Source organism: Phoca vitulina, unplaced genomic scaffold, assembly GCF_004348235.1.
Source record: "Phoca vitulina isolate PV1807 unplaced genomic scaffold, GSC_HSeal_1.0 scaffold66, whole genome shotgun sequence".
NCBI classification, from domain to species: domain Eukaryota; kingdom Metazoa; phylum Chordata; class Mammalia; order Carnivora; family Phocidae; genus Phoca; species Phoca vitulina.
In genome coordinates this window covers 6,821,144-6,963,116 of record NW_022589769.1, presented here as the reverse complement: position 1 = coordinate 6,963,116, position 141,973 = coordinate 6,821,144, and the positions used below count along the sequence as shown (strand labels likewise).

Here is a 141,973-nt window from a genome sequence, read left to right as displayed (position 1 = left end):
TTTTCAAAAAAAATTTTTTTAAGATTTTATTTACTTATTTGTCAGAGAGAGAGAGCACAAGCAGAGGGAGAAGCAGGCTTCCCGCTGAACAGGGAGCCCGATGCGGGACTCGATCCCGGGACTCCAGGATCATGACCTGAGCCGAAGGCAGTCGTTTAACCAGCTGAGCCACCCAGGCGCCCCAAGAGTCAAACATTTCTATAAACCCTTAAAAAGGTCAGAGACCCTCAGCACTGCGTTCACAGTGCCCAAAAGACAAAATATCCTGGAACTAGGTTCTTTATACCCTGTAGAACAGTTTCTCAACTTGATATACTTGATATTTTGGGCCAGATAATTCTCTGTTGTGGGAACTGTGAAACGTAGGAGGTCTAGCAGCACCCATGGCCTCTACCCACTAGATGCCCATAGCACCTCCCCTGTCCCCAGATTGTGATGGCCAAAAATGTCTCCAGACATTGCCAAATAACCCCTGGGTGTCGTGTTGCCAGATAAAACACAGAACTTCCAGTTAAATATACATTTCAGATAAACAGCAAATCATTTGTAGTCATATACCCCAAATGCAAACTTTGGGACATATTTAGACTAAAAAATTATTCATTGTCTATCTAAAATTCACATTTACCTGGGTGTCCTTTATTTTTCTTTGCTAAATCTGACAACCCTACCTGGAGGGCAAACTCATCCCCAGCTGAGAACCATTGTCCTTGATCTTAATTCCCACCCTGCACCTTCTCTCTTCTTCCTTCTCCACCAGCTTGAGATTTAATGGTTTTTATCACACTAGCAAAATCAAAGAAATCCATTTTCTTAAATTTTTGGAGCTTTCTGTGCATGAATATAATTAATGCCAATGTCAGCACCCATTTACACAGAACTCAACCAACGAGTATTTCTTGGACCTCTTTGGGCAAGGCACTGGGCTGGGGGGATGGAGAACAAATCTAAAACATAGTCTTTAACTTCGATGAGCTTCAGTTTCGTTGGGAGAAAAAAATAATATACATGAGATGACTTACAATACACAATAATATATTAAGCTTTTATAAATGCTCTGAGAATCAGAAGAGAAGAACTATAGGCTTAGTCAGAACAGGCAGAGATGGCCTTAGGCCAAGGTGTCTGGGGCTGGGCTTTGAACACCAATGGTAAAACATAGAGTAGGTACTCAGTTCAATAATTATTTGTTAAATAAATGGATAAATGGAAAGGGTGCCTGGGTGGCTCAGTTGGTTAAGCGTCTGACTCTTGATCTCAGCTCTGGTCTTGATCTCAGGGTCGTGGGTTCAAGCCCTACAGTGGGGTCCATGCTGGGCTTGGAGCCTACTTTAAAAAAAAAAAAAAAAGGATAGATGGATGAATGAGTAATAGGTACTATAGTGAATTGTTCTTAGTTCCCCACCACCATGTGTTGTATCCATGGCCCTTCCCTAGCCCCAGCAGCTCAGGGGAAGGAAGACACCGTGAAAAAGCACAGATAACCCAGAAATCAGTCAATCATTAGCTCCTGGATTTCAAAACGGACTTTGGCAACTTCTCATGGAAGGATGACTTTTAAATACCTCTTAACAGTCCAGTGATTTACCTCTGAGAATCAGAAGTAAAGTCCCAAAGGGCTCAGGGCATAAATTCTGGCAATGATTAATACATTTTTGGAGAATCAATGAAAGACTCACATTACCTTACCCTGGGAGGTAGACAGATAGAAGGTGAAATGGAAGGGGGAGACAGAGCAGAGAGGTCCGAGGGGGCTGGAAACAGAGAGACACCATCTGGGGAGGAGTTGAATGAGCATGGAAGGGCTCTGGAGTGAGCACCGGACCTCACCAGCAAGAAGGAGCTAGGTCAATGTTCAAAGATGGTGCAGATGACTGCCTAAGCCAACACCCGCCTTGATCCACGTGCAGGATCTACATGGCAGTTCTTGCCTGCGAGCTCATTTTCCAGCAAGACGACATGTCTGTGGCTCCGACATGGCCCAGCCCTCTAAGTTACCCCATGTGCACAAGCCCTATGTTCCCTAACCCTGGGGGAAAAACAGAAGGGAGAGCCTTCAGAGCCTATACTGACCAGAGCCAGCACAGGAATGAATACTAACCAAGCCCCCACCCCCACCCCCAAAAGTGGATTTATGAGCAGAATTTGAATATAAAAAAAAGAGGCAAAGACACAATATCCTAAGAGGGGACACATGAGCAAATGTCAGGCATTCTTATAGGACCATGAAGAAACCAGTCTATGGCGGAGGCAAGCAGAGTAAAGAGGAATAAAGAAATTGTTGATTTTCACTTTTGACATTTGTGAGTAGGGTTCATCATTCTTTCTCCACATTTGCAGTTAAAAATTGCCTCCTCGAGCCTTCACCTTACAAATGACTATTTTATATACTTCCTTTTTTTCCTTGTGAGTTTTTCATTTTTTCAGGTGAAAGCATCATTGCTCCAAACTGTTGAGAAATGACTCAAGATGTATATATCGCTTTTTTATAATTTCTCCCAGAGGGTAAAATAAACCGCTCGCAATCATTAACTCTATTCAAAATTTTCACACATCATCTACAGGAAATTCTCTAACGCTATTCTCACAAATGTGTTATTGGCCCAAAGCCTGGAATTCATGGTTAATTTTCCTATTATTTATCATTATGGAGTAAAAACAGTCTGCAAAAATGTGACAGATTATAATTTCTGCCTGGTGGGTTTATATCTTACTGTTTAGTATATTAACGTAATATTTCATGTTTCTTTATTAAGATCTCTAAGTATTATTAAAGCATTTTCTCTGGCATTCAACCCCCAGCATAAACTGATTTTTCCCCCACTTTCTTTTAGTAGCAAAAAAATAAAACAAAATGGCCAAAATGTACAAGAACCTATATATATATATACATATATATACTGACACACCTTTTTTTTTTTTTTGTATGAACATTCTCCTGATTTTCAATTTGGAAGCCTCTTATTAAAGAAATCAAGTGAATGGGGAATATTTTCACTTCGGTTTAGTCATTTTTATTTCAATTTTCCAGTTTACAACTCTTACACAGAAGATATTCAGATAGAATGATACATGAAAATTTAACAAACCTGAACTTTATGTGTAACTTAATTCCATTTGATCAATCCCCATTCAAATTCTAGAATTAAAAGGCATGCGTTGTGTACCAGGAAGGGAATTCTGTCTTCCATACTCCCAAGTTCACTTCCTGATGGCTACTTACTATTCCTATTATACCCACAACAGTCTTTTTTTTTTTTTAATTTTAATTCCAGGTAGTTAACATACAGTGTTATATTAGTTTCAGGTGTACAATATAGTGATTCAACGCTTCCATACACCACCCAGTCCTCATCATGACAAGTGCACTCCTTAATCCCCATTACCTGTTTCACCCACCGCCCCTCTGGAAACCATCAGTGTAATCTCTATAGTTAAGAGTCTGTTTCTCGGGCACCTGGGTGGCTCAGTCGCTAAGCATCTGCCTTCGGCTCGGGTCATGATCCCAGGGTCCTGGGATCGAGCCCCTCATCGGGCTCCCTGCTCTGCAGGAAGTCTGCTTCTCCCTCTCCCACTCCCCCTGCTTGTGTCCCCTCTCTCACTGTGTCTCTCTCTGTCAAATAAATAAATAAAATCTTTAAAAAAAAAAAGAGTCTGTTTCTTCATGTCTCTCTCTCTCTTACTTATGCCCACAACAGTTCGATTCTTTTTTTAAAAAATTATTTATTTATTTAAAAAATTATTTATTTGAGAGAGAGAGAGCACGCGCATGCGGGGAGGGGAAGAGGGAGAGTCCCAAGCAGACTCCCCGCAGAGCTTGGACCCAATGCTGGACTCGTTCCCAGGACCCATGAGACCATGACCTGAGCTGAAACCACGAGTCAGATGCTCAACCTACTGAGCCACACAGACGCCCCCACAACAGTTTGATTCTAGTACTGAAACAACAGAAAGGAACCTAAAATGAAGATGCAGTAAATACAGCAAGAGAAGCCACAGAAAAGATCTATGTGACCTTGAGGCAGGTGAGTATATACATTCATAAACAGGACAGACGTACAAATGTTTGCTGAACTCAACTCCAAACAAGGCAACACATTTTTCAAATGCATATTCTCAGTTGAGAATGAACACATTCTTATGGGATGTGTTCAGGGAAATCTATTTCAGTCAAGACAGTAGGAAAGAATTTAAATCACAAAAGAAGAAAATAGCGGACTCCAGACCAAAGGAGCCATGTCAGCACTAGATGGTGGAAAAAGTAGCCTTAGTAACTTAAAGTTGAAGTTCAAGTTTGCCTCCACGGTATTAGTGAGAGGAATCTTAATACTGCAATTTTTTTCTTACTTTTGCTTAAAAAGAAAGGCTTTTGAGAACCCAATTGGGGAAAATTTCAATTCTAAATTTTCAGCTTTATAAGAGCATGTACATTTGTACATACATAGGAAGTAAGCCAAATATTTGGAAAGAATTCAGTGACAACACATATAAACAGATAAGGACAACTTGTATCTCAATCCAAAGTAAGGGCATAAATTTCATATTTCCAATAAAGATGATTAGGGAAGATTATAGGATGTAAATCTCATTTCCTTTACATATTTCCCAGAATATTCATACCACCAATAACACAATATGGGCAGAGTCATTTGCTGTACTTTCTTTTTTTTAAGATTTTTATTTATTCGACAGAGAGAGAATGAGCACAAGCAGGGGGAGTGGCAGGCAGAGGGAGAGCAGAGAGCCCGTTGAGCCCTTAACTGTCTCAGCTCCAAAAGGGCTTGCAGTCTAACTGGAATCCATTCTCAGCCCCCAACATTCACAGAATTCACAACATGCATATTCCATCTACTGTCAAGCTAAAGTGAACATGCAGTCAGTTATTTGGCAATTGTCTGGTTATCTGGCTGAACTTCTTTTCAGGTTATATAGATTTGTGGTCCTAATAGAGAGGCTGCAGATTAAGGGTGGATGACCACCTACATGATATGATTTCGGGGGTCCCAGAAAGTAATGTTCAGTGTAATTCTGTAACAGTTATGAGCTGGTGATCCTTGCCCATAGACAACCACAATGCATGAACCACAAACTATGAAATATTAACATATATAAACAAGGGGGTATTGGTCAGTGTTCTCCAGAGAAACAGAACCAAGAGGATGCACATATTTATACTGGTTCATATATATATATACAGAGGATATACATATACATATACATATATATATATATATATATATATATATATGTATGTAAAGAGAGAGAGATTTGTTATAAGGAGTTAGTTCACAGATTATGGAGGCAAGTCCCTCTACCAGGTGACTTGGAGGCTGGACACCCAGGAGAGCTGATGGTGTGTCCCATCTGAAGGCCAGCAGCCTCGAAACCCAGAAAGACCTAATGTTTCCGTTTGAGTCCAAAGGCAGGAAAAAAGCCAGTGTCCCAGTTTGAAGGCAGTCAGGCAGGAAGAATTTTTTCTTACTTGGGGGACATCAGCCTTTTTTCTTCTACTCAGGCTTTCAATTGATTAGATGAGGCCCACGCACTTTAGGGAGAGGATTCGGCTTGACTGATTCTATCGATTTAAATGCTGACCTCACCCCAAAAACACCCTCAGAGAAACACCCAGAATGTTCAACCAAATATCTAGACCTCCCAGGACCCAGTCGACCCATAAAATTAACCATTACAAAAGGTGTCTCAGTCATTCAGAGAGAGTCCCACTACCATAATTCCACCTAGTCTCAAAAACAAACAATCTGGCCTTGTAGAGGTGTGAAGAGGTGCCTTTCTGAGGGACATGTGCAAGCTGGGCCACGGGGTACCAAAGCCCACAAGTCATAAGCATTCCTAAGAAAACATAACTGTCTGAGGCTGGGGTTGGAATAGGTAAAGGTCTGGGCTGTGCTGAGCTTAAGACGGGGGGACAGCTGCCTGCATATGGGGATGAAAATGAAAGTGAGAATAGTCCAGGGGCGGCTGGGTGGCTCAGTCAGTGTCTGCCTTTGGCTCAGGTCATGATCCCAGGGTCCTGGGATCAAACCCCCCACACCCCCGTTCCCAGTCAGGCTCCCTGCTCAGCGGGGAGTCTGCTTCTCCCTCTCCCTCTGCTCCTCCCCCCTGCTCCCTCTCTCTCTCTCTCAAATAAATAAACAACAATCTTTAAAAAAAAAAGTGAGATCAGTGCAGATTTCTCAGCACCAGCAAAAAACAACAGATGAGAAATCCACAAACTACATTACTTCATTCAACACTGTCAACAGAGTTTCCACTGTGTGCTGGACACTTCAGATACAAATAGAAATAAGAAATATATTCTTCCCTCCAGAAGCTCATGGTCTGGTAGGGAACACAAATATGCAAATAGATCATGACCACCCGTTATGGAAAGTTCACAATACATTGTGACGATCATTGCTCGGCTGGTCTGAGCCAGTGGGAAGTGGACGGCATAACAGAAAGTGTATCAGAAGACTTCTGCCAAAAATACATCCTCTTCTCTCCACCCCTTCCCACCCCAGCAATAGTTCCTGAAATTCTGTCTGTAGATTTGTGCTAGCAATTAAAAAAAAACAACAACAAAACTCAGAAAGGCTCTCATCCACATCTCAGTAAATTAGTTTAATAAACTACTTCTCCACATCTAGCTGAAATCAGCCACATGAAGAGAATGGGAGTTTTGAGAGGCAAGGATAGGAAACGAGAACTAATTTCAAAGACACAGCATTACAGCCTGAGAGATGGCAGGGAAAGGGCACCCAGTGGAAAGAGAGCAGCTTTGAAAAGAAAATGGGCAATGCAAGGTCGAAGTCTTCGGGCACAAGAATCCATTAAGCTCCTAATACTTTCAGAAGATGAACCTGATTGCAAACGGAAGCTGCCTCCGGAATGTTTACTCACTTCAAAACTCTCCCTTAGAGCTGATCTAAAAGCACGGCTGCCATGCCACTTCAATGCTCTGGTCCCTAACCTCATCACAATGATTCTGTCCTGGAGTGTTTGGGTGGTGGTCATGGTTGAGGGGAGAGGTCGAAGGACAGAAGTGGGTTTGATGTGGCCATTCAACAGAGAAAGAAGACTATGTGGATGAATTAAAGATTCATTTAAGGAAAGACAGACTTACAGAGGGGAAGGGAACTAGGAAAAGAAAAGCTCTGAACCGATATACACCCAGAATGTTACTCAATTATTAATTCCTCTCTTCTGTTCACTGGGTTGACTACTGTTCACAGCTCTTCCTATTACCTTTAAACTCCAAGTACATACTTGATCTTTGAACTCTAGATTTCCCCTTCCACTTATTGGCCATTGACAGTATTAAAAGGACGTTTCTCAAATTTTTTTTTTAAGTAGACTCCATGCCCTGTGTGGAGCCCAACGTGGGGTTTGAACTCACAACCCTGAGATCAAGACCTGAGCTGAGATCAAGAGTCAGATGCTGGGGGGTGCCTGGGTGGCTCAGTTGGTTGGGCGATGGCCTTCGGCTCAGGTCATGATCCTGGAGTCCCGGGATCGAGTCCTGCGTCGCGTTGGGCTCCCTGCTCAGCGGGGGTCTGCTTCTCCCTCTGACCCTCCCCCTCTCATGCTCTCTGTCTCATTCTTTCTCTCTCAAATAAATAAATAAAATCTTAAAAAAAAAAAAAAAAAGTCAGATGCTTACCCAACTGAGCCACCCAGGCGCCCCTTTCAACAGTTTTTAAATTGCATTTTCTGTGATTTGTTTCCTTTAGATTCCAAACATTATGGGTAAAACTAGATTGAATGTGGCCAATGCAAAGTCTAAATCTTCAGGCACAAAAATCTACTAACGTTCTAATACTTTCAGAAGATGAACCTAATTTCCAAATGAAAGCTGTCTCCAGAATATGTTACATGTGTTCTGGATAGAATTTGTTTTGGCACATGCTCTATAGAAATTCATGTAAAATTCCACTGAACTAAATAAAAGTAAATTGCCCACACAGGGAAAAATATTTTTTGAAAGCTTCGAACAAATTCTAGGGGATGACAATCCTTGGAAGAAGAACAGTAAACAAAGTATCGAGCAATGATACGTGAGTTAGAAACTGTAGTTCTGGGTAAGGTACCTCAATCGAAGACACTACCTGCCTTTAATTTGGTTGGTTGTGGTTAACATAGTTGATCTGGGGTCCTATTTAGATACAACCTCAAATACCAAAGTTAAATCTCTTTATCTACAGATTTTATTGTGAGAGAAATGAAATACATTTTTCTTCAAAGTATTAAAGAACCAAAATTATAATTATTAATGAAGTCCTAGAATGTGAAAATGTTTTCCTCTTTGAACTATACCCAAATCTATACCTTCTGGTCATGAAACCGTTTTTATTTTGGTCCCAAAAGCATCCATACAAATGAGAAAAAGTTTTCCTGAAACATCCTTCATTTGTATGACCCCCTAAAGGCCAAATTCACTAACTGTATAGTGGGTAAATAATTAATTGCTTTGGGGGCACCTTTGTGGCTCAGTCAGTTAAGCATCTGACTCTTGATTTCGGCTCAGGTCATGATCTCAGGGTCGTGAGATCGAGCCCTGCGTTGGGCTCAGCGCTCGGCGGAAGTCTGCTTGAGATCCTCTCTCTCCCTCTCCCTCTGCCCCTCCCCCACCCCCTCTGTCAAATAAATAAATAAATCTTTAGGGAAAAAAAATCAATTACTTTGTCTACCGAATCACCTACTGCACAGAATCCGAGGAAAATATTTTCGCATGCTTCTTTCAAACTTGGTATTGGAACATTTTAAACATATGCAGACTCTCACATTGCCTAATTCTGCCTCACCCAACTATGATATAGATAAAAGGTAAAGTAATCACTTTTATTAATTTTCCTACAAATGAAAAAGACCGAGAAGTTGCAGATCATGCATGATTTTTTTTTTTTTTTTAGCTGGCTAGGAGCATTTACATTATCCAAAGTTGAGGAATGGTTGATGGAAATGTCCCTCTATGTTAGAACTTAAAGGCCTTTTCTTGGCTTTGTCTTTCAAGATCTCATCTCATCTCATCTGATCCTCCATCCCCATTCCACTTTGCAGACCTTTAGTCTTGTGACTTTCCATCCTTCAGGACCCAGCTTAGGCATCTCCTCCAGGAAGCCTTTCTTGATTACCCAAAGCACCATAAATTTCAAAGTACCTACTGCTTATGCCACTAACCTATGGCTGGGTGGCTTTGCTTGGGGAGCACCCATGCTTTCCATCGACCACTTCTCACAGGCACTGCTCAAGCAGTGAATGATGAATTGGACTAAATGTCCTGAGAACTTGATTATCAGTGTTTTTACTTCTATTCCCAAGTGGACCATGATTCTGTCCACACAGTTATCATCATGTTGTTTATCTTCTTTACATCCCTACACTGGCCATTTAATAACATTTGTTGATTATTTACATAAAGGCTAGGGTTATGGTTATTTTGTTACGGTTATACTGGTGGATGATAAAAATGGTCACATCCATTTGTGTGGAAGGAAAGATCTCCCCTGGATTGAGAAATTGTTTCTAAGTTATCTAAATAAGAGGCCTATTTCCGAGCCTGTAAATGGAAACCAGGCATCCAGTAAGATGGGACTGGGGCACTCTTAATTATAATGGTAGCCGGGCCAAGAAGACAGCCTCCCTGGTGGTGGTGGTCAATGGTGTTATCAGTGACAATCAGGGAGTCAGAAAAAAGGAATGCTGGGAGATGCTATTTGAGCCACAGGGTAGCTTGCCCAAAAGCCTGGACCTAGGACAGGATTTGTGATCCCTGAGTTCAAGCTAACTCATGAGAAGATCAGAATTCGGCATCCTGTAAGCTTTTTTTAAAAAAATGCTTTTGAAACAGAGGATCATAGGAGACGAGAGGAAAAAATAAAACAAGACGAAATCAGAGAGGGAGGCAAACCATAAGAGACTCTTAATCATAGGAAAAAAACTGAGGGTTGCTGGAGGGGAAAGAGGTGGGGAGAGGGGATAACTGGGTGATGGACATGAAGGAGGGCACGTGATGTGATGAGCACTGGGTATTATAAAAGACTAATGAATCACTGACATCTACCTCTGAAACCAATAATACATTAAATGTTAATTGGAATTTAAATTTTTAAAAAATGTTTAAAATTTTTCTAAAAATGCTTTTGACATTTCTCAAATTCCCCTTTCAAATTTCCCTTTTGTTTTCTACGCGTATTAGGTAGAGTTGTTTTTGAAAATCCAGTCTGTCTCAACTCTTTTAAGGAAAATGAATGACAGGTTTTTGCCTTTGCCTGAGGAGGCACAGGAGCCAGAAGAACATGGTGAAGCAACACGCAACCGAGTTAAAGACACCTTACGGAATAGGAAAATCTGGAGGAAGGGTGGGGGCCCCCTGCTCGGTTCCAAACCCGGGAAGGTTCAGAGTGCGTTTTATCAAGATTGGCAGCATTTGGGCGCCTGGGTGGCTCAGTTGGTTAAGCGACTGCCTTCGGCTCAGGTCATGATCCTGGAGTCCCAGGATCGCGTCCCGCATCGGGCTCCGTGCTCAGCGGGGAGTCTGCTTCTCCCTCTGGCCCTCCCCCTCTCATGTGTGCTCTCTCTCTCTCTCTCTCTCTCAAATAAATAAATAAAATCTTTAAAAAAAAAAAGATTGGCAGCATTTTAAAATTTTGACAAACGTTGTGTTACTTGGAATACCTTCCATTTCTCACACGAAAACACAAAAGTACTACTGCATAAAAATCATAAGTATATTACTTGCAAAAATGTGGAGAATACATGCTATATATTCTCTACAGCACAGAGCAACACATGATCAGGTAAAGATTTATGAAGATTTGCTCGTTTATGAACAATAAGCCTTTTTCCCCTTGACAGTATAAACAACGTCTGTTTTCCCAATGACTTTGATACAAAAGGCAAACACTGCTCTTCCATCCTAAAAGTAATGTTGAAGTTCATCTAAGAGATTGCCAGATAGTACTTTTGCATAGTTATTCAAGATACACTTTTCTATTTTTTTAAATTTTTTTATCTTTATTTATTTTTATTTTTTTTAAGGATACACTTTTTTAATGACCAAATTTGTCTTAGGTATTATGAAATAGCTTTTCCGTTGCATTAGCAACTTTCAAAACAATGTAGGTAACAAATTATTTTAGAGGCTATCTAGAAATTTCCTATTGTCCCAATAATGTAAAATATTTTAATACCAATTAAATTCAAATAAATCACATACTTAGACATTATATACTTACGAGCTACATAAATTCATATTATGAATTATGTGCATAAAAAATTTAAGGATACATTCTTAAATTAATCTTAAATACAAATGCGCAAGATGAATGTATTACTAACATTTCAGTGCTTCCCATCTTAAAATTTGTACAAGACTCCACTGGAAGCAGTAGCATGGTGGTACAATTCTTAAGTGAAGTTTGCTGAAACTTCTTGAGATAGTCATATCATTTTTAGACCCCCTGGTTTTGAGGTTAGACAAACTGAGTAAATCTGAAAGTCTGGATCAAGTTTCTCATGTCTAGCTTAAAGATTACTGATAAAGATTTATTGGAAAGCATTGTTTTGTTTTTTTTTTTAAGTAGGCTCCGCACCCATCGTGGGGCCCAACTCGGGGCTCAAACTCATGACCGGGCAATCAAGACCTGAGCCAAGATCAAGAATCAGATGCCCAAACAACTGAGCCACCCGGGCACCCTTGGATAGCATTGATTTTTAAAAATATAACCTCAATGTGAAATTTGGGGTAACTCTGTTCCCTGTAAATCTAAGGAACAGAGTTTTTCCTTCCAGAGGAAGATAAATTGTTCATTTTCTTAGAAACTTCACTCAATATATGTCTTAAAGAAGCCAGAAATTTTGTAAATTTCCTATGTCTAGAAAATGGGGTCCTTCAGTCAATTGAATAGGCTCAAAACTAGAACACGTTAACTAAAAAGTGCTTAATTTCGAAATTACAAAAGTAGAAGATATCTGCAAAATACATTCCATACAGGAAACGCCAATCAGATACAATTATTTTTTTGATGGGCATAAAATGTACTTACGGAACCCAGTGTCAGTGTCACAATAGGTTATTATATAAAGTATTTCGAGGAAAAAAAATTCGGTTATTCAATCTTCTCCTCGATTGAGCTCTATGTAAATAGAAATTTACTCTAAGGACTACTTTTGGTATAAAAGTTAAACTGACCGAAAAGTGTTTGGGGGGGATAACCTGAGATTTTAGATGTGAAATGTAAATGATCAAAACAGGTTCTTTAAATCGACCGGCATTAAAATATCAGCATAGAAATCGGAATTACCGCAAAATGCCATGATGTCGCTGTTACCAGTATTAACCAAAGAATTAGAGGAGTAAAAATATTAGAGAAGTGAGACTTTCAGGCCAGAATGGGGAAAAAAAAGGTTTGGATAAAATTTGAAGTATTCCTGGATAATGAAACAACAGTCTATGCAAGAGTCATTCTCCAAAATGGAGCACATAACTGATAAATAGACTCTCTTATCGGCAGGCAATCCACTGCATTAAAAAAAGAAGAAGAAAGAAAGAAAGAAAAAGAAAATTATCATTGTCGGGGCGCCTGGGTGGCTCAGTCGTTAAGCGTCTGCCTTCAGCTCAGGTCATGATCCCAGGGTCCTGGGATCGAGCCCCACGTCGGGCTCCGTGCTCCGCGGGAAGCCTGCTTTTCCCTCTCTCACTCCCATTGCTTGTGTTCCCTCTCTCACTGTGTCTGTCTCTGTCAAATAAATAAATAAAATCTAAAAAAAAAAAAAAAAAAAAAAAAAAGAAAATTGTCATTGTCGGGGAGTCCTTGGCTTCTCATTTCTCAGGGGGCCTTTCAAGCACACTGGCCTCCTTTACGTGAAGGAAGGCGAAAGCCGACTGGAACGTGCCATCGCCACTCTGTTGTGAAAAGCAAAGGAAGGTGGCCCACAGAAAAGCACAGAGTCCAGTGTAAGCTGTCCTCCAGTGAACAGGAACCAGGCCGAAGTTGGTCAGCTGTAACAGAAAGAAAGAGTGCGCTAGGGTTCCCTGCCAATCACAGCCATCAATTAGTATTCTGAGTAGTTCTAGAAACTCACCTGCGCAAGAGGCCAGTACATCAGACCGCTCTGGAATACAGAAAAACTCGATGAGAATCCCTTTTATTTTATTTTTAAAGATTTTATTTATTTATTTGACAGAGAGAGACACAGCGAGAGAGGGAACGCAAGCAGGGGGAGCGGGAGAGGGAGAAGCAGGCTTCCCGCGGAGCAGGGAGCCCGACGCGGGGCTCGATCCCAGGACCCTGGGATCATAACCCGAGCCGAAGGCAGACACTTAATGACTGAGCCACCCAGGCGCCCCTCGAATGCCTTTTAATCACACACACAAAAACAATCCCAGAGATTAAGAAATACCAGGCAGATAGAATGCAGAGGCGGGATTGTATTTCAGACTAAGCCGATTAAATCAGACTCCTTAAAGCTCTCCAATAGAAGAGGGTGGGAGCAGTGCAACGAGCTTTGAGGTGAGAGGCAATTATAGTAGTCATATTACAGGTCCAGAATGAAAAGGCTCCCAGAATCAGCACCGTTTCTGTTAAACAGCTGCTTTCAAAATAACAGCATCTATGTGTACACTGTGGTTTTCCTGTTAGCCCAAGCAAAAGCTACAGGAATATATTTATAAAAGGATCATCAGTAAAGTTTTAAATTTATCATTCTTCATGGAATGATTTGTTAATAATATGTTCTGCTGGGGGGTGTCCGGGTGGCTCATCAGTTAACTGCCTTTGGCTCGGGTCATGATCCCAGGGTTCTGGGATCAGGCCCTGCATGGTTGTAGGGCCCCCTGCTCAGCAGGCAGTCTGCTTCTCCCTCTGCCTCTGCCCCTCCCCCCCCCCCTTGTTTCCCCCCCTCAAGTAAATAAATAAAATCTTTTTAAAAAGTAATAATAATATCTTCTACTATTTCAAGCAATAAGAGCCAGAGGTGACTCTAATTTTATCTAAAATGTTTGATTTTTTTTATTAAAAAAAGATTTAAGGCAAATAATATATTCTACTATTTCTTGCTATAGAATAAGTTTAGCTGACATTCTTATGGATTACAAAATGCCCCCAAAAAAGGGAATGCTTTGTTGTTGTTGTTTGGGGGAGGGAGAACAGAACTGTATTCTTCAAAAATACTGGTGTTGAGGCGCCTGGGTGGCTCAGTTGGTTAAGCGACTGCCTTCGGCTCAGGTCATGATCCTGGAGTCCCAGGATCGAGTCCCACATTGGGCTCCCTGCTTAGCCGGGAGTCTGCTTCTCCCTCTGACCCTCACTGCTCTCATTCTCTCTCTGTCATTCTCTCTCTCTCAAAAATAAATAAAATTTAAAAATATATATTTAAATAAAAAAAATATTAGTGTTATAATAGGTAAAAGAAGGCTGAGGAAAAGTTCCCAATTAATGGAGACTAAAGAGACATGGCAACTAAATGCACTACCTGACCCTAGACTGGATCCTGTACTAAAAGAAACAGAAATGCTATAAAGACCATCAGAGAGTCGATTGACAAACATGGCAGAAGGATGGTGGATGAGCTGAAAGGCTCATTACCATTGTTAAATGTATTGAAGTTGCTAACTCTGCTGTAGTTACATAAAATAACTTATTTATTCTTAGAAAATAGAACTTAAGTATCTAAGGGTAAAGGGTAATTCTGTGTGCAACTTACTCTCCAATGCTTCAAAGAAACAGACAGAAAGATGGATGGATATAGACAGATCAAGCCAGGAAATAATAAAACAAATGGGCAAAATATTAACTATGGGTGACTACGGGTAAAGGGTATTCTTTGAACTATTCTTGTTACTTTTCCATCAGTTTGAAATTATTTCCAAATTAAAGTTTTCAAAAACTATAAAAGAGATGAATGTAATTATCAGATAAATTTCTAAGAGGTAACATACCTGAGCCCCCCTACCATAGCTGGTGGAAAGAGACAGAAATTGCATGCCTTCTGCACAAAAACAAACCAATCAAAAACTCAAATAGTACCTACATGTCAACAACAAATAAACTAGGCATGTCCTTTCTACCTTCATCCAAAGAAGTTGGATCGGGCAGGGGAACTGAAGGACCCCATTTTCTAGACATAGGAAATTTACAAAATTTCTGGCTTCTTAAAGACATATATTGAGTGAAGTTTCTAAGAAAAAAAAAGCTATTCTACTCTTACAAATCCTTTGGGCTACAAGAAAGCCTTTTGTGACAGATTCTTTTTGGCTGCTTCTTGTTTTCGGACCCCTACAGTTTGTGCTCTTGGTTTCATTGATCAAGTTGACTCAAGAACCTGGTTTTAACCCAGTTTCTTCCATATCTAATATCCCTAGCTCTGGGCTCTCCTCTGTGCACTTGGAAATCTCCCTTTGGATCTTCTATTTTTTTTTTTTTAAGATTTTACATATTTATTTGAGAGAAAAAGAGAGTGAGAGAGAGCACAAGAAGTGGGGAGGGGCAGAGGGAGAGGGATAAGCAGACTCTCTGCTGAGCAGGTAGCCCAATGCCAGACTCAATCCCAGGACCCTGGGATCATGACCCAAGCCAAAGGTAGATGCTTAACCGACTGAGCCACCCAGGTGCCCCTCCCTTTGGATATTCTAAAGGTATCTAGAATTCAACATTTCTCAAACTGAACTCATTTTTTTTTTTTCCAATCGGCTCGCTATGTCGTATCTCAAGTGACGGGCCACCACTCACGCAGTTACTCAAACCAGAAACCTGTGGGTCATCCTAGATGTGTCCTTGCCCATTACCCCAATCACCAATCATTCACCCAGAGCTACCAATTCTACCTCCTAAATAGCTCTCCAATCATTTCTATTCCCATTCCCTGTTTCTTATGTGAACTTGGTTACAATAACTCCCTAGCTGGTTTCTCCTGGCACTATTACTGACATTCAGGATCCTTGGCATGCGTTCAACACCCAACAAAGGTGGCCTGTTGTCTTCATTAAGGGAGGAGAATCTGAAGCATCTGCAAGTCCCTGCTTAAAGCCCGTCTCTTCCCCAATTCTGCTCGCTTGCTCTTTTTTTTAACTTTTTTTAAAGATTTTTATTTATTTATTGAGAGAGAGAATGATAGAGAGAGAGCATGAGAGGGAGGAGGGTCAGAGGGAGAAGCAGACTCCCCGCTGAGCAGGGAGCCCGATGCGGGACTCGATCCCGGGACTCCAGGATCACGACCTGAGCCGAAGGCAGTCGCTTAACCAACTGAGCCACCCAGGCACCCCGCTTGCTCTTTTTTTAATGTTAAATGTCTACACCTCCACAGGATCCATGACATAATGGGAAAATATTCCTTTTTCCAAACTAAAGTAGAAGAAAATTACATTTGGATGTCGCAACGGGCTCACAATTTCTGCCCCAAGAGAAGTAACAAGTTCCGAATACTCTTTCCCCTTAAAAGGAAGAAGGACTGTCCCTGAGCATGTGGCTTCCACACTCCCTATCATCTGCCTCCAGCCATCAAGTGGGCAATGCTGATTCTGGGGCTCAGTGTCACTCAATAGAAAATGCCAAAAACAGTACGGGCAATAGCTGGCATGGCTTGGGAATTAAGTACATGTGAAGCCCGAGGCCAGTCTGTGTATATTGGGCAATCCTGAAAAGTCACTTCACTGGGATTAGTAAAATCAAGCATCCTCTAGGCCAGAAATGGAAAGCACCCCTGATTTTGCCAGGCTTTACGGATACTGCTCAATAAATCTTTATTGAATAAGCTAATAAATATTTGTTGGACAGGGGTGTGTATATTTGCATTGAGCAAACAGTACAACAGGTGACTTACTCTAAGCCTGGACATAATCTTGGGAAACATTATCCTTCACAAGCACTCAGCAGAATGTACACCTGGGAACATTGGCTCCAGAGTGATTGCATTCATCACTCAACGTTCTACTTTTCCTATTCTGCAATAACCTCTTTGGCTCCAAAATTCACTAAATAAACTGTAATCACTAATAAGAGTAAATTTAAAAAACAGGAATCATTGCGAACATTGACTAAAACTCAGACACTCGTGTATAGACGCTCCTAACGTATAAACACTCTTAAAGCTGCTTCTCATTTCTCTTTCGAAACAAATTTAAGATCTTGCAGTCAAAATACTATAGCCTTGGGGCGCCTGGGTGGCTCAGTCGCTAAGCGGCTACCTTCAGCTCAGGTCATGGTCACAGGGTCCTGGGATCAAGCCCCGCATCAGGCTCCCTGCTCCGCGGGAAGCCTGCTTCTCCCTCTCCCACTCCCCCTGCTTGTGTTCCCTCTCTCGCTGTGTCTCTCTCTGTCAAATAAGTAAATAAAATCTTAAAAAAAAAAAATACTATACTCTTGTGCCAACCAACTGGAGCCCTAACTTAAGAATAGTTTTCTTAAAATGTATTTAATGTTACAAATATACTAAAAGATCTTGGTTACCTTTTCAAAAGTCTGTCTTACCTTGTATGTATTCCAAAATTTCTGTTTCAGGTCCAAAAATATGTCATCCTTTTCCTGGAGAATACTCATACCTATTTGTAAAAACACACACCACAGGAATTTTGCAAGATTCAGTAGGAAGAAAACTGTATAACCGTTCAAGTTTTCTCTTCTAATATGCAGAGTACCCAGCAGGATCTCTCATTCATTATGTCCCTTCTAACCTAACAGTGAAAACATGACTTCCATTCTAAAACTAGATAAATCTTTTTTAAAAATAAATAGAATTTAAAAAACTAGATAAATCTTAAAGGAATGATAAATATGAAGTGAAAATAGCAGTATAAAAGTGATAGCAGAAAGATATATATATATATAAATTGTATTATATATATATATATAAATTGTAAGAGAATTCACAGCATTCAGATAGCAGGAGGATCAGTGACTTTTCTTCTCTGCCTTCCAAACTTTTTGTAAAATGTTTAAAAATCTTAACAATTTAGGGGTGCCTGTATGGCTCAGTTGGTTAAGCATCTGCCTTCGGCTCAGGTCATGATCCAGGGTCCTGGGCTCGAGTCCCACATCTGGGCTCCCTGCTCAGTGGGGAGTCTGCTTCTCCCACTCCCTCTGCCCCTCCCCCTGGCCTGTACTCTAGCTCGAACTCGCTCTCTCTCTCTCAAATGAATAAATAAAATCTTTAAATAAATAAATAAATAAAATTTTTAAAAATGTACTTTCCTTCTTTTTAAAAAGAAAAAGGCTGATGGACCCTGGGTATTCTGGCAACAACAAGTTCCCATCAGCATTCTAATCAGAATTATTCCAGTCAGAATTTGAAAGCAGAACACCAATTCAGGCTTTCTAAAAACACTCTGAAAACTTTGTATGTTCAACAACCCTGAAAGGAAATTCAGGGAGCAAAGACAAAAATCCTATTTTAGGAAGGAGTAAAAATAAAAGGGCTTTAAAAAGTCTCCTTCAAATCCGATTAGGACGAAGGGGGAATAAGAGGGTTTTTTAGTCAATTGCAAGGGATTCTTAGAACAGGATATACAAGAATACCCAGGCGCGTATTGGTAATATCGGGTGCCACTTACCAAGCACTAATTAAGCGCTAAGCACTTTATGCGCCTTATCTCATTGGACACCCGTGTCCCCCGCCCCCCGAAACCCAAACAATCCGCTGAGGTTGGGAGTTACAGAGGCGGAAACGAAGCTTGGGGAGGTTAATATCGGACCAAGTCCAACCCAGGTGTGGATTCCGAGCCAGACCTCCCCATCACAATCTGAGCTCCCCAAGGTGGCCCCAGCACAAAGGATCATATGATATACGCAATTTCCAAGTTGGAAATGCCTTGAACAAACATCCAACCCAACCCACCCCCCTTCATTTTCACACGAGGAGAGGGAAATTGGGCCAGAAATCTAAAAAGCAAAACAAAGCAGCCATCTGGGTCGGAATCCGTGTCAGGAGCCTCAGGCTTAAATCATAGGCCCCCTGGGGCCCCGTTTCTGCAGCAGCCCCTTTCTGGCTTCAGACAAAAGGACAACACTCAAGATTAAGAACCTGGCATGGGTTATGTTGTCTTCAGGCGAGTCACTTAACCTCCTTTGAGACTCAGTTTTGTTATCTGTAACACGGGAATAACAAAGAGGATCTGCCTCACTGGGTTGTTTGAGGAGTAAATGGAAACACGGTTCCCAAAAGCCCAGCCCCTAGGTCCCAACCCCTTCACCCGGGCTCAAGGCAATTGCCTTAATGGACCCGAGGAGCCCCTTTGCAGATGTAGCCTGGAAGTCACACCTTGGGACCAGGCACCCGGCAGCCCGCCCCCCAGGTCCTTTATTTCCCTGATCCCACTGGCCCTGCAGTTAGCTGAGACTACAACAGGCAAGCAGGGCCTTCATGCCTCCTGTGGACTTTGTGAGGAAAGGAACCGGATCTGGCTCCCCAAAATAAGATCCAGAGCGCAGTGTAGGTTTCTTCAAGGCGCTGACGTGACCTCCCTGACCTGGTTTAGAAGGCACCAGCAGCCACCGAAAAAAAGACCTTCTTGGGTCTTCTCTAGACCTTCTAAATCCCTAAATGCCAGGCCCAGGACCCCTGGATTTTCTTGGGGAATTGGTGACGGTCCCCGACCCTTTCTCCCTCGCAGGCTATGGAAACTGCCAGGAGGATGGAGGCTACAGAGCCCCTCCCATTGTTTTTGGTATTTAAAGCCCTAAGGAAGATTCCTGAAGTCCCGCCTTTGGCCTCAGGGCGATTTTCTGAGGAGGGACCTCCCACGACTTTCACACGCAGAGTTCTCCAAGGCAGGGTCCAAGGTCCACTCACATTTTCTTGGCTTTTCACAGAGGAACGGGAACCCCAAAGGAAAATCTTGTTACCGAAGCAGGACTAAGGCCTTGAGCACGAAGTTTCTGGGGAAATCTGTTCCTACCTCAGGTTCCAGCGGGTCTGCTCCCATGGCCCCGCGGCCCCTCGCATTTAGTTGGTGTGTTGGAAAGGAGTGTCTGCCAGTGGTCCGGAGGCCCATAGCTCCAGGCGGGGATTTTCCCGGGAGCAGGACAGCCCGGTCCCACAACTGCGTTATAGGGGTGGCAGCCGCCACGCCCACAGGCTGTGATCGCCTCGACACTCAAGCGGACCTTTTCCATGGGGGAAATGGACCCCCAGTCCTGCCTCCCTCCAGTTCCAGCCGACGCCCCAGGCCCCCCCCCGAAACCTCCAGCCACTGGCTGTACTCAACCCGGGCGTCCCAACTGCGATCCAGGCCCCTGCCCCCTTCACATCCCCCGCCTTTCCAGCTTCTCCCACTTAATCTTCGGTTCCCAGACTTCTCAGCTCTGGCACCTCGACCCTGGCCCTCTCAGGAGACCCCCTGAAATCCTGCCCCCACCCCCACCCCATGGCTTCCAGCCCTGGTTGGGGTCCCGCTCCATCCCTGCCTCCTGCAGCCCCCAGCCCCGGGAGCCGTCAGCCCCTGCCTCCAGTGCCACCCCGCCCCCACCTTGGATCCTTTGGCCCCCTCAGCGGATCTCGCCCTGGCCCCTGCTCCCCGCCCCGGCCCCTCACCGGCATAGAAGGCCGAGACGGCCACGGGCCCGCCGATCGCCTGGTCGCACAGCACCTTGGCCAGCACGGTGCGCGGCGCACGGCCGGGCAGCGCGCGCTCCAGCAGACGCAGCCACACGTAGTTGAAGTTGGCGTGGAAGGTCACGGCCACGGTGGCCACGCGCCGCGTCTGCTGCCAGTCGGCCGGACCGCCCCGCAGCCGCTGCTGCAGCGCGTCGCCGGCGGAGAAGAGCGCCGCGTAGAGCAGCACGTTCGTGGGCCACGGGTAGCGCCGGGCCGCGCGCAGAAGCGCCGGCCACCAGCCCGCCATGCCCGCGCGGGGGGCGCCCGCCAGCGACCGCGGCGCCCGCTCCCCGGGCCACGCCCGGCCGCCGGCCCTGCCCTCCGCGCCGCCTCCGCCACCTGCACCTGTCTTCCCAGATGCTCGGGAGCCATTGGGCGCCCCGCGCACACCCAGTCCGCGCCGTCCAATCCCCTGGCCACTAGCCATTGTGGGGCTGCGCCTTTGAAATGTGGCCGGTCCACGGAATGCATGATCCATTTCCATGAAAAGTCCAGAATAGGCTAATGCATAGCGACAGAAAGTAGACTGGTGGTTGTCAGAGACTGGGCGTTGGGCGGTGGGGGGAAGGGATGCGAAGTGACTGGGCGTGCGGTTCTTTGGGGGGTGAATTCTATGGTATGTGAATTATATCTCAAAAAGAAAAAAAAATAGACTGGTAGAGATGGGAAGAAAAGGAAAGGGGAAAGAAGGGATACCAAATTCCAGTTACCGAGAGGGTGGTGTATGTTAAATATTTATATGCAAGGAATTCACCCTTCCAACGCACACAATAGGCTGTCATGTCACTTAGGAGACAAATCCAGAAGTTGAAATGTGAAGCCTTTCGTGAATGAGAAGTGAGGCTGGAGGGACCTCACTGAATATTGCCCTGCAAAACATCCTGAGCTCCCAAGCAGTGTCCCAGAAGCAGGGGGTCACTGGGGACCTCAGCCACAGGTACCATCTCTGACCCCAAGGAACTCAGCCCTCCTTGCTTCTTTTCCTCCTTCTCTGACACATCCAAACCTATTCTCATTCTCTCCCTCTTCTATTTATTTACCCTATTTTATTTCCTTTTAATTTTTTTAAAGATTTATTTTGTTTGAGAGAGAGTGCGCGCACACGTGCGAACGGGGGGGGGTGGTGCAGAGGGAGAGGGAAAGGATGAGGCACCCCTCATTTTAATTTGTTTTGATTTTAAATTTTCATTTCCAAATGATTCCAGACTTAGAAAAAAGTTACAAAAATAGTACAGAGTTCCCATATAGGCATCACCCAAGCTTCCCCAAATACTGACATCTTGTATAACCGTAGTACCATGATCAAAACCAGAAAATTATCACTCATGTAATACTATTACCTAATCTACAGACCTTATTCAAATTATTGCCAGTTGTCCCACTGAAGTCCTTTTTTAGGTCTGGTGTCCAACCCCAGATTACTTTGCATTGCACTGAATTGTTACATATCTATCACCTTAGTCTCCACTCTGGGGGACTGACCAGTTATTTTGCACACTTCCTCCATTTGTCCACCTTATTGTTATGGGCTGATTGGGTCCCTCCCAAAATTCGTATGTGGGAGCCCTAACCCCCAGTATCTCAGAATGTGATTGTTTTGGAGATAGAGCCTTTAAAAGAGGTAATTGAGGGGCGCCTGGGTGGCTCAGTTGTTAAGCGTCTGCCTTCGGCTCAGGTCATGATCCCAGGGTCCTGGGATCGAGCCCCGCATCGGGCTCCCTGCTCCATGGGAAGCCTGCTTCTCCCTCTCCCACTCCCCCTGCTTGTGTTCCCTCTCTGGCTGTCTTTCTCTCTGTCAAATAAATAAAATCTTAAAAAGAAAAGAAAAGAAAAGAAAAAGAGGTAATTGAGTGAAAAATGAGGCCCTCAGGATGGGACCCCAGTCCAATCTGACTGGTGTCCTGATAAGAAGAGGAAATGTGGACACAAAGAGGCCCCAGGGCAGTGCATGCACAGAAGAAAGATGGTGTGGGGACCCAGTGAGAGAAGGAAGCCACCTGCAAGCCAAGGAGAGAGGCCTCTGGAGAAACCAGCCCGGCTGACACCTTGACCTTGGACTTCTAGCCTCCTGAACTGTGAGAAAAATAAACTTATTTTTTAACCCACCTAGTCTGTGGTATTTTGTTCTGGCAGCCCTAGCTGACTAATACACCCATTCTCTTCAATTCTTGGGAATCTGCCAATTTCTGTGTTCTTTGACCCAAAGTCAGCAGCCAGGCATCCCCCACCCCTTCTGTTGTCGCACAATCATTTCCGACTCTCACCTGCCTGTCTCGCTCTTAGAAGGACCCTTGTGATTACATTCAGCCCATCTGGATAATCCAGGATAATCTCCATATCTCAAGATCCTTACCTCAAGGGTCATCTACAAACTCCTTTTTGCCATATAAGATAATGTATTCTCAGGTTCTGGGGATTCAGGCGTGGACATCTTTGGAGGGCCATAATTCAGCCTACTGCACCCCACTTTATCATATCTACCTTCTCTGTAACCCTTCTGATCTCATTGATTGTGTTAGCTGAAATGAAACTGCCCATTTCTCAATGTGTATAGATTAGGATTATCTGTTGGTCCAGTACTTTTTCATTCATTCACTCAATAGATCAATATTCTTGAGCACTATGATATGCCAAGCACTAACCTATATGCTTGTGGCAAGAATTTGTATTCACAATGCCTTTTTAAAAAATCTCATTGCCGCCTAGAGGAAATTGTGGCCTTCATTATGAAAAAAAGAAAAATTCCCAGATGATTCCTACACCATCCCCTCGACCAAATTTGTTAGAATAATAGAGCAAAATTGGAGACCAGAAGCAGGAAAGTGGGGGTGGGGAGGGATTAGGGTGGTGTCCAGGTGAAATAAGGGATGTCCAGTTAACTTTGAAATTTCAGATGACAATGCATAACTTTTTTAGTGTAAGTATGTCCCATGCAATATTTGGGACAGACTTATACTAAAAAACTTTCACTGCTTATCTGAAATTCAAAGTTGACGAAGCACTTTTTTTTTTTAATTTATTTTGCTAAATCTGGCACCCCTGAAGGTTGGTGCTGACAATCACTGAGAGCCCACTACGTGTGTCTTTTACCTACGAGGCACCCAACACATTAACTCATTTACTCCTAGAAACCCAGCGAGGGAGGAAATTGCCAACAATTTGCAGGGACATATATCCTCCAAAATCTATGGTGATCTTTATCAAGCAGCTCAACATATTTGCTTAATGGGCGTTGAAAGAAAGATAAATAAATACTAAGAAGGCTGAGATGGTTTTACATGGGTTGCTATATACTTGTCTCTTCTTAAAAACAATAAAAAAAATCCGATTATTAAGGACAACCTATTACTCAAGCAAATGCTGAAGGACCTGCATAGCCTTCAAACAAGAGGAGATGCTCTAAGATAAATTAATTCATTACATCGATGCTTCATCATCTGTGCAAGCTGTGATTCGGAGCCCTCCGGCAATAATGAGGTGACACATTCCATGTGACCTTAATATCCCTGAACAGTGGGGGATAGCTGGAGAACACAGCGCCGTGTTCAAATGTAAAAGAGGCATTTTGTGAGGAAGGCTTTCAGCAGGGAATAAACACTACTGTGGGAACTGAGTTTCAATGTACAACTAAGGATCACATTAAAAATACATTAGGATGATTACAATGAAGCTTATTGTAACAGTGATTATTTCATTTTATTTAAATGAACCGGGACTTCATAAGAACCACCCTGTGGGCCACAGTGTCTAAAATCTTCTATCTCCTCTTGAAGATTTCTCTGAAATTTCTACTGACAAATGGAAGGCTTCTATGCTTAAAAGGCTGCAAGACAGAGGAAGCAATCAGTTAAGGCTACCCCTAAAAAGTAAAAAAAAAAAAAAAAAGGAGGGGTGCCTGGCTGGCTCAGTCGGTTAAGCATCTACCTTCAGCTCAGGTCGTGATCCTGGGGCCCTGAGATGGAGCCCCTTGTCGGGCTCCCTGCTCTACAGGGAGTCTGCTTCTCCCTCTCCCTCTGCTCTGCCCCCTGCTCATACTCTCTCTTTCTCTCAAATAAATAAACAAAATTTATTTAAAAAAAAAAAAGGTCGTTGAAGCTCCTCAAGCCCTATCAAGATCACCTCTAAGACATTACTAGTTCCTGGGTATGGGCACAGAGCAGGAAACCGTCTTGAGGCTCACGGGAGGCTGACAAGGAAACTGTGGAAACCTCCCTCTTCCCTTCGGCCCACCCATTCCTTCATTCCAGAACCTTTTCTCTGGAATTTCTCCAGCAGGGATCCAAATGGAAGCTGGGTGTGCCCAGGAGGCACCTGGTCTTTGCTTAGTGTAGCTACAGATGAATTAAAAGAGCTATGCTTTATGCAAATTATACTACACTAATTACTACTACTCTCACCCCACCCCTTATTTGCACTTCCAGGGACCAGAGGTCACCAACCACAGTCAGGCAGCAGATGATCCCCCTTGTGACGAATCATCAGAGGGTCAATAGTAGCCTAACCTTACGTCAGAGTGCCTACGTCATTCACCTCACTTCATCTCATTTTGCAGGCATTTTATCACCTCATGTCATCACCAGAAGGGTGAGTACCAGACAGTAAGGTATTTTGAGAGACCACATTCATGTAACATTTATTACAGATTATATTTATAATTGTTCTATTTTATCATTAGTTATTGTTGTGAATCTCTTACTGTGCCTGATTTATAAACTAAGCTTTATCATAGGTATGTATGTATAGGAAAAAACATAGCATATATGTTTTCAGTACTGTCCGAGGGTTCCGGCATCCACTGGAGGGTCTTGGGATGCATTCCCCTGGGGATAATAGGTGGGAGGGACTGCTGTATGACTTTCTTTTTAAAAGTTATTTTTGGGGTGCCTGGGTGGCTCAGTGGGTTAAGCGTCTGCCTTCGGCTCAGGTCATGATCCTGGGGTCCTGGGATCGAGCCCCAAGTCCAGCTCCCTGCTCAGCGGGGAGTCTGCTTCTCCTTCTACCCTTCCCCCTGCTTGTGCTCTCTCTCTCTCTCTCTCAAATAAATACATAAAATCTTTTTTTTAAAGTTATTTTTATTTGGATGGGTGAATTAAAAAGTTATTTTTATTTAGATGGGAATGAAATTGTGGAGGTAAGAGTAAGAACTACCACCACTGCCTGTTCCCTGTCTGAACATGCACTGAGAGATAAAGGATAGGTGCTCTAGCTGGAAAAAGTCAGAAGGGAGATTAGAGGGAAGAAGCTATAAGCCTGCTTCCCACCAGAACCTCAGTTTCTCCTGTTAGCAGAAACAATATTAAGCAATTCTGTCATGAAATCATTACCTCTCAGCTCTAACGTGGAAAAACGATGCCTAAAAACTCTGTCTCTATGACCTAGGCAACTCTCACACACTTGACATTGACACAAATAATGTGAAAGTTGCTTGGATCAATACCATGGGTTTTAGAACATTTTGATGTTGACCAGAGCTGAAACAAAACACTGAGGCCAAACTGTATCTGTGCTTTGCTCTTGTTTAGAAGTTTGGAACACTTCCTTGTCCTTCTATCCCGCCACCAGTAGAATACTAAAAACATGGCATGGATTTCTCCACAGAGGTGGTGGACTCTAGAGTCCAACCTGCAACTTGGTATTTTGAAATGGTGCCATTTGGAAGAACTATTTGAAGTAGAGGTTTCTCTGGCTCAGGAACTCTGTTTTATTTTAAGTAGCTTTATTTTAAGTAACTATTCTGCCTATAGTTAGTGTGGGATAATAGAGCAATTAAATTTATTTCATTAATTTTCCATTGTTAAGTTTTGGGAAAAAAAGAAATAGCTTTGCAAGTAAGTCTTCCTAAAATGCATTAAAAAGAGAGGAAATTTAAAAATCTGAAATCATGGAAAACCCAACATTAGAGGTAGCTTTAAAGATATTGCATATCCAAAATGCAAATGAGTTAAGAATTTCCACATAAAAGGTGAATTAATTATGGAGGCTTTTCTTCTCCAATTATGCTTTTTTTGCACCTCTGAAACTCCAGTTACTATCGGAAATGTATGACTCCACTAATATGTGGAAGAAATAGCTAATTAGTAGAATACCGATCTAGGGAGGAGTTTAGTACTCTGATCTGATCAGAGAAAGAAGTCACATCATAATTAGAACGGGGAAAGCAGGGGCGCCTGGGTGGCTCAGTTGATTAAGTGTCTGCCTTTGGCTCATGTCATGATCTTGGGGTCCCGAGATGGAGCCCCAAGTCAGGCTCCTTGCTCATCGGGGCATCTGCTTCTCCCTCTCCCTCTGCTGATGTCCCTCCTTGTGCTCTCTCATGCTCTCTCTCTGGCAAATAAATAAATAAAATCTATTTAAAAATTTTTTTAAATAAATAAAATCTTTAAAAAATGGGGAAAGTGTAATACAGTCGATTCTTATTTTTCAAAGTAGTTATATTCTATAAAGTTGCTATGAACACTTAAATTAGCAAATGTTGAACCATGACTTTTCCAGGGTTAGGGTCCCTTGGAGGCTGTGGTCACAGCATTTTCATCAATTTGGACCCATAACCTTGCTTTGCGTTTCTGTTGAAGGACATCTCATTTAATATAGTGTTGATTCATTCACACTGAACTCTCAGCCTACGACATTATAACTCATGTCTGAACAAAGCTTATCTACAGGTGTTTTCTACTGAAGACGTATGACAGATAGCCTTCCTGCCCTCAGGAATGCTAGACAGCAACTTAGCGCTATGCTTAAGGGTCATTTTAAACAGCCAATGCACTAACAGCACAAAAATGTGGGAAACGGGGCACTACATAGACTGTGAAAGGGACACTTGTTTACGGTCTGAGAGCAGCAACATGAAGGCACAGTGTCACCTGGATCCCGGATCCACTGCAGCTGGGAATATGCAAGCCGGTTGACTTAACGGTGTTGCTGCCGCGCGCATGCGCATGCCTTCAACTAACAGCGAAAGTGTCAGTATAGATTTGGGGGTTCCAAATAAACTTTTTTTTAAAAAGATTTTATTTATTTATTTGACAGAGAGAGACACAGCGAAAGAGGGAACACAAGCAGAGGGAGTGGGAAAGGGAGAAGCAGGCTTCCCGCGGAGCAGGGAGCCTGATGTGGGGCTCGATCCCAGGACTCTGGGATCATAACCTGAGCCAAAGGCAGATGCTTAACGACTGAGCCACCCAGGTGCCCCCCAAATAAACTTTTGCAAGTAGTTGAGTTTGCAAATATGGAATCCACAGATAATGAGGATTGACTCTATGCAGAATTGTTAATGGGGGACTGGTATAATGAGGGTTTGGGTAATAAGAGAAGCCTAAGGGGTCTAGAAAGAGGAGGTATACGGGTCAGCCCTACTGCCAGGACTGAGATAAAACACACAAGGAAGACCTTCCCCCCTCCCAGGGCTGAGATCCTGACCTTGTTGGGAGGGCGCAGCCCCGGCTCACTGAATGGCAAAGTCAGTGGTTATCATGCCCTGCTGGCTGGTGGCGTTTGCTGGAAGTCTGCCCTCTAGGGTAAGCCGTTACAGGGCAGGGTCTCATTGGAGGTACTCTGCTACAAAACCATTAGGGGGAGGTGCCAACATGGGATATTGTGATTTATAATGGGAAATGTATATTGGATCCTCATTCCGTCTCTGGCTGAGAGCTCCTAAAACCTTTGGAATTTCCTAAGCAATAAGAGAGCATTTTTTTGTTATAGTATTTGGTCTTTTGTACTCAGTTCCTGAAATAGCTCCAGAGACTTAAAGCTGAATGAAGTGACTTTTGGAAAGCCGGGGCGGGGGGGGGGGGGGGGGGGGGGGGGGGGGGGGGGGGGTGGGCGGGGGCGGGGTGGGGGGGGGGGGGGGGGGGCGGCGGGGGGGGGGGGGGGGGGGGGGGGGTTGGTTGCCAAGGGAACCGACCACGGACCGACCAAGGGATTAGAGGGTGGGACCTTTCAGCCCCACCCCCAGCCCCCTACCTCCAGGGAAGGGAGAGCGGCTGGAGCCTGAGTTCAATTGCCGATGACCAATGATTTAATCAACCATATCAACCATGCCTGTGTAATGAAGCCTTCTCCATAAAAAGCCAAAATGAATGGGTTCAGAGAGCTTCTGGGGTGTGAACATGTGGAGATTTGGAGAGAATGGAGCACTCAGAGAGCATGGAAGCTCCACATCCTTTCTTCATACCTTGCCCTATGCATCTCTTCCATCTTGCCTACATCCTTTTCTAACAAGCTCGTTATCTAGTAAGTAAGCTGTTTTCCTGAGTTCTGTGAGCCCCTCTAGCAAATTAATTGAACCCTGGGGTAGGGGGTGGGGGGGGGTCTTGGAATCGCCGATTTATAGCCAATGGGCTAGAATCACAGGTGACAACCTAGACTTGCAATGGGCATCTGAAGGGGGAGGACAGACTGTGGGACTGAACCCTTGTGGCATCTGACATGATCTCTGGGTAGACAGCATCAGAATTGAGTTAAATTGTAGGACACCCAGAAAACAGCTTGGTGAGTGGAAAACCCAACATCCGGTGTCAGAAATGAAGAATTGAGAGTAGAGGAGACACACAGTAGTTTTCTTTACTTTCAAGACCAGCTGCAGGAGCTGGGCACTGGAGACATCACCAGGAAGAACCTGGAAACAAAACCCTTTCTTCCTGCAGTGTCTCCCCAGCGCCCTCTACTGAAAAAACTTAACATCGCACCAGCTGGTGAGGGGCAAATATTTGCAAGGCCCAGACCCATTGTTACAGAGCAGGCAAAAATAGTGGATTTGGAGCCAGAAGATGATAAATTGCCAAATTGATTCTGTTCAGTATCATTGAAGCCTATAAAAGGTTTAATAACAATTTGAAATTCTATCAGTAATGAATAAGAGTATTTTCTTCCTTAACAGTTGATATTATTTTTTTTAAGATTTTATTTATTTACTTGAGAGAGAGCGAGAGAGAGAGAGAAAGAGAGAGAGAGAGAGCACAATTGGGGGGAGCGGGCAGAGGGAGAAGCAGACTCCTCGCTCAGCAGGGAGCCCGACATGGGGCTCGATGGTAGGACCCTGAGATCCTGACCTGAGCCGAAGGCAGACGCTTCACTGATTGAACCACCCAGGTGCCCCTAACAGTAGATATTATTAAAAACAAAAAAAAAACTTTGTTACTTTGATAAGCAGAAATGCTATCTCACTTGATTTTTGCATTTTTGATCAGTAGTAATGTTGATTTTCAGTGTGTTTATTGACCATTTGCACATTTTTTCCTTTTTAATTACTGTATGTTAATGTTTTGTTTATTATCCTTTGGGACACACAGTTTCAGAGAAGGCTGAATTATTTCATAAAACATAAATCTGAAACAAGTGAAAGGTAGAATTTACCTTTTTACACTATTTTACCTCTTTACCATGTCAACTAAAATACTCAGTATCATTCAAGTTTTACTTTAGGGAAGAAAGAGTCTTAAACATAAGTTGAAATGTAGCTTAAAATGTCAGTTAAAAAAATTTTTTTTCATATGGCTGCATCAATCTTAACACACCTGCTTCAGATTTTCCAAGACCTCATGCCCAACCCTGCTCCCATGATATTTGGATAATGATAAGTCTGTGAATGGCGAGAACTGCTCAAACATCAAAGAAAGGTCCTTTGAATAATAGAAAAATCAATGGGAATGCCTTCATCAAGGTCTTGAAAATTAATAATAAATTGTCCATTGTAGTGGTTGGTTTGGTTAATATTCTTTTATTTCCAGCTAATTATCAGTGAACAAATATTCTCCATGTTTTGGAACAGAGATTTCAAATTTGCAGCCCGAGGGATGGGTTCATTCATAATTTACTCTCTATTCTCTTATCCTGCTCTATTTTCCTGATGGCACGTACAACTACTTAGTATTATAGAGCTATTTGTTATCTCTCCATTCCAATGGAATGTAAGATCCACAAATGCAGAGACTCTCAATCATCATGTCCCTGATTTGTAGAACACTGCCTGGCATATAGCGGACTCTCAGAAAGTATTTGTTGAATTAAGCATTCAATTTATTTATTTATTTAATAAATAAATTAACTAATTAATGCATTCACTGAATTCTCACTACATCCCAGACACTAGGCTATGGAGACTTGGGATGTAAAATTGCTTGCTTGGCCCGTGGAATGTCTTTAACATGTAATAGTCATTAAAACCAGACTGGAAGCACTGGAAATGTCTGGAAATAAAATCTTCACATTGTGCCAGTGTGTAGATTCATTATTCATCCATCCGTTCATTCTACAACCATTTTTAGAGTCTACCTGCTAGTTACTGGGGACAAAATAATATTACGGACAGACTGTATTTGCAGAAATAGTATTTATCGTCTATCATGGGAGACAGACATTAAGCAAATAATTATAATTGCTCTAAGTACACGGAAGAAGAAGTGAAGGTGCCTATACAAACACTTATGACATTTCCCTGAGAACATACAAAGAGGTTAGAAGTTTAACAAGGGGAAGGAAGGCAAGAACAATCCAGTTAAAGAAAACCACTTCTCATGGAGGAACCTGCTGTGTTAGAAGCACAAGGGAGGCGTACCAGGGTGGCTCAGTCGGTTAAGCGTCTGCCTTCAGCTCAGGTTATGATCCCAGTGTCTCCAGATTGAGCCCCACGTTGGGCTACCTGCTCAGCGGGGAGTCTGCTTCTCCCTCCCCCTTTGCCCCTCCCCCTGCTCTTCTTTCTCTCTCTCTCTTTCTCACTCATTCTCTTAAATAAATAAAATCAAGAAGAAGAAGAAGGAGGAGAAGGAGAGGAGAAAAATGAGAGCGGAGATGCAAGGAGGTAGAAAGAGGCCACACCATATTTGTGGGCCATGTGAAGGATGTATGCTTCACACCATGGACAACCCAAGGCTTCTACGCAGAGGATCTGATTTCCCTGTTTAACAGACTACTCTGGTGGCTGTGTTCAGAACAGTTGGCTACAGAGATTGCTTAAGTATGGCACGGTCAAAGTGTGGAGATGGAGTTGTGGACAGCTGTGAGAGGTATTTAAGGGGTATCTGGATTGGAAGAGGTTGGGGAAAGAGAAGTAGGTGAGAAAGACGCCAGTTTCCTGGCTTGAACCACCGGGTTGGTGATGGTGCCTTTACCGGAATGGAGAATGTCGAGGAGCCCTTTGTTGTGGGCGGAAGAGGATGAGTTCGATGCCCATCTATGAATGTACGTAACTGGATCACAAGTTTTGGAAACGTGGTGACCCTTACTACATGCAATACACTCTGATATTTTTTATCAACTTCATTGATATAATTTTATCAACTTTATGAACTTTATTTACATATAATAAAAGATATCCATATTACATGTACAGTTCAACGAGTTGGGAAAAGGCGTATACCTCTGTATACCACAATTTAAAATAAAATTTCTGGGCGCCTGGGTGGCTCAGTTGGTTAAGCGACTGCCTTCAGCTCAGGTCATGATCCTGGAGTCCCTGGATCGAGTCCCACATCGGGCTCCCTGCTCGGCGGGGAGCCTGCTTCTCCCTCTGACCCTCTCCCCTCTCATGTGCTCTCTCTCTCTCATTCTCTCTGTCTCAAATAAATAAATAAAATCTTTAAAAAAATAAAATAAAATAAAATTTCTGGGCGCCTGGGTGGCTCAGTTGGTTAAGCGACTGCCTTCGGCTCAGGTCATGATCCTGGAGTCCCTGGATCGAGTCCCACATCGGGCTCCCTGCTCGGCGGGGAGCCTGCTTCTCCCTCTGACCCTCTCCCCTCTCATGTGCTCTCTCTCTCTCTCATTCTCTCTGTCTCAAATAAATAAATAAAATCTTAAAAAAAAAAAAATTTCTGGGCGCCTGGGTGGCACAGTTGGTTAAGCGACTGCCTTCGGCTCAGGTCATGATGCTGGAGTCCTGGGATCAAGTCTCGGATTGGGCTCCCCGCTCGGTGGGGGGTCTGCTTCTCCCTCTGACCCTCCCCCCTCTCATGCTCTCTCTGTCTCATTCTTTCTCTCTCAAATAAATAAATAAAATCTTTAAATAAATTAATTAATTAAATAAAATAAAATTTCTATCACCTTCAAAAATTCCCTATGACCCATGCGCAGTTAATTCCCCTCTATCCTTGGCCCCAGGCTTTCTGTCATTACAGGTGAGTCGTGTGCACTGCCTAGAATTTCATGTAATTGGAATTACACAGAGTATGTATTCATTTATATTTGGCTTCTTTCACTCAGCATAATGTTTCTGAGGGTCATTTGTGAAAGGAATCTGCAAACTAGAGCCTCTAGGCCAAATCTGGCCCACTGACTATTTATATAAACATCTGAGGGCTAAAAAAAATAAAATAAAATACAAGAGCTAAGAATGGCTTTATATTTTCAAATGGTTGGGGGTGGGGGGGCACAGAAGAAGAATATTTCATGATGTGAAAATTGTATGGAATTCAAAATCCAGGGTCCATAAATAAAGTTTTATTGGGACATAGCATTGACTCATTTGTTTACATATTGTCTATGACTACTTTCATGCTCTTCAGAGTTGTGACAGGCTGAATGGTCCCCAAAGCCTAAAATATTTAGCATTTGCCACCTGGACCTTTACAGAAAATGCTGATTTTTATGATGTTCCACATGTCAGTAGTTTGTTCCTTTTTATGGCTCATGTCATATGGGTAGGCAACAAATATTTTTCTTTTTGCCTGTTGATGGACATTTGGATTGTTTCCTAATTATCCTTCCTCCCTATTATGTGCCATGATGTTTTCTATTCCAATTCAGTTTTTCAAAATTGCTAGTCATGACCCACTAAATTGATTTCACAACTCGTTGACGAGTTGACTGTGAGTTTGAAAACAACACTGGTATAGATGTTAAGGGAAAGAGCGGAGGACACAAGGCAGAGGGAGAAAAGAGTGTTAGGGCTGAGTGCTGAGGAAATCCAGCAATTAAATGTTGGAGAGAGGACAAAGGATGGGGAAGAGGCAGGCAGACAAAGAGCACAACCGAGAGAATTTGATCTTGGGAAGCAAGGGGAGTCTTGGTTTCAAAAAGAAGGCGATTATCTGGATCTAATGCAGCGGACACATCGTGTAAAATGGATGGGGATGATTTTAGTGAGGTTTAGGTGGAATGAAGCAGCTGAAGCCAGAATGAAATGAATTGGTGGTACGTGCATGAGGAAAATTGAGACCATAAATGTAACTGGAGGAGGATGTGGATGTGCTCCACGGGGGGAGGGGGTTGTTTGCTTGTTTTTTGGATGTAAAAGCCACAAGAATGCTTGAAGAACACTGAAAGACGAGTATAACCTGAATTTTCAGATCAGCAAATGAAAACAGCACAAGTTAAGCAATTGGCCCAAGTAGCTTTTCGGTTTGAAGAGCCCAGATTTATTTGGATCTAGAATCTGAGCTCGTACAGTGTGTTCTTCTATGAACCAGGGAAAAGCTGGCCCCTGTATAATCCAATATTTATACCTTTGCTTTATAAGTCTACAGTTGAAAGAATACTTTTATAATCTTTTGTAGGCTTCTTGGGAGGAAAACATGATTATTCCTTATCTGAGATTTGTGAAAAATAAGAAATTTGTCTACTTTTATATCAGGTGGGACTCTGGTCCATACAAGGTCCATATGGAGGAAAAGCACTAAGCATTCTAAATATACATTAGGATCTTCTAAAAATAGGTGGAAATCACACATTGATGGACATTCCACAAAGTATTTGTCCTGTATTCCAATCTGTTGTAAGATATATGAAGACTAAAGAACCATTCGAGAGCACACTATTCCAGACTTTCTTTTTTCTCTTATGCTTTATTTTTAAAATTTTTTTTAAAAGATTTTATTTATCGCTTCTCGGCCTTTTGGCTAAGATCAAGTGTAAAAAAGATTTTATTTATTTATTTGACACAGAGAGAGAGAGCACAAGCAGGGGGAGCAGCAGAGGGAGAGGGAGAAGCAGGCTCCCTGCTGAGCAGGGAGTCCGAAGCCAGACTCCATCCCAGGACCTTGAGATTATGACCTGAGCCGAAGGCAAGACGCTTAACCGACTGAGCCACCCAGGCACCCCTATTCCAGACTTTCTATTAAGGACTTTACAGGGAAAATTGTCAAAATATGAATAGAGTAATATCATTAAATAATTTAGAGATGAAAGGACATCATCTGCAACCAACTAGGAAATGATTCAGAGAAAAATATGTGTATATTCATATTTATGTATTCATTATAACAAATGCAGTGACATGTTAACATTTGGGGAATTTGGGTGAAGAGTTTAAGAGTTCTTTGTACTCCTCTTGCAACTTTCCTACGTCTAAAATTATGTCAAACAACAACAAAAGGGTGATAAGAAATCGTATCTTGGCAAACTTCCTTGAATATAAAAATGTAGGTGGCATGAGAAAATTCACAGCTTTTCTCATTTAGGTCAGAATTAATGTAAAGTGAAGAATGTTAGCGCCTGCTAACAACACAAAAAGAGAAAACCAGGTACCGCATGCCTCTTGATGAAGAGAACAACAGCCGTCTCTGAATAGGTCCACAGAACCTTCAAACCTGAACCTGATTAAGCCTTAGATCCAACTACCAGTTTGCAGGAAATACAGAGAACCGAGGAAAATCCAGACTAAGGAAAATTCTAGAACAGTAACCTGATGTCTTCAACAAATTAAATGTAAAGGAAAAAGCAAGATATAGGAAAACCTATAGATTAAAAGTGACTATATATGTATATATAGAGACTATATTAAGAAACTGTATATATTTATAGATATATTTTTATAGCGTTTATGAATGCATATTTGGGTGGTAAAACTACAAAGTAATTGTAAGGATATGATTGCTGTAAAGGTCAGAAAGTGGTTATTTTTTCTTGGGGTGGGGGAGCTGGGATTTTTTCAGGCAGGGGCTCCCAGAGGATTTATAGGGTGTCTGAAAAGGTTCCTCTCATGGAGGGGATGGTGATTATAGGGTGTTAGTCAAAAGGACAATTCATTTCTTTTAAGCTGTTTCTTGTATATTTTTTAAAAGATTTTATTTATTTATTTGACAGAGAGAGACACAGCGAGAGAGGGAATACAAGCGGGGGAGTGGGAGAGGGAGAAGCAGGCTTCCAGCTAAGCAGGGAGCCCGATATGGGGCTCGATCCCAGGACCCTGGGATCATGACCTGAGCTGAAGGCAGACGCTCAATGACTGAGCCACCCAGGTGCCCCTGTTTCCTATATTTTAACAATAAAACCTGTTTTTTTGTTGGTTTTGTTTTGGTTTTTTAACTATGTTCATGAACTTGGCAAAACTAATGAAGCAAGGTCTCAGCATTGCCACCTCAAGTCGCCTTTAGGAATTGCAGACTTCTCTCTCAAATTGCCGGGTAAGGTTTAAAAAATGATTGACATCTATTTTTTATAGGTAATTTACTTAATTTTTTTAATTCACAAGAGAAATGCATGCAAATCGTATAAATTCAGATAGTGCAGAAGAATATAAAATGGGATATTGCCAATTTCTTTTCCCTCATCTCTAAACCCCTACTCCTATTCCACAGAAGCTTTCACCTTTTACTTTGTAAAAAAATATCCTTGTATCTGTTTCTTAATTTAGAAAGAATCTATTGTTTCCTTACTCTGAAAAATGGGAAATTTATTGCCATTTGCACCAGCTCTCCTATCCTCTCCACCTCCTGATTTTTGTTACTTAATTTTATTTCTTCTAGAAATAAAAGTGAACACTTTTTTTTTTTAAAGATTTTATTTATTTGAGAGAGAGAATGAGAGACAGAGAGCACGAGAGGGAAGAGGGTCAGAGGGAGAAGCAGACCCCCCGCTGAGCAGGGAGCCCGATATGGGACTCGATCCCAGGACTCCAGGATCATGACCTGAGCGGAAGGCAGCCGCTTAACCAACTGAGCCACCCAGGCGCCCCGAAAGTGAACACTCTTTATGCCTTTAAATATTACACTTAAAACTTTGAATCTTGATTTAGCCCTTTTAAAGAGTATTTACTTACACTCTGAAATGAAGTTGAAGACATTCGTGATTCCATTTACATTCCTACTCACCTTGCCTCTTCCCTCTCACTTTTTGGTAATTTATTAATTTTACAATGCCATGGTGAATAATAAATACATTGGGCGCCTGGGTGGCTCAGTTGGTTAAGCGACTGCCTTCGGCTCAGGTCATGATCCCGGAGTCCTGGGATCGAGTCCCACATCGGGCTCCCCCTTCTCTGTGGGGAGCCTGCTTCTCCCTCTGCCTCTGCCTGCCACTCCCCCTGCTTGTGCTCACTCTCCCTCTCTCTCTGTCAAATAAATAAATAAAATCTTTAAAAAAAAAAATAATAAATACATTTTCCATACGTGTCACTTGGTTGATTCAAAAAGTTACAGGTTAAAGGCAACATCTACAATCTGGTTATGTAAATATCAATCAGGATGCAACAAAAATCACGTGAATGGACTCAAAGGGGAAAATAACCACAAACTTTTTTTACTTGGTTTGCTTTTTGCCTATTAATCAAGAAAAGGTCCGTATCAGCACGTATAAGCCAAATGTTCTCACAATGAGTGATTTCATGTTTTGGCTTCCTACAATATTTTTTCTTATGTCTGTACTAGCTCATAGAATGCTGAGTTATAATTTATCAGCTTACATATCTGTCCATCCACAAGGCAAATGGTTTTAACAGACTTGAGTATAAAATGAAAGTTATGGACCATACATTTTCCCCAGACAAATGCACTCACATACAAAATTTGGGGTACAGTTTCAGGTGTTTCACAGGCCTTCCCCTGGGTCCCAAAGTAAAAACCTCTACTCTAAACAGTGTTTCCTTAAAGGCAGGGATAGTATCTTATTTTTGTATTTCTAGCACATAACTGTCCAAGGTGGCAGCCAACAAATATATTTGGGTAAATATTAGCATATGTGCTGCCGAAGCCAGCCCTATTTGGGTAAATATTAAACGAACCAGTTATTCCCACTTTTTCATGGGGGAATAATTTTCATGTTTTAAAGTTTACTTTTAGAATAGAAAAGGTTAGTTTCATCTCTCTAGTTTCTGTTTTGTAGAATCTGCTTTGTAATATAATGCAAAGATAGTTGGAGGTAGCTTTAGAAATTATGAATTTTAATGATATCCATGCTGAGATCTTCAGGGGTGAAATATATTGATGTCTGCAACTTTGAAGTGTATCAAAACAGAAGACATATTGATGAATAGATAGATGCTTATGAAATAAAGCAAAAATAGGGAAGTGTTCATTGTAGCATCTACAAAGTGGGCATGTGGTTGTTCACTGCACAGTTCTTTCAATTTTTTTTAAAGATTTTATTTATTTATTTATTTGAGAGAGAGAGAGCACTAGAGAGTGAGAGCAAGCAGGAGCTGGGGGGGCAGAGGGAGAGGGTGAAACAGGCTCCCCGCCCAGCAGGGAGCCCGAAGGGGGACTCGATCCCTGGAGCCTGGGATCATGACCTGAGCTGAAGGCAGACGTCCAACTGACTGAGCCACCCAGGCGCCCTCAATTTTTTCTAAATGTTTGAACATTTTCTTTTTTCTTTTTTTTTTTTTCCAGATTTTATTTATTTGTCAGAGAGCGAGCGAGCACAAGCAGGGACAGCTGCGGGCAGAGCAGGCAGAGAGAGAAGCAGGCTCCCTGCTGAGCAAGGGTCCTGATGCAGAATTCGATGCCAGGATCCTGGGATCATGACCTGAGCTGAAGGCAGACGCTTAACTGAGCCACCCAGGCTCCCTGAACGTTTTCATAAGTTAGAAAAAGTGATTTGTTTTGCTCAAGTAGAGGTACATTCCATGTTAGACATTTATGTCTTGGAAGACATAAATAGACAAATCTATCTTTCCTTCTGTTTGCAGAACTCTTTGGAGAATCTGAATAGTTCCCATGGTACACTATGAACCGGCACACTATGCTTCTTTTGGTAGAAAACGATTTTATTAACATAACTGGGCAATTTACCAAACACAAGTTAGATAGCACAAAACGTGTAACTACTACACTGAAAATGTGACCCAGTCATTTACGCAGATTTCAGAAGAGATGTGCACAGGAGAGAAAGGGGATGGTTTTGTGGTTTTAACGTCATCGGTCTTTGGTGAAGTATTTTACTGGCTGCAAACGTGGTAGACTAGTCTATTTACGTTTTCCTCATTAAAGGAATATAATAAGCAAATGTATACCCGCTCCCATTCGTTAGAAACACATCATGATTATACCGCAGGGGTGGAAGCGGTTATGGAGGCAGTTATGTGTAATGAACAGGCGCTGCAGTCACAGTGCTTGGGTCTGGATCCTACCTAGACTGGCATTGGGAAATGGATAACGATCTCTCCATCATAGGGCTGTTGCAGTATAAAGTGGAACAGGAGCAGCTGACTATTATTATTATTATTACTGTCACCTGACAAGTCATAATTATGGCTTGACATAATGGAGGAAGCTGGACCAGCTGTCTCAAAGTCTTTTCTGTCTGGAATCCTGCGGTAAGATCTGAGGCAAATACCCCAGATCGCACCCTTTTTTGAGCACGCGTCACTCGGGAACCTAATACCTGAACCCCCGCAAACCCCTCGGCACCTAGTAAACTGCCGATCCTGCGCATGCGCGGGGGAGCTCGCCAGCCCCGCCCTTCCGTGGTGCATGGCCTGTTCCATTCCTGAGGGATGTTGACAGTGGGGGAAACTTGGAAGCTTAGGCCCGGAACTACAGGTGCGTCACGAGCATTTCCAGCCTCTCAGCGCAGGAGTGGTCACTTGCGGTTATTATATGTCTACCCCGACGCCTGCGACGGGCTTCTGGAAGTTTGGAGCGGCTCCGCCGTGTCTCGCCCCCCTCACCTGGGAACGTTAGGGCTGGCCGGCGTGAAGGCCAGGTACGGAAGCCCAGAGGGCCCCGCCCACCCCGAGGGGCCCCGCCCCGCCTCCCTGAGACCCGCAGATTTCCCACCCCGCGGCGACGCCGGGCAGCTCCTCCTCGTCTCCGCCCCGCCGGCCGCGGCCGCGGGGGACGTCAGCGCTGCCAGCGTGGAAACCACGGCGGGCCGCGGGAGGCGGAAGTAGCGCCGGGACCGCGGAGCCTCCATCGGGCTCCGCCGGCCGCCTCAGCCATGGACGCGTCCCTGGAGAAGGTCCGTACTCGGGCTGGGGGGCGGCGCTGCGGCCCGGGGGCCACCCGGCTCCGGGGCGACTGTTTCCCGGTCGCGAGCTGCCATTGTGACCGGGAGGGGCCCGGGGGCTAACTGGCCCTGCCTGAGGAGGCCTGGCCGCAAGGGCGTCCGGCCGGGCGCTCGCGGCTGAGGCCTGGTCACGTCACGGGGCCGGGAGTCCCTCGGGTCCCCGTGGGCCGGGAGAGGCCGGGCCGGTTCTGCCCGGAGCCCAGTGCGGGGGCCGCGGGGCCGACCTTGGGGGCCTGCCCGAGCTCGGCTCACCCTTTCGGATGACAGAGCTAACCATTTACGGCCCCAGAAGAGCCTGGACAGAAGCCCCGGTGGTTTCGGAGCCAACTGCAAGCCTGTAGGTGTTCTGTGGTCTCCTAGTTAGGGGAAAAACAATGTTGAAGCAGTGGTTTTCCAACTTCAGCATGAATAGGAATCACCTGGGGCCCTTGGTAAACACCTCGATTTTCGGCCGTCGGGTCGGACCCTCATGGGGGCGGGACGGGGATCTGCCTGTTTAACAAGTTCCCCCACGTGATTCTGGTGCTGTAGTTTGTGAGCACCCGTGAAGGACCCCCCCCGTCGCCCCCCGAGATCAAGAAGGGATGGGTCTTCTGTAGATGGTGAATTGCTTTTTGGGGGTTGCTGCTACTCCACAGCTTGTGGCTCCCCCTTTCCGTGGGGTGGGAGGTGGGGAATCCGAAATCCCCTGATAGCCTCGCTTTCATCTAGTTTGCTTTGGGGAAGCAGCCCCGGGGTGTACCTGGCTGACTACTCTGGCAAGGGGAATGGATTCTAATTGTCCCGGATTTAGGGCTCATAAGTGAGAACCAGTGTTTGGATCCCTTTATGGATACCAGTCTTCAGAACCTGGCATTCTGCCTTCCCTCCCAAGTTCTTCCTCTTCAAGCTTGGGAGTCTGCTCGTGCAGACCCAGTTTTTTTTGTTGGTGGTGGTGGTTTTTTGTTTGTTTTTGTTGTTTTTTTGTGCATGCAGAATTCGGGAGCAATGTTAGTGTTTTGAGATTGCCTTGTTTTGGTTTTGAACTGGCAGAAATGACATACTTTGTCATGTTTTTTTCCCCCCTTTGGTGTGGTAGCTGCTGTAGATTGGTTCCCTTGTCACTGGAAAGTTGAAGGGAGTAATTGTACCAGTTCAGCCAGATCTCTTCATGTGCACACAGTGGTATAGCTTACACCTCAGGTTTCTCATAAATTGGGCGGAAGGCAGTCAAGAAAAGAAACTGTTTTTTTTTTTTTTTTTTTTTTTAAAGATTTTATTTATTTATTTGACAGAGAGAGACACAGCGAGAGAGGGAACACAAGCAGGGGGAGTGGGAGAGGGAGAAGCAGGCTTCCCGCTGAGCAGGGAGCCCGATGCGGGGCTCGATCCCAGGACCCTGGGATCATGACCTGAGCCGAAGGCAGACGCTTGACGACTGAGCCACCCAGGCGCCCCGAAAAGAAACTGTTTTTAATGTTATATGTTTTGCTGGCTAGGAATGAAGTCTTTCCAGGCTTTTAATTAGTACACGGTGTCTACCTTGTGGTACTTTTGAGTTACAGGCTGGGTCAGTGATTCTCAGCCACGGTTGCAGTTTTGTTCCCTAGGGGACATTTGGCAACTTGTTTGGAGACCTTTTTGATTGTCACAAGGGGGGGGGGGGCGTGTACGAAGGTGCTGCTGGCACCTAGTGGATAGAGGCCAAGGATGCTGCTAAACATCCCACCTTGCACAGGAGAGCCTCCATACCAGAGAATATCTGCTTAAAATGTTAGTCGTGCTGAGGCTGAGAACCCTGGTCTAGATCATATGTGTGACGCCAATAGTTGAGTATAAAATGACGCTAAGATTGCCCCTTCAGTGTTGTTTCCTGTCCAGTTTCATAAGACAGGATGGGCTTTGTGTCTTTTCAGTTAGAAACCTAAAGAACTGGCGTGATCTTTCCTCCAAGAATATTTTTTTATAGGCAAATCTGCAAAAACAGAGTGGGTTGGAATCCCACTTTAAATATTGCTTTTCTGGCATTTAATTAGTCAATTATACTGGTTTCTCCATATAAATGTTAATTGATGATGAAAGATCGTAAACTCTAAATGAAGATCTGAAGAGGTACTGAAACTCCAGAGTGCTTAAGACTGGAACATTCACAAAAATGGCAGTGATCTTTGAGGAATTCAGAATGTGTGGGCTGGAAGTTTCTGCCTTAGGCCAGTGTGGAAATTCTGAATGTAAGTTTTTCAGGACTAAGGCTATGTCTTATTTTTGTATTCCCTGTAGCAGTAGAGGGCCTCACATGTAGTGAACAATTTCTGTTGGTGCTAAGTGGGCAGAAAAGGAAAAGAATTGCTATAATATGAATGTTGAGGATTTCATGTTCTGAAAAATAGTTTGAATCAAAGTAAAAACATTGAATTGTGTCCATTATTCCTGTTTCTTTGAGGAATAGGCTCCTCTGGGCTAAATTCTACATTGCAAATATAAACTGTTGGAGCAGTTCTGAATGATCCCATTTAAACTGATCCTTGCATAATTTATACTGGCTACAGAAACCACAATGTTATTTGATTCCCATCCTCTAACTTCAAGTAATCGCTCTCTCTAAAATGTAGTAGTCCATCATCATTTAGTAGAATCAGTTAGTACATTTCCTTTGGTCCAAATATAATCCTGTACTCTTGCTTTTTCTTTAGATAATATGTAGATGGGAGACCTGTGATGACAGAGCCGTTTCCTTTGGTTACTTTTCTTTCACAGTACTATCCATTGTATCTGAACTTAGGTCTCAAGAAACCAAGACAAGTCAATTGAAGGGGCAGGGCATTCAAACCGGAAGAGTAGTTGTAGGAGCCTCAGCCCTTCAATACTCTGTGTCCAGCTCATAAGGAACAAGGCCCTATCGCATAGTCTCACAATGTTTACTTACGTTAATAATCAAGTTTTAAAAATGCCACAGGAAGTAATTACTCTGATGCTTCAGATCTTAATAAGTTAACAAACCTATATACACTTTTCAGTAAAAACCTGCTACTTTAAACTTGTACAACAGCCCAGACCTTTTCCTGTTGCTTGGAAAAGCTCATTCTTCCTGGGTATTACATTTTGACAAAGTGTATTGCAATTTATTTGCATTTACTTTCATTCCAACCTTGAGTAAACTTAAACTCAGCCCTCCTGGCATTCTGGGCTGGATAATGCTCTTGTTGTGAGAAGCTGTCCTGTGCATTGTAGAATGTTGAGCAGCATCCCTGGCCTCTCCCAGTAGCATTTCTGAACCAAAGTCATCAAATGAAGAAATTGTTCCCTGGGGGTTGGGGAAACTGCCTCTGGTTGAGACCCACAGACTTAGGGAATCTGTAGCTGCATGTTCGGTATGGTAGCTGCTGGCCCCATTTGGCTACTTAAATTTAGATTAGTTAAAATTAAGTAAAATCTAAAACTCAGTTCCTCATTGGGCACATTTCAAGTGCTCGACAGTCATGGTGTGGCTTGTGGCTGCACTACTGGACAGTGCAGACGGAGAACGTTTCCATGTTGGGCAGCACTATAGAGTGGGGCTCGTTTATTTGTTGTATATTTAATTCTTGTCTCTACAAGAGGCAACTTTGACTCTGCTTCTGATCGAAATAATTGCAACCCTACCCATTATTTTTTCTTGTACTCTTTCTGAGCGAAGTCCCTCCCCGCCCTTTGGACCTGATTTTGGAAAATTCTTTCATCCTTACAAGGAGCAATAGGAGCATGACTGGAACATTCCTGATTATTACTGACAAAGACTACCAGAATTTCAATTCCTGTTTTTTATTTTAAAAGCTCACGAAAGGAACACCTATTAGACATGTTTGAAAAAAAATAACCATTTTCTGTGGTCTGACTTTGTAGATCTTACATAGAAAAGGGAACGGGAATGATAGCCTGTAATTTTAGCATTCATTTAAAGCTGATCCCTGTATCATCATAAAGTAAGGGTTTTGCATACGGGTGCGTGGTGGCTGAAGTGGTAAATGATTATCAAATGCTGGGTGTCTGGGAAAACATGGTACAAAATTCCTGATCCTAAAAATTTATGGCCTCGGTGATTTTTGATTTATTCAAGATTGCAGAGGCAGTCAGTGACAGAGCTGTTGATGATCCCCAGTCCAGTGCGTGTTCCACCATATCTAGGATTATGAGTTAAAATTATAGAGAGGAGTTGCCTGAGTTTAAGGTCAGCTGTTTTCACCTAAAGCAGTAGCCTGCTTTGATTTATAGTTTTTATTGAAAGCCAGCTATGGTCAGAGCCAAGTGCTGAGAGAAACAGGAGGTGAATTAGACCTGATCTTTGCAGGAGGTTATGTTCTGGTAGGGGCATACATGTTTAGACAAATCCTTGTATAGCAAGGTGGGGTGAAAAGTATTAAGGAAAAAATGGGGAATGCATGGAATTGAGTAACCAGGAAAGATTTTTGTAGAGATTCTTTGGGTGGAATATCAGAACCATGTCTTTTCTAGAGTTTTTTAAAAATGTAAATGAAATGTAAATGCTTACTTTATAATATGATTGTGCCTCATATTAATTGCTGGTAGAACATAAGGGAAAGGAAACCTGTTTCACATTTTGAAGTTAAATTAGATATAAAAAATATTTCTCCAATCACTTTGAAAATATCCAAAATCTAGCATACATCTATTTTTTCCAAGCAATATTCAAAATGAAAATATTCATTATTTTTAATTTTTTTGTTTCCTTTGATTTCTGTTACTGCAGTTGTTTTTTGCTTTATTAAATGCTAAGTATTTAGTTGCCTTAAAGTTGGATCGTCCTTGAGGTCTAGCCTGGGACCCTGTCCACTTTTTATTTCTGTGGAAAATGCATTCTCAATTTAAAAGGACTGAGGGAGGAGTACACTTTTCTCATATAACCCTTCTTCCTGTATGCGGAAAAGCAGAAACAGCCCTCACTTTAAAATGCAACTCCACGGGGTGCCTGGGTGGCTCAGTTGGATTGAGTGACTCGATTTGAGCTCAGGTCTCGATCTCACGGTCGTGAGTTCAAGCCCCATGTTGGGCTCCATGCTGGGCGTGGAGCTTACTTAAAAAATAAAATAAAATAAAATGCAACTCCATGACATTGAACATTTAGCTGTAGTGATCTCAGGATCCTAGTAAGACTGACTGACTTATAAGACTGGACATTGTATTAGATGGAATCCTATTAAGTTGTGGGTTTTGTGCATTAAAAACGGTTGAATGTAGGCAGTTTCACACAGCTCAGCCCTAAAGGTCTGAAGATGCATAGATAACACCCAAAGACCTCAGAATCGATGGGTTCCTTTCCTCAGAAAGGTAAGGCTAGCAGCGTTAGTCCTATGGAGTTCCAGTTCAGTATGGGATAGAGTGATATTGGTGAGGATAATGGATATCTTTATCTTTCCGATTCCATCCCCAGCAAGTCCTAGGAAGCACTCCCTATAAGAACCACATCTCAATGAAAGACTTCTATTTTCAAGTGACGATAGCATGCTTTTCTGTAGGCAATTTTTTTGTGTTCCAGAATAAGTGTGTGATTCCAGATGAACTAGTAAACGTCTTAGAAATAGAGCTTGCCTGGTGTGTGGTACTTTTCCATCTGTGTAGTTGTTGGGAAGCATTTATTCATGATATATATAAAGCCTGAATAAATTGATTCTCCAGAGGAGTGGTCTCTAGGAATACATTTGTTGAAACTTAGACTTGGATCCCTAGCCTTCCCAACACATATCTTAAGGAGAGTGATTTGAATGCCCCCCCCCCTTTATTTTTAACCCTCTGCATGCTTCTGTGACAGGTTTGATCTGATGTAGCTAACTGCTGCCTCCTTCTACCAGATTCTTCTCTGCTGTCTATTTTTGCCTCTTCTTTTCCCCATATGTTCTTTTTTGCCTCTCCTCTTGATGAATTGGTAAGATTAAATACTAATGCCCTATGCAAGATTTGAATATCCCTCTTCACCTGGGAATATTAAGCTACTTAATGAGCCAGTGATTACAGTATGTCTTCATGTTCTCACAGACACACTCAAGCATAAGATTTCCAAGAGTGTCCAGTTCTTAGAAGACACAGACGGTAGTGCCTAGTTCTTAATGAAAAACTTTTCTGTTGAAACGAGGCAAAAGTATTTACAAATGTAGAAATTGAGAGTCCAAAAAGGCAGACCAGGTTTGCAAGGCACTATATCAACTTCCCAGAGAATCGCTGTCGAAAATGTTGTCTTGTCCTTGACTGGAAAGGAACAGCTGTGTTCGAGGAGCCGCAGCTGCTGTGTGCTTGGTGCTTCTCAGAGATGTGTAGTATTGGGGGTATTTGTTGAACTAGTGCTAGATAGCGGGCACTATGAATGTTTTCACTGGGGAGAAAAAGTAATGATTTTGAGAGAGTTGATAGTTTCATGATATCTCCAGGATTCACCTTGCTTAGAAAGATGTGGAAGGCCACAGAAGCTGGTATGTTAGAATCACAGGATTTTGGAGCACCTAGGTGGCTCGGTCGGTTAAGCAGCTGCCTTTGGCTCAGGTCATGATCCTGGAGTCCCAGGATCGAGTCCGAGTTGGGCTCCCTGCTCAGTGGGGAGTCTGCTTCTTTGCCCCTCCCCTGGCTCTTGCTTTCTCTCTCTCTCTCTCTTTCTCGCTTGCTCTCAAAAATAAATAAAATCTTAAAAAAAAAACAAACAGGATTTTAGAGCTTTTTCTGATTGCTTTGATCGATTGAAGAAAGGTGGTGATTTTTTTTAAAGATTTTTGTTTATTTGAGAGAGCAAGAGAGAGCACCAGCGGGGTGGGGGCGGGCAGAGGGAGAGGGAGAAGCAGACTCCCCGCGGAGCAGGGAGCCTGATGTGGGGCTCTATCCCAGGACCCCAGAATCATGACCCGAGCCGAAGGCAGATGCTTAACTGACTGAGCCACTCAGGCGCTCAGGTGGTGATTTTTTCTTTTAACATGTCTAATGCGTATGTTGTAAACTAGCATTTGATGACAACCCAGTCTTCTCTCCAATGTGAGCAGCTGGTATTCTCACATGCTTTAGTTTTTCTTTGTTAATAGTCCTACAACTCCCCAATTATGAACATTCCTCCCTTGAAAAAGTTTATAGAAACTACAGTATCATTTACTTCTATTGATGAATGTTGTGATTTTTGTATTTTCGGCTTCCTTTTTCCCTCTTGTCTGGGGGCTGCTTGTCTTTAAAGGGTTAGCTCTCTGTTCCCCAAATAGCAGTTATTCATATACCATCTTTGAATTTTGTCACATCAGTGTACCATTTGCACTATTATTTGCTTAATATTTTTTCTGAATTGATTTTAAATCAATTCACCCACCTTTTTAAAATTGAGGGACAATTTATGTATAATAAAAATACCGACTTTAATGATACAGTTTGAGTTTTGGCAGTTAAATACAGACCTAAAACCACCAGCATGATCAAGATATGGAACATTTGCATCTCCCTTAAAAGTTCCCTTGTGCCTCTTTCAGTGGATCCCAAATATGCTTTCTGTTCCTATAATCTGCTCCCCCCTTTTTAACTTAGATTTTGCTAAACAATAGTGTCTATGAATTCAGGGTTTGAGGTGTTATTTTTTTCCCTAATTCATGTGAAAGTATGATTTTATGAATATATGATTTTTGTTGTCACACTTGGTTCAACTAAAGAAAATACATACAAGAGCTTGATTAAGCATGCTTGAAAGCGGAGAATATTTTAAAAGTAACTATAGGGCAACAGTTACCAAATTTTATGCCCTAAGATTCTTTTCCTACTGCAGTTTCCACTTTTGAAAGGTTCTCATAGGGCGCCTGGGTGGCTCAGTCGTTAAGCATCTGCCTTTGGCTCAGGTCATGGTCCCTGGGTCCTGGGATCGAGTCCCGCATCAGGCTCCCTGCTCCACGGGAAGCCTGCTTCTCCCTCTCCCACTCCCCCTGCTTGTGTTCCCTCTTTTGCTGTGTCTCTCTCTGTCAAATAAATAAATAAATAAATATATTTAAAAAAAAAAAGTTCTTATAAACAACTTCTTGGTAAATAAACTTTATTAACAAATGATTGTATCTGATTGTTAATAATTGCCAACATCCATCCTACAGGTTACATCCTATATATGGGATGTCAAATCAACTTAGCAGGTCGTGACCAGCAGTTTTTGAAAAATGAAAGAGAACAAAACAATAAATAGGATGTATTCCAAATAAGGGTAGGAATAGTGCCAGTGTGTTACTTTATACTGAATTGATACGATTCTAGCCAAGAGCAAAATAAATGATTTTTTTCGTTGATCCATGCAGCCCTATTCCAGATAAATTTAGAACTTCCTACTAGCTTTTAGAAAACTTGAGAATTACTCCCTGACTTCTTTTATTGTTTTACCTTGCATTTGACTCTTTTTTTCCTCCAACATTTAAATTGTGAGAACCTTAATTGGTGATGTTTTAACATTACGTGTAATATTTCTTCTCCTGGTAGTGGCAGGATATTTTACTATTCCATACTGACTGAAAATGATGAAAATCAACTAGTATAAAAATGGCTCTTATATGTTTATAAAATGACGAACAATGGAGCTTGTTTTACAAAATGAGCTGTTTCAGTTCTGTGACAATTACCGTACAAACAATTGAATGGTTCTTCTTAGCCTTGAAATTGCATTAAGCCATACCATGCATCTTTGTTAGATATAATTGAAGCAAAAATACTGAATCCACTTCATTACACAGCAGAATCAGCCATAACTGAAGTATAATTTATAAATTTACAATCTAATGACTAACAGTCTAATAGCTGTCTCTGAATCCTCAGTAATGAGCATATAGTGGTTTCGAGATTAGGTACACACACTCTGTAAATGTTTGTTGCACTGTTTTGGTTAGTTTTTTAACAGTATGATTGCTGCAAACCTCTTTAAGGCTTAGGGACCCAAGGTGAGCAGGGGCCATGGGTGTCCGGCTCAGAAGTCTGAGTTGGCGTCCTGCTCCCTTTCCTAGAAAAGCATCTGAAAACCTCACACTCACACCTGTTGTCATGGCTTAATTATAAATAGTGCTCTTTCACTCTTGAAAATGTCCTTGTTTTGATAATAAGTTTTTGGTTATCTAGTTGACACTGTGAAATTTTCCCAATAGGGAGAGCTTTCTGATATACTTTTTATCTAGGTGAAAACATTAAGCAAGGATCATCTTTAAAATGAGGCCTGGGGCACCTGGATGGTTCAGTTGGTTAAGCATCCACCTCTTGATCTCAGCTCAGGTCTTGATCTCAGGGTCATGAGTTCAAGTTCTGCCTTGGGCTCCATGCTGGACATGGAACCTACTTTAAAAAAAGTGGGGGGAGGCCTTAGCTCTAATTAAGACTTGAGTACAGGGCTTTTTCAAAGTGAGAGTTGCTTTGTTTACTTATTTGATAAAATTGAAAAGCAGTATTGCCTAGGGTTAAGAGCACTAGTTTTAGGGTAGCACAGGCTTTGTTTTAAATTCTGGCCCTACACCCCAATGTTTATAGCAGCAATGTCCACAGTAGTCCAACTATGGAAAGAGCCTAGATGTCCATCAACCGATGAATGGGTAAAGAAGATGTGGTATATGTATGTACAATGGAATACTACTCAGCCATCAAAAAATGAAATCTTGCCATTTGCAAAGACGTGGATGGAACTAGAGGGTATTATGCTAAGCAAAATAAGTCAATCAGAAAGACAAGTATCATATCTCACTCATATGTGGAATATAAGAAACAAAACAGAGGATCATAGGGGAAGGGAGGGAAAAATAAAACAAGATGAAGTCAGAGAGGGAGACAAACCATAAGAGACTCTTAATCATAGGAAACAGAGTTGCTGGAGCAGAGGGAGGTGGGGAGATGGGGTAACTGGGTGATGGACAGTAAAGAGGGCACGTGACGTAATGAGCACTGGTTATTGTATAAGACTGATGAATCACTGAACTTCTGAAACTAATAATACACTATGTTAATTAATAGAAGTTAAATAAAAAAAAATAAATTCTGGCCCTAAAGCATAATAACTGCCTTTGGGTTAGTCAGGAAGTAATGCATATAAAAGTGTTAGTTGGCCTAATGCCTGGAATATAGTAAGCAGTCCAGTAACTATTAGTAATTATTAAGGGTCACAAATCTCAGTGAGCCCTTTTTCTGTGCTAGATCCTGTGCTTGGTGCTAAGGAATTAAAAAAATGATAGGATGTTCTTCCTAGGAACCTAGCACAGAATACTGTTTTTTTCCCCTCAAAATCTTGAAACAATCTTAATCTAAATATTGAATAATAGATACCTTTTTTTAAACAATCTACTTTTATTTTTTTATTTACTTATTTTTTTAAAGATTTTATTTGTTAGCACGAGCACACAAGCAGGGGGAGTGGCAGGCAGAGGGAGAGGGAAAAGCAGGCTCCCTGCTGAGCAAGGACCCTGGAATCATAACCTGAGCTGAAGGCAGGCGCGTAACTGAGCCACCCAGGTGTCCCCTGAGTAATAGATATCTTTATACAAATTTAATTTTTCATTCATTTAGATTTGTGTCTGGCTGTTGCCCTGCTATTGTTTATTACATTTACCACACAACTGCCTTTGTCTGGCACTGTAACAGGTACTGAGGGTAAGAAATGTGAATTAGATAATCACGGCTGCCCTCACTAGAAGCCTGTGGAGGCATGGTTTTTAGTTTTAAGGAACCGATAAACAAATATACATTTTTCTTAGAGCGTTCCTTGACAGAATGTAGTATTATCCTGTAGCTGGATAACATTTTATATTTTGGATTTACCCAGTTAACACAAGAAGCCCTTGAAGGATGTGTGGCATTGGAGCCCCATCATATTCACATTTAATTTACTGAAAGTTAACTGTAAGTGTGATTTTCCCTAGCCACCCACTTTCCGCCACCTCCTCCACCCTCGACTTCACTTCCTGAAAGAGAGGAGGAGCTAGAGCAATTTAAATGTAAGCCATTCGTCTCACTGAGCATGTGCTCTGTGCAGAGAGACTCCCATGTGGGAACTCGAAGCTCCGTTTTCCACCTGCCTTTCACAGTGTATTGCCATCACATGTGAATTCTGGTGTTTAAAAATAAGTATTGTTCATAAGAAGTGAGTTCTAAACTAAGTCAATTTTGTGTACTCTCAACTGAAACACTGTGTTCCAGTCCTATAGGAAACGTTAACTGTGTTGCACTTAGAGCCAGTAGGTTGATGCCCATTATGCTGTGCCTAAGGGGTTTCAGAGGTAACATGACAGCCCAAGAATCCAGCTGATTTGAGACCCCTAGTCCTACAAAAACAGTCAAAATTAGTAGGAGTCTGAATCACTGCCTTCAGGAAGCTTATAATCTAATTGGAGAGAATATACTAGAAAGATCATCTCTAAAACAATTCACAGTAAAGGATATTGAGGAATCATAAGGATAAATGGCAGTTGCATATTAGAATGGCCCCAGTTTCATGTATTCTGTTCCGTTGCCTGCATAAATAGAATTCTTTTTATCAGGCAGCGGGTCCAGATTCTTTCGTTTAGCAAAACGGTATTGATATCTTTAAAGAAAATACAAGAGAATGAAATGGTTTTATCCATCAAAGTTTCTTGGAAGTATCGAATTGTGATTTAATAGCTAGAGAGATAAAAGGCAGAAGGACATTTCAGACAGGGCAAGTGTTAAAGGCATGAAACATGGAAGTATGGTTGATCAGGCAGAACTGTTTATCTTTTCAGTTGGCCAGGTGATTGGGAACACCCTGGAGGGTCACAGGGGATGAGGATAATAAGGAACATGACCAGTAGACTGAGGAGTTCAGATACATTCTCTTGGCCAATATCTGTTCCTCATCCTACTCATAATCATTAACTTAGAACACAGAGACCATTTGAGATTGCTTTGTAACCCATCTCAGGTTACATTTAAATTGTTAATTTTATTGGAAACACCAGTTTTTAAATAATTTTTCTATCTTGTTGTAAAATCATATTGGACGTGGCTATGCAGTTATTTTGTAATCCGTTTCGGGAGTCTGTGTCATGTAATAGGTCAGAAACAGGAGTCAGGAAACCAGGGTTCTGGCACTGCTCTGTCACCTCTTAGCTTTGTGACCTTAGGCAGTCACTTTACCTCTCTGAGTTTCTTCACTTAAATGGTACACCAGAGGTTTACATGCTATACTTCCTTTTTTCTTCTTCTTTTCAGTGATTTCTTCTACAAGTGAAAGTTAAAACTCTTGTTGTTATAAAACAGATCTGATCTCCTTAATGGGGGGCAGGGAGCTAAAAGCCCCAGCTGCCTACCCAACCGCACTTCCCCAAAGTTCTTCCTGGGAGTATGAAGACTCAGAAGAACACAAGTGGAAAATCCCTGGACTAGATCCCTAAAGTTAACATTTTTCCATACTTACGTGGATAAACTGAGTAGCATTTCTTAAAAACAGTTTTGAGGAGAGGGGTGCCTGGGTGGCTCTGTCAGTTAAGTATCCAACTCTTGATTTTGGCTCAGGTCATTATCTCAGCGTTGTGAGATTGAGCCCGGTGTCAGGCTCTGCACTGGGCATGAAGCCTGCTCAAGATTCTTTCTTCTTGGGGCGCCTGGGTGGCTCAGTCATTAAGCGTCTGCCTTCGGCTCAGGTCATGATCCCAGGGTCCTGGGATCGAGTCCCGCATAGGGCTCCCTACTCAGCGGGAAGCCTGCTTCTCACTCTCCCACTCCCCCTGCTTGTGTTCCCTCTCTCGCTGTGTCTCTCTCTGTCAAATAAATTAAAAAAAAAAAAAATTCTCTCCTCGTCTCCTCTTTAAAAAAAAATTTTTTTTTGAGGATATACTGCAGTACTAACTGTAATACAATCTATTGTACACTTAATAAGATTAGGTGCAGTAAGCAGTCTGAAGGGAAAAGAGCATAAATACACTTGAAGAGTAAGAGGGGAACAAAAGAAAGTCTCTGTAACTATTTATAACCCAACTTGTATGGAGATTCGAGACAACCAGATTGTCTGCTTTAAGATTGCTAAGGAGATTAAGAAGAAAGAAAGGAAAATGAGTTTGTGTGTTTAATTTTGTAAGATTTTTTAAATTTTTGTCTTATTTATCTTTTGAATGGGAGCTAGAAGTACACTTGGTACTAAAATCCGAAAAGAACAAAAAGATGTGAGTTGAAAAGACTCCCTCTCATCTGATGCCCATCCTTCCAGTTCCCTTCTCTGGAGGCAGTCACCATGACCAGCTGTGTAAGCTTCCAGAGTTTATGGAATCACTTCCAGATTTATGAGGATATTAGTTTCCTTTGGCTACTGTGACAAATGAGCACGAACTAGGTGCCTTAGGACAACAGAAATGTATTTTCCTACAGTTCTGGAGGCTAGTAGTTTGAAATCTGTATCACTGTCAAGGTGTTGGCAGGGCTGAACTCCCTCCAGAGGTTCTAGGGGAGAGTCCCTTCCTTTCTTGTGCCAGTTTATGTTGCCTGCCAGCACTCATTCCTTGGTTTGCGGCCCCATCACTCCAATTTTTGAGACCAGCACCTTCAAATCTCCTTCTGCTCTGTCTTCACATAGCCTTGTGTGTGTGTGTGTGTGTGTGTGTGTGTGTACACTCTCCTACTTCTCTCTTACCTGGATACATGTGACTGCATTTAGAGCTCACCTGGACAATTCAGGGTAATCTCACCATCTCTAGATCTTTAACTTAATCACATCTGCAAGGACTTCGCCATATAAGGTAACATTCATAAGTTCCAGGGTATTGTGATGTGAATATCTTTTGGGAGGCCATTTTTCAGCCTACTACAGCAATAAAACAAATAGCATACTATAAATACTTTTCTGAACCTTGCTTCTAAGAGTGTAAAACTGGAATAATCTAACATTAATTCAAGACTGGTTAAATGATGAAATATCCATAGAGTGGAATATGGTGTTACCACTCACTACAAATGAAGTGGATATATACTGACATGGAACCATATTCACTATATAGTAGAAAAATGCAAGTTGCAGGGGTTCATAGGGGTAAGGTGTGAGTTTGGAAAGATACATACCAAACTTGTGTGGCTTCCTCTGGGGAGTAGGACTGGTGGACTTTTTTTACATTACGTGTTTGTACTTTGGAATTTTAAAATCAAATGTGTTTTAGGGGCTCCTGGTTGGGTCAGTCGGTTAGGTGTCTGACTCTTGGTTTTGGCTCAGGTCATGATACCGGGTCATGAGATTGAGCCCCATGTTGGGCTCCGTACTCAGCAAGGAGTCTGTTTGGGATTCTCTCTTGCTCTGCCTCTCCCACCATCTGTGCGTGCGCACTCTATCCCTCTCCCTAAAATAAATAAAATCTTTTAAAAATTTAACGAAAATAGAGAACCTTTAAAACATGTACTTTATAATAAATCCATGTGTTTTAGAATAAATCCAGAAGAAAATGGACTTGTTTAATTTTTCTGGATGAATTACATTGCAGAAGCAATACAGGATTATTGCAATTTAATCTTTTTTGATTTGTTTCCCAGATAGCAGACCCTACATTAGCTGAGATGGGAAAAAACTTGAAAGAGGCCGTGAAGATGCTAGAGGACAGTCAGAGGTGAGCCTGGAACAGCAGTGACCCTATTAAAATGTGTTCAGCCTGTTGTGAAGCTGGTGGCACTGGTTTCCTGCTGGTAAAAACACCTCTTGGTTTCACAATGTCACGCTTAGCTTAGCTTCATCTGACTTTAAAGATGGTGTTTGTTTTGGGTAGAAGGTACTTTGTAATTAAAAGATTTTGAAATTGAGGGGCAGGACTTTTCTAATTTTCAGTTCTGCCCATTAAGAGTTTCATTTACTTAATATATTGATTTGAATTCTATAAATACTCCTTGCTATATGTTTAGGTTATATAGAGCTTCAGCTAACCAAGAAATGGGTTAAAGTGTTGTTTCATGTTCTTTTCCTGAAATTCAAGCTATACCCCAAACTGGGGACTAGGGCAACAGAGATGGGGGAAGAGATGTGATAAATGTTTCAAATCCTACATCAGCTACTAAGAGGTTAAAGGCAACATCGTCACATGTTTGCATGTTCAAATGTTAGAAATTTGGTAAGATAGAACAAATAGTTTTTTATTTTCTTTAAATTAGAAGAACAGAGGAGGAAAATGGAAAGAAGATATCAGGAGATATTCCGGGGCCACTCCAAGGCAGGTAGGTGGCAATGAAGATACATACTTTTAGTTGGGTATGTGTTATCTTTAAATCGAGATTTTCAAACCATTGTTGATTGATAATTTTAGTTGTGATAAGCACAAAGCAAATTGAGAGTCCTGTGCCATGTAACATCAGAAAATCGGAATGCCATTGGCTAGTTGGTGATAATGCTGAATCTACGTGCTTCTCCCCCTTTCTCATTCAGGATTTAATTTAATTTCCCATTCAGAATTTAACAACCTCATGACTCAAAAGCGATGCACAAACTTATAATTATATAACTCGACTGTCATACTTAGTTCATCCTTGAAACCTGTAATCTATTTAGCAGACTGTGCTTTATGGTGAGAGATACGTTAATTTGATAAGATGTATCATTTTTATAATAGAGTAAAATGAAAATGTCAACTTTGATCATTTGTACGCAGAGTGATTGATTTATTTATTTATTTTTGGGGCAACTAAAGCAAATCTGTCAAGTGTGTGTGGTTTAAGCTAGCAGGGAAAATATCAGAAAAAGAAGTAGCCGTGTAACTAAAATGTTCACCGGATGTTAGCACTCAGTCTGGAATTAAAGTCCCAGCCCAGCTTCCCTCAAGCTTACTTTTTTTTTTTATAACCAGGAAACTGCACATAGGTAAACAGTACAACTCCCTTCAATTGTTCTTTGACCTGAATGTGAATATATACAAGGTTGCAAAAGAAAAGTATGGAGGAAGGACCACAGTGTGTCAATAAGTGTCCTATCTAACACACCCAGATGCTAATATTTTAAGATGGGCACTCCTGCTTGCCGCCTGACCGTGCTGATTTGAAGCCCTTGGATGTGAAGTGGGTTCTGCAGCTGAAAGCACGAACCAAATCCTATCAGTTCCCTCTTCCCACACTCCGGAAGGGAAAGAAAGGGTTCTACTAATCCCACAGCAGTTTCCCTACAAGAGATACTAGCAGGAACATCTCTAGTTCTCAGAATAGGAGGCCATTAAAGCCACATAGCAGGAGTAGTCACACTTAATAATGCTGACACCAACATCTGAGACAGTGCTTTGCCAGGCATGGCGTTAAACGTGTTTCATGCACTGATTGTGTCCTCAAAATTCTGTAGTGTAGGGGCTTAGGGAGTTTGAGCAGCTGGCTCAAGGTCACATGACTAGCACGCACTCTCTCCACAGTGTCCAAGGGCCAGAGCCCTTCTCACATGAAGGTCAGCACCTTGGAGAGGAAGGGTACTGGGGCATTGTTTCGACAGTGCTGCTTTTTCCAAAGAGAACTTTTTATTAGTCATATTCTCATTAACGGAGTGATAATATTTTTATATTACAGTTATTACAAGTTGCCATTGCTTACTACTTTAGCCATTCACATTCTTATAAGTTTTCAACCCCTCACGTAATAAGCGTTTAATAACATATCTTGGATAGAAGGAAATCTGTTTGCACTCTAAACAGATCTCCAGTTGCCCTGCGTGGGGAAGAGGTGGTAGTAAACGATGCTTGCATTACATGTTTAAGTCTGTTAGAACAGCCAGACAAGACTCCTCCGTGGAAGGAGACTAGTCACACCAGTGGCACTGGAGTATTCTTGCTCCTTCTGTGACCTTCCAGCATCTTAAAAAGACTATTTTGGTTCTTTTAACATGCTTATTAAATATTCTCCTTGGATTCAAATGAACAGGTCGAGAAGTAGTGCTGAAGTAATACTGCTGAAGTTTTCAGAAATCAATCTCCTGTTTGCATAGAATATGTAATAATTACATGGTTATATGGAAAATTCAGTTAATTTGAGGTTTATGTTTAAAAGATGTTTAGTGTATCTCAAGCACAGTGTATCTTATAGCTCCTCACTTAAAAAAAAAAAAAAACCCTCATCAAGGCTGGTTTAAGTGAAGGAAATAGAGGGGTGGGGAATGTGTGCTGTTTCCACCTGTCCATCAGCCCTCTTCTTTTGCAGCGGACAAGACATGGTGAGCATCCTCCAGGTAGTTCAGAATCTGATGCACGGAGATGAAGATGAGGAGCCCCAGAGCGCCCGGTAAGGCGGGACGGTTGGCAGCCGTTCTTTGAAAGTATATGTGTTCTTGATTTTGATAGTGATTGCATTCTTTTTTTTTTTTTAAATGGTGATTGCATTCTTACAAGTTGCCAAAACAGAGCTGTGTTTCATTCACAGTTACATATGATGTTAAAACAGTGTTCATTTCTTCCTTTTCAGGTAGGTAACATATTGTAGGTAACATATTTTGCAAAAGGAAGGCACTCACTCAAACTAAATCCTGTAGTTTCTCTGGCATCATGTCTTAGAGAGGGGCTGGCAGAGGGACCAGAGAATACTGCTGTGTGCTTCATGCTTCCGCTTCGGACTGCTAAGAATTGCCACAGCTGAATCTGTTGGTGGCAGGCCACATTGTCTGTGAATCATCCATTTATTTTTATTCATCTAACTTAGCTATTTATTTAGTTTCATGGTTAATTGTTTTAATTTGGGGGGGACAGAAGTAATCCTTCTCCTTTTTCAAATTTCAAAAGATAAAAAACAGTCTACAAAGGCAATTTTCAGTCGGTGATGTGATGGCATATGTTACCTGAACCCAAAATTGATGTGAATTCTAAAATTACAGAGGCCTTGGATGAAAAGGGGCATTTCCTTCATACTCTACCCCTCCCCCCCCCCCCCCGCCAGCTTGTCCTCCTCAGGATATTCTTCAGAGATCCTTTATGTGTATGTGTTCATAAGCAAAGTCTACCTTCCCTCCAGTATGTAAATACTCTCTATGTTGTTCTGTACCTTGCTTTTTTCATTTAGGTCTAAGAGTTCATCATTTATCAGTATACAAGGAGCTTTCACCTGTAAGAGCTGTTTAGTTTTACTTTGGATGAATGAACCATATTTTATTTAACTAGTCTCCCGTTCAGGTTTACTGTCACAAACATTGCTGCCGCCAGTAACTCTGTACGTGTGTCATTTATCATACAAGCAAGTGTTTCTGGAGATTAAAGTCTTAAAAGTGGGATTTCTGAGCCAGATAGTTTGTATATTTGTAATTTTGATAGATATTGCCAAATTTCCTTCCGTGGAATTGTGCCAGTTTATAGCCCCACCAGCAGTGCATGACAATATCTCTTTGCCCACACCTTGCCTGCAAGGCTCCTAGCAGACTAAGGACTGTTGCCAAGCTGCAAGGTGAGAAATATGTCAGCATAATTTTAGTTTACATTTTTCTTATGAATCACGTTAAGTGTCTTTTTAATGTGTTTTAAGGCCCGTTTATATTTCCTTTACTATGAACTATATCCTTTGCCCGGTATCCTGTCTCATTTTTTGGTTCTATTCTTACAATTTACATTTACTCTTTATAAGCGAAATTAGTCCTTCCATTTTAATTATGCATAAAACAATACCTGGTTCCCCTTGAATTTGCTGTATTGTTATAAACAGCTGTTCAATGTGGGGACTTGATCTTCATCTAATGAGTCTCTGAAAAACTTATTTTCTGCCCAGTGTACCTCAGCACTATGCTCCGTAGTTCTTAGGCTGGCATTTAATTAAAAAAAGAGAGAAAATTATTCACAGTTTGTATATTTAGTAGATATTCAACAAAAATAAGGGTATTTATCTCCTACGATTTGAATTTTTAAAATCTTTTTGTTCCCCGGATTATCAGTACTTTATACACATAACTTTCTTACATTTATCTGAATTTTTGCCTTCTAGGCCATTAAGTGGATTTCAAGTATGACAGATTTCTGTGAAAATACTGTGTCTCTAGGTTTTGTTTTATTGCTTTATTCGTATTTTGAATAATACTCTTTTAATATAATTCATTTTGATTAACAGAATCCAGAATATTGGAGAACAAGGTCATATAGCTTTGCTGGGGCATAGTCTGGGAGCTTATATTTCGACTCTGGACAAAGAGAAGCTTAGAAAACTTATGACCAGGATACTTTCAGACACTACGTTATGGCTATGCAGAATTTTCAGGTAAGGACATATATGAGTTGGCTACAGACTGTTTTCTGGAGCTCTGCTACCTAAGTTCATGTCTGCTTCTTCCCCTTCCTCTTGAAGGGTTGCTTAATCTCTGAATATCTCAGTTTCCCTATCTGTTAAATGGGGAGAACAATATTTATGTTATGGTATTGTTACGAGGATTAAATGAGCAAAAGAATAAGAGTATGTCAAGAGCCAAGAACATAAGCACATATAGTTTGGATAATGTCAGAGTTACTTGTTTTTAGGATTCCTGCTTGGCATATGTTGATAGAAGATAGAGTAGGAAAGTGCTTCAAGTATTTTTAATCAAAATACTAGCTTGTGCTTTAGTAGAAGGGAAATGCTGCCATAAGGAATTTGAGTGTGTGTTATGAAATTGAAATTTGCTTTATGCTGTGATAATGTTGGCATTATTAAGGAATTATAGCAGGTAAGGAAGACATAGGACCAGTGGTATTTTTGTGTTTATGCTGTTACTTTTAAAGAAAAGGAATGTTTGCCTAACCCTGTAAGATTTAACTTGAGAGACTCGCTTTCACATGTTGGGAAAGAGTATAAGTTTGCCTAACTGTATTGCAAAGGAGAAATTTTCTTCTAATATTCCACCACCTGTAATTGACATTCTCTCTCCTTTTCTAGAAAGCAGACCAAGAAGAGTAATCGGCCCCAGGCAGATAATAGTGAAAGCAAAAGTTAGGCTGCCTAGCATTTTTGACAATTTTATTCACTTCGGATGTTTTAGGGCTGAAATGCTAAGACTGAGCCACCCAGGTACCCTTCCTCTGTTCTTTATAACCTCCAGCTGTAAGGTGTGGTCAGCCATCTAAGATGAGGGTGGATCCCTATCTTCCTTTGACTGTTCTAGGTGACAATTTCTAGGTTAAGAAAATAATTACTTCCAGGATTGTAAGATTAGGATTGTAAAATCAAGAGTTAACCAAAGATAAGACCATACTGATATATGGCTATCTCTTAACAGGTATGAAAATGGCTGCGCTTATTTCCACGAAGAAGAAAGAGAAGGACTTGCAAAGATTTGTAGGCTTGCTATTCATTCTCGTTACGAAGACTTTGTAGTGGATGGTTTCAATGTGTTATATAACAAAAAACCTGTCATATATCTTAGTGCTGCTGCTAGGCCTGGCCTGGGCCAGTACCTTTGTAATCAGGTAATGTGGTATACAGTGGATATTTTAAAGCAATTGTGTTTTGTTCTGTCCTGAACCTTTATAGTATGTAGACCCATTTCTTTAGTTGCAGTTTTTTTCAAATGAAAAGAAACATATGCTTGTTTTGTCATTCTCAGAAAATATATAAAGGTATATTAATTTTCAGATATATATGTGTGTGTGAAAAAAATATATATATATTAGCGCATGCACACGCAAGCAGGGTAAAGGGAGAGGGAGAGAGGGAATCTTAAGTAGGCTCCATACTCAGTGTGGAGCCTGACATGGGGCTCAGTCCCACAACCCTGAGATCATGACCTGAGCTGAAATCAAGAGTTGGACACTTAACTGACTGAGCCTCCCAGGCACTGTGTGTGTGTGTGTGTATTTTTTTAGTTGCCCAAAGGCAACCACAGTCAACGTTTTTTTTCCCCAGACTTTAATCAAAGAGTTTTTACATAGTTATGTGTTTTTACATGGTTATGTCTGGCTTTTTTCACTTAGTGTTATAACAGGTACATATGCTGTTTCAACAGTTCCTCCAAGTACAGTTTATTTTTAATATCTTCATAATATTCCTTCAAGTGACAGTATGGTATTTTAACTACTGTTTCCCTTTTGGGCAATTAAAATGTTCACATTCTTTTATTTTCTCTAACCATTTTCAGGTAATGCTCTTTGCATAGGATTATTCTAGACATCTTTGTGTGTAAAGCTTTTTCTACATTTAGAAAATACTTTCTAGATTATATTATATAGATTTTCAGAGTCTATCTAGAATTGGTAGATCAAAGAACATTACCATTTTTGAATTTCATGGTACATGTAGCCCAATTAGGGGGCTACAAAAAAATGTTCAGCCTCTTGGCCAACATTGTTTTAAAACCCATAGGATTGGAGGGTTTGTCTTTCGTAAGATGGAGGAATCCTGGGGTGACACATGGGGGAAACTCTGGGACCTAAGTTGATTATGAGCTGTGGTCACTGGTGGCAAGAAATTTTGTCCTCTTTTTTTGTTGTTTTTTTTTTAAGATTTTACTTATTTATGAGAGAGAGCAGGGGGAGGAGCTGAGGGAGAGGAACAACAGACTCCATGCTGAGCGCGGAGCCCAACACGGGGCTCGATCTCACAACCCTGAGATCATGACCCGAGCTGAAACCAAGAGTCAGATGCTTAATTGGCTGAGCCACCAGGCACCCCTTATGTCCTCTTTTTGAGTGTGTATAGAATGAGCAGATTTATAATATCCTTACAGGAACCTGGAACAAATTACTTCCTGAGTATCTACTACAGGCCAGGTTCTTATGGACCCAAAGTTGTCTTGGACAGCAATCCAATCTTCAAACTCCGTATGGGGGTGGGGTGTACCTGGCTGGCTCAGTCACAAGAGCATGTAACTCTTGATCTCAGGGTCATGAGTTCAAGCCCCACACTGAGTGTAGAACTTACTTAAAAAAAAAAAAAAGCTATATAAAGGTATTTTGTTAAGTGAGAAAGGCAGATGGCAAAATAGTATATATAAGATGGTCATATTCATGTTTTTGAAAGTGTTTATGTGTGAGGCGCCTGGTTGGCTCAGTCAGTGGAGCATGCGACTCTTGATCTCGGGGTCGTGAGTTCAAGCCCCACGTTGGGCACAGAACTTGCTTTAAAAAAATAAAGTGTATATGTATATGTTTTTCATACCCAAAAAATATTTATATAAATACTTAGAAAATATTTAGAAGGTTTTTTTTTTTTAAAGATTTTATTTATTTATTTGAGAGAGAGAATGAGAGAGACAGAGAGAGCACATGAAAGGGGGGAGGGTCAGAGGGAGAAGCAGACTCCCTGCTGAGCAGGGAGCCCGATGCGGGACTTGATCCTGGGACTCCAGGATCATGACCTGAGCCGAAGGCAGTCGCTTAACCAACTGAGCCACCCAGGTGCCCCCTAGAAGGTTTTATACTAACCTCTTAACAGTAGTGGCTTGATGGCTTATGGGGTGGGAGGGCATTTTCACTTAATTTTTTTATTTTTATTTTTTTGAAGATTTTATTTATTTATTTGACAGAGACACAGCGAGACAGGGAACACAAGCAGGGGGACTGGGAGAGGGAGAAGCAGACTCCCAGCTGAGCAAGGAGCCCGATGCGGGACTCAATCCCAGGACCCTGGGATCATGACCTGAGCCGAAGGCAGACGCTTAACGACTGAGCCACCCAGGCGCCCCGGCATTTTCACTTTAAACTTCTTTATTTTTTATTGTGTGTTTTACTTGGGCTTCAGTTTCATAATTTAAAAAGAAAGGGAAGAAAGTGTGCTCATTAAATTTTTGGTCTTGAAATGGTGCTACCAGGTCTTAGTTACACAGAATACTATGCTGCAACTGTTTAAAAATTTCTAAGACTATAAACTCCTCAAGGATTTGGAAGCTAAAAATAAAGAATATAAAATTTATTTGATAATTACTATCTCCATTCATAACACTGACTTCGTTTCTTTTAAGAAATGTACATCTGCTGATCCATATTTATTGCTTCTTAGGGAGTGGGTGGATCCATAAATGAGATCCTGTTCTTTGAATGCCTTTTGCTGGTGTTATTTATTACTAATGCTTGGAGGAAGGATCCTAAATTATCTCCCAAAATGCTTAGAGCTTGGTTATTTCTTGGTTTGGAAATCTAGCATATAACAAAGATACTCATTTAGAACATGAGTTGATAGTTACTCATTTCGTTGACACAGAGAATATTACATTGTCTGTATCTTCTTATAAGAATCTCAGCACCTGGGTAGCTCAGTCCGTTAAGCATCTGCCTTCGGCTCAGGTCATGATCCCAGGGTCCTGGGATTGAGCCCTGCATCAGGCTCCTTGCTCAGCCAGGAGCCTGCTTCTCTCTCCCTCTGCCCCTCCCCTGCTTGTGCTGTCTCGCGAGTGTGCAGTCTCCCAAGTAAATAAATAAAATCTTTAAAAAAAGAATCTCTGCTCCTGGAAATTCACCCTTTTTTTAAACTTGACTTTCTAGATGTCCTTCAACATCTGTTTATAATATTAAGAGTTCCTAAGGAGAGAGATTGTTTAAAAAAGAGTAATTGTGACTTTTCTTAGAGCCACATTCTTTAGGGGGCATAAATGAATGGTGACAAAGCTCTTTCTTACGAAATTGTATGTTTCTTCTTGCAGCTCGGGTTGCCCTTCCCCTGCTTGTGTCGTGTGCCATGTAACACTATGTTTGGATCCCAGCATCAGATGGTGAGTTCTCTTTTTGGTTTGTAAAATAATACGGAATTGTGTTTTGAAACTGTGTCTTCCTTTCAACTGAATTCTGTTTGCTGGCCTCCAGATAATTATTAGCTTGTTCATTTATCGCTTTTATCTTCCTATTGTATAATATGTGCTTACGGGTTTGAATGTCCATGAAGATTGGCTGGCATATAGGTCAGAAGCACCTGCCTCTTAAGGAATCTTGTCATTACTATATCACCTGCTTTAAGTAGAAACATGGGAGTCCAGTTAAGCACCAGAAATTTCTTCTAAAGCTCGTCCTTTGAAAGGTTATCATTGTCTGGCTTTGTGAATGGCAGATTTTAAAAATGTGGGATTGGAATTGGATTCTGCTTTTTTTCCTTAATTTAAAAAAATTTTTTAATTTAAATTCAGTTAACGTAGTGTATTATTAGTTTCAGTGGTAGAGTTCAGTGATTCCTCAGTCTTATATAACATCCAGGGCTCATTACATCACGTGCCCTCCTTAATGCCCATCACCCAGTTACCCCATTCCCCACCCACCTCCCCTCCAGCAACCTTCAGTTTGTTTCCTATGATTAAGAGTCTCTTATGGTTTGTCTCCCTCTCTGATTTCATCTTGTTTTATTTTTCCCTCCCTCCCCCAATTCTGCTTATTTTTAGACATTCAAGTGTTAAGCCTTCCCATACTGAAGCCAGAAACAAAAGGGATAGGTTTTAGGGTTCCGTGTTTCTTTTTCCAAGGTAGTTTGATCTTCTGGTTTGGATACATCAATGAGTAATATTAGAGATAAATTTTTGGCTATTTTGGCGGGGGGTGGATTGGGAGAATATTTTTTTAAACACTTAACTAGAGAAATATTTGTCCGTATATATGCAGTTTTTAACTTTGATCTCATTTAACTGATTTTTGTAGTTAGTCTTCAAGGGAAAGTATTTGATTTTTATCTCTGTGATTAGAGAAAATAGAAAAATGGTCAAGAATAAGAATTGAGGGGCACCTGGATGGCTCAATTGGTTAAGCATCCGACTTTTGATCTCAGCTCAGGTCTTGGTCTCAGGGTCATGAGTTCAAGCCCTGTGCTGGGCTCCACACTGCGTGTGGAGCCTACTTTAAAAAAAAAAAAAAAAGAAAACTGATTTACTAATTTGCATGATTAATTTTGAGAGTCATCTGCTTCTTTTGAAAGTTCTAATTTTTTATTGTATAGCTTTTATGCTAGTTGCTTCATGTTTTTGTGGTTTGCCTTTTCATCTAGGATGTTGCCTTCCTGGAGAAACTGATTAAAGATGATATAGAACGCGGAAAACTGCCCCTTTTGCTTGTAGCAAATGCTGGTAGGTATTATGAACTGAATCTCCCATTTTAGACATATGAGAGAAAGACTAGGTACTTAGCCTAAAAAAAAAGTCTAAAGAAATGTTTGTGCACCACATGTTTAAGGTGGTTTGTGTCAGCATCGTGGTGAGAATTACTACACTTAGCTCCTTAGATTCCCTTTAATTGTTGGTTTGTTTGGGGAGTTATTTTGTTGATGTGTGTCCTTTCTCATTTAGGTTGTAAGTACTTCTCTCTTTTGTGTGCCTCCTTTCTAAATTGAATTTTAAAATGTCATACTTAAATGTGCACCTTGAGCGTGGCAGTTCAACAACCACTTTCTGCTGTGCTTCCCTCATCGTATTCAGCATTGTTCTTGGAGCTCCAGACAGTGCATAAGGCAAGAAAAATAATAACATGACACACATACTAGAAAGAATTAACTGTCTTTACTTGCAGATGGCCTGATTATCTAGATAGAAAGTTCTAAGGAAACTACAGAAAAGCCATTAGAACAATAAGCAAATTGATCAAGGGTTGCAGGATTTCTGTATACCAGCAGTGAACCATTGAAATTGAATTAAAAATGCCATTCATAATAGCATCAAAAAAATGAAAACTTTATGGATAAATTTAACAAAATATATGCAAGATTTGTACACTGAAAACTACAAATATTGCTGAGAGAAATTCAAGAAAACCCAAATGAATGGAATGATACAGGATATGTACCTGTGGAAAGACTCAATATTATGAAGTCTAATTTCCCCAAATTAATCTGTAGATTGTACAGATCAGCCCCTATCAAAATTTCAGCAGGCTACAATTTCTTACAGAAGCTGATAAGCTGATTCTGAAATTTATATGGAAATACAGAGGATGTGACGGATAGCCAAAATAATTTTGAAAGAGAACAAAATTCAAAGACTTAGGCTATCTGGCTTTTAGACTTAATATAAAGCTACAGATAATCAGGATACTGTGGGATTAATTGAAGACAGTAGAGTTTAGAAATAGACTCACATGTATAGGGTCACTTCACTTGTTACAAAGATGCCAAGGTATTTCAAGGGAAGAAAAGTGGGTCTTTTCCACCAGTGGTCTTGGAACTAGCGGATATCCACATGGGAAAAAAAAATTGAACCTTAACCCTTACCTCACTCTATATACAAAAATCCATTATGAATGATTTATTGACCTAAACCCTGCAAAGGAACCACTTGCATTGGTTGTGTTTGTTGGCAGTTGGTGAGGGTATGCAACCTTATCAGGTGGGATTCTGTTAACTGGGAGTTTAGGATGGTCGGGAGAATGCACGAGTTCCATTTTACTCATGCTCTGTGAAGAGGGAGCCGCCTACCCAACCTGTAGTGTAAACAGATTCATCAAGGGGACAGGTTAAAGCATTCAGTATATTTAAACTGACTTTAGCATATTAAAACAAAGAACCTCTCGTATTGGGTTAAAAAAAAACCCTGCAAATTTATCTATGTACACTTATAATAGACATACCTAAATAAAAACCCAGAAAATGACAAAAAGCAAGTGTGGAAAAGGGTATCTTGGGCACATAGTGACAGAACGAAAGTACTGTAGCCGTGTTAGTGTGAGATAAGTAGACTCCACACTAATTATATAAATTCATATAATCCACTAAGACATAGTAGTTAAGAATGCTGATGAACGTAACTGAAAAATATAAAGGAAAACCTGAGGAAAAATTGATAAAATACAAGTATAAGTTGACAAACCCACCATCTTAGTGAGAGACTTGAATATATTTCTCCTGAAAGAACATCAAGTATATAGGAAAAAAAGCATATAGAGGTTTTAAGTAACAGTATTAACAAGCTTGCTTGTTACATACGTACATAAAATGGAGAATATGCACACTTAAGAATTTGAATTACCAACTTGTAAAAGTTGATTTTAGGGACGCCTGGGTGGCTCAGTCATTAAGCGTCTGCCTTCGGCTCAGGTCATGATCCCAGGGTCCTGGGATCGAGCCCCGCATCGGACTCCCTGCTCCGTGGGAAGCCTGCTGCTCCCTCTCCCACTCCCCCTGCTTGTGTTTCCTCTCTCGCTATCTCTCTGTCAAATAAATAAATAAAATCTTTAAAAAAAAAAAAAAAAAAAAGTTGATTTTAAGCCAGTTCACATAGAAAATCTCAGTAAAACAGAATGTTACTTCCTTCTTCGAGATAACATATTTAAAAGCTTTTATCATGCTGTAAAGACTCAGAAAGTATTTGTTGCTTTTAGTATCCTTTTTTGTATGTTTTATCCTAGGAACTGCGGCAGTAGGGCACACAGATAAGATCGGACGTTTGAAAGAACTCTGTGAGCAGTATGGCATATGGCTTCACGTGGAGGGGTGAGTGGAGGGTGAGGTTGGCTCCGTGGTGGGCCTGCACGCAGTGCTCATCAAGAGTGGGCATCCAGGCTCTTATTTTGTTGTAACGTTTATCTCTAAGGGCTCGTTGGGTTCCATGGTAAAGGTAACAAAATAGCCCAAAGTGGCGTGAGCGAGAAGAGATTTTACTGGCTCACATAACTAAAAAGATGTGTTAGGATTATTTTAGGCACAGCATCAGCCAGGGCTCAGCATCTTCCTCTCCCCACCCTCTCCCCCAGTCACTTGGCCTAATTTCCTCTATGGTGCCTCCATCTATAGATAGACTTTCCTATTTTGGTGCAAAGTAGTTGCAGTGGCTCCAGCTTGCTTTCCAGGTTTGTGTCCTGAGGGTCACAAGTCCCAACAAAAGCCTCCTACTGAGCCCATCACCGTGGCCAGGGAAATGTAACACTTCCGTAGTTTCGGTGATTTGCCCACCTCTGGAGCAGGTGTCTCCTCCACCCAAAGCTGTGGTCTGGTGGAGGAGATTGGGGTGGTTTCCCAGAAGGGCTTAGGGGAGGATACGGGGCAGCTCCAGGAATCCATCACCAGCACGCCATAGGAGCTGGGTTATTTTGTCCCTCTGGGAAAGAGTTGATGACTAGAAAATCTTTTATATGAAAGGTATAAAACAAGACACCCATTACATTACATCAGTAGGTTACATCCCCTGAAACACATTTGATTAAAGTGCATTTTCAAGGTTTTGCTGAAATTGGTATATGCCACATTTTCTGTTAATATAAACACTTATAACCTGGCTGAAAGACATTTAAATGTTGGCCTAAAACAACACAGCCTTTTTTTTTTTTTTTAAAGTATAAACTTAGTGAATAAGCAGCAATAAATAATTTGTGTTTTTTTTCCAGTGTGAATCTGGCAACCTTGGCTCTAGGTTATGTCTCCTCATCAGTTCTGGTATGTGATTGATTTACTAAATACTGTGTTTTTAAGAAGGAATTTAAAATCACTTAATCCCCGAGGCGCCTGGGTGGCTCAGTTGGTTAAGCATCCAACTCTTGATTTTGGCTCCAGTCTTGATCTCAGGGTCGTGGGTTCAAGCCTCATGTTGGGCTCTGTGCTGGGCATGAGCCTACTTTAAAAAAAAACAAAAACAATCCCTGATGGCTTTTCATGTTTTTATGAATGGAGGAGGGTGTTGGGTTTAGTGTATTCTGATGGTCTGTAACAAAAAGTTGTTTTCTCTCTGGTAGGCTGCAACCAAATGTGACAGCATGACCCTGACTCCGGGTCCATGGCTGGGTTTGCCGGCTGTCCCTGCAGTCACCCTTTATAAACACGACGATCCTGCCTTGGTAAGCTTACTCTCACTGGGAGGGACTGGGGAGTGGCTAATAATCATTAGCGAGTCTGGGAGCAAAATAGGGAAAAAGTGGAAAGTTTCCTTAATGCCACTTCTGTGACTTTTTTATCAAAAAAATGTTTCTGACGTAAGTGAAACAGTGCTGTATACGTTTTTTCTATTTATTCTCCTCATAGGCCCCCATGTGTATGAGGAACTTCTTATGGCATTATGACTGCGTAATATTCTGTTACTTAAATACTGCAATTTAATCATTCTCTGTTTGTCAACTTTTAGGATGTTTTCAAAATTTTGTTACTAAAATAATGAGCATCTTTCTGTATTTCAAATTATGTCCTTAGAATATGTCCCCAGAAGTGACGTTAACTATTAAAAGTAGTTAAAGCTCTTGATCCCTATTGTCTAGAAGGTTGTAACATATTTTTTCTAAGAAGTGGTTCTTAAGAGTAGATCAGTTAGTGATAGGCCTATGCAAAATAAGCTTTAAGTGATTCTTACTAAAACAGTTAATGTATTGCTCAGTCGATAATGGCCAGGTGTTTGAGGATACTCAGAACAGCCTTGGAAGGGGCTTCCTCTTGAGTGCCTGAGAGTTCTGGCTCTGGGACACGACCCATCTGGATTCTCATCCTGGCTTTGCCACACCTGAGCCATGAGCCCTTGAAAGCAAGTTCTCTGACCTAGGTTGTCTAGAATACTTGCCTCATGGGGCCGTTAGATGGTCAGATGAATAAGGCAAGCCAAGTGCCTGGCATAGCATCTAAACCGTACTAAGTGCAGAGGAAAATGGTAACTAGATAATTCTGCTGTGTGTCTTCACTGGCTTTGATCGCTAAAACCATATTGGCTTTTTTTAGACTTTAGTTGCCGGTCTTACATCAAACAAGCCAGCAGACAAACTCCGTGCCCTACCACTGTGGTTGTCTTTACAGTACTTGGGCCTCGATGGGATTGTGGAGAGGATTAAGCATGCCTGCCAACTGGTGAGTAGAAACCTCAAGTTTAAATGAGCCACCAGGGGCGCCTGGGTGGCTCAGTTGTTAAGCATCTGCCTTCGGCTCAGGTCATGATCCCAGGGTCCTGGGATTGAGTCCCACATCGGGCTCCCTGCTCAGCTGGGAGTCTGCTTCTCCCTCTCCCAGTCCCCCTGCTTGTGTTCTCTCTCTCGCTGTGTCTCTCTCTCTGTCAAATAAATAAATAATCTTTACAAAAATAAAAATAAAAAATAAATGAGCCACCAGTACTCTGTGGCAAAAGCAGCGACGGAAAACTGCCTCATTGCCTCACCCACCATCCATGACCTTGTTGTCTGGATTTGGCTTCTCATAAGCAAGCAGATTGCATGCGTACATTTCCTGTGTGGAGTTCTGGGAGGGACTGCTGGGGTGTCCCAACAATTGTGGCCACATGAAATGAGATTAGATGAATGCCCATGTCAGCATAGGATGAGAAAAGAAGTCACAAGATGAGAGCCAAGGAGTGAAAGAAGCAAAAGGGGGCGGGAGGTAAATGTGGGCCCTGACTGGCTGTCTCTTGAGGGGGAAGGAAATATGGCCACTGGGGGTTGATGATGGATGGGCTGCGTATTTTTAATACCAGCTGGCTTGGGCTCCCAAATGGCAGGGCTCTAGGGACAGTTCTATAATTCTCTTTCTGTATGAGGCGTTCTTGTGAAAATGTGTCATTATGCTCTAGTTTAGAAAGCAAAGAAAGTCATGTTTATGCAGTTTGAGCTGAGTCTGAAAGCTTGCCGACGCCTCTCTAAGTCTGTTGGCTTACGTGGTAGACGGGGGTGATGTAATAAGAGATTGTTAGGAGGACTGAATGAGCGCATACGTGTGAGGCTCTCACAGTAGTGCTTGATCACATGCAGATGGATTTAAAAATAAATCTTTGTTTTAAATGTGTTCTGTGGAATCAGTACTTCCTCACATGTCATTTTTATGTTTAGGGGAAATTCGTATCTTTGTGTCACCGTAGCAGCTGTCTTTGGGTTTGTAATGTCAGGATCATTCATCCTGACACTCCTTTCTCATGCAGCAGAAACGCTGTAAATGAAGTTGTTTGATTTTTACATGAGATAATTTCAAGATTTGTGTTCATTAGGTTTACAAAAGCACATTTTTAAAAAAATTTTGTCACTGGACTGTCAGCTCACGTCTTGAGGTTTGGTTGTTCAGAAGGGGAGGCCTTTATTGCCGTGGTAACTTAGTCACTTTGGGGAAGGTCTGGGCATCAGGGGAGGGCTCTGCAATTCCCTTTGGCTTACAGAGCACAGGAAAATAATGAGACGTTAACTACCAAACTCTGGAGGTCACTGCAGCTCTGTCTTCCTGCAAGCAAACGCTGTAGCTGGTCACAGGACTGCTGACCACGTCTGATGGCCTGTCGCTGACTCCACGCTGCTCCCAGCATGTGGGAAACTGCCGGGGAATGTAGCACGTGTGGTCATCTGTACGTTCATGCCTCCTAGTCCATCTGTGGGGGCAGAAATCTGTATCCTCCTCCTCTGCTTCCTCCCATCATCCTCGTCGTCATTGTCCTCCTCATCTTCCTGGGGAGCAGTTAGTGAGCATTTACTCAGTGCGAAGCACTATGCCGCGCACTGCGCATGCACGGTTTCATTTGCACTTCCTAGGATATGAAGTCCACTGGTAACAGCATACTAAGAAGTAGTTTTCATGAGGGGTTTTCCAGTGTCTGACACTCAGTAAATAACTGCGAATAAATGAACCCCAACCCCATAACGTAGATGCTCTTTTATCCCCACATCAATAATGAGAGACCTCGGATTGAGATAATAATAGAACGATGAGGGGCACCTGGGTGGCTCAGTCGTTAAGCGTCTGCCTTCGGCTCAGGTCATGATCCCAGGGTCCTGGGATCGAGCCCCGCATCGGGCTCCTGCTCAGCAGGAAGCCTGCTTCTCCCTCTCCCACTCCCCCTGCTTATGTTCCCTCTTTTGCTGTGTCTCTGTCAAATAAATAAAATCTTTAAAAACAACAACAACAACAATAGAACGATGAGGAGGTAGGTAGGTCATCACACAGACGTGATGCACACGGTGTTCTGGAGACTGTTTCTAGGCACCTGACACAACAACCCTGTCAGATAGCTACTCTCCTTATTTTATCATTGAGGGACCTGAAGCACAGAGAGGCTGAATAAGGTGTCCAAGGTCATAGCTAGTAAGTGGCAGATGGACTTACTCCTTGTCCCACAGGTGAGATTTTGAACTCAGATGTGCTTATTCCAGACCCTGTGCTCTGAACAGCTCCTCATTTATCTTTGCTCTTCCTTCCCCAGTATCAGGTTCTGTGTCTTGCGCACATTTGCACTCAGTAGTTCTGTGGGGTTTTTTGAGCTATAATTGGCATATAACATTATATCAGTTTCGGGTGTACAACATGATGAGTCAATATTTGTGTACATTGGGAAATAATCACCACAGTTACAAGTCCAGTTAACACATGTCACCATACACTGTTACAGAATTATTTTCTCTTCTGATGAGGACTTTTAAGATTTACTCTTAGCAATTTTCAGATATGCAATATAGTGTTATGAACTATAGTCACCACACTGAACATGACATCCCTGTGACTTACTTATTTTACAACTGGAAATTTGTATCTTTAAGCCACCTTTACCCATTTTCCCCACTTCCCACCCCCTGCCTCTGGCAGCCACCAGTCTGTTCTCTGGATTTATGAGCCTGTGGGGTTTTTTGTTTTGTTTTAGATTCCACATATAAGTGATATCATACACTATTTGTCTTTCTCTTTCTGAATTATTTCACTTAGCATAATGTCCTGAAGGTCCGTTCATGTTGTCACAAATGGCAAGATTTCATTCTTTTTTATGGTGAATAATACTTCCTTGTGTATGTATATTACATACCACATTTTCTTTATTCACCCATCCATTGATGGACACTCAGGTTGTTTCTACATCTTGGCTATTGTAAATAATGCTGTAGTGAACATGGGGGAGGGGGTGCAGATATCTTTTCAAATTGGTGTTTTTGCTTTGTTTGGATAAATACCCAGAAGTGGAATTGCTGAATCATAAGGTGGTTCTATTTTTAAATTTTTGAGGAACCTCCATACTCTTTCCATAGGGGCTATGCCAGTTTGCTTTCCTACCAGTAGTGCTCCGGGGTTCCCTTTTCTCCACATTCTTGCCCACGTTTGTTATTTCTTTTCTCTTTGATACTAGCCATTCTGACAGGTGTGAGGTGATATCTCATTGTGGTTTTGATTTGCATTTCCCTGATGATGAGTGATACCGAGCATCTCTTCATGTGTCTCTTGGCCATTTGGATGTCTTCTTTGGAAAAAAAATCTCTATTCAGATCTTCTCATTGTTTAATCAGATTTTGGTTTTTTGCTCTTGAGTTGTAGGAGTTGTATATATTTTGGACATTAACTCCTTGTCAGTTAAATTGTTTGCAAATATCTCCTCCCATTCAGTAGGCTGACTTTTCATTTTGCTGGTGGTTTCCTTTGCTGTGCAGAAGCTTTTTAGTTTGGTATAGTAGTTTGTTTTTGCATTTGTGGCCATGTACTGAGTAGGTTTTGAAAGAATGAATGACTTATGTTGCTAATATGACAAATTCACATATGTCTTATTAGAAAAAGCCTTTCTGGAAGCACTGCATGTAACTTGCAACCGAAAGATCGGGGAATGTTTGCAGTCGTTGAAAAGCAAGAATTGGCAGCCTACCTCAGGAGCCACCAAGTGACAGATGGCTTTATCTGCCTGAGATCCTTGTTTGCAGGCCTGCAAAGACCCTCCTAAAAACCATTTCTTAATATGTTGATCTAGGGAAATTATAATAAGTAATTATTAAATACATATAATTTAATGAAATTATAGTAATCATAAGCTGTTGTTTGTGTTTTGCAGAGTCAACGGTTACAAGAAAGTCTGAAGAAAGTGAACCACATCAAAATCTTGGTACGGTATATAATTTGATCTGTTTTTGAAGTAAATAGCTTAAGTTCAAGTTAGAATGATCTCCAGATTTGATGCATTTCAGTGTAATTGTGACAATTCTAGTAAAACCACATTCTTTGGAAGAGAATCATGCACATCCTGATGACCTAACTCTACAGAAAGCACAAACCCCAGAAATTTGTACCATTTGCTGAACCCCTTTGGTGCTTTTCATATAATCATTTGTAGTTTTATTCTGTTAAAATTTAGAAATGCACAAACACTGTTGACCACCTGACCAGTGATTTTAAAACACCCATCTTCCTGATATGAAAAGTCATTTTGTCTCTCACAATGTTTTGGATGACTTTTTCTGAAACCTTCTGACACTAGAGTTTTCATTTGCACAGAGTGAGGAGTAAGGAAAAGATAAGCAAGATGACCTTGCTCTTGTCTTCCCCTGGTATCTCCCTAAAAGATGCCAAACTCTATCAGAGAGTGCTGTCTAGGGGTAATTACCAGACAAGGAGATGAGGATTTAGCAGGGCTAATAACCAAGTATCAGTTCAGGCTTGAATGTTTTCATGTTTTGCTTCATTGTATTTTAGAATTTCAGAAAATATAGGTCAGATTCTAATTTAAACAGGGTCACTGGGTGCTGCAGGACACAGTTAAGTGCAAAACTAATATGTGAGTTAATTTGGGGTTCAAGTTAATAGCATTGATTTCCATTTTAGTACACAGTTTGCTTTAAGTGCCTGAGAGGGGGGCTGCTCAGCGTTGCCTTCAGAGTAGGAGCTTGGAGCCTATTCAGTTGACCTGAGATGACCCAAGTTCTAGTTTGGAAGAGGAGAGTGGCCCATTGGAGAAGCAGAGGGATGCATGTTAAGTCAGGAGACTTGGGTTCTCATTTCAGCCATACCACCGAGGCCCTGTGACATTGAGTCATTCTCTTAACCGCCTAAGCCTGTGAGCTCAGTTGTCAGTGAAGGTATGTTGGTTGGACTCCTTTAGTAAACAGAGAAGCCCAGACTATGGACTAGCATGAGCAAGATGGCAGGAATCAAGGCAGTGCTGGGCCAGTGGACTTTCTGTCCCTCCCTCGCTGAGCCCACTCGGGCTCTCATATCCTCTCTCCCTCCTCCTCCTCCAAGCTGGGAGATTCTGCTGGTGCTGGTTAATCACCAGTGGGTTTGGGGCATCTGTGTAAGGCCAGGGAACCCTGCTGCATCCCTCCCTCCAGTGGATGCTTTTCTCGGGAAAGGTACCAGCACCGGCCAACCCCGTGCAGCACTGAGCCTTCGGTAACAGCCCTCATCACAGCTGCCAGTGTGAGATGCGTGCCGTGTGCCAGGCACAGCGCTGAGCACGGGGGTTCTCTCATCTACCCCTCACCGTAGTCCCCTGCGTGTGTGCTCTTCCTTCTAGCTGGAAGCACTGTTCCTTTCCATTCTTTACAAGACTCGTTTCTTACCCTTCAGATCTTAGTTCAAATATCATGTCTTCAGGGCGCCTGGGTGGCTCAGTCGGTGGAGCATCTGACTTTTGATTTCAGCTCAGGTCATGATCCTCAGGGTCCTGGGATCAAGCCCCACATCGGGCTCCCTGCTCAGCAGGAAGTCTGCTTGAGGATTCTCTCTCTTCCTCTCCCTCTGCCCCTCCGCTGCTCACTCACACTGTCTCTCTCAAATAAATAAATAAATCTTTAAAAAAAAAAAAAAACCACCAAATATCATGTCTTCAGAGAGGCCTTGCCTGGCTGTCCTATGTGAGCCAGCCTTGCCACCGTCCATCACTCTGTCCCCTGGGTGTGTCCTTCATTTCTTACTACCTGAGACCATGTGTGTGTTCCTTGTCTGTTTTTCTTTGTAGAAGCTTAGTAAGCAGGGACTTCTGTCTTTTGGTTTTTTCATAGTGTGCCAAGTTTAGTATTTGGCCTAGAGTAGGTATTTAAGTGTGAATGAATAAATCTATCTGTGAGTTGGTCGCAGTGGCTGTCTCCTCCTTCCTGGTGAGGAAGCAGGCCCAGAGCAGTTCAGTGAGTTGCTCGGGCCACGCGGCTGTAGGACGCGGTGGAGCTGGCCTGTGTTCTGAGCCAGTGGGCCATTCTGTCCCCAGTCGGTTTTCAGGAGAACTTAGTATTTGTCCTGCTTCAGGGACTTGTTACAAAGGGCAGATCAGATAATGTATGAAAAAGCAAAGTGAAGATTGTAGGGCATCACAAAATCCTGGTCATTATTAAATGGCTTTTGCTCTTGCCACAGTTTTTGTGTGGTGTTCCCATAGATCCCCAGTTGTTGAGTCCTCACGGGACGTCACTGCGGTGGAGTGATGTTACTTCCGTCTCTCTTCGCTGTGGTTACGTGTCCCGAGTCCCATCATAGTAGGCGGCGGGGCCAGGACTTGAAGCCAGGGCGTCGGAGACGAGCTGTGTCTGCAGCACAGACGCGCTCCCCGGGCTCAGCAGCCCAGGGCCTCTTCCCGCCGCCGGGAGGCCTGGGGCAGCTGCTGGGTCCGTGGGCTGGCGCCGTCTTCCCAGCAGCCGAGTCGTGGGCTGCCTGCCTGCCTCTCCTGGGCCCGTGGGCCTCGTTCTAACCTTGGCACCTACGGGGGGGAGTCTAATATTTCACCCTTACCCCTGAAAACCGCAGAATGCCCCCAGGCACCGTTTACGTCTCTGCTGGCCTTTAAGATCGTCTCCGTCCTTAGGGTCCTGCTCCTTCGACCGTGGTCGAAAATCCTCAGATTTTCTAAAACTCCTGCTTGGGACTTGTGCTTATTAAACTTGAGGGTTCTTTTTTTTTTTTTTCCTGATCAATTCTGTCAACTTTGTTTTTGCAAATATGACCTCTTTCTCCGGTCTTACCTCTGGACGTTGAGTTGGCAGCGTAGTGAACCTCGCCGCTCCGTGTGCCATGCGCCCCTCTGACACGTCCCAGCGCCGCCTCTTTGCCGCTGCCTTATGAGCTTCGCCAGGCCTTTCTTTGCTCCTGAGCTGCCTGGCATCTGCGTCAGCCATTCGCTGGGCTTTTACTTTCCATGACTTCTGCCTTCCAGCATGTTCTTTCTAGTTCTTATTCAAGTCGGTGCCTCCTTTTCAGTCATCCTTTTTTTTTTAATTGTTCCTGGTCTTCATTTTTCTATTTGAGCATGGTTGCTACCATCTATTTCTGAATTTCTGATTGTTGCTTTATTATTTCAGTTCTTGGATCACCCCTGGACCGTGTCTGCCGACTCCTGCCTGTGTGGGTGTGTCATAACTTGTCACTGAGAGCTAGATGTTTTTGCCTGTGTGACTGGCCCAGGTCCGTCCGTCAGTTCCACAGCTTTAGGACTCCTGTGCCACATGGGACATCAAGGCCTCTGTGGTGCACACCTACCTGATGCTTTGCTCTCTCATGAGAGAATTTTTTTCTCCCTCTGTAGACAGAGCCTCAAGTGGCGGTAAGCCCTCTTGCTGGTCAGCGGGTTGGAGTTTTTCTCTCCCTCTTTTCACCTGGAGCATCCTTCAAGGGTCCCGGATTTATGTGCCCTTTACTGCCATGCGCACATGGGCCTGAAGACTCTAGATGTTAAAGCCAGGTTCCCATACCTGCTCCCCTCCCTCCAACCCCTGCTCAGCCAACAATATTCTTTGCTTTCTCTTCTTTTCTAGATTTACTGTTTTTGTGAGCCTAGCCGTGGTTTAAAGTTTTTTTGGTTATCAGGTTATTTAATTCAGCATTTCAGTCTGCCATGTGCTAGAAGCAGAATTCTGTGTACATAACCCTGGACAGTATTTCTCATACACTGACATTTGAGACCACCAAGCTCAAAGAAATAGGAAACCAAAGACTGTATTAAACTATATATAGAAATCTCGGCACTCAAATCATCCTGACTTATCCTAAGTGAGGATGGGGGAATGGCTGTAGAATTTTGTTGCTTTTGTTTCTGTTTCCTTCTTGGGTTTACTCTATTCTATTTAGATATTAAGCCCCTCCAGCTTTAAAAGTATTAATAGATTTATTTGTTTATGTGAAAGTCAGAGGAGATGATAGGTGAGCACAGGAATCAGCTCAATAAGTTGGTAGATTGGATACACATCTTGCTTGATCTGAATCACATCCAAAGGCAGGCGCTTAACCGACTGAGCCACCCAGGCGCCCTGGAAAATAGGTTTTATGACTAGAATTGTTGAATGCTGAGATCCTCTGTCCCTGTGTGTCATATTCTGTCAAGGGCATTGCTGTTCCCTTTGTATCCTGACCCTGTGGTGGAGCTGAAGGCCAGCTGTGTGTTTGTTCAATGGTGAGCATGAACTTCATGCTGGCTTATCTTAATGCAGTGAATGTTTTTGTCTGTAATGAAATCCATTAATGAAGTTAGTCATCTGACCCCTGTCCCGAATATAAGGACCATTTCAGTGATTGAGAAAATATGAAGCTTCAGAAGCTCTAGACTGTGTTTATCTTCTTGCCAGCAGGACTTACATCCTGTTCTGAGAGTTTTACAAACTGAGAAGAATACTATGTCTGTGAATATAAAATATGTTGCAGTCAGGGGCACCTGGGTGGCTCAGTCGGTTAAGTGTCCCAACTCTTGGTTTTGGCTCAGGTCATGATCTCAAGAGTCGTGAGATCGAGCCCCATGTCGGGCTCCATGCTGGGCATGGAGCGTATTCTCCCCACCTCCCCAACACCCCCCCCGCCCCCGCTTTCTCTAAAATCTTAAAAAAAGTTGCAGTCAGTCCTGCTTGAGTTAGGATAATTTCTAGATTCTTGAAAGCTTCAGCTCTCCCAACACTGATTCTGGTTATACTTTTTCCTTGCCTCCTTTGATCTTTAATGGCAGGCTTATGTTTATTATTATTATAGTTTTCTCCTGCTTTAATTTCAGCGTGCCAGTGTCAGATGTTATAATTCAGCAGTGTATTCTTAGAACCAGCTTAGAATTATTTCTAGGAATTTTACTAAACCCTTGATGGTTGTTTCTGTAGCAACTGAAATTAACCTTTGAATTTTACGTGTTTATTAAGAAAATATGCTTATCTCTAGCCTGTTTTTCCGAACTCACTGTTTTATTTTGCAGGTGTTGGGGTTTAATGTTACTTGGTAATATCAGATTGATTTTTCAGGTGGAAGATGAGCTCAGCTCTCCAGTAGTGGTGTTCAGGTTTTTCCAGGAATTACCAGGCTCAGGTAAGGGATTCTAAAAAAGAGTTATTTTTGTACTTGTGTTTAAGGGCTTTGAATTTTAAACCATTTCAACAGATATAGTCTAAAATATTTAGACTACTAAAATCTTCAGTCATCGTTTCAGAAAATGTTAATAATTTTTAGCCTGATTTTGGCTCAGGTCATGATCTCCACCCTGGGTGTAGAGCCTGCTTAAGATTCTCTCCCTCTCCTCCTGTCCCTCCCCACCCCCGCTCTTGTGCATGTTTGCTCTCTCAAAAAAAAAAATTTATAATAATTTTCACAAAAACTCCCGGCCTAAATGCCTTAGCATTTTACTGATAGTTTCCTGTGATCAAACCAGTGGTTTCCAAATGCCAGTCCCTGGACTAGTGCTAGAATGAATGGGTAAGAGTCCCTTGAAAAGAGAGATCTGGATACGTATGTATATACAACCTAGTGAATCAGAGTCGCTTCCCAGACCCTTCAGTATCTTACTATTTCTATTGAATTAAGTCCAAGCTCTGTACCTTGTGAGGCCTGTGGGGTCTAGCCTTTGCCATTTTCTCTGACTTCTTTTTAGGCCACCTCTTCTCTTGATCATTGCTTTAGTCAGATTGGTCTTCTCTGAGTTTCTAGAACATTCTGCACTGTCCTAGAGCAAGACCTTTGCACTTGCTGTTCCCTTTGCCTCAAGCACATTGCCCTTCACTCTTCTTCTGGCTGGCTCCCTGTCACCAGGTCTCCATAATGTCCAGCCTCCTCAGAGAGGCCTTCCCTGTCTGTCCTGTCTAAAGCGACTGTATCAGAGGCCCTACCTTTTTTCATGGCACTAGCAACAGTATATGGTGATTTCATTTCTTTCTTTACAGTGTTTCTTCAATAGAATATAAACAGCAGGATGCCAGAAACCTTGTGTGCCTTATATCCCACGTGCCCAGCACAGCACCTGGCACAAGCAGGCACCCAGACCATTTGAATGAAAGGAGGATAATTCTGTTGTGAGGCCCACTCTGGGTGCTCTTGGGTTCCCTGATTTACCTCACGCAGTGGTTGATAGACTAGTTGGTAACTGAAAATGTTATACTTTCATTTCCTCTCAAAGTTCTTGAAAGAAAGACTTTTTTTTTTTTAAGATTTTATTTATTTGTCAGAGAGGGAGAGCACGAGCAGGGGGAGCGGCAGAGGGAGAAGCAGGCTTCCCACTGAGCAGGGAGCCCGATGCGGGGCTCGATCCCAGGACCCCCAAAAAAAGACTTCTTAAATGAAATTAAGAATTCTGTTTGTGAGACTATATTCAAGCATTATATTTTTCATGAGGAAAAAAGTTGTGGAAGCTTAAGATACACATTTTCAAGAAATTTTAGTTGTGGTAAAGAAAAGTTTACCATCTTATGTGTATAGTTCAGTAGGGTTAAATATATCCACATTGTTGTCCAACAGCTCTCCAGAACATTTGCATCTTGCAAAACTGAAACTCCATACTCATTACACGCTACTCCCCATTTCCGTCCTCCCTCCCTCCCAGCCCCTGGCAACCACCATCTACCTACTGTCTCTGAGTTTGACTCCTGTGGGTACCTCATATCTGTGGAGTCAGGCGGCATGAGTCTTTGTAACTGGCTTATTTCACTTAGTGTAATGTCCTCAGGGTTCATCCATATTGAGCTTGTGAGAGAATTTCCTTGCTTTTTAAAGATGAGTAACGCTACGTTGCATGTATACGCCATGTTTTGTTTCCCCATTTATTGTGAGGTAGACATTTTAATTTCTGTAATATTTGAGACTTCTCTCGGGTTCTGTTGGGAGCTCAGTGAAATAAGGTTTGAGGGGTGTGTATGGAGCTGTGTTTCTAGAAGGTGAATCCCCTCTCTGTGTTCTGGTGTCAGATCCAGTGCTTCAAGCCGTCCCCGTGCCCAACATGGCACCTTCGGCAGTCGGCCGGGAAAGACACTCGTGTGATGCGCTGAATCGCTGGGTAAGAATGGCGGTCGTGTGCTCTTTCTTCTCCGCCCCAGACGGGGTAACACGTGCTCACGTCTGGGACGTCAGCCCCCGGGAGGGACACTCCTGTGGAGGTACCGGGCCTCCCTCTAGGGCTCTTCCTCGGGTCACCGCTCCCCGTTCTGCGTGACATCAGGCACGGCCTTCCAGCATGACCCCTGCAGGTGACCCTTCCCTGGCTGCTGAGGCCGGACGGGGGCCGCGCTGAGCGGCTGTGGTGGCGTCAGAGGGCGCATGAGCCGGAGCCCCCGAGCGCCGGCCGTCGGACAGCAGGGACCGGGGGCGCTGGGCTCCGGCTGCCTCTCAGCGCTGAAAGCGCGCCGCCGGGACTGTTGTGTGAAGACTGTTGTGTGAAGACTGTTGTAAACCGTGTCGGGGTGCCCGCCACAGCCGCGTCGGCCCTGGTGTAGCGTGCCGTCATGCCCCCGGCGGCTTGGGTGAGTCCGTTAGGATCCATCGTGCAGCGACGTCCAGAACAGCCAGAATCAACCATGTAGCTGGACGTTTAGGGCAGGAAGGAAATGGTCATCATTAACGTACGTGAAAAGCTGCAGGTTACCGCCCAGCATGAACAGTGGTGTGTTTTATGGCGATAGAAAACACGCAGGGACCCAGGATGGGTCTGTCAGACGTCAGCAGTGGGCGCTTCTCAGTGGTGTGTTGTGGGTGATTTTTATTTTATTCTTTCGGTTTACCTGTATTTCCTAGATTTTTCTACACTGCAGTTGTATTTTTTAGTAACAAAAAGTGTAAAATTTTTAGTCCATTTAAAAAGAAGTGGCCATAAGTATGCAAAGAGAATCAAAAGACTCCGGGAGCCTCCGGGGCCTGGGGCCGAGTGGGTGAGGGTAGGTGCGAAGACCGGGGAGGCCGTCCCTGGGGGAACCTCCTCATTGTGCCCTTGTCCCTGCAGCTGGGAGAGCAGCTCAAACAGCTGGTGCCCGAGAGCGGCCTCACGGTCATGGATCTGGAAGTGGAGGGCGTGTGCATCCGGTTCAGCCCTTTGATGACAGCAGCAGGTAACCGGTCTCTGTGGGTTGCCCTCCCTCGTTCTGGAAGTGACAGTGACATGTCCGTGAAAGTCCGGGCGGTGGTTCATTTGCTTTTCCTTGGGATACTCTGCCCTCTTTGAAGACGCTTTTTCTTTGCCTTTGGGCTACATTTAGGTAGATGAGCTTTCCAGGGTAACGTCTCAGAAATACTTCTACGGTCACTTGAGCTTCCCTGTGTTTTGGTGTCTTGTGACCCTTCGCTGTCTCCGCCGTGGCGCTCCGTCTGCCCGGGAGAAGCACCTGTGGGGCTTTGGGCTCCCAGCAGCTGGGCCGCCTGCGGAGACTCTGGGCTGCGGGGAGCGGAACCTGCTCAGGGCTCCCCTGACAGTTCAGACAGACCGCAAAGGTGGAGGCCACCGTTTTAGACGTTTGAGAAAGCGGGACAGCTGCAAGTACGTGGGCTTTTACGACAGAACGTCCTGGGTGCGCGTCCAGACCTGCTCCCCGCTCCCGTGTCGTAGCGGTGCGGGATCCCGTCCGTGAAGTGCCTTAGGTGCCCACCTCTGGGCCGTGGGACTGAACAGCCCGCTAACAAGATACATTAAAAACTGACGATGCTTTAGTTCTGAGATGATTTAAAGATTTTTCAGAAAATCTTTGATTTTTTTTTTTTTTTAATGAGATTTTTAACATTTTGGGGAAGATAATTGCTGGAAGATCTCAAAGTAGGGGGATGTGGGCATTTGTCCTGCAAAGAAAAGCCCGCCACGAAGATGACTGGTGGCCTCCCGATCTTCCAGTAGTTTCTGCACGTGGTGTGCAGGGGGCCTGAGCCCCAGAGGCTTAGTCTCTAAACCTGGCAGAGCGAGCTGAGGACACCCGAGGACACCCGAGGCAGCACGTACGGAGGCTTAGTGTGAGCCCTTTCCCCATTTGAGTCGCATGCATGGGGTAGTGATGTGGGGTCCCTGCCGGCCCTGGGGGCTCTCAGGCTGTCCTCGGTGCTGTTGTCGTCAGCCCGCCCTCCTGCCTCCCCCTCACACACCCGCCAGAGTCCCCTCTCCCCGGGATGTCCATGTGGGGAGAGCCATGTGCTTGCCTCATCCTTTCCAGCCTGCAGTACGATGTTGATCACTTGAGCGGAGTCCTGAGAGAAGAATCTGATTTCCTGTTAGAGTTTCATCGTGTGTTACCTCAGGGGGCTGATTCTGTCTTCTGTGTAAGAGGGAAGTGCGTCTACACCTGCAGGAGCTGCTGTATCACCTTAGAGCACCCGACTTTTTCCATAGGGGCTTAGGGGCCTTTTTTTTTTTTTTTTAATGCTTTAGCTCCTGCTAACCAGACGTCCCTGGAGCTGCTGACCTCCCTGACAGTGGGAGGGGAGCCCTGCCCTCTGGCTTCTGCCATGTTCCTTACACATTTCTCTAACACTCAAGGACGTTTTCAGTTTTAGGCACTCGGGGAGAGGATGTGGATCAGCTCGCGGCCTGCATCCAGAGCAAGCTGCCCGTCCTCACCTGCACACTGCAGCTACGGGAGGAGTTCAAGCAGGAGGTGACAGCAGCGGCAGGTCTCCTGCACGTCGATGACCCGAACTGGCCTGGAATAGGGGTTGTCAGGTACGCGTTCGTGCCGCTCTGCCGTGTAGAGACCGCGGGTGCGGACCGGCTTAGAAATTGGCGGGGAATGTGTGTGTGGTCACAGCGAACATGTCCAGCGGAAGGAAATGCAGCAGGATGTTTGGGGCGCGTAGCAAAGCCCAGCGCAGCGGTGGTGTGATCACCCTTGCCCTCGGTGAAGTAGCGGTCCCTGTACTTCCCATGCCAGCTCGCAGGTGACCGCGGGGCGGGGACACGTGCAAGTGCACAGCTGACAGATGCTTACTCGCACGGGGTACAGAGTCACTAAGGATTGCTAAGACCGAGAACCCCCTCGCCGGCCGAGCACATGCCTCTGGCCTCCGTCGTTGGTTATCCCTGTGGCTGTTTTCCGTCTCCTTCCAGGACGAGGGGAGACTCCCTGCTTCTGTTACAAATGAGGCTTCCAGACCTGGCCTCTCTAAGTTTCATGGACCGAAGACTTGGGCCTTCCTTGCCGTGTTCTTGACACTATCTGACCTTGAGATGCTCAAGTGGCTCCTTGGCCCGTGTGTCTCACGTCCTTGGAAATCACCAGTAGCTTAGAACCCCCCCCTGCAGTCCCTCCCGTGTGCAAAGAGGTGTTTGATCTTTTAGATTGAAGTACTGTTATTTGATGTTTGTAGGTATGAACATGCTAGTGATGATAAGAGCAGTTTGAAATTAGATCCAGAAGGGGAAAAAATCCATGCTGGACTCCTGAAAAAGTTAAATGAACTGGAATCTGACCTTACATTTAAAATGGGTAACTACTACTTTTATAAGTCAACTCTTAACTTGGGAAGGCCTTTTCTAACTGGTTAAGGGACAGGGGGCTGTGTCCCCTCAGAGGAAATGCTGGTTTAGTTCTTTCTAGGGTGAGCTAGCTCCCTCCCCCTCCTGCAGCCTCTCCGGGCGTCCCGTGTCCCTGTTAGCACCGCTTCCCTCGCCCCATGGGGGAGGCTCCTTTGTGTGCGGCCTTGTGACCGACGACTTGGGGACCAAGTCAGTCGGTCGTTCCTTCCCGCAGGCCCGGAGTATAAAAGCATGAAGAGCTGTATTTACGTTGGCATGGCGAGCGACGACGTGGATATTTCTGAACTAGTGGGGACCATTGCAGTCACAGCCCGAGAAATTGAGGAGAACTCACGGGTCTGTAAGACTGATCTGTGTCTCATTCCTTTTCTGGGTTTGCTCCAGGCAGCTAGCTGAGGTCCCGAAGGAAGAAGCTCCCCTCAGAAACATCTGTTCGTTCCCAAAAAGCGTGTGAATGCTTCCCATGAGCTAAACCTTGTGCCAGGAATCCAGAAGCCCACGAAGACTGGACACAGCCCCTGCCCTGGGTGGGCTCACCACTGGGGGGCCGAGATCCACATAGCCGGGCGAGGCGGCAAATGCCGATGGGGAGAAGTTAGGGGTAGCAGAGCGTTCGGGAAGACGTGGCCACGTCTGCCTGAGAGGGTGAGGGGAGAGTTCTGAGCGTAACTGGTCCTGGCGCTGCATAAGGCACGTGTTTCTCACAGCAGAACTTCCCGCCAGTAGTAGACCTTCTTTTAGCCAGTTGGCGTGGAGACCAGGCTGTAAGCTTCATGGTCGTTCTGCAGACCAGGTACTTGAGTCAGTAGAGATCCCTGAGAAGCAGAGAAAAGGAACTAAAGCAAGAGGGGTCTGAGGAGACCGGGGCGTGTGCGCGGCCCACTCCTGGTAGGAAGTTGGCTGTGAGCCTGAGGAGCCGGCTTTATTCATTCTCCGGTGGACTTCCTCAAGGTTCTGCTGAACTCACTCTGTCACTTCCGGTTCCACTTCCATGAATGTTGAGCAGTGTCTGTTTTCTGTTGGTAAGACATTCAGATCACATTTCTCTTCTCTTTTCGCTGGCAGATGAGGCTGGTCACCAAGGCGTGTCTTACCCTTATCCAGGCATTTTATCCTCTTCTGTTTAATTTCCTATTTTACTTTGTATCCTGATATTTTAAAAAGTGCAGAATTCCATTTACTAATACACTTTTGAAAAATGTCGCCCGTGCTGTGGTAACAGTTCTAGGTCTCAGGCAGGAAGCGTAGACAACTGGGCGCCCGGGTGGCTCGGCGGGTTGGGCGTCTGACTTGATTTTGGCTCAGGTCGTGATCTCAGGGTCCTGGGATCGAGCCCCACGTCAGGCTCTGTGCTCAGCACGAAGTCTGCTTGGGATTCTCTCTCTCCCTCTTCTCCTCCCCACACTTGGCACGCACTCTTTCTCTCTAAAGTCAAATCTTTAAAAAAAAAAATCTTGGACAAGTAATGTCTTTCTTGGTCCTAACACAGCTTCTGGAAAACATGACAGAGGTGGTTCGGAAAGGGATTCAGGAAGCTCAGGTTCAGCTGCAGAAGGCAAATGAGGAGCGACTTCTGGAAGAGGTGAGGCTGAGCACAGAGCTCCCAGCTGACGCCACACTGGGAGCCCCTGGCGGGAAGGTCATGAGCAACGGTTCTGTTTTGCAGGGGGTGTTGCGGCAGATCCCCGTCGTGGGGTCCGTCCTGAACTGGTTTTCTCCAGTACAGGCTTCACAGAAGGGGAGGACCTTTAACTTAACAGCAGGTAGGACTGACGAGTGTCATCCCAGGTCTCATTCTGACCCAGTTCCGGTGATCCCACACACGAGTGGAGGAGCCCAGTGCCCACACGGCCCATGCTCAGCACTGGGTCTGCCCCAGGGACACTGCGGTGTAGCGTCTTCTCCGGCCCCCACGGCTGCAGCTGCACAAGAGCAGACCCTCTTCCTGGAAGCCCGTGGGAACGTGCCCCCTCGGCCGTTCGTGTCCTCCACGTGGTGTCTGTTGCTCAGTGCTCAGCGTTAATACTTGTTGCGGTCTCACTAGTGCTTGGCCTCAGCAAGAGGCTGCTTCTGAAAGGGGAGATGAGAAGCCTGGAGTCCGGAGCACCGGGCCCCCAGCAAGTATGAGCAGTTGCCGGGACTTGGGAGATGTCCTGCTGTCGGTCTCTTCCTGTTCTGTTCTACTCGGGAACAGCTCCCTCAGCCTGGGCCCCCCCCTAGGAAATGACGGCTGCGATCTCTTAGGACCGTGATCTGATCTTTGAGCAGCCAGGCTTCAGCCTTCAGCAGAGAGGCGTCTGCTCCTTGCTGCCGAAGCACCTGTCCCACTCGCGCGTGGGTCCCCAGGTGCTCGGGCCACCCTGCCAGCCGGGGACTGTCCCAGGGACACAGGGTCCCTGGGGAGGTGCAGGGTGGAACACCCCAGCAGGGCTGGGCCTCGTGAGGAGCGCTGCGAGGGGCTTTCTCCAGTTCCCAGGGCGTTTCCGGAGGGCCGAAGGCTCTGCTGGTCTGAGCAAGGCTCAGTAGCTGGAGGAAGCTTCTGGGGGAACGAGGCTACACGGGTCAGCTCCCAGGGCGGCCTGTGCCAGGAGCTTCTGCACACACTTCTCTCTCTTTCGTCGGCAGGCTCCCTGGAGTCCACGGAGCACACCTACGTCTACAAGGTACAAGGCACGGGAGTCACACCACCGCAGACCCCCTCGGGCACCCGCACGAAGCAGAGACTTCCAGGTACAGGAGAACTGGTGCTTCCTCTTGGAACATAGACCCTTGCGTCCTGGGGGGCTTTTCCTGTTCGGTGTTACCTGCATCCTTTTGTTTTCACTTAAGACTGGTTGTCCTTTTAACCACGTCCGTCGCCTTGAGCTTTAAACTGTGGAGAAATTTCTCCATAGCACTACACGGGGGTAGTTAGGGTCTTGAGAGCTGGCATCATGTTTAAGCTGTCCTTGCCTGAGCTTTTCCTGATGGGGACCTCAGAGGTTCCCGGCCTCAGGAGCCGTGTTGGGAGTCCTGTCAGTTCTCATTTCTCACTTCCGGGGCATCAGAGCCTGGGATCGGAGGGGTTTCTCCAGAAGCACTTGGGATTAAATAAAGTGGTTGCTCGTTGGCACAGAGAGCTTTCAGCACTGTCCATGGCTCTTTCTCTAGGCCAGAAGCCTTTTAAGAGGTCCCTAAGAGGTTCTGATGCTCTGAGCGAGACAAGCTCGGTCAGCCACATTGAAGACTTAGAAAAGATGGAGCATCTGACCGGTGGGCCAGAGCAAGATGCCCTGGAGACCAGCAGCCCCGAGCCCCACCCTGGGGCTCCCACCCCGCAGGACACCGAGCAGACGGGGGCCCTCCAGAACGGGGCCCAGCACCCAGAAGATGACCGTCCACAGGTAGAAGAACCGGAGAGCTTAAGATAAAATTCACTGTTTTGCTTTGAGACTGTACTGAGTATTGTTTCAGGGAAGATGAAGTTATACTGAAAATGTGAACTGTGCCACATGCTAATGCAAGAGAAATTACTGTTATTTGTGCTTAACTGGGATTTTTTGCACAAATACGTGCCTGAAAGCCAGGCTTTTTAGAAGGGCAATTGACTTGTCTAATTCCACAAGTATGCGGAGCAACTACTGTTGTTTCTGTCTACCCAGCTGTCATTAATGCTGTTTTTCCCCCGTTACCATAAACACTTGGACTCACAAAGAACACTTAGAATTTCAAGTGCCTGCCACTTGAAACACTTGCGGTCACCGTTCTAAACGTAAGTGTAAGACGTTGTATGAGGTTACGTATAACTTTTTGTTCAGACCGCCTTCTTTAGAACTCTCTGGGTTCTCCGCTGTACTGCTGCTCGGGAGAGACAGCTGGCTTTCCATGTTGGAATTGGTGTTCATTTTGGGCGGGTTGTGTGGATTTGGCTTGAAGGAGAACGGGATTCAGTGGGATTGAAAGAGAGCCCACACCCGCCATCCCCACTGCTGCTTCCCCGGGGGGCGTGGGGGGGGGGGGAAGTCCCCCTGCCGCAGATCCATTTCTCCCTTTATGTACTATTTGTAAACAAAGGACTATCTATGAACTGTAAAACTGTAAAACTCTTGACCATATACATGTATATTTTTAAATATTGGTAAAGCTTTTAAATTGGCACACAGGTACAGACCGTGCTCATTTCTATGTTTAATACCCGAAAACCTGATAGAGATGCTACTCTTAACCTAATTATTAACTACGCTGTGTAGCACCCAGTTAATTCTTAAGTAAGTATCCCTTTGACCCATTTGACATGGGAGCTTCTGTGGCTTCTCCCCACTAGCAACTCACCCCCTTGGGCCCAGCTCAGAAACAAGAACCAGAAAAGTCATCTTGCTCAGGCTGGTCAAGCCAGACCACTGCAGAAATAACTGGAAGCCCTTAAATACTGCCCGTTTCTACTTTTCTAGAAGTACTGCGTCTCCTCATTTATCCTAGGTAATGGCCCCTGTGCCTTTAGTCCAGCCAAGTCAAGCTACGGGACACCTCAAGATAGTGGGGTTTCACACTGGGTTTGTGAACTGTCATGTTGGAAGCCTTAGTTACACCATATTAAGCCTATAATTAGACTCTGATTGGATGTGATCTCCTACACTTGGCACTTGTCAAAATGCAATTTTTTTGTGTGTGCAGATGATTAAAGTCTTCCCTGTTTATTTGGTGCAATGAAGTATAGCAGATAAAATGGGGAAAGGGGAAATTATCACCTTTAACAAGATTAATTTTTAAATGTTTTTATATATATTTGGAATTGTTAAATTGGTTTTGCTGAAACAGAATTTCACCCTTAAGACACTATTTGAATGTTGGTTTCAATAAAGGTTCTTGAAATTGTTACCAGTGAGTTCAGTTTCTACACAGTAATTAGGCACTGTGCCTGCCTTTAGGGTAGCAACTTCAGAAACCTAAAAGTCTCTAACAAGTGTAACTGGCATATATCACAATGTGGGCATTTTAATGACCTTACACAGAGCCACTGGTCAGTCTGTTCTTTTAGTGTAACTCTCACGTTAAATGTAGTCTCCTAGGAGATTATTTTAATTATATTGCACAGCAGACTGATCAGATTCTGAACTTTTCATCTCCATCTAGAAGTGTAATACCAGTTTTAATTGATGCCTCTAAAACATTTTGGGGCCAAAAAAACCCCTCTGTGAGATGCATAAATGGTCACAGAATTTCAGTGCATTTTAAATACTGTTTATCTGTATTTATCGTTTTTCCTTTATTCCCTGACTAAACAGAATTAATACTCACCGCGTATCCGAAACGGCAGCTTGTCCAGTCGCGAGGCAGGCAGCCCCTCCGGTGCTCGTGTTACCAACAAGGAGAGGCTGGAGGTCAGCTTCAGCGAGCAGAAAGTAAACCTAAACAAATGCCTTTGCCAAAATAAGATTTTATTTTGAAAGTCATTTGAAGGACAGTAAGGAAGGAGACCTAAGACTCAGCAGATGTAGATTCTGATGCGCATTCTTTGCAGCCCCCACGGTGGTCTTTGTCAGGCCAACAAGTTGCTTTCTTTGGTGATCCCGTGTTTAGCTTCCTGGAGAAGAGATCTTTTCCCATAAGCCACCTTCATTCTTTTTGTAGAGCAGAGCCTTGTTTCCAGGAAACAGTGCGCTGGTGGGAGATGGGTGTTTTTTTAAAAACATCAAGGTAGACCTAATATGTTCCACAAAGTGGGGTGGCTCAGCCAGAGGCGAAGTGGAAAGGTTCTGGAAAAACAAGATTCCGCGTATGAGAGAGGAAGAACCTGGCTCTGTTACCCTCCCTGACAGCGCTGTCGAAGTATCTCCGTGTTCTTAAACATGGATCTGGATGTTCAGCTCACCCAGTATATATCCACTATAAAATTACCTAGGACGTGAGGGGTCCTGCAGTAACGGGAAAAGAGCAGTTGCTTGCAGACTCCTTCCGACCCATGCAAATGCCTGGCCGGGACCTGACTTCTCTGCTGATCTAGAAGTTAAACGGGGTCTGCCAATAGCATCCTAAAAATAACTACTACCCACCACAAGAAAAGTGTCTCTGCTCTAAGCATTTTTTTTTCTTACAGATGAAGAAACCAGGGTGCAGAGATTTAGGATTCACCCAACCTGTAAATTCTCACCTCTAGTATTTGCTTATCGTCTTGCTGCAGCCAGAAATCCACGTGTGGAAAGGGCATCCAGGAATACGGTCCTATACGCAGTTGCTCTGTCTTTGCGTCGTAAATACTAATCATCTAAGAAAGAACATTTCCAGGACAGAATGTAAGGCATGTTCCCCGCTTCTCAAACCCCACCAGTAACACCAGCCCAGTGCAGTCCAGCAGTCACGCATGTACCTGGAGGCTAAGCTTCTCGAAAACGTCTCCTGATAAAAGCCGCTACTGCCCTGTGTAACATGCAGTATTTCCTCCAGTCCTGACAACAGTCCTTGAGGAAGATAGCGTTTTTCCCATTTGGGGTGAAAACCTGAGGCTCAGCGGGGCAGACAGTGGGCCCGCAGCCGAGCCCGACCCAAGTCCACGGCGGCCGGACTCACTGCTGCACAAACCTGTGCCCAAGCACCCGCGTACCCGCATCTCCAGAGCACACCGTGCAGGCCGCCCATCGAAAGCCAGGAGAAACCAACTTGTACAAACGCTCATTTGCCCAACGATCAATTCCCCGAATCCCCTCAGCTGCCAGTGGCGGGTTCGAACCAGCAGCACTGGGTTTGGGTTCCTGAGACCGAGCTAGGTGCTGAAGTGAGCAGAGTCCAGGCCACTGCGCGGCTGCAGGAAGGGCAGAAGGAACCTTCCAGCTGTGCACTGCTTGGCAAAAGAGATCGCTCTGAAGCCAAACATTTCTCCAACGAAAACGTCCACACCCCATCCGTGTGCACACCTCTGGGGCGGGGGGGGGTGAATGCACTGTCGGGTCTCTCACGCTGGAGAAGGGGTGAAAGCACCCTTTAAGTATTTTTAAGCGGCACATAAGGCTTGGGTTTTTATTTCTCTAACTTCCAAAATTAAGGTGTTAATATTCAAAAGCATCCCTGGCGATCAGACTTGTAAAAACTGATCTGATCATTCTTTTGGATTAATCCACTTGTTCCAGCAGATGGCCCTTCAAGGACTTGGTCCAAAAGAGCGTGTGCTGCTGAGGGAGAAACCTCTTCTTCCCCCTGCCTGGGTCTCCTTTCCTTGTGGGACATGTAGGTAAAGGTTGCACCAAGTAAAAGGGGTCCGTTCTCTTTGCATTGAAAGGTGGGGCACATGTTCCCTCCCTCTACACCTTCAAGGCAGAGAACTGGGGTCTTGAGCTGACAACCTAAAATCATTCATTATTCTTCTTTGTTGTGTGGGGGGGGAGAGAGAGCTGATCCCTGATCATTTTATAGCTTTAAAGAAACTCAATGAACTGTTCACTTCTAAGGTCTACAAAACTTGAGGCTTTGGACTGCGATGCCCTTTTTTCCCACCCTGAACCCCTTAACACAAAGATGATTTCAAACTCACTGGTCCTCCTGTTAAAGCTCGGGCAGCACGGAGCTCCTCCTCTGGACCCCGATCTGGGAAGGATGCTCGGTAAATCTCTGCCGTCCTAATGTTGACAGCTGTGGGGGACAAACAGCATTTTCTCTGACTAAAGACACAAATGGAAAGTTTGCATGGTCTTAACATTTCTACCACCTGTAACAGAGCGTGGTGAGTCTCCCCGAGAGAGACAGGAGAGTCATTCTGTTCCATTTCCACTGTGAGGAGTGTAGCTTCCCCCTTCGTGCAGAGGGAAACTCCCGTGCGGGCCTCTGACCACCGTCCCGTCGCAGCCGAGCCCGTCGCGCACACGGCGGGGCCTGGGCCGGACTCGGGAAGACTTCGCCCCAAACCAAGAGCGGCTCCCCCTGCGCCCACAGGCAGCCCGCCATCCGTCCAGGCAGACGCGTGGCAAACCTCCCTGCTCGGCCCTGGGACCGCACGGATCTCTGAACGGCTGGGGGCAGAAGTGTGGCCTGGGATCACGGCCAAATCTGGTGTTTTTGTTTAAATGTTAAATGTTCTAGGGAATGGAGTAACACGTGTGTACCCAGCTCCATACGCTATCACAGATGGGACAGAAGTCCTCTGCAAACACAGCTAGCTTCCCCCTGCTCTCAACCTCAGCGGCCCCAGGGGCTGTCGGCAGGAGACCCGAAGAACTTTACACTTTGCTTAGGAGGAACTGGGCTCGCGACCAGACCTCACCAGGTGGTTCATGTGTAAGGAGACGCGAATGCCCGCTCCTGACCCCGGAGCCCTGTTCCCCGTGCCACTGGCTCTGCTTTCCACCCGCTCCCTTGTTGGTCCTTGTGCTCTCGGGCTGTGCACGTTCTCGGTTTCGTAGCCAGCGGGCAGAGGAGGCGTGCTGCTTGCCCGGGGCCCGCAGAGGAGTGAGGACAGGAACCGACACAGTGAGCACAGCCGGCTCACGACGTGGTGACTGGAGCCCGCCCTGCCGGCCCGGGACTGGCCTCTGACCCTCGACCAAACACGCTACTTACCGATGCCATAAATTACTGGAAAGTGGTTTTCGTTTTCTTCCCGGTCATTTAATTCTAACAACAAAAAAAAGGTTCTTTTTAAGATTAAGAAATACGCAACAATTGCTTTCATGTTCCACAATTAACGCCAAGAGGGAGCCCACACTGCAAAAGGAGAAAAAAATCGGAACACGCAAGGGACCGTTTTCCTGCGTCCCTGCCAAGTCCCCGAGCAGGGGGGTCCCCGAGCAGGGGGGCTGACGGTCCCGAGTTAGAGCCTCCCGGCCCCCTACACCCTCAGCCATCCGCCACGCGTGGGGAAGGGGCCGGGGAAGCCTCTGAAAGTCCCCAGGAAGGATGAAGGTGGGGGTCAGGGTGTCCTCGGAGGCGGCGCGGGGGAGGGGCGGGCCATGGCCGCCGACGACACCAGTGGCGCACGCATCAGCCAGGAGCTGCCAGACTGTCTCCCGTGACTGAGGTGCTTGTGCGAGGTCTTGCTTTGAGGGTGAGGGCACCAGCTCTGGGGAGGATGGCAGAACTCACCTGTCACACACAGTGTCACTAAGTGAATGTCCTCCTCTTGTCTGTCAAATTCACCTACAACGAGAGTTTCTAGTTAGCAGCACACAGGCTGAGCGAGGCGACAAGGGGCCAGATTCCCACGGAAGGACGCCACGGCACCCCGCGGGCCAAGTGACAGGCCCGTTCCCAGCCTCGGGCCCAAAGCAAACTGACCGAGGCTATCCCCTCCTCTCTCCCTGCTGAGGCCTGTGGGGGACCGCTGACGCGTAAGCTTGTTACTCTTAACAGTTATAAAAAACTTGATCACTGTAAAAAAACAAAAAAAAAGGGGGGGAAATACAGGCAAGTATAAGGAGCATATGGGTTTTTACTGGTCTAAGTACGTGGGTTGTTTTTTTTAAAGATTTTATTCATTTGATATACAGATAGAGAGAGAGAGAGAGAGAGCATGAGCAGGGGAGAGGCACAGGGAGAGGGAGAAGCAGGCTCCTCGCTGAGCCAGAAGCCTGATGTGGGGCTCGATCCCAGGACCCTGGGATCATGACCTGAGCCAAAGACCGACGCTTAACCATCTGAGCCACCCAGGTGCCCCTAAGTACGTGGGTTTTTAACGTCCATAGTCCCAGCAGCGAGCAGCACGTGCATTTCCTTTCTTCCTGGCCTGCGCCCCGCTGAGCCCACTCTGGGTGGGCAACTTTATGTCCCCACGATGCACCTACCTTCCCACGTAATTCTAAGTCTTGCTTAATAGCTCCTGAGCTGCTTCTTTACTGATGGACGTTAGACTATTTCCTAACGTAAAGAATGTTCTCACTGCCCATCTTTGAGCATACGTCTCTGCGCACGTTGCAGGTGATTTTCTTAGATTCCCAGGTGGGAATTACTGGGTCAAAGGACATGAAACCTTTTTAAGACTCAAGCCAAGGGGCGTCTGGGTGGCTCAGTCGTTGGGCGTCTGCCTTCGGCTCAGGTCATGATCCCAGGGTCCTGGGATCGAGCCCCACATCGGGCTCCCTGCTCCACGGGAAGCCTTCTTCTCCCTCTCCCACTCCCCCTGCTTGTGTTCCCTCCCTCTCTCTCTCTCTGACAAATAAAATCTTCAAAAAGATTTTAAAGAAGACTCCAGCCCAGATGCCAGGTCGCCTGGCCCAGAGCCTGCAGCAGTGACTCCCCCAGCCCGCCGCCTCGTGGCTACCAGAGCAGGGGCTTCAGCGCTACTTCAGTAGGGAAAACAGCGACTTCAGCCGTGTTTTAAGGTTCTGCAGATTGAAATGGACGCCACGGCCCAGAGGGCGGTTCTGCCTGTACACAGGTCAGTGCTATCTGGGGCCGGGTGGACTGCTGTCGCACGGACACTCTGGCCCCCGTCCCCTCAGCCCCCGAAGACCGGGCTCCGCGCCCCTCCTGCCCGAGTCCTGGCTCCAAGCAGCGGCACCCCTCCGAGCCTGAGCCACAGTGGGCGCAGACTTCTGTCGGAGTTGGGGGGAGGCAGGGCACTTACTAAGAAGCTGATGAGTGAGTTTTTGTGACAACTGCCTGTCGTCACTGAAGCCTCCCACGAGGTGCACTTCCAGCCTGGCAAAGAGACGGGACAGGGGTCAGAGGGCCGACCACGAGGCCGCACCATGGAGGTGCTTCCCGCGGGCCGCGTCCGTGCCGTGGTGCGGGGAGGACACATCGGGCGGCGCCGGGGCAGACGGGTGAGGCTGCCAGGGCTGCGCGAGCCGCCGGGGACCCGGCCCAGGGGAGCTGCGTGTGCTGGTGAGCGGCACCGCTGCGACGCGGAGGGCCAGACGCCCCGCTCCGGAGGAGCAGGACTGCCGCCCGCTTTCACCCACCCGACGCGGCGTGCTTCCAGAAACCTCGGCCACGTCTCAGCCTGAGGGGGCGCGGGGCTGGGCAGGGGAGGCGGCGGGCCGCGGGGACTGCGGTGGGCCCCTCACCGCGCTATCTCCCGTCCACCTCACCCGACGGACGGAGTAGCCCCTCCATTTCCGAGAGGGAAACGGGGTCTGTGTCCTAAGGCCACGCGTACCCACTACACCAGCTTTTCCAAGCCGGGGACCCCCTGCCGCTCCCTCGGGGCGAGCCTCCCGAGGACGGTCCCCGCACACACTAGCACGGCCGAGCCCTGAGAAGCCCCGCGGCTGGAAACCCCGAACTCCCCTGCTGGACCCCGCGTCCCCCGCCCTCATCTACCGATCCCCTTGTCCGCAGCCCGGGACAGCGCCTTCTACGGCAGACAAAGCCTTCCTGACCAAGGAACCCGAAGCGGCCACTGAAGCGGCCACGTCACCAGCGCGAGGACAAGCGTCAAGGGGCCCCAGCGAACGTGAGCCAGCAGGAGGCGCCGTGATGGGCACGGGGCTCCGGGTTCGCCTGCCCGGGCGTCCTGCAGCAGACCTGCCACGTTAGTTCCAGAACCCAGCAAGGACCCCCCCCCCGCCACCGTGTCCCCGCGGAAGGAGCACACCCAGCACCGAGTGAAATCACCGAGCGCCGCCCGCACGGGGCACACGCTCCCGAGGCCAGCCCGGGAGACACGCCGAGCTTCCCTGCCTCCAGCCCTTCCGACCGTATAACATCCCGGAGGGCTTCCTGAAGGCTCCCCTGCCTTAGAATGGGGGCGCCCCGGGGCAGCTTCTGGCTGGGAGGAAGCCCCCGACAAGTGACTGCCGGAAGGACGGACGGACGGACGCGGGGAGGCAGCATCTGGGGTCTAACATAGCGACGTCCGACACGTGAACATCTCAAAGCACGTGAGTGACAAGACAGCCGGAGTTCAAAGTCAGACCCTCAGGACCGTCAGCCTGTACCCGTCACCCCAGAACCACTGACGAGGGGCCCACGCCGTGCCGGTTCTCCCCGGGAGCAAGGCGGCCACACCACGGTGCACGGTTCCCGACAGCTCACCTTCCACACTGAGCGTGGTCCGAGAAGGCTTTTATGGAGCTCATGATCAAGGGGACCTCCGCTCTGGTGTCGCTTCCATCACAGTGGGTCAAGCAGGTGGCCCCGTTACCTGCAGGAAAGGGTGGAATGACTCAGGTTATTGGCCGTGACAGCCCGGGACGCCAGGCACACCTACTCCTGTCCCTTGGGACGCCTCATCTCTGGGTAGCCTGGAGGAAGAAGGAATAGAAACGTGCTGCCCCGCCAGCGCGTCTGGCCCGGGCCACGGGGAGCCAGCATGCGGACCGGAGAGCGGGAGAGCGGGGCCCCGGGACGCTCAGGCGCGGCTCTGACGGCCCCCCGCGGGCGGCCACTTTAAGGAACGGTCTCCTTCGTGTCTCTCATCCTACCTGTGTGCCTCAGGACCACAATGTGACAAGTGGTGGCATCATCAGAACCCAGAATGGAGATGGAGCCTGTTTGAAAAAGAAAGAAAATAAAATACCCAGTAGCCGTGGGGGGTAACGCCCAATGCACGGCTTCCTAACCTACCATCCTTTGGGGAGGTCACTGCCAGCTCTCTTTGCTGAACATACAGAAGGCCCTGGGGTCCCACTTGTTGAACAGACTGACCTCTGAGAAGTCTGGCTCTTTCCTGTTTAATTAAGAAAAAAAATAAAATAGTGATGGAAATTAGTGAGGGCTGGGTACCCAGCGAGGGCTCGCAGGGCTCGGCGTGGGAGCACTACCGGGCGGACCGGCTAAGCGAACGGGACAGCAGTCGCTATCGTGGGGGACAGGGCAGAGGAACGGTGAAGTTCTCTTCCTTGATGAACCCCCAAAACGAGACCTGACTCAGGAGCAAGAGACTCTGCCCAACTCTGCAACTGGGAAAGGAATCGGAGTGTCGGGGCCAGCGCCCCGGCCGGCTCCGCAGCCACAGCCCTGGTGGGAGAGAGGCTAGGACTGTCCCTGTCCCCCGTCTGGTCCTCCCACTTCGGGACCCCCGCACTGAGTATGCACCCCGAACGCGCACCCCCCCACGCTGCTCGCAAGCGGCCAGCAACACTGAAGGCTACATACAGGAGGATGGTCTGGCGATGTAAACGGAAAAGATACAAAAGTGTAAAAAAAAAAAAAAACAAAAAAACACCCAAAACGTAAAAGCTCTAACTATGCTGTTCCTACAGCAGGGCTCAGGTGCTGCTACACACGGGAGGCTCCATTCTGCGAATGCTCTCTGATGGGGTCCCTACCAGAAAGGAGCGGCTGGGAGTCAGCCAACCCACGGAAAGGCCGTGCTAATATCGGGGGTCAAAACTTCCTCTCCTCGAACGTGAGCGTGAACCCGTGCGTGGAAGCGCCGAATCACCGGATGGTGCGCCTGAAGCGAATGTATCACCCGGGATGGCAACTACCCTGGAATTAGGGTTTAAAAAAAAATCTTAGGCAGGGGCGCTTGGGTGGCTCAGTTGTTAAGCGTCTGCCTTCGGCTCAGGTCAGGGATCCCAGGGTCCTGGGATCGAGCCCCGCCTCGGGCTCCCTGCTCAGCGGGAAGCCTGCTTCTCCCTCTCTCGCTGTGTCTCTCTGTCAAATAAATAAATAAAATCTTAAAAAAAATTTTTAGGCAGTAGCCTAAAAAAAAATTCAAAATAATAATAATAATAATAATCCCTCAGGTGATTAAATTCTTTAATGAAAACTGAAACTTTTTTCAAAGACGTCAGACTGATACAACGATTTATATCATCACAGGAATCAAGCGCTGTACCCCTACTTCCCTCTCACTTGCAACAAGCAAGCTCCCGAGAGAGCGAACTCCCGTCCCAGTGCGCAGTGTCGGGCCTGGAGCAGAGAGCTTCCTGGTCTTACAGCCTCGTCTCCTGCCTGGGGCTCATGCGGGTGGGTGCTTCCTAGCTTCGTAAAACACAACATGTAAAAATCAACCAACCAACCATGATCAGCTTGACTAGTTACACCTGTTTTCTTTTCATAAACCTTCATTAACTGGAAGCGAGGCGGCAATGAGCAAGACAGTGCCTCCTCCACAGAACCGGCCAGAAGGAGCCCAGCAACTGCGGTGTCAGGCCGGGGACGGGAGAAGGCAGCTTGGCCTCGCGCTCCCCCCTGAGCACATACCTTCTGCTTTAGTCTTTCGGGGGCGGGGGCAGGAGGGCGAAGGCAGCTTGTGACCGCCCGCTTTCACGCGGGGCCACCACCCAAAAGCAAAGCCGTGTGTGCGAGCACGAACTACCACTTGCGTACCCGAGACCAGAAATCACGACGTCCCAGCAGCGCGCCCCCCAGCCCGGCTCCGATTTCCCAGACAGACAGGAGCATAAATCATAAGAGAGGATGCCGCAAAGCGACAAGAACATGTTGTTTGGGTTTCCCACGTTAAGAAATGAAAAAAAAGTTTAGCCAAATTCTCCGCTGTGCAAAAACACGCAGAGCTACTTCATGAGCTCCCACCCCTTCCTGAAATAAAGGAACCCCCTCTTCTCAACGTCTGCTAGTCTCTGGACACGCGGAGTCCCCCAGGAATCCCCTCTTGGGCAGGCTCTCGTTTCCCAATTCCTCTTCCTGAGCGCCCCTCGCTTAAGCCAGGGCTCAGCAAACTTTTCTCTGAAAAGGGCCAGAGAGTAACTATTTTGGGCTCTGCTGGGGTGCGGTCTCCTCTTGCAACCACTAGGCTCTGCTGTGTAGCCTGAGGGCGGAGACAACACGTAAACAAGCGCATGGGCGCTGTCCCCAGAAGACTTCATTTATGGGCGACACCGCCATCTGAATTCATTTCATATAATTTCACGTGTCACGAAATACTCCTCTTTGGATTCCCCCCCCCCATTTAAAAATGTAAAAACCATTCGTGGCTCACGGGCTGTCCACAGTCAGCATCTGGCCCGGGGCTGGAGTGTGCCAACCCCTGTCTTAGCCAGTCACTTAGTATGACCACGTGTCCCTCTCCCCTGCTGCCAGTCTGTCAATTCTTCCTGCAAGTTCTCCTTCCCCCGGGCAAAAGGGGATGATGCTGTCTGCTCCTTAGCCTGTGTGAGGATTAACTGGGTGGCTGTCCCCATGCCCGCCTGTTTCCCTGACCCCTAGGTCCCCCTCGCCACCCACACAACCCTCCCCGATGGCTGCTGGCGTTACTGCTTCTAAACGCTGATTCTGTTCCATCCCTTTCCTGCTCGGAAACCCTTTGAGTCCAGCAGTTTCACTTGTGGGAGTAGTTAGGGGGGGTTATTAAGACTTAGCTCTGTGAATGTTCATAAAACGCTGAAGATTTCGAAATACCCTGCATGCTGAGAGGCAGGAACGAAGTTACGGGGCATTCATGTCGTGGAATTCTATGGAACCACACTTAGCACAGTGCTGGGGGACTGGTTACTGAGCACCTGTGGGCGACTCGGTAAGAGCAAAGGCTCGAAGACGAGAGCACCGCCCAGAGGAATGAATGCTCCGCGGTGCTGGCCACGGATCTAGACCCGCCCTGTCTCAGAGGAGCCACTAGCCACGCGTGGCTGTCGAGCACCAGAAACGTGGCTAGTATGACTGAGGACCTGGGTTTTCCGTTTTCTTTCGTGGTGATAACATATAAGGGGCCCCATGTAGTGGGGGGAAAGGGGGTCCAGACTGAGCGGCGCCGCCAGGGTCCCCACGCGGGCTTCACCACTCCCGCGATGTGGGGCTCCGGGCAACTCACTGCACCCGTCTGTGCTCATCTCTAACACGGCCAAGCGGGAGCACCTGCTTCTGCAGGTGGGGCACGGCCCCCGGCGTCCCTGTAAGGGGTGCCACTCCTGCTCGGTGCCAGGCCTGGCTAGGGACAGGTTTGTAACTGCTGCCGCCGCACAGGCCAGATTGTCCCGTGAAAAAGACGCATCAGCGGACAGAATGTGGAGTTTGCGCTCACTTTCGGAAGTTCATCATTCGGATGGAAAGAAAACCCTCTGCACCACAACAGTGGTTGTGGTGTCCTTTCTGACGTCTATGTGTTAGCTCTTAAAAAAGGGACGCACGACTAGTTCTAGAAAAACTAGTGAAAGCTTTCATTTCACCCCACTGCTTATTCGGTCAAAGATCCACCGAAACCCCTCTAACCCCGGGGCGACCCACCTCCCTGGGTCTCTATCTCCCACTCTCTCCCCTCACCCCCTCTGCGCCCGGGAACCCGGCCCATCCACCGGCCCTCCAGGTGCTTCCCCTCCTGCCCACGGAGCTCACCTAGACTGCCCTCCCCCTCCTCCCCGTTCCCATCTCTCCCCTGCGTCTATCCTTCTTCCCTAAGACCGCTGCAAAGGCGGTGAGCACCCCCAGTTTCCTGTAATGCACACTGGCCCCCACCCCGCAGCTGGCCTTCGAGACCACCGGCCACCCTGGCCTATCACAGCCCTCCCGACTCCCCACTGAGTGTGCTGCTTCGGACACTCCTCTTTCTAACTTTTTATCACAGAAATTCTCAGGGAGACATAAAAACAGTGTCAACTAAATTCTTTAGGCAGCTGAAATATTTTCCCCTTGGAGAGTCCTACTCCGACTTCATCAGTTAAGGAGGCGACAGCGATGCAGCCCAAGGAGAGTGCTTAGCACAGGGCCTGGTGTCTGCTAAGTACCCGGAAGGTCGACTTTTCTTGAACTGCAGGCTGAGAAGCACAGAGTTGCCCCCTTTTCCCTGTAACTCCTCATCCTTCAGGTCATTCTCAGGGGTCCTTCTGCTCATTCGTGCATATAACAAATATTTACAAAGTGCAGATTCATGGCCAGAGACTGCCCTAGGCGCGGAGGACACAGAGCAATAACACACAGTCTGTTCAGGAAGCTCATGTTCTGGGGGTCAGATCGAGGGAGAATCAACACGACACGTATGCAGACAAAATAATTCCAAAGTGTGCAACGGTTAACAGGAAACCCCAAGACGACCTTCGGTGAGCCTCCAGGCTAGGTCAAGCTCGTCTGCTTCGCATCTCACAGTGCAAACGGGCATTCTTCCTGGATGGCACTTAACAGTGCACGGTGTTTGAGCTGTTCTGTGATCAAAAACCATCCCCTCTAACTAGGCTGTAAAGCAGCCCGCCCTGCTTGTAGGGAACAGGCGAACACGGTGCCCGACAGACATCGGAGGCTCAGTACGTATCTGCAGTCAACGAACTGACGGATTCCCCCTTAACCAGATCTGGGGCACGTGAGAGGTTTGGACCCATTTCTTTTTTACGTTAAGAACCCCTTTCCAAACTGTCTCTGCATAAGCATGGACCACGGGTTCAGAGATCTACTTGAGGACAAAAGCAGAAGACGGAACAAAACCTAACCCTTGCATCAGGGCGTGGTCCTCAACACGGCTCAGCTGGGGGGAAAAGCAGGGCCCTTCCTTCTGGCTAAAAATACCCGGGGGCCCTAATGCCCGGGGGGGCGGGGGTGGGGAGAAGCCCGGGGGAGCGGCCCCGCCGGGAGGAGCGGCTCCCCGCGGGGCGCGGACCCCGGCGAGTGCCAGCGCGCAGGGGCGCTGCCCAGGGTGGCCTCAACGGGCCAAGCCCGGCTGGGGGTCGCGAAGTCCCCGGGCGCCCTCCGACCGCGGTGCTGTGCGACCTTGGGCAAGTCGCCTAACCTCTCTGGGCCGCCCGCCCCTCCTCCGGCAAAGAGAGGCCTCGGCAGAATGCCCTCGAAGGTCCCAGGGAGGGGAAAGCCCCACAACAGACGCCTCGAGCCAAAGCAGAGACTCGCTGCCGGCGGCCGGGGCTCCCGACGTGCCGCCAGTCGCTCCGCTGCGCCAAGTTTAAACTCTGCCTCCGGGAGCGCGGCTGGAGGCGGTGGGGCGAGGAGGGTCGGACCCGCCCGGCAGGGCCCCTCGGGCCCGCCTCGAAGCTCCCTCCCCCCACCCCAGCCCGGGCCCCGCTCACCTCCAGAGGCGGGTGGGCTCGCACCAGGTCCCCGGCGGACTGCGGCAGCCGCACTCGCCGCCCCTCGACCAGCAGCGGCATCGCGGAGGCGGCCGCCCGGGCAGGCCCAGGGAGGCGGCGGCCTCCCCAGCCCCGGGCCGCCCGCGGCCCCCGCCCCCGGGCCGCCCCGCCGCGCCCCGCCCCCCGCGGGCGCCGCCGGGAAGTGGAGTCCCCCGGGGGGGGGTGGGGGAGGAGGGGCGGTGCAGCCCGGAGCGGCTGGGGAAATCGGGGGCGGGGCCGCACGGCCCTGTGGGAGATGTAGTCTAAACGCGAGGGTGGGGCCCGCGGCCAGCCCCCTCCGCAGGGGGCGCTGGGAAATGTAGTCCCGAAAGCGTGGGCGTCCAGGAAAGGCGGGGAGCTGGGCTGCTGGCGAAAGCCTCAGCTCCTGGTGCCCTCCCTGGCTCGACTAGCGGATCAGCCAGCCTGGCCCGAGTGTGGGCTCTGGGGTCGGGCTGCCTGGAGTCAAGATCACGGCTCTACTACTTCTCATCGTGACCTTGAGCAGGTTATCCGAGTCGGGGAACCAGCGGCTATGCTGCTCCATAGGACTGTGTTCAATGAACAATAAACGTTGAACTGCGAAAATAGAGTCGAAACTTTGCTAGCCCCACACATTTAGAAATCATCAGTAACACTTGCTGCTTGGCGTCCGGGAGGCACTCACTGATGGGCTAAGGACCCTGGGAGTGACGACCAGCAAGATACCACCCAGTCCCTACTGATCATAGGCTCCTCGCCTAGGGACTCTCTGTTCTGCAATTTGGAAATATTCCTTAAATAGACCCAACTCCACAATACGTCAACCAAAAGGCAACTTCACAAAACTAGTGGTGAGATGAAGAGCCAGCTCACAGAGCAAACACTGTTGGAACGGTATCTGTCTTCAAAGCTCCCAGGGAGATTCTGGGACCAAGAATTAAGATCCACCATAATAAGCAAGGCCTGGCGAGGGGGGGGCGGGGCAACGCCCTTCCTCTCTCCAGGTGAGACCACTTCAGCACCAAGGAGGCTATCGGTGTGGATGGAATGCACGATACCCTTGCCTTGGAAAAATTCCTTCCATGCAAGGGCTTCCTCCTTAGCTACTTTCTCACGAAGGCAGCTGGACAGCTACTGCCTTTCCGTGCACTTTCCCTGAATCCTCACAACCCTCAAGTCGGGAACAGTTACGTCCACCTTACAGCTCCCAGTGGAGCTCGGACTTGTTCAAGGTCACACAGCTGGCTAGAGAGACGCCAAGTGTGTTATCCATGACACCTGAGAGGTCCCCGGTCCTTTCACACTTGGACAAATTCGCCACTTCTCGTTAAGGAAGAGCCGACCATAGCCGACAGACAACAGGATAGACCCTGGAACTCCCACCCCAAACGAAAGCCTGGCTTTTCAATGAGGAAGAGAAAAATCCTTTTTCTAGAATTCCCAAGGGAATTTCCCCAATTTCCCCCCCCCCCCCCCCAATAGATGTTCCTTTAGAGCATGTGCATTTTTCAAGGAAGCGTTTGTTTTCCTGGAACCCGTTCAGGCCTGGGGGGTGGCTCTTGTGGTTGGGCGTGCTCACGGCGTCCCGGACACGCTGGCCGCCCCTGGAGGTCACTCTCCTCTGCAGCGTGTACTTTCTTTCCCAGCACCCGCAGCCGCTCTGGCAGGACTTCTGCCTCTGTAACGGAGTAAGGGCTCAGCTGCAGTTTCTCACGGAGCTTCAGCAGAGATCAGTAAAAACCACAGAAAACACAGTATCTGTGTGAGAAGCCTCTTTATTGGGGTACCTCCCATGACTCCTTTACTGGTGTAAGAACCACAGGTCCAGATTAACCATGTCATTGTTTTATTTTCACAATGTTATTTTCCCTCAAACTCCTTTGAAATTAAACATTTATTTATAAAGATACCCTTAACTACATTAAAACTTCTCAACCCACAAAGGCCCACTTACCGTTAACTTCTAGGGACACATTTTCACGTACTCATTTACCCAGGGTACAAAAATCCCACCTTTTTGCCAGCAGTTAAAAGAACAGAGAACCCAAAGGTTTTCAAATGACTTTCCACCAAGTCACCAAAAGAAAATCCGCAATATCCAAAACCTTTTAAACCCATAAAAATTTCTATTTTCCAAAAACATATTTACTCTACATTGCCATCAATATAATTATACAAGAGCATACAAAGCCCTAGGAAAGAGAGAGTATTTCATTACAAAATATTTGTGATCAAGAAAATATCGCTTGCTTTTAAATAATAGGAAAAGTGGCAGAAAAATAAATATGTTTAGAGATGTCTATTTTCATAAGCAACAAAAAAGTACACAAATAAGGAACGAAGCTAAAATATGCATTAGCTACAAAATGAGTCTAGCAGTGTTTGCACACACGTGTTATAAAGTGAAGTTGTTCCAACTCCTCTCTCAGTGTTTAGTTATAAAAGTACAAAAAGAGCCTCCCCGGAGGAGGATCTCACCGAGCTGAAATCCACGATACAAACAGCCAGTAGACGGAGGCTGGAGCTGTAACCTTGGTCTGTTGTCGCTAGTGAAACCATTCTACCAACTAACCCAAGCGCCCCTTTCCGTGCCGTTAGCACAAAGAAATTCTCAAGATGACCAACTGATTCTAGTTTAAAAAGAAAAAAAAATCCAAGTAACATTCCCCTACAAACAAGTAGTTCCAGTTCTAACAGCTCCTGGGAGCCTCAGGGTAAAATGCCATGTGCTGTGTTTTATAAAAGTCCAACCCCACTCTCCGTGCATGGGAATTCCATTTACTCCGAACTCCATGTTTCTTTTAAACCCATTTTTAAACTCACAAGTGTATCATTTGTCTGCTTCTATTTCCCTAAATCCTCCAGCTCTTCCCTCCAGGATTTCATTGGTCTCCAAAGTCCCTGGGGGTCTTCCGTACCAGCTCCAGCTTCCAGCATCAGGGACCAGCTCTGGCCACCTCCCCACCTTCCTCCCGTCCCCTCTGCACCCCACTGAAATCCCAACACACAAATACAGTTCCAGCTGAGGGGCAACAATGTCTCCAAAGTAAATCATTTTAAAGACACTCGACAGTGTCTACATAGAGCATTTTTTCACTGAAAAGAAATCAGATCAACACAGTCCTGTGACTACGGCTCAGACAAAACCTGTGTGAAAAATGCAATCGGTTAAAACAGGCTGTTGCCAATATTAGAAATTTCACAATGATGTCAGAAAGCTGTAACAGAAATAAAATATACATTAAACAAAGAACCAAGCCTTCAACATTTATCATCAACTCCATTCTAAAATATTGCACATGATATCCAGTCTTTTCCTTTTATCTGGAGGGGAGCAAAAAAGAAAAAAACCACGTCCGTTCAGACACTAGAGTAGGTCTACCTTGAAAGTAAGATGCCTGAGGCATGTCCTCGCTCTAGTTGAAACAGGGTGAGCCCTGGTACTGAAGGGCACGATGAGGAGGAATGCTCGTCTCAATCACAAATCCTTGCAATCAGAGGGGACTGGTCTGGCAGATATAACACGGGAGGGGAGCCCACACTACTCGAGGGACTTCGGAAATGCGTGTCAAAGGAGCTCGGAGTGATCCCAACTTCACCTTTCAAAAAATCATCATCCTCATCTTCCACCACCTCCTGTATAAAGAACAGAGGTTATCAGTAGGATCACCAGCAGCAATGTGAAATTTCAAGAGTTCCTCTCAGGAATGTGCCACTTCTAGAAAGAGGAAGGTCAAGAAACATATCTTAATTTTGGAAGCTTCCTCTGATGCACACTTCTCCATGACCAACCACCCACACAACTGCTCGTCACACGTCGTAACTAACAGATTTTAAGCTCAAAGAGGGCAGGCAGCATGATATGCATTCTCGCTCAGCGTCTTCCCCCTTGTGTCTAATACAATGGGAATGAGTGAATGAACAACCACCCCCCTCCGACCCGAGCAAAATATAAAGAAAAAAGAGCTTTCCAATGATTACTTATGAAAAACGAGACTTAATTTGAGATTGTTACTTGGCGGTAATGATCATGTGGTAAAGATCTTAATTTGTTGAGCTGATTTTTAATAAACCTTCACTTCCCAAAGTCCGCTTACAACAGAGTGTCTACTTTAAACATTTAAACATAAAAATTCTTTTCATAAGAACATACTGCGCTTGGATTTTTGTAAAAGCAGAATGAATAAAATGTCATGTTTTGTAGATTTAACATTGCTATGTACTATTTGACTGTGGTCTGTAACCACGCTGGAGGTTCCCAGTGTGCTGAGTCACAAACTTACCTTTTTAATGGGTTTCTTGAACTCCTGAAGCTCTTCTGCACTCATGTCTTCCCATATCTGATAAACAGGATCGATGAATTTCTTCGACCTGTCGACAGAGGTCACATTTCAAAATCAAGTTCAAGGCCACACTTAAGGTCAGACTTGTCTGGCTGGCTCTTTACTCAACAGGATCCATTACCCAAAATAAAAACTATGGCTCAAATAATCATTGTGCCAAAAAATACCAGATGTCAGTACTGTAAATAACATGGCTCCTTGTTTGTAAAGCTTCATCTACTCAGATGGCATATTCAGCTACTGTTTCTCATCTTTTTATTTTCAAATGAAATTATTTCTCAAGTCTGTCAGGACCGACAAATGAGTTAGAATAAGTTCAAATGAAAACAAAATTGTGTTACTCTGAAATTTCATTTTTTATATTCCTACAGTAATTCTACTAAAGATTAGTTTGGGAAAAAAGACCACGTGGTTTCAGTTAACCAAGACTTGGGGGGCCAGATAATCCTAAATCGTGGTGTTGCTAGTTAGAAGCTGCACAGTAAGCCTATGTCCTTATACAAATGCAAAGTTAAAGACCGGCGTGGTGGTTTTTCACCATTACCCGCCCAGATAAACGGCGTGGCTGCTGTTTATCCTCGGCAGCAGCAGGGAACGTGGTCTCTAGAGGAAGGAACAAGTCGCCTGGCAGAAAACTGTGAGCCACGAATAGGCAGCATCCTTCCCATCCGGGAACCTCTATACTGGCAGCCCGTTTCGTGTTGAAAACGACCGGTTTACAGGAAAACAGAAGACAGATGAAAAACCTTTGGTGTCAATCCGGGATTCTTCCTGAACTACAGGGCTGCACACCCCGCAGCCTCTAACAGGCATTCTCTGCCCAAGGCCCATGAAACATTCGACAGGGACCCTGAGCCGCTGACAAACCGATACGAATGCCACTTACGACAAAGAAACCCTCAGCCTGGGGAAAGCAAATACACGTCCCATGTACAGTGCCCCGGCCGGTCGACGGGCTGAGAGTACCCACCTCTTAAGCACACAAGGATCGAAGGGGAAGAAGGTGTCAAGTGGGTTTGTGCAGGTTTGCACCGAGTCCCCGCCAGCTGTGTTTCTAATGACCGGCAGCATCTGGCGATTATTCCTCTCGATGATGGTGTAGCAGAAGACCAGCTGGTATTTGCTGCAGAACGACAAAGCCAAGACACAGACGGAAGGCTTTAACCTCGTGCACTAACTCTGCACGGAGGTGCCTGTTCCTGTCACACCCGTGCTGACCGCACAGATGTCACACATAACACGTGCAAGAAAACAATCACATACAACAGGAAGCAATGCTTTTAGGGCACAGCTTATGGGCCTGCTGTTTACACGCCTGCCAAGGAGCAAGAGGGCGCTTAGTGATACGCACGACTCACTAAAACTGAATGTGTTCGAGGTAGGGCTCTCCTGGTTGGCAAGATACTCTAAGCTAAGTGGCGTCTGCTGTCTGTAAGACAATGAGGAGGCTGGTGGAAAGGGGCTTCTCTGACAGGACTGTGGTCGCTGAGGGGAGCTGAGGGCTCTACCGGACTCGCCTGTAACGAGGCCCAACTCTGAAAAAGTAACAGCTTAAATCCCAACAAACGACTGATTAAAAACCAATTAACAGAACGAGACACAGCAGTTCAAGTCAAATGTACCTGCACGGGTCAAGAGGCGTCCCCAACCCTTTTAGGAAGCAAAAGCCCCAGAACGACACATCAGTTGGACACAGACCTCCGGTCCCAGGTCTTGCTCTCAGCCTCACACGCGAGCCCCGAAGGCCACTGTCCACCGGACCCCAGACCCACGCCTGTCGGACAGTCTGCTGCCACCGGAGGAATATTCTAGGGGCTCCTGCCTCTGCCACCTCCTGTCTCCCCACACTGTGTGGGGACCTTTCACACCCCCACCCCCCAATGCTCCTGCTTGTCGTTTATTCCTTTCCTTAATTCTCTGTTATCATTTTTGAGATCTCAGGAGAGACAGAACACCTTGAACTACATGCCCAGCAAAGGAAAAATAAGATTACTGAATAAGAGCAGCAATCGGTCCAAGGGACTAAGGGATGAAAGAATTACCTCTGTCTTCTAATAGAACAGACTCCTGTGTGTTGAAGAATTTAAGCTATGATCCTACCCTGAGTACCCTGACCAAGGGCTCAAAGTCTCCAACTCACTTTGTACCCGAAGCAGAATCATTCGGGGAATGCCAGACGGCCTGCGTTTGCGCGCTGGCCCCCGGCCACCGGGCAGCCGCTTCTCACGAGTCACGCCGTCTCTCTGGGCCCCCACCATCCCGGTGTGAAACAGGACTTACCACTACCACCCTAGGACCGGGAGGACGCAGCGAGTTCTGCGTGATGCGCGTCCAGGTGCACGGGACCCGGGACCCAGCCCCCGCCGGCCGCTGTGCACGCCTCCCGCGGCTGGTCTCTGTTTATTACTCTAAGAAACATCTTTGGTCGTACCTCCCAGCTTACTGGTTGCCTTACTCATTTCAAAGTGCCGAGGCTTCCGCTGAATTATCATCTTTGAATACAAAGCACTAGCAACTTCCAGTACCATCAAAGCATAAAAACAAAAGCTTCACTGCAGTGCTTCCTGTAAGTAGGGGGTTACTGGTTTTTATGCATTTTATGGTTACTAATTTTACTGAATAATTTCACAGAAATTTAGTGGAATTGTACAATACTGATACTAACACGAACTTATTTTTAAATAATTTCCACCCATAAAGTATAAATAACTTACCTTGTGATTGCGGCAAAAAAGTTAACTACTGAAGGCAGACAAATCTTCAGGGGATTTAGCTGGCTCATCACTATACGTTCAAAATTTAGACTTTGAAGGTATCTCAAACCTTTGATTAAAAAACAAAGCATTTTTTAAAAAGTACAAACATGACAGTCTAAATACCTTTCAACAGCCCGGATTTTTTCACAAATCAAAAAAATTTTTCACAAAGTTACTTGCAGAAATGCTTTAAATAATTGAGGTCCACGCAGTCACACAATGCAGAGCCCCGTAGGAGGTCACCAGGCTTAACCACACTCACTTTTGACTAAGTTAACTTTTCTAAAGAAAACAGCGTATTCTTTCAAAGACCCAGGAGGTAAGCGCACATCCTTAGTGGGCTATGAACTTATATGACAATTTGGAATTCAGATATTTGTAAACTCAGCATATCCTGAGTTTATAGAGAAACCATGAAATCAGTACGAAGTTGAGGCAACACGCCTCTCCCATTACCACTCCCAAGAGGTAATGACTGTATGATCTGGAATTTCTCCTTCCTGACTTCCAGAGACAGATATGTATGCCAATCTGACAAGAGCAAACAAACAGCAAGTCCTGCACGTCTGAAATTATTAGTGAAATTGAGCAAGTTATTCAAGTATGTGATAGTTGTTCATATATCAGTTGTTTTTTTTCACAAGGAAACTACGGAGATAGAAGTAAAATTTAGATACCACTCTCCTGGAACAAATAAATAGAATTCTCTCCTATACTAGTAAAAGTAAGACACCACGCTTATTTTAAAAGGCAAGCAAACCAACTTGTGCTTAAGTATATTTTATTTTAGGAGATTCTTTAATGTATTTTTTTTTAAGTTTTATTTATTTAAGTAATCTCTACACCCAAAGTGGGGCTCAAACTCACGACCCTGGGATCAACAGTCTCACGGTCTTCTGACTGAGCCAGCCAGGAGCCCCATCTTTGAAGTATATTCTGATAAAAATAACTAAAAATGGGATACTGTCATGGCTTACAAGAACAACATCCTCTTTAACCAAGACTTTTGCCATTTATTTATGCCAAAAAAAGCAGATCCTTTGCTTACATTGTGCTAAAACCTTGTCCTACTCCTAGTTTATACAACTAGTTTTAACCTTTTGAGAAGTAACAGATTATAAATAAATACATACACTGCAACACATTCAAGTTTCAGTTTAGAGTTGTGGTTCTCAACTCTCAAGGCAGCTGCGCCCCCAAGAGGACGTGGGGCAGTGTCTGGGGAGCTTCAGCTGTCACAACAGAGTGCAGGGTTGTGGGGGGCCCAACTGACATTTAGTGGGTAGAGGGTGCTAACCATCCTAGAATGCCCAGCACGGCCCCCACAACAACTAGAGAACCAGCCCCAAATGTCAGAGGTTGAGAAAATCTGTAGAGGAAACAGCCTATTAAACCATTTGAATTATTGCAAAGTGCAAATAGTTAAAACCATTTAAATGGACTTAACTGATATTGTTCTTGTCACACTAACTTGATAAACAAGCTTCATCTGGTAGATTTAAATTATATGCAACCTTTAGAAATTAGCAAAACTGAAAACCAGTAGATGAACACTCAAGTCCCTAGATAAAGCAGCATAACTGTTATGACCCCAAGCTTTAGAATCATATTCATCTAATCCCGCCAATCAATATCCTGCGTGTGCTTAGGGTCCCCCTGTGGGGGTGGGGAATGACGCCTGCCTTTCACGGGCCAGCATGAGGACAAGCAGGAAGCGCTGTGCTGGGCCTCGCCTCTGAAGAAGAGCCCCTTCATGGTTCACAATTAGTCTAGATGCCACCCTCTAAAACAGAGGTGCTCCACCTCAAATCCACCCTCTGTTAAAGAGAGGTCTTAGAGGGCTTTAGGGGCCTAAGGGCTGCTTGAAATTATGTTTCAAAGCTTGAGTGTGCACGGGCAGTATTCTGACTCCACAGTTTCCATCAAATTCTCAAAAAAGAAATGCCTGTCCCTTCTAAAGGGTGACTAGTATTCCAGGAAAATCCAGTTCGCATCCATCAATCCCACATCACTGACCTTCTTTCAGATTTCCACTTAAAAGCTGCTCGTGTCTAAAAACAAAAGTGTAGAACACAGCTTGACAGGCTGAATAAAATGGTCCATGGAAAGCAACGTCACAAAATGCCTTTGTTCCTGAATCCTGCTTATTAAGGTATATGTGCAGCCAGTTAACCAAAAGATCGAGGCATGACTTTACAGTACTAGGGAAAAGAAAAACCAAGTCAACTTCACTTGCTTCATAAAAAACCAAAAGTGACACAAAAACACACAACTGTCTCTCACTACAGACTAAGAACAGTCAGTCCGTAGGCTTCTTGATCTATTACCCATGGGCACAGAGAAGCAGCAAACAAAGGAAGGAAAAGGATGGGTGGGCAGGAAGACAGCTTCTCAATTCTAAGATAGAGTGCATGGACCTTCTAGGAACAGGCAGGCCCCTAAAGCTGCCTGAGGTCCCAAGGGATGGACAAGCATCTCCTTATCGACTCAGAAGGACTTCTCTGACGGCCTCCCTGCCCTCTCAGAGGAATAGGGCCACAGAAAAGGGCACATTTAGCAACATTTTACGAGGAGGAGACCATCTGATTGACTTCACCCTTCCCTATGGGGTTCTGATAAAGTCCTGTGGCCTATAATTTAGGGCAGAGTGGACAGATGGCTTTTAGTTGTTGGGGAAGGGTCTGTAACAGCAGCCTTGCCCAAAGACATCTTCATGGATCACTGGAAGAAGTAGGCCCAGAGCTGGCCTCCTAAACAGATCTTTCTATTACCTTTAAAAGGGTTTTTTCTTCAGCTTTAACAGATACAACTGATTCGGAATGCAAATGAAAAATGACAAACCTATAAAAAGAATCAAGACAGTATACAACACCGTACAATACCCACGAAGACAAATGGGTCTTCACGTTCAAGTGTAACCATGCAAAACAGATGACAAAAGCTTTCCATATGAGCTTTTATATCTAAAGGAGACATTTTATTCTGAGATTGCTTTTTGGAAATGTAAACATCTTGCATAAAATGGGGGAACAGATTTTTTCACTTTAAAGGCAGACAAAAATTAAAGCAGGTATTTCTCTGACTTAAAAGACTTTTTGCTATAATCTTTTTAAAGCATGACATAAAAAGCACTTGGAAAATTAGGTTACTTACATAAGAGGAATAAATTTAGCTCTTGCCAAAAAGCTTCCAATATAATTTCCAGCAGCTTGCCTGATGATGGCAGGATTATTTGGATCCTGCAATTTTTTCCAGAGATGTTCCAAAAATGCTTCTGCGAATCCCTATAAAAAGAGAAGGTATTGCTTTAATCTTTTTTAATGTTGAAGAAATCTCTGGTTATCGGAATCCTAAGATTGTAACTCAGCAATAGGGGAAAGTGCTAGTATCTCGGTCACACCACTAGATAAATAACATATGCAGTTCTCATGGTTCTTAATTTTACAACACTCTGAGATAATAGTATTAAAAACAAAAGGTGTTCCCCAGCCTTATATAAGTTCCCAAATGAGCTGAAATTTAGATTCAACCCTACAGATTTCATAGGTTCAGTGACAGAGCTTTGGAATCCGAGTGATCCCACCGTTTAGCCAGAAATGGAAAGCAGGGACGAGCCACACTCGCGTGGGAACCGTGCGGCAGGCCCGTCACAGTGCCAAGTCCTCTCCCGATCTCTGACCGCACGTACTGAACTTACCCAGAAACAGAGACACAGATTCAAGGGCAGTTTTTGACTAATTATGCTAATCATACAAAAAAGACTAATGAAAACTTCTTTTTAACAAAGGCACAACCTCCAACTTCTCGCAAATAACTCTCTTCAAGAGCACTAACACATACTTCAGGGCAAAGTAAATTTAACCTTCTTACCCATGCCCAGCACTCTCCTGACTATTCCAAGAAGCTACAAAACAGTGGCAAAGGAACAGTCTTCTGTATTTCCATTTTTGTTTCCATAACAGAAAGCCACTGCCTAAAGTTTTAAAATTCTGGATTTAGAAGTTGTTCTGGGATCAAGTGAGTTAGGATCAACTGAGAGAATGAAGGACAGAAACAGTTAAATATCCCCTGGGATTTTTAATAGCCAGGACTGGAATGAAAGGGAAGGGCACCGCCTAGTGTACCAAACGCAGAATGGCACTTTCAGAGCACTTGGCCTAGGACGAGCTTTTTTTTTTTTTTTTAAAGATTTTATTTATTTATTTGACACAGAGAGAGCACAAGCAAGGGAACAGTAGAGGGAGAGGGAGAAGCAGGCTCCCGCTGAGCAGGGAGCCCGACGCTGGGCTCGATCCCAGGACCCTGAGATCATGACCTGAGCCGAAGGCAGACGCTCAACCATCTGAGCCACCCAGGCGCCTCCAGGACGAGCTATCTTATTAGAGGCACCAGAAAAGTGAGCTCAGGAAAAAGAAATACCTCATGTCTCCCTTCCCTACAGCCCCCACCCCCAGTTTTTAAGGGAAAATCATGGGTAAGAATAAAAAGCTAAGACCATGTTGACATGGTACTCACCAATTTAAAACTGCAGAGGTAAAACATGAAAAACTGTACATGGCAGGAGGCGTGGGTGGGCAACAGGAGTTTGTCGAAGATGGTTATGAGATCTCGATATAAATCCTTTGTTTTGTTGTTATCTACCTTGCCTAAAGAGAAAATTTGGCATTTCAGCTTTACACATTGTTTTTAGGCTGCCACTTTCATTTACCAAATTTCTAAAAATAAAATACCATTAAGAAACATCACCCATTAGAAACTGAGGGTTCTAGAGGGGAGGGGGGTGGGAGGATGGGTTAGCCCGGTGATGGGTATTAAGGAGGGCACGTTCTGCATGGAGCACTGGGTGTTATACGCAAACAATGAATCATGGAACACTACATCAAAAACTAATGATGTAATGTATGGTGATTAACATAACATAATAAAAAAATAAAAATAAATAAAAAATAAAATACAAAAAAGAAATATCACCCATTAAGCTATGATTATAACAAAATGCCATTTTTATTTTGCACAGATTTTCCTTTATAACCATAATAATCCAGCACTGACAATGAAGCAGGCCCTCACCTCACACACTGCTGTGATGCCATGAACAGGAAGCCCTTCTGAAGGGCAATTTTACTAGTTATGTGGCAGATGCCCTTTTTTTTTTTTTTAAAGATTTTATTTATTTGACAGAGAGGGAACACAAGCAGGGGGAGTGGGAGGGAGAAGCAGGCTTCCCGCGGAGCAGGGAGCCCGATGCGGGGCTCAATCCCAGGACCCTGAGATCATGACCTGAGCCGAAGGCAGACGCTTAACGACTGAGCCACCCAGGCGCCCCTGGCAGAAGCCCTTTGATCCACTAATTCTGCTGCTAAGAATTTATCACAAGCACATTTCCAGACATATACATATATACAAGGATGTTCATTACACATTTATAATGGCAAAAAAAAAGGAGCGGGGAAGGCGCCTGGGTGGCTCAGTCGGTTAAGCATCTGCCTTTGGCTCAGGTCATGATCCTGGAATCGAGCCTCCCCTGCTCAGGAGGGGAGTCTGCTTTTCCCTCTCCCTCTGCTCTTCCCCCACCCCCCCCCCCCCCGCCCCCGTGCGCTCTCTCTCTCTTGCTCAGTCTTTCAAATAAATAAAATCTTTAAAAAAAAACAAAAAGAGGGAGGAGAAAAAAAAAGAGACAATTAAATCCACACGATCAATAGCAACCTAGAAGGACAGTTAATGGTCTGAGAAAATGTTCACAGCAGGTGGAAAAGGGCAGATTATGAATCACTGTGTACATCATGACCCCCAAATCCACTGAAAAACACACTCCTAAATATACACATGCTAACAGAAAAGAAAAACAGTTCAAAATGCTAATGATGGTTCTCTAAATAGTGCAAATGCAGATTTAAATTGTCTTTTTTATCTTTTCCTATAGTTCCCAAATTTTCTCTCATCAACTGTATTATTTTTATAACAACAAAAAAATTAATAACACCGTCAACTCAGATTCAAGTCCTATTATTCTGAATGGCCAACTATCATACTTAAATCTTTACGATGGGAATAAAGAATCCTGTTTTCATGGCAAAGCCTCCAAACGCAAAGTTCCAGGACAGCAAGAAGCACCCCAACTCGTTCACTACAGCATGACACCCCCAAACTCAATCCCTAACACCAAGCACCCTGTACCAAAGTGCACTACTCTCAGAGGTCCTGAACAACTTGAGTGTGATCTGATCCCCACCTAAAACTGACCAAACTCCAGACATCGTCCCCGACTACGACGGTCTGTGAAACCATCAGGGACTTCGAAGACCAGTAACTGCGCCCGAATCCGGTCCCACCCTTCTCAAGCTCTGTCACACTGGCAAGTCACGGCATCTCTCTAAACCCGCTTCGCCCCATCCTCGGAACAGTAACTTGTCCAGGACCTCTAGGAGGACTATGTCATGTATGAGAAACACCGAGCACACAGCCAGGCACGCTGCCACGTTCAAATGCAGCTACTGTGACGAGTGCAGCTCGTTACCATCTACGTAGCAGACGTCCTTGATGTAGGACAGCAGCAAAGACAGCAGGATGTCCAGGCGCTCGGCTACAGGATGGACCATGTGATCGAGTCTTTGCGGGTCAGCCTTTGCGTCATATTCAGTGTCTTCATCCTCATCCTTTGAAGATAAAGGTCAAACTGACATTAAAAACTGGAGTCAAATAGGTAAGAGGGAAAATTCTCAGAGCTGATTATTTCCTTTGAATGATAAAACAAAGAGAAGACACAGACCCCCTCCTCTAGGCAGGGACTCCCCACCAGAGGTGTGATCCTGAACCGCTGGTGGCATTCCAAATAAAGCAGATTCCGAGCCCAGCCGGAGAGTCACACGGAAGGCCCTCTTGGAGAAAGGCCACGCGAACACCACAGCTTTCCCCCAGCTCCTGGGACCCACTGTGCTGGGCCCTGCTGGTGCCAGGTCTCTCCCAGGACAGGGCACCCCTGCTGGGGGCACCGGTTCTCCGGAGAACCGCCCTTGCACTCCTTCCTGCCCTCCCCAGCCGAAATGACCAGCTGACAAGGGGTCACGGGAGGCCGTCTCCCTGGCTTCAAGCTGGGATCCAGAGCTCCCGGGATCGGGGGTCATCGCTAGGGTCATCACGCTGTAGCTATTTTCCAGCTGAGAGCAAACTCTCGCTTAGTTCCTTTCCCTGCCTTTCCTGCTTCTTCACACCCTTTGTCCCTAGTGACCTAAATCCCCCTCTCAGGCCCTCCTCCTCCAGTGAGCCCGGCCCCCGGCAGAGAAATACTGCATTAAGACCTAAGACAAGTAAAACAAAGAAATCACACAGGTATCCTTTCCTATTTATCGCTCCTTCACAAACAGTATGTGGTTTATAAAACAAAAAACAAAAAAACAACAACAGAAAGCACAAACGTAAGAACAAAAATGAAACCTACTTCACCACTCCCACATTCACAGGCTTGGAAGTAAACAAACTCTACTGGACAGTAAGCAACATGACAGCAGCTACTTATTTAAACCTCACTTTCAAGTTTGCTGAACAACTATTTTAAGCTAAAGCCTTGCAGAAGATGAGGGGCCGTTAGCCATCTCCTCCCACCCTGTGGAATTATGAGCTGTCGTTAGTAAGTGCTGACCATATTGAAGAGTCCTTCGGTGGCGTCTGGCCCGCTACCAGTCTGAATGGCTGCTTCTTCAGCATCCTCAATATCCTGCCGGGATGCATTCACCTACATTATAACAAGGGGGGAAACAGATTGAAAGCAGTAAAAATACAACTACTTTAGGATGCCTGAGTGGTTCAGTCGTTTGGCTGTCTGCCTTCAGCTCAGGTCATGATCCCAGGTCCTAGAATAGGGCTCCCTACTCAGCAAGGAACCTGCTTCTCCCTCTCCCTCTGCCCTTCCCTCACCCTTCCACCCTGCTCCCAATATCCCTCACTCTCATGCTCTCTCTCAAATAAATAAAATCTTAAAAAAAAAAAAAAAACAACTATTTTGGGGCACCTGGGTGGTTCAGTCAGTTAAACATCTGATTCTTGGTTCTGGCTCAGGTCATGATCTCAGGGTTGTGAGATCAAGCCCCGCGCTGGTATCTGCATTCAGCGTGGAGTCTGCTTGAGATTCTCTCTCCCTCTCTCTCTCTGCACACCGCCCACCCCCCCCAACTTGCTCCCTCTCTCCCTTAAAAAACAAAAGAAAAATACAACTACTTTATTCGGGGACTGGAAATTCGTCTGATATACATACTTTGAAGGGGTCCACATGAGCACCCCTTCTGGCCCTATAACTCAATACACAATTACGGTGCAAACTTACCAACTGGTCTGGGTCACAAAGGAATTTACGAGACTACAAATCACACCCCTTTCACTACATACTTCTATAAAATCGTTATGAAATGCAGTGTGCTGGTCTAAATCAGTTTCCACAAACTGAACATTCATTCCAACTCTTAACATGTTGTACCAGAAGCATGTCATCCATCAACTGAACAGGAAAATGACAAAATGCAAGTCAACTGGAATTACTGAATATTCATTGTGGTATATAACCCTATCTCGCTTCACACAACATTCAAATCATACATTTTTTACTCTCTCTACATGACCTCCTTTCTACGTGTGCTCTCCACCGTTGCACAGTATGAACCACGGAAAGACTTCACAGATGATACGTGCAGCCGGCCAGACAGCCTTCCTCCCAGTGAGCATCGCGCCAGCCTGCCACCCTCCAGCTCATCCCCGGCCTGCCGCGCTGCTGCCTCGTCCCCCCCCCCCACAGTATCGGGGCTCTCCTCCATCACTCACAGCTCCTCAGGCCACAGACCTCATGTCTCCCCCAACAGCCCCGCTCCATCCCCTCCTATACCCTCACCAAGGCCTCCAGCAGCCCCACTCACCAACCACACACTCTCCCCTGAAACACAGCGTCCCCTCCAGGGACACGGCAGCAGACTCCCTCTGGATCACCAAATCCAAGGACACTGGCTCTGTTCATCCTCCTTAAAAACGTCAACAGTAGCTCACACCACTGACCAAACCCTTCCTTCTTCCAGATCCTCTGCAGGTGTCCGTACTCACCTTCCCCACCCATCACACTTCCTCTCTCCCGACTCGCCGGCATCCCGGCACAGGTGCGTCCCAGCCCCTCCCGGCCGCTACCACTGCTTGCTGACCGTTCTCCATCAGGCACCCCAGCTGCACCCCAGTCCATCCACAACAGAACTCTTCCTCTTCCAACCTCCTCCTGACTTTTCTCCTTACTGCTAACACACCAACTCCATTCCCCAGGGAGCAACTGCTCTCTTACCCTGTACTTCTCCACTTCCAACCCAGTCCCAAGGACCGGTTCGCCTTTCCTCCCCCATGTCACTAGAACCCACCACTTTCCTTCATTCCCACTGCAGGCCTCTTTAAAAAAGGGTATAAAGAATTCAACATCACCTCCTTAGGAATGCCTTTCTGACCCCTTCGCATGACATCAGGTTTTCCAGCACATAACGACACGTGTTCCACTCACAGCATTTACCACGACTGTACTTTCACATGTGTGTGACCATCTAATGCCTTGTTCCCCAACCAGGAGAGATGGGACCGTCTATAACCAGCAGCACATCCATCAAGTTCAAGAAATGTTCAAAGAAATCAAAGGTGGAAATGTGGATTCTTCTCCATCATTGCTTCTATTGTTTCACATATTATGATTATGTATTCAATAAATGAAAATCAGTGAGAAAAACAGGTTATCAAATACTTACATCCAACTTGAGTAGCTTCTCGATCACAAGCTCCAGAATTTCATGCCTCAAGGTTGGAAAATATACACTAATCCTTAGTAAATTATGAACATAACATTCCTAAAACATAAAAAGACAAAACATTTCAACAGAGGATAAATGTTTCATAATGACATAAGAAAAACATTAATTATACAATCTTTAGTTTCAATTAAACAGAAAAAAGAAACTATCCAGCAGCACAGAAACTATACTGTTCCTCTATCAACACAATGTTCAGTATCATTAATCTAATTACCCCCTGTGAACTAAATTTGTTTGGGGGGGGTTGGTTTTATTAAGATTTTATTTTTAAGTAATCTCTACACGCAACGTGGAGTTCGAACTCACAACCCTTAGGATCAAGAGTCGCATGTTCTACCAACTGAGCCAATCAGGCACTCCACCCCACCCCCGTTAATTAAATTTGTAATCTGTATACTTCCACAGGAATTTTTTAACCAGGTTTGTTGAGATAGAATTCATCCATCTAAAGTGTACGATTCAACAGTATTTAGTATACTCAGAGTTGTGCAACTGTCACCACAACCAGTTTTAGAAATTTTCATCACCTAGAAAGGATAGGGTTATCTTTTAGTAATGTACCTCCCCCCAAGCCCTCAGTAACCACTGATCTACTTTCTGTCTAAGAATTTGCCTATGCTAGACCTGTCATGGAAGCGGTCTCTTATACTACGTGGCGTTTTAGCATGTTTTCAAGATTCACTCACTTTGTGGCAAGTAAACCACTGTTTTATTGCCAAATAATACCCACTGTATACACATACCACATTTTGTTGATTCACTGGCCCGTAAACATTTGGTTATTTCCATATTTTGAATATCCGTGTAAAGTGCTGCATAGACATACATTTTCTTTTTTTTTTTTAAAGATTTTATTTATTCATAAGAGACAGAGAGAGAGAGAGGCAGAGGGAGAAGCAGGCTCCCCGCTGAGCAGGGAGCCTGATGTGGGACTCGATCCCAGGACCCTGGGATCATGACCTGAGCCGAAGGCAGACTCTTAACCATCTGAGCCACGCAGGCGCCCTAGACATACATTTTCTGCTGGATAGACACCTAGCAGTGGAAATGCTAAGTTGTATGGCAATTCTCTGCTTAACCTTTCTGAGAAAAGGTCAAGAGGCCTTCCCAAAGCACTTCGGCACCTACCATTCTCCACTCTCACCAGCGATGGAACGAGGGTTCTGACTTCTCCACATCCTCACCACTACTTGTTACTGTCTGTCCCTCTGAGTACAGCCATCCCAGCGGGTGTGAAGTGGGATCTTGCGTTATGGTTTCCTCTTGCGTTTCCCTGACAACTAGTGATGCTGAGCTTTTCCTCAACACTGACCATAAGTGTATCAATTCTGGAGAAATATCCATTCAAATCGTGTGTCCATTTTTTAGTTATTTGCCTTTTTATTATCAAGATATTAGAGTTCTTCATATATTCTAGATATACACAACTTGCAAGTATTTTCTCCCACTGTTTGGGTTGTCTTTTCACTCTCTTGAAGGCGTCCATGAAGCACAGCTGGTAAACTGTAAAGAAGTTGAACTCATCTGGTTTTCTGTGGCTCTTGTGTTTCAGGCATCCTATCTGGAAACTGTTGCCTAATTCCAGGTCACAAAAATGCTTACCTATGTGTTCTTCCTAAGAGCTTTTTTTAGCTTACATTTAGGTCTTTAATCCACTTTGAGTTCATTTTTGTTTACTGTGTGAGGGGAGGCCCGGCTTCATTCTTTGCATGTAGATTTCCACTTGTCCCACAACCATTTGTGGAAAAGACTGTTCTTTTCCCCATTAAATTATCTTATACTACTGGCTTTTGTATATTGATCTTATATTCTATAACCAGGTTGAACTCATCTCACTTCTAATAGTGCTTTGAGGATTCCTCAGGATTTTTCTAAATGTAGGATCATGTCATCTGCAAATACAGGCATTTTTTACTTCTTCCTTTCCAATCTGGATGCCTTTTCCTTTTCCCACCTGCCCTTGCTAGAACCTCTAGTACAATACTGAACAAAAGGGGCAAAAGCAGACATCCTTGTTTTGTTCCTTATCTTAGGAGAAAGCTCTTTCACCATTGAATAGGATACTACCTGTGAGTTTTTCATACATGTCCTTTATCAGGTTGAAAAAGTTCCCTTCTATTTTTGTCATGAAAGAGTTCTGGTGTTTGTCAAATGCTTTTGTGCATCTACTGAAATGATCATGTGGTTCCTGTCATCTATTCCACTGACGTGGTATGTTTTATTAACTGATTTTAACAGGTATTAAATGAACCATGCAGTGCTAGGCTAAGTTTCACTTGGTCATAGTGCATAACTCTTTACGTCACTAAATGCAGTTTTCTAGTGGGTTGTTGAGGATTTTTATATCTATATTCATAAGAGATATAAGATTTATAATATGCCACTTGAAGCAGACTATCACAAACATTAGCAAACCTTATTAACTCTGTATTTAATACTTATAATACCTTATTTAGGAAAAAATAAGCTATGCTTAGTAGGAAACCATTATTCATTATTCATTATTGAAAACCAGAAGTCATCTAAATATTACACAAAAACTTAAGAAGAATTCATCCATAGAAGGTTCTGCCTTCATGTTCAAATAAAGCATGTTTACAATTGGTATAATGTATAGACTACTACCTTCTAGTAATTTTTATTTGTATAATCACTAAGCCTATTCAGATATTTCTGAAATGGACTCTGCCCTTGACTTAAGGGAAAAAGGCACTGGGGATCCTCAGTGAGTTCCTAAGAAAGGAATCTGAGTCACATTCTTAGTCTTGAGTTTAATCTGGAAAACAACTGCTAAGAAAAAGATGTAACATCACCTAAAACTAAATCACAACTTTTCCATTATTTTCCCCATGAAAAGATTGCTTACCAATGTTCTCTCTGATTTTCGAACAAATGGAAATTTTTCCACCAATATTGGCATAAGAAACCACGGTGCCCTATTTAAAAAATAAAAAAATTAAAAAATCAATCCATGTTAACTGGACTTTCTTGGAAGGTGACATTTCCATTCTAAGAGCAAATATGGATGCAGGAGGCAAATGGTAACTAACTACTTCAAATAATCAGAACTTATTCAGAGAAAATCTATAATACCTTAGGGGGAAATAACCTTCTATTAACTTTGATATCAATAGCAAAATAAAAAGGGGGATTCTTTTCTACAAAAGCAAAAGAGTTTCAGTTTAAAATCTAAATGTTTCCCACGGCAGTGCTTTCCCACATATATTACTTTAAAAAGGAGAAAAAAGCATCAACTTTTTTTTAAGTTAACAAATCATTTTTTTAAGTTAACAAATAACAAACTTACAGAGAGAACTTTAAGTCTACTCTTCCAAAAGAAACCCAAGTTTTTCTTAGAACTGTAACTTTTTAAAAATTCAAATATGGGGCTCCTGGATGGCTCAGTTGGTTAAGCAACTGACTCTTGATTTCGGCTCAGGTCATGATCTCAGGCTTGTGGGATGGAGCCACACAGCACTCAGAGTGCAGTCTGCATGAGATTCTTTCCCTCTCCCTCTGTCCCTCCCCCCGCTCAGGCTCTCCCTCTCTAAAATAAAATAAATCCTTAGGAAAAAAATATTCAAATATAATCAACATACAATATTAGAACTGCAATTTTTATTTATATGGCATGACCCAAGCACACAGGGGTTGCTCACTGAAAATTTTGGGGTATCATACCTTGTTGAAGATAAAAGCAAAATTCCAACCACTATACAAAATTTGGAGGAAAATTTGCACACAAGCTCTAAATAAGAATTTAAATAATTTTAATTAAGTCATTAATTCTTAAATTAATTTTTAAATAATTTAAATAAAGACAATGAAGAGAGAACTAAAATGCCGTTTTATAGAATGTTATATCATCAAGATACAAAAACATGTAGCATACAACTTGAGTTCTGATGCTATGAACATAGTTAAGCTCCTACTAATTGATCATAATTTTCTTGAGACTTAAAGACCATGATTCAAAGTAAGTAACAAAAGGATACTCACGAGGGGACATATCTTGCTATTATCTGCAAGGCTCTGTGACATGTGTCAAAATTGGCAGGAAGATCTACAAGGAGAAAAGCGAGAGTATGAGCATAAAAATAAAACTGAAAACTGAAAAATGATGTTTTAAGCTAAAAACACCCGCTAACCAGAACTGAATCATTTACTAGCAAAATATTAAATTTAAGATTTTTCTCCAGAACCAACCATCAATGAAGACTAAGTGGATTAATTACATAAGTAATGCACTAAGGGCAACTGGTTACATGTTAATGCTAAATGTAACCAAAAAAATTCCATCAGAGGTTGCCATTTGTTGCAGCCTACCCATTAGAATAAATCCTGGAGTTGCCCTATGCTTTATCATTCAGCAGCATTCTCTCAGACACAGGAGGCATCCCTTGTTTAATCCTGTTTATACTTACTATCGTCTTCATCATCAGAATCTGAAACATCGACGTCACCTTCCTTAATGACCACTCGGGCTTTTGATGGAGAAACAAAATATGTCATTCTTTTTGTCACCGACCTAAACATCAACAGCTACACAAAAAAGTAATTTTTCCATTGTCCAAACTTAGTACAATGATTGAATTTGCAGTCTAAAGGAAAAAAAAGCATCAAGTAACTTTCTAAGTAAAGCTAAAAATTCCTGACTTCTAACACTTAACATAAAAAAATCACAGCAACAAATCTAAATGCTTCCATAGAAATCATTATAGGGAACAGACATGTACCAAAACTGGGGCCAATATGCATTTCAGAATTTTCCATGTTGGCAACAATCCCCACAGGGTTCTGAGAAGGTAGTATCTTAATAAAGAGGTATTTAAAAAATGAGAAAGCAGAGAAAGCAAAGAACCACTTACGAGGTATAAAATGAGAAACAATCATGCTGAGACATGGTCTAAGGAAGACAGTCTGTGCTGATACAAGATTACCAAGAAAAGCCAAATACTCCTCCACCACTGTCTGACTTCTATTCAACCACTGTAATCTCTAGAGGTGAGAGGGAAAGAAACATGTAAGAAACATTCTACTGATACAATGTGTTCTGTTTTCAAAGTACTGAATCACATACTAGTCAGTGAAGTAAGTGGCAAACTTACCAATAAAATACTGATAAGCTGCTCAAACTCTTTAGTCAAGTACATGATGGAAGAACGGAATTCTAACAGCCAGTTAATGATCTGGTCATCCTTAAGGTAAACAAAGAAAAGTGCTTTCAAAATCACAAATCCTCTAAAATAACGAAAACATGATACCTATTTTGCACCAAGCACCTACCAATAATATTTAAATTAGGAGAAAAAGTCACAAACTTGCACTGAAGCCAAAATTGGGATGAAGATTTCTTAGTTTGTATCAAAACAGAAGGATGTTACAATACCTTTTCCTGTTTTTTTTTTTAAAAAGCAACATAGTAACTCTGACATACAGGAAATAAGTGGAAATGTTGACAGATGGGAATTTTTCGAACTGCAGAAAGAGCATAGCAGATTCAAATACTGTAAGATCACAGGACCAAGAGTTACCTCAATTTCCTCTATATTCATGCTGACGTGAAAACATGTTAATATTCAGTCTAAGCTAATTAATTAGAGACATCAATACATATAACTTTTTCTCAACCCAACCTGTAACTAGACTTAAATATATTAAGATCTGTTATAGACAGGGGCACCTGGGTGGCTCAGTTGGTTAGGCATCTGACTCTTGATTTCGGCTCAGCTCATGATCTCAGGGTTGTTGAGATCGAGCCCCACGTCAGGCTCTGCGCTGAGCGTGGACCTTGCTTAAGAATCTCTCTTCTCAATGAAGGGGGGGAAATCGGAGGGGGAGAAGAACCATGAGAGACGATGGACTCTGAAAAACAAACTGAGGGTTCTAGAGGGGAGGGGGTTGGGAGGATGGGTTAGCCTGGTGATGGGTATTGAGGAGGGCACGTTCTGCATGGAGCACTGGGTGTTATGCACAAACAATGAATCATGGAACACTATATCTAAAACTAATGATGTAATGTATGGGGATTAACATAACAATAAAAAAAAAATTAAAAAAAAAAAAAAAAAAAAAAAAAAAAAAAAAAAAAAAAAAAAAAAGAATCTCTCTTCTCAGCTTTGCGCAGTGGCAGTATCGTAGCCAATGAGGTTTATCCGAGGCGTGATTACTGCTAATTGAAAGAATCTCTCTCCCTGCCCCCTCCCCCTGCTCGTGCATGTTCTCTCCCCCTCTCTCTCTCAAAAAAAAAAGATGTGTTATATAAATGTTGGCTCCACTACTCCATGAAGTATTTTTTAGGCAATAAAATTACTGTTCATCATTAATAACTTTTAGTGACATGGGAAAAACTGCTAAAAGAAAACAAGCCATGTATAAAATACGCTATAGGTTAGATAAATATAAAATATAGTTTGTATTAATTCATATGCACAAATACACAAGAACAAACTAAAAAACCCCAATTTTGAAAGAAATGGTTATTGCTGATTAAGACTCAGTAGGGGAAAGGAACATATAAATAAACAAAAGCACTACAATGTTGTACCTATCACAAGAGATTATTAACAGACAATGTTGTGCTTACAGTGATACATTATTACAGACAGTATGGTACCTACGTGAGAGACTACTGCCAGCCAGGGTTGTACCTGCAATTACAGACTACTGATACGGGCTATCATGTAGTGAGAACACAGCAGGTGCCAGGCACGGTGCCAACACCACACAAATGCATCCCTTACTAATCCTAACAATGCTGAAAATGGACTGCTGGCGTTCCCCTTTTACAGCTGAGGAAACTGAGGCTAAGAGAAATTAATAAGCACCCTGCCCATTTGAGAAGCTAATAAAGAACTGGGTTCAAACCTGTCTGACTGGGTCAAAGCCTACGCTCCGTCCACTCTCCCACAATACCTCGCTCCACACAGAGAAGGAGCCCACCGCCTTTTTCCCAACTTCACTCAACCGCTGACTGCTTGCGATGTGCTATCTGTGACAAATTTCAATGAGACGGACTCTTCCCTGATGAAACCCCAAGTAAGCTGGCAATTAAATCAAGTAAATTGCAACTCATTTGCACTATGGTAATTTCATAATGTCCACAACCAGTAAAGGTAACTGTACTGATAGCTCACCAAGGCCTGAAGCAGAGAAGACAAGCTAAGGTATGTGCAAATAAAAATGAGTTAACTCTATCCTATCCCTTTTCCACTAAAAAAAAGTGCAAGAAAATTATAAAGCTAACATTTAAACTGCTCCGTTTTTGTTTTGTTTTGTTTTTAAGATTTTATTTATTTATTTGACAGAGAGAGAGGGAACACAAGCAGGGGGAGTGGGAGAGGGAGAAGCAGGCTTCCCGCTGAGCAGGGAGCCCGATGTGGGGCTCGATCCCATGACCCTGGGACCATGACCTGAGCCGAAGGCAGACGCTTAACGACTGAGCCACCCAGGCGCCCCAAAACTGCTCCGTTTTTTTAAAGAGTACTAGTTGCAGACTCTGGTGCTTTAGTACTGAACCACTATTAGAAGCAAATCACTTGCAAAACTCTCTGAACTAACACAGATACAACTGATGCAACTGTTGGTCTGTCAAGATACCAATGAGAAGTGCTGATAAAAAATACAGTGGGGGCACCTGGCTGGCTCAGTCGGTGGAGCATGTGACTCTTAGATCTCGGGGTTGTGAGTTTGAGCCCCACACTGGGTATAGAGATTACTTAAAACATAAATAAAATCCTAAAAACAACAACAGAACACAAAGAAAATGGTCCTTTGTACCCGTAGAAGAACGCCAGGGTCAGGGAGAGCTTCAAACAGGAAGTGACACTTCTGCTGCCTATAAACAGACTGGGTGTTCTCTAGGGGCTTCATTCCTCACAGAGCGACAAGCATGTATTCAGAAAACCAAAAGCAGTTCTCTTATGGCTGGAGTATATGGTAAGCAAGTCAACAAATAGGGGAATCAAAGAGGGGCAGAGATAAATTACCAAAGTCCTTGTAAGCCAGATTTGTAATTACGACAATCTACTTGAAGGGTGGGGAATGCAGTGAAATGAACACCCATGTGCTTAGAGAGAACCAAGGAAAGTTCCATTAAAGAGGACACTTCAGGGGCACCTCAGTTAAGAGTCTGCTTTCAGCTTGGGTCATGATCCCAGGGTCCTGGGCTCGAGCCTTACATCAGGCTCTCTGCTCTGCAGGGAGTCTGCTTCTCCCTCTCCCTTTGCCCCTCTCCCTGCTCATTCTCTCTCTCTCTAATAAATAAATAAATTCTTTAAAACAAAAAAAAAAAAAGAGGATGGGGCGCCTGGGTGGCTCAGTCATTAAGCGTCTGCCTTTAGCTGGAGTCATGATCCCAGGGTCCTGGGATCAAGCCCCGCATCGGGCTCCCTGCTCAGTGGGAAGCCTGCTTCTCCCTCTCCCACTCCCCCTGCTTGTATTCCCTCTCTCGCTGTGTCTCTCTCTGTCAAATAAATAAAATCTTTAAAAAAAAAAAATTGAAAAAAAAAGAGGATACTTCAGCTGGATCTCAAATAGTAGGAGTTTTGTAGATAAACTAATAATAACAGTAAACACTAATATAGTAATTACCATGCCAGGCATTGTTCTAAGATTTTAACATATAAGTCATTTAATCCTTACAACCATCCCATGAGGTAGGTGCTACCATTGGTTCCCATTTTATAGCTGGGGCCAATGAGGCACAAAAGTGCAGTATACTTACCCTCAGTCACAAAGCCAGTAAGGGATGGAGGCCATGTAGCCAGAGCCCATGCTCCAATAGGTAGCAACTAAAGTGACTACAGAGGACCTCTTGCAGCCACAAAAGGCACATGCAAAGAGATAAAGATGAACAGAAGTGGCGCCAAATGCTGGGTGTAGAGATTACTTTTTTAAAAATTTAAAAAAAAAAAAAAAGGTGAAAAAAAGTGGCAAACTCATGGAATAAAGTATCTAGTGAAACTGAACATAGAAAAACAGTGCAGCAGACCATGCTAAGAAGCTCGGCCTTTCTGCAAAAGGCATTAAGTTTCCCCACAGGAAAATGACACGTTTAGCATATGCTTTAGAGAGGATTTAGGCTGCACTGTAGAGGGTAAAATTTGGGGGGGGGGGGTAATGGGAGATAGAGGAGAACTGGAAACCTAGATAACCTAAAGGAGTTAAGAGAAGAATCCAGACAAAAGAGCACCAACAACACAAGAAGCCTTGAAAGACTTTTTTTTCCACCAAAGGCCCTGGTGAATCAATGGAAACGAGGGGTGACGAAGTCGAGAAAGACCCCAAGGTTCCTAGCTCAAGAATTAGGTAAGCAATACATCAGTTAAGGCAATAAAGAAGACTGTAGAGGAGTGTGTTTGGGAGAGAGAAAATGATAAATTTGGGGCACTTGTAATACTTGTGGGCTGGCAGTTAAGAAACAAGTCGGGAGGGGTGCCTGGGTGGCTCAGGCGGTTAAGCATCTGACTCTTGATTTCAGCTGGAGTCATGACCTTGGGGTCGTGGGATCAAGCCTCATGTCGAGCTCCGCACTCAGGAGGAATCTGCTGGAGATTCTCTCCCTCCACCTCTCCCCCTGCTTGTGCACATGCTCTCTCTAAAATAAATAAATAAACCTTAAAAACAAACAAACAAACAAGTCTAGAGCCCACAAGAGCAATATGAGCTATAGATACAAATCTGGAAGTTACCAGGCCACAGGAATTCCAAAGCCACGAGGGCATAAGGAGATCATGCAGGAATAATTCTTACAGGAAGGAAAAGGTCAAGTCTAGAAACCTAATCAACACCAAATTTAATAACCAGTCACAAGAATGATTAGACATAAGTGATAAGAAGACAGGAAGATCCCAGAAACTGAAGGAAAGGTTTTAAGAAGTGGGCAGTAGGGGCACCTGGGTGGCTCAGTCGTTAAGCGTCTGCCTTCGGCTCAGGTCATGATCCCAGGGTCCTGGGATCGAGTCCCACATCGGGTTCCCTGCTCAGCAGGAAGCCTGCTTCTCCCGCTCCCACTCCCCCTGCTTGTGTTCCTGCTCTCACTGTCTCTCTCTGTCAAATAAATAAATAAAATCTTTAAAAAAAAAAAAAAAAAAAAGAAGTGGGCAGTCAATAGTGTCAACTGCTACAAGGAATTCATATGACGCTTGGAAAAAAAAAAAGTCTGCTGAAATCAGCATGTAAGAAATGACTGGTAATCTCTGTCATAGTAATCAGAGCAGAGGACTTCATAGTGGATTTAAACGCGCAGGGAAATGAGAAAGTGCGGGCTGTCAGCAGGAATAACAGCTAACGAAGCCCTTTGTGTCAGGGGCTGTTCTAAGTGCTTCTCATATATTAACTCACTGGATCCTCTAAAACCTCACATTTAAAAGACCTCTATTGTTTTTCTGGTTTTACAAAGACAAAAACAGAGGCAGAGAGGTTAAACAAGCTGCCCAAGATCACACACTGGGGAACAAGAGAGTAAAGATTTGATCCCAGACAATCTGACTACTATTGCCATGGTAAGAGACTACTCTTTCCAAAGTTGGGAAACAAAATTCACTGAGTTGTGCCTACGACAGGTATATATCTTAAAAGGTACATCTCTTGAAACATTTCCAAAAACAATGAAAAGGGTACAAGCTCGAAAGACAAGTCAACTTGTGTTTTTGTTTTCTCCGTGGAGAGACATGAGAGCAGCATGCAGCATAAAGAGGTTCCAGAAAGGAAAGATAAAGCAGGGATGCTCAACCTGAGCAGTCCTGGCATCTCGGACTTGAGAATTCTTTGTTGTGGAGGGCCGCCCTGTGCATTGCTGGCTGTGTAGCTGCATCCCTGTCATCCACTCACTGGATGCTAGTAGCGCCCCTCCCTCCCCAAGACGTGGCAACCAAAAATGTCTCCCGTTCATCACCGAATGTGCCCAGGGGGCAAAAGTGCCCATTGAGAGCCGTTGAGAGCCGCTGCATTCAAGTGACGGATCATACAGAGAGCAAGTTCTAGAGGATGGAATAGGACCAAAAGTGCAAACTGAATCTGTACAAAGTGGCTACAGCTTTGCTAATGAACAAATGTAAATTAATTACCTTTATGTCTGGATCTGACAGCTGGTTCTTCAACAACTCAAAGTCATTTGTTTCACCCTAAACAAGAACAGAAAAAAAAAAAGTAGTTCTGCTTACTTCAGTTTCCTGTTAAAGACCAAAAGCAGGACTTTTAACTATTACAAAAGGAACATTATAACTTTCACACATCATTGGATTGTAAAATTGTAATTCCAAAAATTTAAAAACTCACGTTAGTGGAGCTAGGCAGCTTGGAAAAAAACTAAATGAATACTGAAAGGTTGTTCACATTTAGGTATACTTATGTACTGACACCTAAATAAAATAGTTGATGACACAAGGTACCATCCATTCATATATGTAGATTTAAAATGCTTATACAGGGGCGCCTGGGTGGCTCAGTCATTAAGCGTCTGCCTTCAGCTCAGGTCATGGTCCCAGGGTCCTGGGATCGAGCCCCGCATCGGGCTCCCTGCTCAGTGGGAAGCCTGCTTCTCCCTCTCCCACTCCCCCTGCTTGCGTTCCCTCTCTCACTGTATCTCTCTCTGTCAAATAAATAAAATCATTTAAATAAATAAATAAATAAAATGCTTATACATATAAATACAAACATTCATATTTTCCCTCCATCACTGAGATTTAGTAGAATCACTTCTAAACTAACACAGAACCAAAAAAAAAAAAAAAAAAAAAAAATCCCTATTGACAGAGCTGGTTTATTGTCCCAAAACAATGCTTAGGTAATTCCTTTAGAAATAAAATGCTTTTAGGCGCCTGGGTGGCTCAGTCAGTTAAGGGTCTGCCTTCGGCTCAGGTCATGATCCCGCGGTCCCAGGATCAAGCCAGCAATGGGCTCCCAGTTCAGCAGGGAGTCTGCTTCTCCTTGACCCTCCCGGCTTTTGGTGCTCTCACTCACTCTTTCTCTCTCAAATAAATAAATAAAATCCTTAAAATTTTTTTTAAAAGAAAGAAAATGCTCTGATCCAATGATTTTTATTCTAGCACCTGCTCAAGTTTTTGAAAGATACTATGGAAATAAAGCATTTGAAGACATACAACCTCAGCAAAGAGGTTATTACTCTAATTTTGAGCTGATAACATAATGCTGTTGTTAAACAACTGACTTCAAGACTGACATCTAAAATTCATTTTATTATGTCTACTGGTCTTTAGTATAAAGGCTACAATTGTATCCTAACCAACAAAAACCAACCTCAACGTATCAATTACATCTCAATAAAGCAGCAGGGAGAAAGACATCAAACCTCACATGATCTCTTACCTTCTTGTACTTCAGCAAGACTTCTGTCACAGTTCCACCAAACCGAACAGTTTTTCTTGGGGGAGAATTGAAGAAATCATTCTCTAAAGTGAGCATATCTGAAAGCCTGTAGAACCAAGATTATCACACTATTAAGTGCAGGACAGAGAATAATAAAAATTTTAATAGTCAACATTTATGGAGCCAACATCACTCAGTGGGACTATCGCTAAGGCCTCCTACCCGGCTTCCTTGCTTCCACTCTAACCTCCCAACAGTCTTCTTTCAGTGATCTAATGATCTTTTCCAAAACTTAAAACAGATCATGCTACTCTACTCTCCTGTTAAATTCTCCAAAGATTTCCCACCTCACTTAGAATACAAATTCAAACTCTTTGTCGCTGTCTTCAAGGTCCTACATTAATCTGGCCCCTGACTACCTCTCTGACCTCATCTCCAACCACTTAACATACTGCAACCATAGTGTCCTTGCTATTCTTCAAACTTGCCAAGCTGATTCCCATTTCTCTTGCTGTTCCCTTTATCAGAAACACTCATGCTCCAGACCTAGACACGCTGGGTTCTTGTCTTCATTCAAGCTAAGGTCATTCAAGCTAAGGTCAAATGTCAGAGGGGCCAAAATCTAAAGTATCCATCCCCTCACTTCCTCCATCACCCTGTTTTTATTTCTTCAGGTTATCTCTACCTGAAACCATGCTGTTCTTCTATTTATTAGTCACTGTCTTTCCCTCCTTAGACTGTAAGCTCTGTTGCGAGCACAGATGTTGTCTCTTTTGATAGACTACTGTCTTCAGTGTATAACCAAGAAAGTATAGGCACTTAATAAATACCATGAATGATATCATTGCTAAGTGTTTCACAAAGTTTTTTTCCTTTACACAAAGCAGAGCTGGGGGGGGGCGGGGGGGGGGGGACGGGCCACAGCATCTTACTAATGACTCTCAAAGTTAAACCCCAGAATGTTTTATGGGGGTTAGGAGCATTAAAAGTTGAAAAAGACAGGGGCGCCTGGATGGTTCAGTCGGTTAAGCATGTGACTCTTGATTTCGGCTGAGGTCATGATCTCAGGGTCCTGAGACTGAGCCCCACCTCCAGCGCTGAGCTCAGCGGGGAGTCGGCTTGAGATTCTCTCTCCCTGGGCCCCTCCCCCAGCTCGCTCGCTCGCTCTCTCTCAAATAGATAATAAATCTCAAAAAAAAAAAAAAAGAGTGGAGGAAGACAGACTGTTAAAAAACGTGTATGTGGAAACAAATTTCAAACATCAACAGAAAATTACGAGTCCGTTTGCCATCAATGACAGCATTCGCCTGATAAATCAATGAGGTCAGGGAACTCTTTCCAAGTCTAGACGAAGAAGCGGGAGGGATGAGCAAAGGAGAAGGTAGCACCCAGGCCTGGGGCGCTCTGAGGGAGCCCCGTGGGGAGAAAAGGGGACTCTGGAACGGAGAACAGATTCATTTTCCCAGCCCCTCTCCCACCTTTACCACCCACTTAAGGGGCATGGGCTTACTCCTGAGGACCTGAGATGACCCTCTACCCGTTGCTCCCACGATTCCTTCAGCTCTGCCCCAGGCCCTTTCACATCCGCTGCCCTAACCCCGGTCCTGGACTTCGGTGTCAGATGCGCAGAAGGAAGCGTCCCGGACTCTCACCCAGTCCTCGTCGCGCCCAGCGTCTTGCCTGCAGAGGCCGAAGCGGCCGCATCTCCGGGCAACCGCGTGTGAAGCAGCGGGGCCGCCATTGGGCCGGACAGGCGCGACGACTGCGCCTCGCACCGGAAGTCGTGCTCCTTCTGGCATCTCCGCCCCACCCCCGCCCCACCCCGTGGCCCGGAAGACGCGCGCGCGAGCGACGGCCTTCAGCCAATCAGGATTCCCGAGTGAGAGCGCAGCGATTCCCGGCGGGCTAGAGCGCCGCCAAAGCTTTCTCCTCCCCGCCCGGCGTCAGGGCCCCTCCTCGCAGTTGGAAGACTTTCTCCGCCCCGCGGGGTGCGGCGCTTAGAGTGGCTACAGCACTGGGAGAGGAGAGATCTTTGGCGGCTGCGAGCAGTTCCCGAGGTCATGAAGGAAGCGCGGGAACCCCCGGGAGGTGCTAAGCGGTGGCCGGGTTCCACGGAGTCAAAGCATCCCTTAGTCAAATTAAGAAACTGAGGCTCTAATTAAACCAAACCCGCCCAGAGATGGGGGCGGGCGGGGTTTTCGAACTAGGCTGCTCCAACCCAGCATCTGCAGAGGGCTCTGTACCCTCTGCGCTGTCCTCAGACATCCAAGCTGATCTTTTCTTTGCGGAAACTGAGGTTTGACGGAGCGATTAACCCAGAAACCCCCGAGCTGTGGTCATCTGGGATGATAAAGAGTGAGAGGAGTTTGTAAGAGGCGTTAGCCCTTGAACTTAAATTTTTAGGGGAAGTCCAGGAGTCGGCCGGACCAACAAAGCCTCGAAGGGTTTTCCAGCATAGGGAACAGCAGGTGCCAAGGCATGGTGGGTGGGAAGGAAGCAGAGGGAAAGAGGGATTGCCCCTCCCCTCCGTTTCTAGGAATGGAAAATGTTGCAACCTTTGGAAACTGTATAGAACCATCAAAAGGACATTAAACCAACTACAGCAATTTGTTAAGTATAAAGCACTGTTCTATTTTCCAACAGTGTAAAATCAGTAACTATCTTTCTGCCAACTCCATACAGTCCCACCATTTCTTACGCCGTTGGTTTAGAGTCCCTTAGGAGTGTTGGGCAGGTATCATCAATGTCCTGAGAGCAGAGGAAATTGCGCCTTAGCTCACAAAGATACTCCAAGACAGCCGTTGAAGTGGGACTCTTCTCCCCTCCAGCCCCAAAGCAGAGGGAAAAAATTTAAATCACGTCCATCGGCACTCTCATACACTGTCAGTAGAAATTTAACTCTGCACTGTCAAGCAATTTGACAATTCTTTCATTTTTAAAAGTCTGACATACACGAAAAAATATATGTTACTGTAGGTTATACAACATAATAAAATTAATAACTGTGAATGTATGGCCCAATTTATGAAACAGAACCTTAACCTGTACTATTGAAGCTTCCTGTGTGTTCCTCCCAGGTCCCACCTTCTTGCTTCTTCCCAAAGCTAATTACTATCCTAACTTTTTAAAACCATTTCAACTTTTCTTTATGTAATTATCATATATATTCCTAAACTATCTATATACTTTTGCTTATCTTTCCATGATAAAATTATTTCCATGCTGCATTATACTTCTGCTGATTTCGATCCATCCCTGTTGTGTTTCTCTGCCATGTAGCATTCCATTATATGAATATGCCATGATTTATATATCCATTTCCCTATCACCAACATTTAGATTATTTTTTCCTCCCCAAACCCCCACATATTGCTGTGAATATGCTTGTATAGTCTCCTGAATCATGTGTGTGAAAATTTTTCTAGGGTAGAATTGCTGGCTTGGAGGGTATACAAGACACAGTTGAGTTTTCTAAAGTAGTTGTACCAATATATGCTCCAAGCAATATCTTTTCCTTAAGCTTAAGCACAGCTCCTTCCTTATTTTCCCAAAGCACAGTTAAACCTAGGCTTCCATGTTAAAATTTTTTTCAACAGAAGCCTCATCATAATACAAGGAAAATCTTTTTTTTTTTTTTTTTTTTTTTTAATACAAGGAAAATCTTAAAGCTAAATAGCATAATTCACTGTTGAAGTTCTTGGTCCTGTCCCTTCACTGGGGATCCTCTACTCAGTCACCCTATTCCATGGGCCAACACATCTTGCCAAGACAAAAGCTTTCTTTATCCAGTCTTGCCTTCCCTGGAGTCCCATCTCTTTTTGTCTCCAGCTCTAATCAAAGAAAGTGAAGACTGGGGCACCTGGCTGGCTCAGTCAGTAGAGCATATGATTGTTGATCTCAGGGTCTTGAGTTCAAGCCCCACATTAGGTGTAGAGATTATTTAATTAAAAAAAAAAAAGGAGTGCTTGCTTTGGCACACATACTAAAAAAAGTAAAAACCTCTCTTCCAAAAACAACAGAAAGGCAAACAAGCATTAATATGGCAGCCTGCAACCTTGCCCACAATGTAGTCATTCTTTTGTATCACTGTGCATTGCAGTTGTTCATAATTGTTCTGAGCTTCTTCATTCCAGAATTAATTTTTGCTTTACTTTCATATACCCAGAAGATCCATTAAACTGTTTTTCAGAAGAGCAGTCTTCCCCAAGAGATGAATTTTACAATCATCCCTAGAGTAATTTTGTTGGTTAAAGCTTCTTGGCTTGAAAGTAACAGAAACTATCTTGAGCTAGCTAAAGCAGAAAAGGAGAATTTGTTTCTAAGGATACAAGGATATATTAAGGCAACAAAGAATTTCTCATTGACCAAATTTGAGTCAAGTGCCCTTCTCTAACTTAATCTAGATAGGTGAGGTCATATTGTACCAAATGGCTTCCAGTGAATACTTGCTGTGGATGGGAGGGTCACTATTAATGCTCAACAAATGTTTAAAAAAAAAAAAAAGTTTTCCAAATGGCTGAATGGTAGGGAAGATCCAGATCAACAATTTCTAAATAGCAAAACCAATAGTAGGTATCCCATTTGTTCCTTTCCCTTCCCAGAAAGAGTCAACAATTATTCCATGAATCAATTATCTAAAAACTCCATTCACTACTGCAAGATCTCAACTGTGTATATTAACTAAAAATCTAGTGTGTATTAACTAAAAATCTACTCCTATAATAGAGGATAAAGAAAGCCTTAGAACTGTATTTAGCTGGGGACGCCTGGGTGGCTCAGTTGGTTAAGCGACTGCCTTCGGCTCAGGTCATGATCCTGGAGTCCCTGGATCGAGTCCCGCATCGGGCTCCCTGCTCAGCGGGGAGTCTGCTTCTCCCTCTGACCCTCCTCCCTCTCATGCTCTCTGTCTCTCATTCTCTCTCTCTCAAATAAATAAATAAAATCTTTAAAAAAAATAAATTAAAAAAAAAAAGAACTGTATTTAGCTGTATGATCCATTTCCCTATTGATTAAGATAGCATGATAAATATATACTGTATGATATAAAAGCACATTAAGGAGAAGAATGGCAGCCTAGAAAGAGCATTAGGCTCTAGAACAATTGCCTTGATCTAGCTCACAGGGTGAAACTTGCAGCTCACCTTTCAGCCCAACTCAGAAACAAAACAAGAAAAGTATTCATTATTATGCTGATCAAAGACTACTATTTCAACAAACTACTGCTGAAATAATGAGTGAAGCTCTTAATTATGGCCCTTTTCTACTTTCCTAAAAGTAGAGCATCATTTTGTTAATTGTAAGTAATGGCCCCGTGCCATTTTGTCCAGCAGAGTTAAGCAATGGGAGATAAGATGCTGGGAAATTCAGGGGTGACTGGGTGGGTCAGATGGTTGAGCCTCTGCCTTCGGCTCAGGTCATGATCTCCAGGTCCTGGGATCAAGCCCCAGGTCTAGCTCCCAGCTCAATGGGGAGTCTGCTTCTCTCTCTCCCTTTGCCTCTCTCCCTGCTTGTGCTCTCTTTCTCTCTCTCAAATGAATAAATAAAATCTTAAAAAAAAAAAAAAGATGCTGGGGAATTCACACTGGATTTATGGACAATAGTACTGGAAGCCTTAGTTATACCACATACAGTCTGCAATCATACTCTAATTTATGAATTTTGGCACTTGTCAAAATGCAGTTTTCTCTTCTTTTGTGCAGATGACCAAAAAACATATAGTCTGGGACTGGCTCAATCAGTAAAGCATGTGACTACTGATCTCCAGGTCATGAGTTCAAGCCTCACATTGGGCTTTAAAAAATTTTTGAAAATTAAAAAAATTTTAAAAATAAAAAGCATATGGTCTTCCCTGTTTATTTAGTGCAATGAACTATATTAACTCATACAAAATGGGGGAAGGGTAAATTATCACATTAACAAGATTAATTTTTAAATGTTTTTATATTGGGCACCTGGGTGGCTCAGTCGTTAAGTGGCTGCCTTTGGCTCAGGTCATGATCCCAGAGTCCTGGGATCGAGTCCCACATCGGGCTCCCCGCTCAGCGGGAAGCCTGCTTCTCCCTCTCCCACTCCCCCTGCTTGTGTTCCTGCTCTCACTGTCTCTGTCAAATAAATAAATAAAATCTTAAAAAAAAAAAAATCTAAATGTTTTTATATTTGAAATTGTCTCATTGGCTTTGCTAAATTTTACCAGTTAGTAGAACCCACAATCACATAGCGCAGGATTAAAATTTCAGCTTTGTTGTTTACTCTATTACTTTGGGCAACTGATTTATGTTCTCAGAACTCCAGTTGCCTTATCTATAAAATGGGGATAACTTTTTTTTTAAAGATTTTATTTATTTATTTGAGAGAAAGAGTGAGAGAGCACAAGCAGGGGGAGCAGCAGGCAAAGGAAGGAGCAGACTCCCCATTGACCAGAGAGCCTGATGTGGGGCTCAATCCCAGGGTCCTGGAATCATGACCTGAGCCAAAGGCAGACACTTAACCAACTGAGCCACCCAGGCACCCAGGGGATAGCTATTTTTTTGAGCTATTTTAGAACTAGTGTAAGGATTGGATTGGAGCACATAAAGCACAGACCACAAAGTATGGCACAGTGAGCAGAACAGGGTTGGTTCTTAGTAAATGACAGTAGTATTTGCCCATTTATTTTCCCGTAAATATGGAATATATTGAGATACTTGATATAGTCGCAACCAGGTGAAAACTGACCTATGAGACAGAAGATTCATTGTTGGAGAGAAGAAATAATTCATAAATTGCGCAGCAGTGATATCTTATATATTTTGCATCTTATGACTTAGAATATAGTTTGTTTCTCATGGCTTTTTAAACTTTCTATTTTGAAAACTGCAGCCAATGCCTGATTACTTTGTGTCTCTCTGTCAAATAAATAAATAAAATCTTAAAAATAAAAAATAAATGAATAAATCTTTAAAAAAATTTTAAAAATAGAAATGTTCTTATAGGATGAACAGATTTTTAAAATTTAAATCTTTGACTAGGTAAAATATTTCCATATTACAAAATTCAAAAAGCATAAAATGGCAGATGGTGAAGTTTCCCTATATCCCTCAGTGTTACTGATAGACATTAAAAATATTAGTTTTGAGGGGCACCTGAGTGGCTCAGTCAGTTGAACATCTGACTTGATTTCGGCTCAGGTCATGATCTCAGGGTCGTGAGATCATGCTTCCATAGAACTCCATGCTGGGCATGGAGCCTGCTTAAGATTCTCTGTCTTCCATATATCATATGACCTCACTGATATGAGGAATTCTTAATCTCAGGAAACAAACTGAGGGTTGCTGGAGTGGGGGGTGGGGTGGGAGGGATGGGGTGACTGGGTGATGGACACTGGGGAGGGTATGTGCTCTGGTAAGCGCTGTGAACTGTGCAAGACTGTTGAATCTCAGATCTGTACCTCTGAAACAAATAATGCAATATATGTTAAGAAAGGAAAAAAGAAGAAGAAGAATGTAGCAGGAGGGGAAGAATGAAGGGGGGGAAATCGGAGGGGGACAAGAACCATGAGAGACGATGGACTCTGAAAAACAAACTGAGGGTTCTAGAGGGGAGGGGGTTGGGAGGATGGGTTAGCCTGGTGATGGGTATTGAGGAGGGCACGTTCTGCATGGAGCACTGGGTGTTATGCACAAACAATGAATCATGGAACACTATATCTAAAACTAATGATGTAATGTGTGGGGATTAACATAACAATAAAAAAATAAAAATAAATAAAAAAAAAAAGATTCTCTGTCTTCCTCTCTGGTCCTCCCCCACCCCCACCCCCTCACACTCTCTCTCTTTAAAAAATGTTATTACTTTTTTGTAAATCCTTTCATTCAAATATTCTATATATTCATTTATATATATTCATATATATATAAAGTGCTTACATATTCCAGTGTTTCTTTTTTTTTTTTTAAAGATTTTATTTATTTATTTGACAGAGAGAGACACAGCGAGAGAGGGAACACAAGCAGGGGGAGTGGGAGAGGGAGAAGCAGGCTTCCCGCCGAGCAGGGAGCCCGATGCGGGGCTCGATCCCAGGACCCTGGGATCATGACCTGAGCCGAAGGCAGACGCTTAACGACTGAGCCACCCAGGCGCCCCTCTTTTTTTTTTTTTAAGATTTATTTATTTATTTTTTTGACAGAGAGAGACAGAGCGAGAGAGGGAACACTAGCAGGGGGAGTAGAAGAGGGAGAAGCAGGCTTCCCGCTGAGCAGGGAGCCCAATGCGGGGCTCTATGAGGGGCTCATTCCCAGGACCCTGGGATCATAACCTGAGCCAAAGGCAGACGCTTAATGACTGAGCCACCCAGGCGCCCATATTCCAGTGTTTCTTTACATACTTTTCAGCACATTGCTTTTTTTTACTTATCATATATCCTGAAGATCCTTCCATTTTGGGGAGTTAAAGACCTTTCTTGTTCTTTTTATGAACACAGTATTCCATTTAATGGATATATCATAACTAAAGTTGTTTCCTACTCATGGACATTTTGGTTGTTTCTAATCGAATGAATGTTTTTAAGTAATACAAAATTTGGACCTAATAAATAGATAGGGACCAATCTAATCTAGGGACCAATGATTGACCATTGACTTTAAGAATCCCAAAGGCCAGGACACCTGGGTGGCTCAGTCGTTGAGCGTCTGCCTTCGGCTCGGGTCGTGATCCCAGAGTCCTGGGATCGAGCCCCGCATCGGGCTCCCTGCTCTGCAGGAAGCCTGCTTCTCCCTCTCCCTCTGCCCCTGCTTGTGTTCCCTCTCTCGCTGTCTGTCTCTCTGTGTCAAATAAGTAAATAAAATCTTTAAAAAAAAAAAAGATCTTGTAGGTAGTTCGTGGCAAGAGTCTGGGCTAAAATCTGACAGCCCTCAGTTTGAGTCCTCTTTCCAACAAATCTGTATAATTAGCATTTTACTGCATTGTTAATAGCCTCCTTTAAAAAATATATCATATTAGTGGTTTGAACTTGAGTTCAGAAAGAATAACGAGGCATTTTACTTCATTGTTCCCTCGCCACCAGAACATTTTAATTTTTAAGGACATGATTAAAAAAGAAAAAGTGAGGGGCACCTGGGTGACTCAGTCCATTAAGGGTCTGACTCTTGATTTCTGCTCAGGTCATGATCTCAGGGTTAGGAGATCAAGCCCCACATCATGCTCCCCACTCAGCGGGAAGTCTGCTTGAGATTCTCTCCCTCTCCCTTTGCCCCTCCCCCCACCTCATGCATGTGCATGTTTGCGCATGCTCTCTCTCTCAAATCTTTAAAAAAGAATAAGTAAAATTGTATTAAATAGTACTAAAGGCTGTACGTTGAAAAGTAAGTATTCCTCCAACCCCTGACCCTGCAGTCCTCCATGGCCCTTGCCCAGAAACAATCTCTGTTATTAGTGTCTGGTGTCTGGTGTCTGGTATTCCTATTCAGAGTGTGCAAAACCCCGCACATGCACATGCTTGTGTGTGTGTGTGTATGTGTGTTTGTAAAAAACTAGGACACTATCAATCTTGTTCTGTACCTTCCCTTTTTTGCCTTCTTTTTAAGTTTCTCTAAAGTTCATAATATGCAAGTTAAATCTGGTTTTACACGTTTGTAACTTCTTGAAGGCTGGAATCCTCTCTTTTGTTTCTCCCACAAAATATATAAAATACGCTGAAGTATTTTGGACTTAGTTTTATTCTTCTAGTAATTAAGGTCAAACTTGACATCATTCTGAGTAAGAATCAGAATCAATGAGTATTCTGGAAAAAAAAAAGGAGAATGGAAAAAAAAAATCAATGTGTATTCTATTCAACACTATTCCAAGCATTTGATATAATTTCCCTGACATAGTCAGAACTCAGTTGTGAAAATGGCTGGCGAGATAGTGACAGTGAAAAACAAATAACAGAGTTCAAAGAGTCTCATTTTTATTTTTTAATTTTTTAAAGATTTTATTTATTTATTTGACAGAGAGAGGGAACACAAGCAGGAGGAAGTGGGAGGGGAGAAGCAGGCTTCCCACGGAACAGGGAGCCCAATGAGGGGCTCAATCCCAGGACCCTGGGATCATGACCCGAGCCGAAGGCAGACGCTTAATGACTGAGCCACCCAGGTGCCCCAATTTATTCATTTATTTTAGACAGTGCGAGAGAGAGAGAGAGAGAGCGCACGCGTGCGAGCATGAGCAGGGGGTAGGGGCAGAGGGAGAGGGAGAAGCAGACTCCCTGCTGAGCAGGGAGCCCGATGCGGGACTCCACCCCAGGACCCCAGGATCATGACCTGAGCCGAAGGCAGACACTTAACCAACTGAGCCACCCAGGTGCCCCATCATCTTAACCATTTTTAAGTGTACTGTTTGCTAGTGTTAAGTACATTCACACTGTTGTGCAACCAATCGCGGAACTCCTTTCATCTGAAAGGCTATACCCATCATACAACTTCCTGCCCCCACCCTCAGCCCCAGCCCCTCTACTTTCTGTCTCCTGAATTCAATTCTGTCATATGAGAAATGTCATGTAAGTGGAACCATACAGTATTTGTCTTGCTGTGACTGGCTTACTTCACTTAGTTTAATGTCCTATCATTCTTTGTTCTAAGTATCTGCAATGCATAGTCTTCCAGTGAGTTAATTTTTTAAAATTAGATATAGAATTATGGAAGTATACGATGGAAAAGGGGAAGAAATATAAAAGCAGCTTAAATTTTTTGAAGTTTTGATCAAAACTATCATACCATCTAAAAACATGCTTTTGCCTATAACTGAAAATTTCAAAAGAAAACTATCCATTAGAGCATTCTTGCATAAATAATCTACTGATATAAAGAAAAAATATAAGAGGAGGATACTCTCAAATGAATTTTATTTATCATTAAAATATACAACCCAATCAGATTTTAAAGTCCTTGGGAAAATGGGAAATTCATGTTCCTTAAATCAAAATGAACATATAAATTGTGGCATGTTACAATGCACTGATTGTGCTAACTTTTCTATTCGTTAGTGAGGTCGCCAAGTACCCTTAAAAACACAGACTTACATT

General features: G+C 44.3%; 5 protein-coding genes, 1 non-coding gene and 1 pseudogene across 12 annotated transcripts in view; 3 read left to right on the top strand and 4 right to left on the bottom strand.

The window, feature by feature from the left end:
• Positions 1–12,748: 12,748 nt before the first annotated feature.
• Positions 12,749–20,848, bottom strand: MPV17L (MPV17 mitochondrial inner membrane protein like). 2 transcript variants are annotated; one of them, XM_032392272.1, is made up of 4 exons: positions 20,524–20,848; positions 17,466–17,536; positions 13,084–13,113; positions 12,749–13,000 (listed from the first exon to the last, which is right to left on the bottom strand). In XM_032392272.1, exons 1-4 carry the CDS (start codon positions 20,831–20,833, stop codon positions 12,821–12,823), a joined length of 591 nt encoding a protein of 196 aa, XP_032248163.1. In that variant the 5' UTR covers positions 20,834–20,848; the 3' UTR covers positions 12,749–12,820. The 2 variants fall into 2 exon arrangements, with proteins under 2 accessions (XP_032248163.1, XP_032248164.1); XM_032392273.1 differs by lacking the exon at positions 13,084–13,113.
• Positions 20,849–39,294: 18,446 nt separating this feature from the next.
• Positions 39,295–88,702, top strand: PDXDC1 (pyridoxal dependent decarboxylase domain containing 1). Of its 3 annotated transcripts, none has more exons than XM_032392174.1 (23): positions 39,295–39,444; positions 54,220–54,293; positions 54,829–54,891; positions 56,845–56,925; positions 58,729–58,875; positions 59,867–60,056; positions 63,224–63,292; positions 64,546–64,624; positions 66,894–66,978; positions 67,869–67,917; positions 68,214–68,315; positions 69,181–69,306; positions 73,232–73,282; positions 78,378–78,441; positions 80,307–80,395; positions 81,335–81,440; positions 82,861–83,032; positions 83,677–83,795; positions 84,060–84,181; positions 85,335–85,427; positions 85,512–85,608; positions 86,471–86,575; positions 86,996–87,255. In XM_032392174.1, the coding sequence occupies exons 2-23, from the start codon at positions 54,244–54,246 to the stop codon at positions 87,253–87,255; spliced, it is 2,319 nt and encodes a 772-aa protein (XP_032248065.1). In that variant the 5' UTR covers positions 39,295–39,444; positions 54,220–54,243. The 3 variants fall into 3 exon arrangements, with proteins under 3 accessions (XP_032248065.1, XP_032248063.1, XP_032248064.1); XM_032392172.1 differs by lacking the exon at positions 39,295–39,444 and adding an exon at positions 39,469–39,699 and having other exon boundaries at positions 86,996–88,702; XM_032392173.1 differs by lacking the exon at positions 39,295–39,444 and having other exon boundaries at positions 54,282–54,369.
• LOC116624412 lies at positions 57,449–57,518 on the top strand. Its single transcript, XR_004297891.1, has one exon. It is a non-coding gene; the product is annotated as a small nucleolar RNA SNORD45 (small nucleolar RNA).
• A 545-nt stretch (positions 88,703–89,247) lies between the features above and the next one.
• Positions 89,248–101,805, bottom strand: NTAN1 (N-terminal asparagine amidase). 4 transcript variants are annotated; one of them, XM_032392176.1, is made up of 11 exons: positions 101,665–101,805; positions 96,317–96,419; positions 96,175–96,240; positions 95,786–95,894; positions 94,374–94,447; positions 92,894–92,947; positions 92,372–92,425; positions 91,350–91,447; positions 89,976–90,089; positions 89,723–89,824; positions 89,492–89,580 (listed from the first exon to the last, which is right to left on the bottom strand). In XM_032392176.1, exons 1-10 carry the CDS (start codon positions 101,743–101,745, stop codon positions 89,723–89,725), a joined length of 855 nt encoding a protein of 284 aa, XP_032248067.1. In that variant the 5' UTR covers positions 101,746–101,805; the 3' UTR covers positions 89,492–89,580. The 4 variants fall into 4 exon arrangements, with proteins under 4 accessions (XP_032248066.1, XP_032248068.1, XP_032248069.1 ...); XM_032392175.1 differs by lacking the exon at positions 89,723–89,824 and having other exon boundaries at positions 89,248–89,580; XM_032392177.1 differs by lacking the exons at positions 89,492–89,580; positions 89,723–89,824 and adding an exon at positions 89,248–89,485.
• A 1,624-nt stretch (positions 101,806–103,429) lies between these two features.
• On the bottom strand, positions 103,430–132,716 carry RRN3 (RRN3 homolog, RNA polymerase I transcription factor). Its single transcript, XM_032392223.1, has 18 exons — positions 132,588–132,716; positions 130,936–131,041; positions 129,675–129,731; positions 123,714–123,803; positions 123,474–123,603; positions 123,030–123,089; positions 122,605–122,668; positions 121,472–121,541; positions 118,543–118,641; positions 116,421–116,513; positions 115,299–115,437; positions 113,297–113,427; positions 111,935–112,065; positions 110,798–110,982; positions 108,740–108,848; positions 106,996–107,148; positions 105,966–106,053; positions 103,430–105,318 (listed from the first exon to the last, which is right to left on the bottom strand). Exons 1-18 carry the CDS (start codon positions 132,674–132,676, stop codon positions 105,157–105,159), a joined length of 1,956 nt encoding a protein of 651 aa, XP_032248114.1. The 5' UTR covers positions 132,677–132,716; the 3' UTR covers positions 103,430–105,156.
• On the top strand, positions 124,721–124,944 carry LOC116624411 (annotated as a pseudogene).
• Positions 132,717–141,777: 9,061 nt separating the features above from the next.
• Positions 141,778–141,973, bottom strand: part of LOC116624401 (fibrous sheath CABYR-binding protein-like) — a 6,745-nt gene continuing 6,549 nt past the window's right edge. The window contains exon 2 of the mRNA XM_032392246.1: positions 141,778–141,973. This exon is cut by the window's right edge and continues 375 nt beyond it. The gene's annotated coding sequence lies outside the window, so the exon portion shown is untranslated.

What these genes read in the sequence shown, in the direction of transcription:
- RRN3 (XM_032392223.1), bottom strand. Translation starts at nt 132,676, where the DNA reads ATGGCGGCCCCGCTGCTTCACACGCGGTTGCCCGGAGATGCGGCCGCT. An exon ending in TGTCAGATCCAGACATAAAG is followed by an intron (nt 123,804 to 129,674) that starts GTAATTAATTTA and finishes GTTTACCTTAAG; the next exon opens with GATGACCAGATCATTAACTG. An exon ending in AGAAGCTACTCAAGTTGGAT is followed by an intron (nt 116,514 to 118,542) that starts GTAAGTATTTGA and finishes GTTATAATGTAG; the next exon opens with GTGAATGCATCCCGGCAGGA.
- NTAN1 (XM_032392175.1), bottom strand. Translation starts at nt 101,745, where the DNA reads ATGCCGCTGCTGGTCGAGGGGCGGCGAGTGCGGCTGCCGCAGTCCGCC. An exon ending in AGTGACCTCCCCAAAGGATG is followed by an intron (nt 96,241 to 96,316) that starts GTAGGTTAGGAA and finishes TTTTTCAAACAG; the next exon opens with GCTCCATCTCCATTCTGGGT. An exon ending in AGTGACACTGTGTGTGACAG is followed by an intron (nt 92,426 to 92,893) that starts GTGAGTTCTGCC and finishes TTTTGTTGTTAG; the next exon opens with AATTAAATGACCGGGAAGAA.
- MPV17L (XM_032392272.1), bottom strand. Translation starts at nt 20,833, where the DNA reads ATGGCGGGCTGGTGGCCGGCGCTTCTGCGCGCGGCCCGGCGCTACCCG. An exon ending in AATTTTGGAATACATACAAG is followed by an intron (nt 13,114 to 17,465) that starts GTAAGACAGACT and finishes TCTGTATTCCAG; the next exon opens with AGCGGTCTGATGTACTGGCC. An exon ending in TGTACTGGCCTCTTGCGCAG is followed by an intron (nt 13,001 to 13,083) that starts GTGAGTTTCTAG and finishes TTTCTGTTACAG; the next exon opens with CTGACCAACTTCGGCCTGGT.
- PDXDC1 (XM_032392172.1), top strand. Translation starts at nt 39,679, where the DNA reads ATGGACGCGTCCCTGGAGAAG. An exon ending in GCCAGTACCTTTGTAATCAG is followed by an intron (nt 60,057 to 63,223) that starts GTAATGTGGTAT and finishes TTCTTCTTGCAG; the next exon opens with CTCGGGTTGCCCTTCCCCTG. An exon ending in AACACGACGATCCTGCCTTG is followed by an intron (nt 68,316 to 69,180) that starts GTAAGCTTACTC and finishes GGCTTTTTTTAG; the next exon opens with ACTTTAGTTGCCGGTCTTAC.